At 41.3% G+C, this 143,823-nt stretch overlaps 4 protein-coding genes across 8 annotated transcripts in view; 3 read left to right on the top strand and 1 right to left on the bottom strand.

Annotated features, from left to right (window-relative positions):
• The window catches only part of A2ML1 (alpha-2-macroglobulin like 1), a 40,470-nt gene extending 11,895 nt beyond the window's left edge, over positions 1-28,575 (top strand). The window contains 24 exon segments of the mRNA XM_076007856.1: positions 867-927; positions 1,149-1,294; positions 2,120-2,269; positions 2,692-2,886; positions 4,070-4,187; positions 4,576-4,687; positions 5,203-5,431; positions 5,597-5,723; positions 8,780-8,901; positions 9,470-9,521; positions 9,864-9,947; positions 11,466-11,642; positions 11,797-11,878; positions 12,232-12,388; positions 14,770-14,844; positions 15,023-15,185; positions 16,799-17,013; positions 20,662-20,877; positions 21,049-21,176; positions 21,325-21,415; positions 21,741-21,809; positions 26,717-26,819; positions 27,611-27,686; positions 28,527-28,575. Coding sequence (XP_075863971.1) covers positions 867-927; positions 1,149-1,294; positions 2,120-2,269; positions 2,692-2,886; positions 4,070-4,187; positions 4,576-4,687; positions 5,203-5,431; positions 5,597-5,723; positions 8,780-8,901; positions 9,470-9,521; positions 9,864-9,947; positions 11,466-11,642; positions 11,797-11,878; positions 12,232-12,388; positions 14,770-14,844; positions 15,023-15,185; positions 16,799-17,013; positions 20,662-20,877; positions 21,049-21,176; positions 21,325-21,415; positions 21,741-21,809; positions 26,717-26,819; positions 27,611-27,686; positions 28,527-28,575 — 2,997 coding nt within the window.
• A 43,135-nt stretch (positions 28,576-71,710) lies between these two features.
• On the top strand, positions 71,711-99,562 carry PHC1 (polyhomeotic homolog 1). Of its 3 annotated transcripts, none has more exons than XM_012777612.3 (15): positions 71,711-72,080; positions 74,863-75,020; positions 76,759-76,869; positions 78,007-78,087; positions 78,649-78,798; positions 79,377-79,532; positions 88,314-88,806; positions 90,365-91,182; positions 91,702-91,849; positions 92,104-92,315; positions 92,922-93,036; positions 93,948-94,056; positions 94,644-94,794; positions 95,555-95,786; positions 97,253-99,562. In XM_012777612.3, the coding sequence occupies exons 2-15, from the start codon at positions 74,907-74,909 to the stop codon at positions 97,405-97,407; spliced, it is 3,045 nt and encodes a 1,014-aa protein (XP_012633066.2). In that variant the 5' UTR covers positions 71,711-72,080; positions 74,863-74,906; the 3' UTR covers positions 97,408-99,562. The 3 variants fall into 3 exon arrangements, with proteins under 3 accessions (XP_012633066.2, XP_012633065.2, XP_012633063.2); XM_012777611.3 differs by lacking the exon at positions 71,711-72,080 and adding an exon at positions 72,114-73,335 and having other exon boundaries at positions 79,401-79,532; XM_012777609.3 differs by lacking the exon at positions 71,711-72,080 and adding an exon at positions 72,114-73,335.
• On the bottom strand, positions 98,333-108,047 carry M6PR (mannose-6-phosphate receptor, cation dependent). Of its 2 annotated transcripts, none has more exons than XM_012777614.2 (7): positions 107,724-108,047; positions 103,762-103,941; positions 102,659-102,825; positions 101,366-101,475; positions 100,973-101,103; positions 100,250-100,376; positions 98,333-99,920 (listed from the first exon to the last, which is right to left on the bottom strand). In XM_012777614.2, exons 2-7 carry the CDS (start codon positions 103,938-103,940, stop codon positions 99,798-99,800), a joined length of 837 nt encoding a protein of 278 aa, XP_012633068.1. In that variant the 5' UTR covers position 103,941; positions 107,724-108,047; the 3' UTR covers positions 98,333-99,797. The 2 variants fall into 2 exon arrangements, with proteins under 2 accessions (XP_012633068.1, XP_075863797.1); XM_076007682.1 differs by having other exon boundaries at positions 103,762-103,923; positions 107,724-108,039.
• Positions 108,048-125,992: 17,945 nt separating this feature from the next.
• On the top strand, positions 125,993-143,608 carry KLRG1 (killer cell lectin like receptor G1). Of its 2 annotated transcripts, none has more exons than XM_076007683.1 (5): positions 125,993-126,942; positions 131,465-131,569; positions 133,393-133,586; positions 142,083-142,183; positions 142,559-143,608. In XM_076007683.1, the coding sequence occupies exons 1-5, from the start codon at positions 126,861-126,863 to the stop codon at positions 142,668-142,670; spliced, it is 594 nt and encodes a 197-aa protein (XP_075863798.1). In that variant the 5' UTR covers positions 125,993-126,860; the 3' UTR covers positions 142,671-143,608. The 2 variants fall into 2 exon arrangements, with proteins under 2 accessions (XP_075863798.1, XP_020143234.2); XM_020287645.2 differs by having other exon boundaries at positions 126,001-126,942; positions 133,393-133,562.
• Positions 143,609-143,823: the final 215 nt, after the last annotated feature.

The raw sequence follows: 143,823 nt of genomic DNA, 5'->3' as shown, positions 1-143,823 counted from the left end.
GAAACCACAGCTGGGCAGCCCTAAAGCAATGTGTAAAGACCAGCAGGAAGCAGAGTCATGGGAACCTTAGGCTTGAATATTCCAGGGTCTCTTTACTCACTTACCCTCCTCTCAGTCTCTGGGAGACTCTCTTGCCTCTGGATAATTCCAGTAGCTTCTGTGAGTTCAGTGTTTTCGTCCCGCTAAAAACAGTCGTCCTGACACAGGGGAATGAGGAGAGGCAGGTGGCCCGTGACAAGTCAGAGTGACAGCCCCGTCTTCAGCACAGGCGTGGGGAGGCGTGGGAAAGGCGTGAGTGGAGGCTGCGCCATTCGGAACAGCTTTGGCCACGGAGCCCCTGACAGGAGCGTGGGCAACACTTTCCTGGGATTCTGTTTCACATGAGAGGGGACAGGAAAGGAGAATTTAAACAAAGGAGGTTTCTCCTCCAGAGGGTCAAATGCCAGAAGGGCTCGGGAGGGTTTAAGGTGAGCTCATTGCCACTGAATTTTGAACTGAGCCACAATACAAGGTTATGAGGATGGACTTCAGCTCACTTTATGTTACAAGGATTATAAGAGAATAAAACCTGGAATCTTCAAGAAATGGCGGGCAGCCATCTATAGTGAGGAATGACATCCTGCTCCCAGACACCTCCCCTCGACCCCCGTGGTTCTCAGCAGTCCTCCCCCTGGAGGGAGAGTCCTCAGGACCTGCTGGCAGCACCTGCCCTTGTCAAGCCAAGGGATGCCGGGGGAGTGTTGAGCAGGCTCGCAGCTGTGGTAGGAGCCTCCCCTCCCGGAGGGATGCAGAGACATTCCAGAAGTAGGGCCAAGGGGAAATTACCGCAACTTCTGCGCTGTTGGTTATTTTCTTCTCTTCTTTAGTTAATAGGGAGAGGGAGTTTGCAGATGGAGGGGCAGAAACATCTGAACTGTAAGAAGGAAGGTGAGTGTACATCATGCATCTTCTGGAAAACAAAAGGATATTTTAAACTTCCAGAAAACAGTTATACATAGAAGCAGTGAGAACGGAACACTGACATCATAGAAGAATGAGAAGTAACTCGCACTGTGCCACTGCGTTGGAAAGCGCACACGTGTGGCTAGATGTCACGGGCAGGTGAATGTGCATTCCCACTCCCCTGGACGTCCCCTCCTCTCTTTCAGGACTGAAAGGCTCCTTCTCTCTCTCCCTGACCTTCACCTCCAGACTAGCTCCTGATCCTTCCCTGCTGATCTATGCCATTTTTTCCAGTGGAGGTGTTATAGCTGACAGAATTCAGTTCTCAGTGGAGATGTGCTTTGACAATCAGGTAAAAGGGCAGTTGAGGAGGGTAAAGAAAGCAGTTGGGCATAAAGAAAGATCTGTGTGCGCTGGGGCTGGAGACAGACAGGTTCAGGGAAACACGAAGATGCTATTGGCATTGGATGTCATGTTGTATTTATATCTTTAGTGTTTTAGGTTTATGTTGAAATCTATTTCTCTCTTCTTTCTGCTTTTTAAAAAGTCATGCTGGCCGGGCATGGTGGCTCACGCCTGTAATCCTAGCACTCTGGGAGGCCGAGGTGGGCGGATTGCTAGAGGTCAAAAGTTCGAAACCAGCTTGAGCAAGAGCAAGACCCCGTCTCTACTATAAATAGAAAGAAATTAATTGGCCAACTAATTTATATATATAAAAAATTAGCCGGGCATGGTGGCACATGCCTGTAATCCCAGCTACTTGGGAGGCTGAGGCAGAAGGATTGCTTGAGCCCAGCAGTTTGAGGTTGCTGTGAGCTAGGCTGATGCCACGGCACTCACTCTAGCCTGGGCAACAAAGTGAGACTCTGTCTCAAAAAAAAAAAAAAAAAAAAGTCATGCTGGATAGTCACATGTTCTATATAGTTATTCCACATACTCTATGTCTTTCTACTTTTTCTCTTCTAAACTTTCTATATCATTCTGTACTGCACATTTTTTCCCAACTCTATCATAACATACCACTCCTAAAGAGCTAGACTTTACAAAGAAAAGTATGGAAGTGCAGGAATGGGTTGGATACCATAGCTAGGGCGTGTTGGCTGATGGTGCAAATCACATTGTTTCTCCTCCTGCCTAGGCTGACCTGATCCCCACGTTCTGCCTTTCCCTTCTCCAGGTTTCCCTTGGCTTCTCACCTTCCCGGCAGCTTCCAGGGGCAGATGTGGAGCTGCAGCTGCAGGCAGCTCCTGGGTCCCTGTGTGCTATCCGGGCCGTGGATGAGAGTGTCCTTCTCCTGAGGCCAGAGACAGAGCTGAGCAACAGCTCTGTGAGTAGTCTGCGGATGGGGTGGGAAGAGGGAGTCCATAGAGAAGAATTTGCATCAGAATAAGCGGTAGATTTCAGGGAACAAAATCTTAGATATCAGAGACAAAATCTTAGGGAAATAATGAGCCACCAAAGGGTGGTAAAAAAGCTGGTATAGAAATGCAGGTACGAGAAGGGCACTATTAATATGAACATAGAGATAAGGAAAGAAAATGAAATAGGAGATAGGATTATGAAGAGGGGTGAGACAGGTTAAAATTTAAAAAGAATGGTGATTACGACAGAATAAATATACAAATAATTCTGGAGTAATGAAGGGCCATGATGCAGGAGAATGTGGCAGAATCTGGCACAGAATCAGAGAAGTTTCTCAACTGATTTCACTGTGTCAATACGTTATTTTCTTTGCCCCTCTTTCCTCAGGTCTATGGGATGTTTCCGTTCTGGTATGGCTACTACCCCTATCAAGTGGCTGAGTATGACGAGTGTCCGGTGTCTGGTCCGTGGGACTTTCCGCAGCCCCTCATCGACCCGGTGCCCGAGGGGCGCTGGAGCAGGCGTTCTGTCATCTGGAGGCCCTGGCACTCCGAGGGCACAGACCTTTACAGTTTTTTCCAGGTAGTTGTTCTTACCCAATTTGTTCTTATAGAAACAACAGTGGGGGGGGGCATCAAAAGAATGTCCATATTTAAGAAATCAGAGCGACTCACATGGGGATTGATTGACAGGAAAAGCATCTTGAAAGAAGCTTCTGACACGTAAGGCAGCCTCTCCTGGCTTTATAGTTGAAGAAGTTGCCTGATCGTGTTGGAAGAGAACCACTGCGAGAGGCTGTAAACTTAGTCCTCTTGTTTCTGTGGTCCCCAAACCTTGATTTTTCATGGTGTTGGACAAGAAGAATCAGGGAGGGCCACCCAGAGGTCTCTTATCATTATTATAAAAAATATTGTGCACCTATTTTATGAGCAGGGGTTTGAGATGCTGTGTGGCTCAAGTCTGACCTGGAGGTCTCTGAGGTCAGGAACCAGGTCTCGTTCACCTTTGTGTTCTCTCTAATGCCTGGCTATGCATGATGCCCATTGTATTTTTGTTGAATTGTTCAAACTGGTATGGCCGCTGCCTTTAGGAAGTTCAGAGTGTCAAATAATGACACAGCAGTGACTAATATTTGGAAGAAGCATTAAGTGTATTTACTGATGAAATAAGTTTAATTGAAAGCCTTTCATGGTTGGGCACAGTGGCTCACGCCTGTAATCCTAGCTCTCTGGGAGGCCGAGGCAGGCAGATTGCTCAAGGTCAGGAGTTCAAAACCAGCCTGAGCAAGAGCGAGACCCTGTCTCTACTAAAAATAGAAAGAAATTAATTGGCTAACTAAACTATATATATATGTTATATATATATAAATTAGCCAGGCACGGTGGCGCATGTCTGTAGTCCCAGCTACTCAGGAGGCTGAGGCAGGAGGATTACTTGAGCCCAGGAGTTTGAGGTTGCTGTGAGCTAAGCTGACACCATGGCACTCTAGCCTGGGCAACAGAAGCGAGACTCTGTCTCATTTAAAAAAAAAAAAAAAAAGAAGAAAAGAAAAGAAAAAAGAAAGCCTTTCATACTAGCTGGAACAAAAGTGAACCCATTTGGTGGCTGAGTACAGACTGGGTAATAACCACCAGTCTCACTATTAATGGAGAAAGAATGTTTTTGTTTCAATCCTTAGAGGGTGGAATTCCTGGGCAGTAGCCCTTGGAGTAGGGGAAGGGACCACCTTACCAGTTTATTCTCTGGTCTCTTTGGTGCCTCTCAGCACACAGGCCTGAAAATACTGTCCAATGCCAAAATCAAGAAGCCTGTAGATTGCAGCCACCCATCTCCAAAACATGACAGGTTGATGGCTGGAGGTAAGCCACCTCCATGATCTGTGGGTTCCCTTGAGATGATTAAAGTCGTGAAACTCAGAAAGCTCCCTCTTTGCCTCCTGTTCTTGCACAGAACCTCTAGCTTTAAAATGCTAACGGGTTGTGCATAACAGATGTAGGAAGTTTCCTGAGGGTTCTCTCTCTGGAAAGGGCTTTTGAAGCCTGAAGCCCCTATCTCTGCATTCCCAGGCCAAACTCCCTAGCCTGTCACTTCCCTGATGGCCTTTGTGTCCAGTCAGCTCCCCAGTGGTCCCTCCTCCTTGTCCCTCACTGGATGTTCTCTGCTTCCACCTACATTTTTTTTTTTAGTAGTCCCTCCACCTCAACAGAAGTCGTCTGTTTCCCAAAATTCTCATATTCTTGGTCTCACCGTGGGGTGGTGTTGTTCCTCCAGAGGCCTTTGCGTCATCATCCAGTGGGCCCAGCGGAGGGGCACTTCCGTCAGAGGGTTCTCGGGTCCGCCAGTACTTCCCGGAGACCTGGCTCTGGGATCTGTTTCCTGTTGGGTAAGAGCTGACTCCAGGTACAGGAAGATTATGCAGAAAACGCCACATCATTCCTAATGGATCGAAGTCTCGAGCCGTGAAAGTCTGACGGAGCGTGGGCACTTGTGTCTCTCCCCGGGTTCTCACAGAATCGCACACAGCTTCTCAGTGAGGCGGCGCGTGCTGAGCGCGCTGGCGCCAGCGCCGCGCACGGTGAGGCACGCGCTGCCGCTAGCTCCTGCCCACTGCTCACGTGCTCGCGTGGACAAGTTAAGAACGCCAGCCCGCTTTCAGGTGTGCGTGCACACAAGCGCCCCACGTGCCCCCGCACGCCCTGCCACCCCTTCTCCCATCCTCGCACGTCCTCCCTCGCCTGAGGCGCCACCCTGAGAGTCACATGTTCCCCCAGGTCACTCGCCTCTTTACTTTTCCCCACACAACAAAAACACTCCCCGTCTGCAGACGGATCTGTACCTGAATGCACGAACGCTCTCCCCGGCCACCTCTGCCTCACGCGGGCTCTCGTGTTCTCGCAGAGACTCGGGGAAGGAAGCGGTCCACGTCACAGTTCCCGACGCCATCACCGAGTGGAAGGCCATGACCTTTTGCACCTCCCAGTCCAGAGGCTTCGGTCTTTCGCCCCCTGTCGGACTAACCGCCTTCCAGCCGTTCTTCGTCGAGCTGACTCTCCCTTACTCGGTCTTCCGTGGGGAGTCCTTCCGTCTCACGGCCACCGTCTTCAATTATCTAAAGGACTGCATCAGGGTGAGAGCCCTGGGCCCCCGCCCCTGCCAGCGGTTTGTCCCTGACGGGGAGCACAGCCATTTTCCCCGGGGAAGCAGTGAGACGCCGGTGCCTCCGCCCGTGTCCCTCGGCTCTGTGCGCCGGCTGCTTTGCTCATGCCCTTCGGCTCTCCAACGCCCCCTGCAGGTTCAGACCAACCTGGCCGCCTCCGACGGGTACCAGGTGAATTCGTGGGCCGACCCTCGGGCCTCCCGTTGTCTCTGTGCGGATGAAGCAGAAACCTATCACTGGAACGTCACAGCCGTCACCTTGGGTAAGAGCGGGAGGCGGCAGACGGGCACAGGAAGCCCGGCGCAGACGCTCAGGGATGGAGAACTTGGTTCTCTGGTTTGCGTCTGCTTTGTTTCCTCCTCCCTCTGCCTTTTATTCGCCTCTGCTTTCCTCTCCCCTAAGGCTATGCTGTGAGTAAATAAACAAATACTCTCCGATAGGTGACCAAACAAATTTATCCAAACTGGAACATTCTGAGTGTGAAAGGGAGAGCTTTTAATATTCATACCAGGACAAGGGACATGTGGTCACGTAAGGAATCAAGCGCTTGGCCGGGCACGGTGGCTCACGCCTGTAATCCTAGCTCTCTGGGAGGCCGATGGGGGAGGACCATTTGAGCTCAGGAGTTCGAAACCAACCTGAGCAGGAGCGAGACCCTGTTTCTAATATAAATAGAAAGAAATTAATTGGCCAACTAATATATATAGAAAAAACTAGCCGGGCATGGTGGCGCATGCCTGTAGTCCCAGCTACTCTGGAGCATGAGGCAACAGTATTGCTTGAGCCCAGGAGTTTGAGGTTGCTGTGAGCTAGGCTGACACCGCGGCACCCACTCTAGCCTGGGCAACAGAGTGAGACTCTGTCTCAAAAAAAAAAAAAAAAAAAAAAAAAGGAATCAAGTGCTTGCAATGGGCCAGGCACCCTTCTGACTGCTTGACATATATTTGACTTATCTAATCCTCACACTAACCCTAGGGGATGCCAGTTGCTCATAGTTTAAAACCATGCAACTCAAAGGACAGTCTTCAGGTATATTCGTTACCTATGGTTGCTTGACAAATTACCATAAAACTTAGTGGTTTTAAAAACAAACACTTCTTATCACACGATTTCTGTGGGCAGTAATCTGGATGCAGCTTAGCTGGGGTCCTCTGGCTCAAGGTCTCTCATGAAGGTGCTTCAAGCCGACAGCCAGGGCTGGGTCTCGCCTGAAGACTGGACTAGCAGAGGGTCCATTTTCAAGCTTGGCCAAAGCCTCCCATCCCCATGGGCTGTTAGACTGAGGGCCACGTTCTTAAACTCAAGTGTTGGCCAGGGGCCTTGCTCAGTGTCTCCTCATGTGAACCTTCCCCCTGGGCTGCCTCTCAGACTACAGCTGTTGTTCCCCAGAGCGAATAGTCTGAGAGGAAGAGTGCGCCAAGACAGAAGTTGGCGTCTTTTTTTTTTTTTAAAACCCTAATCTCAGAAGGGACGTCTCATTACTTTTGCCCTATCCTATTTTTTTTTTTTTTTGAGACAGAGTCTCACTTTGTTGCCCAGGCTAGAGTGAGTGCCATGGGGTCAGCCTAGCTCACAGCAACCTCAAACTCCTGGGCTCAAGCAATCCTCCTGCCTCAGCCTCCCAAGTAGCTGAGACTACAGGCATGTACCACCATGCCTGGCTAATTTTTTCTATATATGTATTAGTTGGCCAATTAGTTTCTTTCTATTTATAGTAGAGACGGGGTCTCGCTCTTGCTCAGGCTGGTTTCGAACTCCTGACCTCGAGCAATTCGGCCGCCTCAGCCTCCCAGAGTGCTAGGATTACAGGCGTGAGCCAGCTCGCCCGGCCTTGCCCTATCCTCTTGATTAGAAGCAAACCACCCAATCCAGCCCACACTTGACAGGAAGGATGTAAATGTCAGGATGCAGGGGTCATTGCCGGTCCTTAGAGGCTACCTGTCACACTGGGCCAGCGTCACTGGCATCACTTAAAACTTGTTAGAAATGCAGATCAGCCCCGCTCCCCCATCAGAGTTTGTGTTGTAACAAGAGTCCCCAGGTGATCTGTAGCCATTAATGCTTAAGAAATACTGGTCTAAGAAGAATGGCCAACAAACATATGAAGAAATGCTCAACATCTCTAATCATCAGGGAAATGCAAATCAAAACCACAATGAGATATCACTTAACCCCAGTGAGAATGGCCTTTATCAAAAAATCTCCAAACAATAAATGCTGGCGTGGATGTGGAGAGAGAGGAACACTCCTACACTGCTGGTGGGACTGCAAACTAGTTCAACCTCTGTGGAAAGCAATATGGAGATATCTTAAAGCGATACAAGTGATTCTACCATTTGATCCAGCAATCCCATTGCTGGGCATTTACCCAAAAGATCCAATGACACTCTACAAAAAAGACACCTGCACTCGAATGTTTATAGCAGCACAATTCATAATTGCAAGGCTGTGGAAACAGCCCAAGTGCCCATCAATCCAAGAATGGATTAATAAAATGTGGTATATGTATACCATGGAGTACTATTCAGCTCTAAGAAACAATGGTGATATAGCACATCTTATATTTTCCTGGTTAGAGCTGGAACCCATACTATTAAGTGAAGTATCCCAAGAATGGAAAAACAAGCACCACATATACTCACCAGCAAATTGGTATTAACTGAGTAGCACCTAAGTGGTCATATAGGTACTACAGTAATAGAGTATTGGGCAGGTGGGAGGGGGGAGGGGGGCGGGTATATACATACATAATGAGTGAGATGTGCACCATCTGGGGGATGGTCATGATGGAGACTCAGACTTGTGGGGGGAGGGGGGAAAATGGGCATTTATTGAAACCTTAAAATCTGTACCCCCAGAATATGCCGAAATAAAATAAACAAAAATTAAAAAAAAGAAATACTGGTCGGGGGGGCGAGGGGGGCTCACACCTGTAATCCTAGCACTCTGGGAGGCCAAGGCGGGCAGATCGCTCGAGGTCAGGAGTTCGAAACCAGCCTGAGCAAGAGTTAGACCCTGTCTCTACTAAAACAGAAAGAAATTAATTGGCCAACTAATAATATATAGAAAAAATTAGCTGGGCATAGTGGTGCATGCCTGTAGTCCCAGCTACTCGGGAGGCTGAGGCAGAAGGATTGCTTGAGCCCAGGAGTTTGAGGTTGCTGTGAGCTAGGCTGACGCCATGGCACTCTAGCCCTGGAAACAGAGCGAGACTCTGTCTCAAAAAACAAAAAGAAATGCTGGTCTAGAGGGGAAAAGACCTCACTGGTGCCTCTGGCAATAGGGCTAAGGGCTTCCCTTCACCTTCTTTCTCCTCAGGTCGTGTTAACTTTACCATTAGCACTAAGATTCTGGACAGCGATGAACTCTGTGGGGGCCGCAAGGGGTTTGTTCCCAAAAAGGGCCAGAGTGACACGCTCATCAAGTCGGTTCTCGTCAAGGTGAGTTCTGTGCAGGCCGGCTGCAGAGGTAGAGTCCGCAGCCCGCGATGCTCGATGCTCGTGTCTCACCATGCCAGTTCCCTCTCACAACAACCTCACGCCAACCCAACCAGGCAGCTTCAACTTTCTCCTTCCCCGGCAATTTAACCATCTGCCTACCCCATACCTGCGGCCTAGGAAATGCCCGGCACGGTGCGTGGCACATCACAGACACTCAGTAAATGTTAGTTTCCTGTACTAAAATCCCTAACTTCGTCATTAGCTGCTTTTTTTTAATCCCGTCATGAACCCCATCGTCAATCCTGCCTCTTATAAGTTGCCTAAATCTGTCCTTAGCTCTAGCCCCTGCTCAGAAAGGATTTCACAGAGAGGGTCTATCCCTGGATTGAAATGCAGTCCTTCTGAGCTTCAAAGAAGCTCCCGTCCCTCCAGCTCTGACTGAGGCTCTGGGCACAGGGAGGGGCCTCTTCACCCTGTAGATTCCCTTCCAGTTCCAATTCCTTCAGTGGCCCCTGCCCTGACATTCATCTTCATTGCTTTTACCTGTTCGTGTCCTTCTTCATGCCAGCCTGAGGGCGTCCTCGTGGAGAAGACACACAGCTCACTGTTGTGCCCAAAAGGTGGGTAGACTCAGAGGGGTGGGTGGGTGGAGAGGATTTCCATAGGGAGAAGGAGGAAGGTGCAGGACAGGAAGGGAGGGGAGACCTCGGGTTCCCTCCCTCACAGAGCCGATTAACTGAGAGGCAGGATAAGGAAGACAAAGTGTGCTACAAAATTGTGACTCTTGGGAATTTTCTGTCAGCAAAGATCACCATGATTGGTTAAAAAAAATCTGCCTTCATCTCACAAAAAGCACTGGGTACAGAAAACCCTGGAATATAAAAAGTCCTTCTATGGTTTGGGCTTGAGAACCCTCCCAATTCCCACCTTCCATGGTGTCACCTTTTCTCTGCCTCTCACAGGAAAGGTGGCTTCAGAATCCGTCTCCCTGGAGCTCCCTGTGGATGTTGTTCCTGACTCGACCAAAGCTTATGTTACTGTTCTGGGTAAGCAGCTAGAGAATCTTGTGTCAGAAAGGACAAGTCGGGCTGGAGGCAGCAAAGGTGTGGAGTGGGGCAGGGCGTGTGGCCCTACCGGAAGGAAAGTGTGGCAGAGAAGTGACAAAGAGGCTTTATTTTATATAGTGGGGAATATGGTGCGTAGGTAACAGTGCAGATGGGGTTGGATGTATACTCTAGTTAAAACCAGGAGTCTGGCAGGAGGAAGTTAAGGTCACTGAAGCTTGATATGTGTTTAAGTTTAGGTCGTTGCTGTGTATGGCGGCTCATGCCTATAGTCCCCGGCGACTTGGGAGGCTGAGGCAGGGGGATCACTTGAGACCAGGAGTTTGAGACTAGCCTGGGCAGCATAGCGAGACCCTGTTTCAAAAAAAAATTAGGTAGTCTATAAAATGGGTGAAGGGGAGATAAAATGTTTGCAGCAACCATTTAAAAAATGGTGAATTTGAGTATTGTTTGGGGAAGATACAACCATATTTCATGAGCAGCAGACTTTACTCCTTTGGGCAAGGAAAGGAAGCAAGTAGAAAAACATGAGCTTGAAAATCAAACCTGCCATTTAATGGCCATGTCACCTTGGACAAGTTAACGAACAGTTCTGATTGTTCTTTCCCCTTCTGTAAGACAGTGATGATAACCTACTTCTCAGCATCGGTGTAAAGATGAAATGTAATCAAATGTTCCTGGTACACTGTTTAGCACATAAGAGCTCTATGAATGTTAGGTTCTTTCTTCGCCCCTATCAAGATCCCTTGCAGGTCAACATTTCTGCTTTGACTGCATTTTATTCATACTCTGATGTAGGACTCATCTAATTGTGTCATAGCTACTGTTTACATCTGTCTTCACACTGTGGTGGGGGCTCCTTGTGAGCAAAGGCCATCTCTGTTTTTTCTGTTCCCAGTACAGTTCCTGCAACCTAGTTGACACTCAGGACGTATTTGAAGATTTGAATTGAGCTCTGTGGCTAGAATGCAGATGTTAATGACTCATTATGTCAGGGTTACTGGCTTAGGAAGTATATATAGGAATCAGTAGACATAACTTGGAAGAGTCTCAGGATTGTGTGTTTGGGAGACTTGGTGATGTGGAGGGTGATGAATTTATATGCAGTGGAGGAATTTAGAGAGTGAGGCTCAGTATTGTAGGATGTTATGTCACTGATCAGTTCAGTGACATGTCTTCTTAAAAGCCCTGAACTCCCTTAGATGGCCTATGCACCTCTCTGTGCGCCAGCACCTTGTACAGACCCAAGGTGATATGTAGTACTATATTAGAATCGTCCATAATGAATTAAATTGAAATATACTGTATAATTGTTTGCATCTCTGACTATGAGCTCTTTGAAGGTAGTGACTGTTTGACTGACTGTTGTCTCCCCAGAGCATGTTGTGGGTACACACTAAATGACAGCTAACATATGTATGTTAAATAAATGACGATAACTCTTTCGGGTTCCGTCTTCTTTCTCCCACCACCTGCTCTCTCTCTCCTTTTGGATCCCAGGAGACATTATGGGCACAGCCCTGCAGAACCTGGACAGTCTGGTGCAGATGCCCAGTGGCTGTGGGGAGCAGAACATGGTCCTCTTTGCCCCCATCATCTACGTCTTGCAGTACCTGGAGAAGGCCGGGCTGCTGACCGGGGACATCAGGTCTCGGGCAGTGGGTTTCCTGGAGATAGGTGAGTAGGTCTGGACACTCTTCTCCTCCAGGGAGTATGATGGGCTGATAAGACACAGGGAAATTCCAGCCCCTGAAGGATCCCACATCCTTGAAAGGCATGGGGGTGTTTTTGAAGTTGTCACTGTGATTTACAACCACGTCTGGCTTCCCAGGGTACCAGAAGGAGCTGACGTACAAACACAGCAATGGCTCCTACAGTGCCTTTGGGGAGAGAGATGGAAATGGAAACACATGGTAATATGGCCCGATTCCCAGTGCACTCTGTAATCCAGGGTGTAATTCCTGAGCCCTCTGGAACTATTCCTCTACCTCTCCCCTCGCCCCATTCTTTCTTGCAGTCTTCTACCTTTAATCCTGTTTTTCAGCCTCATATATATGGTCAAGCCCCTCCCTCTTCTCCCCCACCTTGTGCCTCCCCAGTTCTTGTCCTCATGAATGCCCATTAGTGCCTCCCTTTTCTAGGCCTCCCACGGCATTATGTTTCATCAACTCTTCTTCTGGAACGACACCCCAGAATAAGCCACAGAACTACTGCAGCCTCACCTGACATCCCCCTTCATGCCACATTTCCCTCTTCACTCATGTAGGCTGACGGCCTTTGTCACAAAATGCTTTGGCCAAGCTCAGAAATTCATCTTCATTGATGACAAGAACATCCAGGATGCGCTCGAGTGGATGGCGGGAAACCAGCTCCCCAGCGGCTGCTATGCCAATGTGGGACAGCTCCTTCACACAGCCATGAAGGTGCGGTCTGTCCCGGGCCTGCGGCCCACCGCTGTGTTTGGGAGGGGCTCACACCTCTGAGCAGAAGCAAAAGTGCACTGGCCTGGGAGGCAGTGTTCTTCAGGTCTCAGCCCTGGCTCTGGGTGACCATCCTGGGCCTCAGTGTTCATGTCTGTGGAATGGGAATATGGACTGGAACGTAGTTGTCAAAGCGTGGTCCCCAGATCAGGAGTATCAGCATCACCTGTGAACTCATTTGAAAGGCAGATTCTGGCTCCCAGCCCAGACCTCCTGATTGGGAGACTGGAGTGTGGGCCAGTAATTTGTGTTTTAACAAGCCCTCCAAATGGTTCTGTTACACACTGAAATTTGAGACTACTGAACTAGAAGATCTCTGGGCAAATTACTCTCTCCCCAAACCCACATGAAAAGCCATTTCCTGGGGTGGGGACCAGTAGGCAACCCAGTGTCTTTTTTAAGGGTTTATTCAGTCCCAGGCACTGTTCTAGGCACTTTGCTTATTTGATATCATTTAATGTTTACAACAAACCAGTGAGGTAGGTATTGGTATGCCATTATTAACCCCACCTTACAGGTGAGGAAACTAAAGCACGAGACTAAGTAAATTTCCAAAGGTGCATGCTAACAAGTGGCAGGACTGAGATTTGAACCACGGCAGTTGGACTGCAGAGGTGCTGCTCTCACCCATTTGCTACATTGCCTGTGACTGCCCCAAACACGGGGGAGGCATAGATGCTGCAGAATAGCTCGTTCAATCCAGAACACACCCAATGAAAGAAATATTTGTACAAACTTTCCTAGAGAGATCATTTACATTGCTGTTGCAGGGCCTGGATTAAAAATCTTGAGCATAAAAAAATTCTCACCGTAGGATTCATTGGTATTGCTCGTTAAAGATCTCATCAGTCTCCCCTAAGTCTTCCTCTTCTCTTAGACACTGTGTGAAATAAACCTGAGAAGTACAAGACAGGACTTGACTAGAGCAAGATTCCAGAGGTTTTCCTTCTCCTCCCTTACCAGATCTGGCCAGGCCGTCAGGAAACCCATCCCTGGTGTAGTCAAGTTCTGTGGTTTGGCCTGTGAGCTCCAGCTCCAGAGTTCAACTCCTTGAGGTCAAATCCCAGTCCTGCTGTGAATTAGCTGTGCAACCTTGATCAGGCGATTTAATCTTTTTAAGTGTTTGTTTTCTTATCTGCAGAATGAAGATAATTTAGATATTTTTTAAATTTTGCTAAGATGTTGTGGGGGAAGGCATTAAACAGGAGAGGTCTTTCTCACCCATGGAGAAGGGGCTGAGCATTGTGCTACTTGGGGGAAATTGCACGTGAGGAGGTTCAGATTCTCTGCTCATTTCTACCCCCCCCCCCTTTTTTTTGACCTCTTATCCTTCTAACTCCTTCTCTTGGGTTTCTTAAACTGAAGACCTAATGCTACTTCCTGTAGGCCACTGTTTAAGGTTGTGCAGTTACTAAAGTCCAGCCTGTTCTGCCTTCATTGTGTGTCCTGGAGGCTTGGGGCTACAGAAAGCCTACAGAAGGGAGCACTTTAAAAATAATAACTCGGGGCCGGGCGCGGTGGCTCACGCCTGTAATCCTAGCACTCTGGGAGGCCAAGGCGGGCGGATTGCTCGAGGTCAGGAGTTCGAAACCAGCCTGAGCAAGAGCGAGACCCCATCTCTACTATAAATAGAAAGAAACTAATTGGCCAACTAATATATATAGAAAAAATTAGCCGGGCATGGTGGCGCATGCCTATAGTCTCAGCTACTCAGGAGGCTGAGGCAGAAGGATTGCTTGAGCCCAGGAGTTTGAGGTTGCTGTGAGCTAGGCTGATGCCATGGCACTCACTCTAGCCTGGGCAACAAAGCGAGACTCTGTCTCAAAAAAAAAAAAATAACAATAATAATAACTCGGCCGGGCACGGTGGCTCATGCCTGTAAACCTAGCACTTTGGGAGGCCGAGGCGGGTGGATCGCTCAAGGTCAGGAGTTCGAAACCAGCCTGGGCAAGAGCGAGACCCCGTCTCTACTATAAATAGAAAGAAATATATTGGCCAACTAATATATATAGAAAAAATTAGCCAGGTGTGGTGGCGCATGCCTGTAGTCCCAGCTACTCGGGAGGCTGAGGCAGGAGGGTTGCTTGAGCCCAGGAGTTTGAGGTTGCTGTGAGCTAGGGTGACGCCACAGCACTCACTCTAGCCTGGGCAACAGAGCGAGACTCTGTCTCAAGAAAATAATAATAATAATAAATAAATAAATAAATAAAATAAAAATAATAACTCATCTATTCAGAGGGGATGCCTTTTTGCAGTTTGCACATAATTCCTGCACGTGCTGGGCTGACCGCTGCCCTGACTTAGCGTCTCCCTTTTCCCTCTAGGGAGGTGTTGATGATGAGACCTCCTTGACCGCGTACATCACGGCGGCGCTGCTGGAGATGGGGAAGACCACAGACGTGAGTGTTCCCGGCTCCTTCTCTATATGCCCTGCTTGTCTTGCCTATTCCTGGAGACATTAGTGTGTCTCTGTCCCTCTTCACCCTTTTAAGGACAAGGAGGATACGATGATTTCCTTATTACTTCCCATTTTATAGGGAATCCTTATAAATTATGCTCTTCATCTTCACTTTTTAGGACCCAATGGTGAGTCGGGGACTGCAGTGCCTCAAGAATTCCGTCACCTCCACCACCAACCTCTACACACAGGCTCTTTTGGCTTATACTTTCTCCTTGGCTGGGGAAATGGACACCAGAAACAGTCTGCTGAAAACATTAGATCAACAGGCTGTCGTCTCAGGTATGCTGGTCCTGTTAGGACTTCTTGGGAACTGTGAAAATCTGCTGTGTGCTGTCTATAATTTACTCGAGTCTCCTCTCTCACTTATTCAGCTCTAGGATTCATTTTAGTAAAAGTTGTTAAGTCATAAAATCATCTTGGGAGTTTTGTGAGAAGAATGTGTAAGTCCTCAAAGGGCATTGTTATACTTTTAACGTGAAGAGAAACTACATGGTAGAAGCTAGTCAGAAAATATATTGGCATCGTGGAGATCACCCTTTTGGAGATCTTTGAAAGTTATTTGGTCACTTTGGATGTATTTAGAATGATATTCGAAGTTATGATAGATCTTGTATATAAATTAATTATTAATACATTTCATTTACCTAGCTGCATATTACAATTATATTTTCAGACAGAAATTCAGTCTCAGCTTTCATTTATATAAATGTCATTGCTGGGTTGTCCTGTCATATGGGCTCAGGCTAGTTTTTGTCTGGCATGTAAGCAGTACCAGTCAAGGAGTCTCAGACAGTGGGGGAATATACCTGTCCCATGTATATTGATTTATTGGGATTATCTCTTTTCCAGTATCTTGTATTTCAAGCTCATATGATCCCTATTATGTTCTTCCAATTAGATTGCCTCTTGTGGATTGTTATCTCTAAATTTCTATTTAATTAGACTTCTAACTTCCACTCTTCTCAGTCTATTTTTTAAATTCTTTTTCTTCAAGTTATCTGTTATCTGTCATTTTGGCTGTCATAGAGGTTTGTTTCGGTCTCATATTCCATTGGATTACCCTTTAAGCCCTTTTTTTTTTTTTTTTTTTTTTTTTTTGAGACAGGCCACTCTGTTGCCTGGGCTAGAGTGCCATGGTGTCAGCCTAGCTCACGGCAACATCAAACTCTTGGGCTCAGGCAATCCTCCTGCTTCAGCCTCTGGAGTAGCTGAGAGTACAGGCACTTGCCACCATGCCTGGCTAATTTTTTCTATTTTTAGTAGAGATGGGGTCTCACTCTTGCTCAGGTTGGTCTCAAACTCCTGAGCTCAAGCAGATCTCCCTCCTTGGCCTTCCAGAGTGCTAGGATTACAGGCATGAGCCATTGCAACTGGCCTAAGCACATTTTTTAAATTGTTCGTATTACTGTTTCTTCTATGGTTTCTTAGAGTTCTTACATATGTTTTGCCATTTTTTGTTCTACTTAATATGACAAACTTTTGATTAAGTAAAATACATGCTGAGAAATTCATAAAATTTTATAAGCCAAGAAAATGACTCCAAACACAGACTTATAAAAAGTTTCTACTTTCCTATCTCCATTATCATCAGAATTTATAAATTAACAAGGGTGGTTTTTATGTAATTGCTGGAGGCAGGAGCATTTTATTGATACTCCCAGCTTTCCCTTAGAGAATTGTGTGTAGCTGTATACGCGCATACATTCACACACACACATTCCTGCATTTACATCAGGGTCAATTAAACAGCTAATTCTGAGAAATACATTATTTCAACCCATGATTAATTCTTGCTTGGTACTCTCTCTGCTTTAAGATGCAGCATTTACAAAGTGAGTATGGGAAAAGCAGTTCCTTCCAAGACCTTCCTAGTTATGTTTCTTTCTCCACAGGGGAATCCACTCACTGGAGCCAGAAACCTATTCGGTCACCGGATGCCAGTCCTTGGTCTGAGCCCGAGGCCCTAGATGTGGAACTCACAGCATATGCATTGTTGGCACACCTTATCAAGCCCAGCCTCACTCAAAAGGACATAGCCAAAGCCACTAGTATAGTGGCTTGGTTGGCCAAACAACGCAATGCATATGGGGGCTTCTCTTCCACTCAGGTAAACAGCCTGCCGTCCCACGGCCACTTATCAGATAGAGTCAGATCCCGTGTGGAGACAGAGGAAAAGCTATTGCCCTTGCCTTCTAGTCCAGGGTCCTAGAGAGAAAAAGCATGTGAAAAATATATAGAAGGGGCCAGGTGCAGTGGCTCGTGTGTATATTCCTAGCACTCTGGGAGGCTGAGGCAGGAGGATTGCTTGAGCCCAGGAGTTTGAGGTTGCTGTGAGCTAGGCTTACGCCACGGCACTCTAGCCCGGGTGACAGAGAAAGACTCTGTCTCAAAAAAAAAAATGCAAATAAAAGCTGATTTAATGAATTTCTTTTTTAAAAAAATATATATGTTTATATAGAGATATAGATAGATAGAAGGATTCATAAAATTGGGTCATGTGAGTACACAAGTAGTGTATTTAATTTTCTTCCCTTGTAGAGTATGAAACATCATGAGATTCATGTTTTACATGTAAATAGGACATATAATTATAGCTAAATTTATATATTAGTAAATTAGAAAGCCCATTAAGATCTGTAAATATAAGAGCAGGGTTCGTGGGCATATCTCCTTTTCCTGCTATTTCAGGTATTAGAAAGCTAATAAGATATGGTCTCTACACTAAAAAGTTTACAGTCTAGAAGAAAAGCAAGGACAATCTATATATTACAAAGCAAGACCTGGTTACATAACTTAAGAAAGGTACAGAGGTGAGCGGATTGCTTGATGTCAGGAGTTCAAAACCAGCCTGAGCAAGAGCACCCTGTCTCTACCAAAAATAGAAAGAAATTAATTGGCCAACTAACATATATATAGAAAAAATGAGCCAGGCATGGTGGCGCATGCCTGTAGTCCCAGCTACTCAGGAGGCTGAGGCAGTAGGATTGCTTGAGCCCAGGAGTTCGAGGTTGCAGTAAGCTAGGCTGATGCCACAGCACTCTAGCCCAGGCTACAGAGTGAGACTCTGACTCAAAAAATAAATAAATAAATAAAAATAAAAAAGAAAGGTACAGAGGGTACACAATATTGAGCTTCAAAAGGGAGAAAGAGCTCACATCAGCTTGAGAGATAAGAAAAGTCTTCATAAGGGAATGGCATTAGACATAGATCTAAAAGGATATGTAAAATTTTGGTAGGCAACTCTGGAAATGAAGAGAGGATGGTATGAATAATAGAAACATTAACTTGCAAAAGTTCGATGGTTGTTGGGAAAACTGGTTTAGCTGAAGCATAATGGGATTTAAGCTGGAATCGTAGGATAGGTTCATGTCCCAAAGGGCCTTGCATGGCAGACTGGAGTTTGTATCTAATTCTACAGACCTATTAATTTTTTCAACTTTGTTTCAGAAAGATTAATCTGTCTCTTGGTATATGGAATAATTTAGAGGAGAGGGACACTGGGCTTGAAGAGATCAGGAGCCTGTTTCATTTGCCTAGGTTAGGGATAAGGAAAAATCGAATTAGTGGGGTGGCAGTAGGGAAAAAAAGGGTAGAACTGTATGATAAACTCGAATCATAAACAATTATTTCAGATTATAACAGAGTAGTTACTAATTCATTTGTTCTGAAAATATTATTAAATAGCTACCACATCTAAATCACTTCAATGAGGATATAGAAGTAAATAAGAAAATATTTCTTTTTTTTTGAGACAGAGTCTTGCTCTGTCACCAAGGCTAGAGGGCAGTGGCACCATCATAGCTCACTGCAGCCTCCAACTTCTGGGCTCAAGTGATCCTCTTGCCTCAGCCTCCCAAGTAGCTGGGATTATAGGAGTGTGCCACCAAGCCTGACTAATATTTTGTAGAGATGAGGTCTTGCTGTGTTGCCCTGCCTAGTCTTGAACTCCTGGCCTCAAGTGATCCTCCTGCCTCAGCCTCCAAAAGTGCTGGGATTATAGGTGTAAACTACCACACCTGGTCGAGAAAATGTATTTCTGGTCCTCATAGAGATTATAATCTGATTTGTTGAAATTAAGGTCAATTTCACTGAAGATACAACATGTAAGTTAGACCTGAAAGAATGAATAGATTTTGATGTTTGGTAAAGATTTTAAGAGTGCTGAGTTTAAATACAGTAATGACCTAATTGGAATTTTTAAAAATTATATGGCATTATGACTTCCTATTTCAGGGAAATTCTCAGCCAAAGATCAGGAAAGATTCCTTTCTTTTTGCTCATCCCTAAATAATTGTATAATAGTATTTTTGGAAAGCAGTGGATGAAGTGTTTAGAATTCTCAGTGATAGGTATATGTCAGAATAGTTTTTCAATAAAATCCTTGGCTATTACAAAAAGTCACATACCACATGTCTCCCATGTTGGTTTTTCAGCTGATGGTGAGGTCCCTTTCCTTGAGCTGTTCCCGTATGCTCAAGCGGTAGTGGCCTCTCTGGCTCCTATTCACAGAGCAGACACAAAATTGTTGGTGAATGGTCAAGCTGCACAGATATAACTTGTTCACTGCTTTCCCAGGGTGGGCAACCTCTCTTCCTATTTTGTAGGACAGTGATGATGTCTAAATAAGATTTTTTTTTCATTTGTGATATAAAGAAGTGGGGTTCCGTTTTTCTGTGATAGATATTTTATAGTGTCAAGCATGCAGAAATTTTTATAATGTAAAGCAGGATAGGACAATTTTGCTGAACACCTCATTCTTTTTTTCTTTCCCCTTGTTGTAATTTATATACATCATGTTTTCAGAATGAAAGGGTTCAAACTTCACTATACCGTGCTCTCTTATGACAGTCTATCTGTCTTATTCCCCGGGTGAAAATGTTATCCCATGAATAATGGTTAAGAAGCCTTAACCATTATTAAGGCTTATTAAAGCCTTAACCACGGAAAGTCTTTCCTAGGATCCCTGATACTCTTTCTAACTGACATAGAAGACACATTACACAGTTAATTGACTTCATAGATTGTGCAGTTTCTAGGACTACTAAGTTATTGCTGTTTCCTCCCCAAATATGGAAACTGTAAAATATATACTAAACAGTTACTCATTTGCTTCTAGCAATGACCCATTTTGAAGCTAGGTTTGATTTCTGCATATGAATTTATTAGGTTAGCCAAGTAACCTATGGACATTCAGTAATAACTTGTTGGTGGTGATTTTCTATACAAGCAAGATACCTATGATTTCTACGTTAGCTTCCCCAGAGGTAGTGGATGCAGTTCTCTAAATACATAAAGAGGTACCATCCGGCCGGGCGTGGTGGCTCACACCTGTAATCCTAGCACTCTGGGAGGCCGAGGCGGGCGGGTTGCTTGAGGTCAGGAGTTCAAAACCAGCCTGAGCAAGAGCGAGACCCCATCTCCAGTATAAATAGAAAAGAAATTAATCGGCCAACTAACATATATAGAAAAAACGAGCTGGGCATGATGGCGCATGCCTGTAGTCCCAGCTACTCAGGAGGCTGAGGCTGGAGGATCGCTTGAGCCCAGGAGATTGAGGTTGCTGTGAGCTAGGCTGAGCCAGGGCACTCTAGCCTGGGCAACAAAGTGAGACTCTGTCTCAGAAAAAAAAAAAAAAAAAAAAAGAGGTACCATCCAAACCAGCTAACAACAATCAGATATGTGGGTTAGAGGGCTGTTTAAGGCTAACTCCAATGGCTCACAAAATCGTAAGCATAAGCTTGGTGATCTTCCTCAGGATACTGTAGTTGCTCTCCAAGCTCTTGCCAAATATGCCACTACTGCCTATGTGCCATCTGAGGAAGTCAAGCTGGCCGTAAAATCCACTGAGAATTTCCAGCGCACTTTCAAGGTACAATCCGCCAACCGACTGGTATTGCAGCAGGAGGCTCTGCCCAACATCCCTGGAACGTACACCTTGGAGGCCTCCGGCCAGGGCTGCATCTATGCGCAGGTAAGCAGAGATCCGGGAGAAGATGTGTACACTGGGAAGGAGAGCCTGAGAGCATCTTCACCTCAAGTAGAGCCTTTTCTCTTTATCTTATTTGTAAGAAAAGTAGTTTGAACTGTACAATCTTTAAAGCTTTTTCCACTTCTGATTTGGTTACCTATTTCTTCCTACTAGACGGTGTTGAGGTATAATATCCTCCCTCCTAAAATGATGGAGGCCTTTAGTCTTAGCGTGGAAACAGGAAGAGCTAGATGTGAGCAACCTACTCTGCCTCGATCTTTGCCTCTCACTATCCACACCAGGTGAGGCATGCCTGAGTGGCGGAGGTGGGGGGGGGGTGTACCTGGGCCACAGGGGTTGGGTTGGGATGTGTGTGCATGTCTGTGTGTGTTGGGGGTGCAGAGTGCACTGGAATAATAGGCTCACATGTTTGCTTCCTTTTGCCCTCAGTTATGTGGGGAGTCGCAACTCTTCCAACATGGCTATCGTGGAGGTGAAGATGCTATCTGGGTTCAGTCCCGTGGAAGGCACCAGTCAGTTAGTAAGTTGCTTCTGTTTTCTTCATTTATCTAGCTGAAAAAGGACCTACCATTATCATCAAAAAGCTGGTGAAATGGGCATCACGGCATTCACACACACACACACACGTGGGCATGCACATACCTCATGATTAGGTTATCTAAATGGGTACAAAGATGCATAGATATGTGAAATGGAACCTGTGATAGTCTTGGTTCCTTTTTCCTACCTTGTTCACAGTATGTACATTGTTGCTTTGATCATGCCAGAGCTTTGGAAGATTACTCCTGGGGATAGGGAGGCTCTGGCTCTTAGTCTCCTTTCATTTTTTCCTTTTTCTTATTCAGCTTCTCCAGCAACCACGGGTGAAGAAGGTTGAATCTGGAATTGACACACTTAACATTTACTTGGATGAGGTAGGTGTTCGGGAACTAGACCAAAGAGCATGATTGCTAGTGTATCTTAGTGACTTCCTTTCAATCTATATATACTAGTCTCACATACACAGGGATGAGGGACCTGAGAGTGAGTCCACAAGCATGAAACGAGTTCTACCTCGATGCTGGTATGTCACATAACACCCTGTTGCACTTCTAGAGGGGCACTGTCCAACAGTTCTATAATGTGCCATTTAAAAATTTCTAGTAACTATATTTTTAAAAGTAGAGAAACAGCCGGACGCGGTGGCGCGCGCCTGTAGTCCCAGCTACTCGGGAGGCTGAGACGGGAGGATCGCTTGAGCCCAGGAGTTCTGGGCTGTAGTGCGCTATGCCGATCGGGTGTCCGCACTAAGTTCGGCATCAATATGGTGACCTCCCGGGAGCGGGGGACCACCAGGTTGTCTAAGGAGGGGTGAACCGGCCCAGGTCGGAAACGGAGCAGGTCAAAACTCCCGTGCTGATCAGTAGTGGGATCGCGCCTGTGAATAGCCACTGCACTCCAGCCTGGGCAACATAGCGAGACCCCGTCTCTATAAAAAAAAATAAATAAATAAATAAAAGTAGAGAAACAGAGGAAATTAATTTTGGTAATATATTTTATACAACTATATATACCCACAATATTTCTATTTTATCATATAATTAATATACAAAAATATTAATGAGCTATCTACATTATTTTTTGTTCTGTACTACATCTTTGAAATCCAATATATTTTACGTAGTCAGTGCAACTCACTTCTGACTGGCCATATTTTGGGTGCTCAGTAGTTGCAAGCAACATCGTGGCTGTAGAATATAATACAGTGGTTAATAGCAGAAGCTTTTGAAACCAGACTGCCAGGGCTAATATCTTGGTTCTAGCCTGGGCTGGGTAACTGGACAAGTGTTGAAGTGTCAGCTATAAAATGACTGTGGGAGTGGTAAAAATAGTTATCTATCTCATAGAGCCACGGAAAGCACAAAATGATTTAAGACACTTAAAAATATTTAGAACTGTGCCTGTATAAAGTAAGCCTCAATAAATATTAGCTGTTGATATTATTTTAATGTAATGTTAATGTTCATTGATATTAATTAGACATTGTATATAACCTTTCATTTCAGCAAAACAAGTTCTAGAGGACTAGTAATTTTCTGAAAATTGTTACAATGCTTCTTTTCATGATATTCTGTAACACACAAGGAACAAAATTATCCTTACTGTATAATCAACAGACAAGAGCATCCCGAATCAAAATTGACTGTTGTTAGTCACATCCATTTCCAACTCCCTGCCGATTCACCAACCCATTCATCTAACTCTGGTTGTTTATATTCCAGAGAGCCAGAGTTTTACTATTTTGAGTGAGCCCTGTGTAGTTTCTTTTGAGACAACTCTGATTAATCTATGGGGAACAACCCTTTAATCATGATGTTGCAGTTTAGAACTTTGCAAAATTTATGGTGCCTTTTTCCACACCTTATTTGAGCCCCATGGCAACCATCCTTATACATAAGGAGACTGAGGCATGGCGTGATAAAGTTACCTGTCCAAGTCATACTGTTAGTCAGTGGCCAAAGTGCGTATAGAACATGAGATCTAATTTCCACAATGCCATTCCTGAGACTTTAATGACCTGTTCCTCAATGCACCCTACCATATTTGTCAATCGGCTTCTAATTTGAAGCATCAAGTCTAATAACCTAAAAGCCAATGTTCATGATTGTATTTGTGGCTATTTTCCCTTTTCTGTATATCTTCTCCCTTTTTTTCTTGATCAATTTCACCAGAGGACAATCTTATTCACATTTATAGTCTTCCTTATTTTTTAATGAATTTAAACTAAAAATTTCCCTCTAAGTACATTCCATCTCTATCACAAATTTAGACAAGCAGTGTTTAATCATTTAGTTCTATTTCCTAAATTTTATGGAAAACGCATGGAATTTTTCAAAGCCATTCTTTTATTATTAATTTCTAATTTTGTTGCATTATGGTCTGAGAATATAGGCTTTGTGATTGTGGTGCTCGGGAATGTACTGAAATTTCTTTTATGACCTCATCTGTGACCTGTTTTTGTAAATGTTCGGTGTATGTGCCGAAAGAATGTCTACTCCTTTTCTCTTGGGAATGGATTTTGTCTAGATGAAAAGTCTGAGATCATTATTTCTATTGTTTATGTGTTTGATTTTTTCTGCTTATTTTTCTGCTTGATTTAAGTTTCTGAAAAGGGTGGTTAAAATATCTAATAATATTAGGTTTATCCATTTATTTACATATTTCAGTCAGTTGTTTATATGTTTTGAGACCACAGAATCAAATGCACATGTTTTTATGACTATATCTTCTTATTCAATTTTCCTTTTATTAGTGTATACTGTCCTTTCCCCATGATATGTGTATATACACATTGTATGTTTTTGTCTTAGATTCTAGCACACACACACACTTTTTGGGGCCTTAGATTTCATTTGGTCAGATATTAATTAAGACTGCTATCTGAGCTTTCTTTTGATTCATATTAGTATCTTACTTTAAATCCTCATGGTGACCAAATGATGGATAAGAATAGCGGTTCCTGGCCGGGCGCGGTGGCTCACGCTTGTAATCCTAGCACTCTGGGAGGCCGAGGCGGGCGGATTGCTCAAGGTCAGGAGTTCAAAACCAGCCTGAGCGAGACCCCGTCTCTACTATAAAAATAGAAAGAAATCAATTGGCCAACTAATATATATATATAAAAAATTAGCCGGGCATGGTGGCTCGTGCCTGTAGTCCCAGCAACTCGGGAGGCTGAGGCAGTAGGATTGCTTGAGCCCAGGAGTTTGAGGTTGCTGTGAGCTAGGCTGACGCCATGGCACTCACACTAGCCTAGGCAAGAAAGCGAGACTCTGTCTCAAAAAAAAAAAAAAAAAGAATAGCGGTTCTAAAATTTTTTGGTTTCAGGATTCCTTTACATTCTTAATTTACTGAGGACTTCAAAGAGTTTTTGGTGATGCTGGTTATAGCTGTTGATATTTATCACATTAGAAATTAAAACTGATATAATCTTAAAATATACATTAATTTAACAACAACAATAATGAGCTCACTACATCTTAACTAATATATTTTTATAAAAATAACTATTTTCCCAAAAAAAAAAAATAATGAGAATAGTGGCATTGTTTTAGATGTTTTGCTTTACTATCTAGCTTAATCAAAGAGAATGAAGTTTTCCTACCCACGTATGTATTCAATCTGTTGCGATATCACATGTCAAGTATTCTGACAACTCCCCTGTGTACTTGCAAAAGAATGAGAGTTAAAAAAGGAAATAACATCTTAGTAGTATTTTGAAAATAATTCTGATCTCTCAGACCCCCAGAAACAATCTCAGGGATCCCTGAGGCTTCCCGGGACCATCCTTTGAGAATCACTATACCTTAAGAACTTTGGAACTCCCTTCCAATTAGGTGCTTATATACCTCCATATCTAAATTTATAACATTAATATTATTTTCTTGTTAAATTAATTTATATAATTATCTTTGATTCTCCATTAATTCATTCAGAAATGTTTATTGATCAACCAATATATGCCAGACACTATAGTGAGTGGTAGAGATACAGCAATGAAAACAATAGACATAGCCAGGTGTAGTAGCTCACGCCTGTAATCTTAGTACTTTGGGAGGCTGAGGCAGGAGGATCTCTTGATGCCAGGAGTTCCAGACTAACTGGACAAAGAGTAAGATGCCATCTCTCCAAAAAATAGAAAAATTGGCTGGGCATGCTGGCACACACCTGTAATCGCAGCTACTTGGGAGCCTAGAGCAAGAGGATGGTTTGAGCCCAGGAGTTTGAGGTTGCAGTGAGCTATGAAGGCACCACAGCACTGTAGTCCGGGCAACAAAGCAAGACCCTGTATCAAAAAACCGAAACAAACAAACAAACAAACAAACAAAAAAACTCCACAAACAACAACAACAAAAAACAATAGACATGATCCCTGCCATCACAGAGCTGATATTCTAGTGGAGAGACAAACCATGTTCAAGTTTTTAAAAGTTGCATGTGCAGGTGTACACATCCACACATTTTTTTCAGTTGTAATTTCAGTAGTAATAAATACTATACAAGATGAGGGCATAAACAGTGCGTGTGTGGTAGGCCAGGTATGTGACTATTTCATTTATTTACTTAGTTTTTAGAGACAGGGTCTTGCTTTATTGCCCAGGCATATATGGTATCTGCCTCATACCTTCATGGAGTCAAGGTGTCCAATCCCAGCTCACTCTAAGCTTGAACTCCTGGCCTCGAGCAACCCTGAGGAGCTGGGACTACAGACCATGCCACCATACTCAGCTAATTTTTAAATTTTTTTTGTAGAGATTGGGTCTTGCTATGTTGCTCAGGCTAGTTTCAAACTCCTGGCCTCAAGCAACCTTCCTGCCTCAGCCTCCCAAAGCACTGGGGTTGCGGGTGTGAGCCATCACACCTGGCCAATGTGATTATTTTAAAATAAGGTGGTCAAAAGGTCTCTCTGATGAGGCATCATTTGATTAGAGACCTAACTGAAGAGGAAAAGCCAATAGGGAACATAGAGCTGTTGGAGTAAAATGGAAATCTCTGTTTCTTTGACCACTTTGGTTAATTTAGTGGAAGAAACATGGGTTGGGGTGGACCATGAACAGAAGGAACCCATTTACAAGAGGACCAGGGAGCTGCAAGATCCTGAGAAGAAAGAGACAGGAAGTCGGCAGGAAGCAATATTTTAAAGATGATCATAGGGCAAAAGGGATAGGTAGAGGGTTTGAGGAAACCTGCATGAAGACAGCAAGGGTCTTCTAACCCCACATTACGTAAAGAGTGTTACTTTCATTTTAGTTTTAACATGCTGTTTCGTCTGTCTTCCCCACAGCTCGGTAAGGAGACTCAGACCTATACCTTCACCATCAGCCAAAGTGTGCTGGTCACCAACCTGAAACCAGCAACCATCAGAGTCTATGACTATTACCTGCTAGGTGAGGCTGAGATCTTGCCTGCATCTCCCAACTTACTTCTGCCTCATTCTTCATGGTGTCTCTCTTAATTTTACAAATGCTCCTTCCCAAGCCAAGCAGCACATAATTACATTACCTGATCTCCTAAAACACTTTAATTCAATTGTATGCCATTTTTTAAAATGTCTTTTACACTAGAGACATTTTATATAATGTTATTCTTAGACCAAGAGAACAATGTGGACTGTTGTTATCAAGGGGCTATTTCTAATATTTTTGCTATGATTAAAAATTTGTTGGCCGGGTGCGGTGGCTCACGCCTGTAATCCTAGCTCTCTGGGAGGCCGAAGCAGGCGGATTGCTCGAGGTGAGGAGTTCAAAACCAGCCTGAGCAAGAGCGAGACCTGACTCTACTATAAATAGAAAGAAATTAATTGGTCAACTAATATATATAGAAAAAATTACCCGGGCCTGGTGGCGCATGCCTGTAGTCCCAGCTACTCGGGAGGCTGAGGCAGCAGGATTGCTTGAGCCCAGGAGTTTGAGGTTGCTGTGAGCTAGGCTGACGCCATGGCACTCACTCTAGCCTAGGCAACAAAGCGAGACTCTGTCTCAAAAAAAAAAATTTGTCACAACATGTAAATAGCAGTGATTAAAACCTTCTTGTAATTCTGAATATGCTTATGACCTCTAGGAATCTTCTGAAAAGGGCTAAAGCCATAGATTTTAGGAAGCATTTTGTCTTTCTGAATGTATGAAGCCCTCAAAGTATAATAATAATAATAATAATAATGTGTCATTTTATTTTACAGATGAACAGGCCACAATTCAGTATTCTGATCCCTGTGAAGGAAGTAAGTCCAGCAGAGAAAAGGATGGAGTTTTAGGGTAGGGTGGTAGTATTCAGAAGTTAAGAGGACTCTCCTTTGAATTACTATTATTGTCTTTTGGAAGCTCACTTTTGATAGAAAGTGGGCTTTCCTTTTTTGTCCTAAACGCTTGAAGAGAACATGATAATCTCCATTAGTTCACATCAGAAAAGCCCAATGGTGGCATTCGTATGAGAGTTTCTATGTAATTTTTACAAACAATGTTTTTTCACTATCAGTTTGAAAATAGATTTTTTTAAAAAATTATTTTTACGGGCCGGGCGCGGTGGCTCACGCCTGTAATCCTAGCACTCTGGGAGGCCGAGGCGGGCGGATTGCTCAAGGTCAGGAGTTCAAAACCAGCCTGAGCGAGACCCCGTCTCTACCATAAAAATAGAAAGAAATTAATTGGCCAACTAATATATATAATATAAAAATCAGCCGGGCATGGTGGCTCGTGCCTGTAGTCCCAGCTACTCGGGAGGCTGAGGCAGCAGGATTGCTTGAGCCCAGGAGTTTGAGGTTGCTGTGAGCTAGGCTGACGCCACGGCACTCACTCTAGCCTAGGCAAGAAAGCGAGACTCTGTCTCAAAAAAAAAAAAAAATAAAAAAAAAAAAAAATTATTTTTACATAATATATCTTCATTATATTAAAATACTAAAATTAAAGGTTACCTGATTCCACACCAGTGAGATAACACTATTAATCATCTCATTGTGCATTTGTGAGATAGATTTTTTTCTATATAAAGATGTCAGGTACTCTGACATCTGTCATAGAGAATACTCCCATATAGATGTAAAGAACTTCTGAATATCATGATGTCGTCTATTTTTTGCTTGTTTATTTGCTTTTCAGGATAGAAGCTCGAAAGGGACTAATCTTCTATGGCATTGCTGGAGGGTAGAACATTCTTCTCTCTCTTGAAGCAGAACTCATTCAATCAAAAAATTTGATTTCTCTGACTAGTAGATGGGTAGCAGATTCGCAAGCCTGGACCTGAGCTGCTTTCTACTGTCACAAGGAGATGGGGCAGGAGCAGTCACACAAAGCAGGCATTCATTACGTGGGAACGGTCGGAGGGAAGCGATGTGGGTTAGCAGTTCTGTTCAGAGAAGGTGGTGGTAGGGGTGAGTCAGGGAAGATAAGAGTGTCTTCTTGGAGTTTAAATCTAAGGAAAGATGTGATTTAGGGCTTTGGGATTAGGCTTAAAAAATAAAGTTTTAAAAGAAAATCTGTGCAATTGGTTCTGTGCATATTTCTTTGGATACCAAAAGTTGTTTTTAAGATGATGATCATTCTTTAAGAAAAACTTAGCTGGGCACGGTGGCTCACGCCTGTAATCCTAGCACTCTGGGAGGCTGAGGAGGGCGGATTGCTCGAGGTCAGGAGTTCAAAACTAGCCTGAGCAAGAGTGAGACCTCTTCTCTACTATAAATAGAAAGAAATTAATTGGCCAACTAGTATATATAGAAAAAATTAGCTGGGCATGGTGGCGCATGCCTGTAGTCCCAGCTACTTGGGAGGCTGAGGCAGGATGATCACTTGAGCCCAGGAGATTGAGGTTGCTGTGAGCTAGGCTGACGCCATGGCACTCACTCTAGCCTGGGCAATAAAGTGAGATTCTGTCTCAAACAAAAAAAAGAGAGGAGAGGAGAGGAGAGGAGAAGAGAAAGAAAAAAGAAAAGAAAAGTCTATTAAGCTTTCTATTTTCTTTCATATATTTTAAAACTATAGTTACTAAGCTACTGATACTAAGATAAAACTCACTGTGATATCACTAATTCAAGGTTACTTAAAACAGCCAGTTCTAACAATGTACACATTAAAAACTCATTTGGGACTTTTAAAAAAATTCAAACTGCCATGAAAACTACTTTACCCAAAATTCTGGTCCATAATTTTCATTACATTACCTATTGGAACAACTAAAGTTTGGCCATGTAAACAAATTCCAACTTTGTCAAAACAGTTTAAATCCAATCATCTTTTACAAACTAGTAAATTTATTATTATCTCATTACTAGAATTTAAAAATAAAAATTAAGACCCTGTGTGCATATATGTTTAATATATCTATATATATGTATATGTTGTTTATACATAATACCAAATTGACTTATAAATACACACTCATAAATTCAATAAATAAGTCTAAATGTTTTTCAAATTCATGTAAATTTAATAAATTTTTAATAACTAAATTATTTTTAAGGTATTATTAATAAAATAAGAATAAAAAATTTTTCAAATTGTCAACATACATTTTACCTGGGTTACTAGTCATATATATATATTTTTTTTTCTTTTTTTTTTTTTGAGACAGAGTCTCACTTTGTTGCCCAGGCTAGAGTGAGTGCCATGGCGTCAGCCTAGCTCACAGCAACCTCAAACTCCTGGGCCAAGCAATCCTTCTGCCTCAGCCTCCCAAGTAGCTGGGACTACAGGCATGTGCCACCATGCTCGGCTGATTTTTTCGATATATATTAGTTGGCCAATTAATTTCTTTCTATTTATAGTAGAGACGGGTCTCACTCTTGCTCAGGCTGGTTTTGAACTCCTGACCTTGAGCAATCCACCTGCCTCAGCCTCCCAGAGTGCTAGGATTACAGGCGTGAGCCACTGTGCCTGGCTTCATTTTTATATTTTAAAGTGTCAAAGTTTAACACAAAGGTTATAAAACTATAAACCAACTAAAAACAAAACAATCTATATTTATCTAATTCTTGATAAGTAAAACTAATGTTATCAGTTTAATAAAACAGTTAAATCTTCTGAATTACCAAAAATACTCATGTATGTAACTTTAATGTTCTTACTAAGGTAAATACCTAATATTCACAGACTATAAAATAAATTTTAAAAATCTTAAAATGATACCTATGTAATGATTTCAAAATTCTTTTCAGTAACTTAAAACATTAAAGTAATGTTATGTTAAAGAGAATAATCATAAAATATCTGAGCCATTTATAAGATAAAATACTAAACCATTAATTGTTAAATATAAGTTTAACTTTATACACATTGACATCTGATTTGTATATAAAATAAAAACTAAATGTATTTTAAATACTAATAAAACTTAGAGACTGATAGCAATTCAAAATTACTTTAACTTCCTAAGTTTTCCTAAAAATCGACATTGTGATTAACATATAATTAAAACTATTAGATAAAAAATAATTCTATATAAAAATAAAAATTTGTAATAAAAATTATGATATAAAATGTATTTTTAATAAAAAATTAGACAAAAATAATATTATATTATATAAAAAAATCTTATGATAAACTTTTGTCCTAAAATAAACTAAACTAGTTATTTAAAAAAATTCAAGACAAAACAAAAAGTTAAATATGTTGTAGATGGTTTATATAAGTCAAAATAAAATTCATTACAAATTCATTAAAAAATTTATATATAATCCAGTTGATTATAATTTTTAAAAATTTTAGTTAAAATAAGGTCCTTTTAAAGTATTAATTTACTCTTAATAAAATTACAAAATTTTATTCAGATATAATTCTAATTCCATATCTACTTCTTTTTTTTTTTTGAGACAGAGTCTCACTTTGTTGCCTAGACTAGAGTGAGTGCCGTGGCGTCAGCCTAGCTCACAGCAACCTCAGACTCCTGGGCTCAAGCAATCCTTCTGCCTCAGCCTCCCAAGTAGCTGGGACTACAGGCATGCGCCACCATGCCTGGCTAATTTTTTTTTAATATATATATTAGTTGGCCAATTAATTTCTTTCTATTTATACTAGAGACGGGATCTCGCTCTTGCTCAAGCTGGTTTCGAACTCCTGACCTCGAGCAATCCGCCCGCCTCGGCCTCCCAGAGTGTTAGGATTACAGGCGTGAGCCACCACGCCCGGCCATATCTACTTCTTTTAAAACTTCTTAGATTTATATCCCCAAAGTGCAACTTCTGCTATGTTGTTAGGGACCGACTTTCCACAGCCCCACGGGACAGAAAAGCAGAGACATCGAGGATGCAATCACACAGGAGGAGGTTTATTTTCTGGCTAGCCAGGGTCCAAGCCCCAGAGCACCAACGCAGTGGCCACTCTCGCAGGCAAGGACCCCGACTGGAACTACGGCATGCCTTTTATCCCCATGGTGCACAAGCTGCACACAAGGTGATCACACGTGGATCATGCGTTGACCTTTAAATGATTGGTTGCCACTATTGCCTTTTGAAATAATTGTCGGGTTGGTTGTCCTCTATTGCCTGATGGGCCAGTCGCCTGTGCTTCAATGACCTCATCCCATAATTCCACATACAGCCGCGTAGCAAGCAAGCAATGACCAGAAGCAAAAGTTTGCGGTTAGCTCATTGCCCCACCCAAGTAAATTCCTGACAATTGGAAAAATGCCTCTGCCCTTCCTCTGCCCTACAATGTTTTGCTACTTTTAGCTTCCCCCCCCCTTAAAAGACTGGGATAATAACTCTCTCCTTCAACATTTTTTATCAACCCCTATAAGTTTCCTCACTCCATTCTGTTTTTATACCCTAATGTTAAAATATTTTATTTTAAAGGTTTAGAAAAACAATGTTTTCCTTCAGTATAACTTAATTCTATACTCGACTTTTCTTTTTTTTATTTTATTTTATTTATTTTTTGAGACAAGAGTCTCACACTGTTGCCTGGACTAGAGTGCTGTGGCGTCAGCCTAGCTCACAGCAACCTCAAACTCCTGGGTTCAAGCGATCCTACTGCCTCAGCCTCCTGAGTAGCTGGGACTACAGGCATGCACCACCAGGCCCAGCTAATTTTTTCTATATATATTAGTTGGCCAATTAATTTCTTTCTATTTATAGTAGAGACAGGGTCTCCCTCTTGCTCAGGCTGGTTTCGAACTCCTGATCTTGAGCAATCCGCCCTCCTCGGCCTCCCAGAGTGCTAGGATTACAGGCGTGAGCCACCACGCCCCGCCTCGAGTTTTCTTGTTATGTCTAAATTATTCAAGGTGGTGAAAAAATTGTCATACTATTACTAAGAGTCATTTACTTCTCTATTCAAAAGGCTACTTTTTCTTATCCGCATTTCTCTATATATACTCATGACCTTGGACACTCCTCCTGTTTCTAATTAATTCAAATACCCTTTTCATCAAAATTGACTTCCAGGTTAGGCATGGTGGCTCACGCCTATAAATCTAGTACTCTGGGAAGCTGGCGCATCGTTTGAGCTCAGGAGTCCAAGACCAGCCTGAGCAAGAGCGAGACTCTGTCTCTACTAAAAAATAGAAAGAAATTAGCTGGACATCTAAACATATATAGAAAATATTAGCCGGGCATGGTAGTGTGTGCCTGTAGTCCCAGCTACTCAGGAGGCTGAGGCAGTAGGCTCTCTTGAGCCCAGGAGTTTGAGGTTGCTGTGAGCTAGGCTGACGCCATGGCACTCTAGCCCAGGCAACAGAGGGAGACTTTGTCTCAAAAAAAAAAAAAAAAAAAAATTCACTTCCAAGTTGTCTAAATGAATTTCCCATAAAAAAGAAAACTACATTCTATCTACATTTTTTGACCTAAAAAAAAAAAAAAAAAAAAAAAAAAAAAGAAAAAGAAAACTACAAAAGGTTTTCCTTTACCTTTTCAGTAACAGGCCCCCCCAACTACAAATTTTATACTTTATCAAAATAATCCCTGTATTGTCTTTATCAAGTTTTTAATTAACTACAAAAACCTAAACTTTAAAAAGATTAAAATTTACTGTTTGTTTAAAACATTACTAATTCTTTCTGTTTTGTTTTCCAGAAATCAAAAAACCCTTTTTCCTTCTTTTTAACTATTTATAGCTTACAATAAAATATATATGTATAAACAAATTTAAAATATTTATTTTTCTCTCTATCTACTTAATTTCTCCAAAATTTAAAAGCTATTTGTATTATAAATACTCTTTTTTTTTTTTTGAGACAGAGTCTCCCTCTGTCACCCTGGGTAGAATGCAGGGGTGTCATTGTAGCTCATTGCAACCTCAAACTTGGGCTCAAGTAATCCTCTTGCCTTAGCCTCCTGATTAGCTGGGACTACAGGTGCACACCATGATGCCCAGTTAAGTTTTCTATTTTCAGTAGAGATGGGGTCTTGCTGTTGCTCAGGCTGGTCTCAAACATCTGAGCTCAAGTGATCCTCCTGCCTTGGCTTCCCGGAATACTAGGATTACAGGTGTGAGCTACTGTTCCTGGCCTTATAAATATTCTTAATTTATAACAATATTATTATTTATATAAGTTCAATAAAAATCTGTTTTATTTTATAATAAGACACAATAAAAGACACTGGTTATTTTATGAAGTCTTTGACTAAAATCATATATTTTCAGAGGTGCCTGAACTGCATACAATAAAAAACTAAAATTGACTTTATAACACTAATTTAAAAGAAGCCCTTAAAAAAACTGTCCAGATACCTCATCAATAACATTTCCTAATCTATAGTAAGGAAAAAATGTTACTTTCTAAAAAGCCCAAAACCTCAAATTACTTTGAGACTTCTAAACAAAACTTTACCCAATTCCTACAGCTATCTGACAACACAGATAAACCCTTGACTTGAGTGAAGAAACTTTCAAGTCTAAACAAAAATTTCTTATGAAAAAATTCCAACAAAGCCAAATAAAAACGTAAAAAAACCAATTCCCTTTACTAACAAGGTAATTCTAATCGATTTAATTAGTAAAATTCCTACCTCCATGTGTGGCCATGGTTCTCTTAGTTAACACCTCTCTTAAAACCCCTGACATGGTGGCACATGCCTGTAGTCCCAGCTACTCAGGAGGCTGAGGCTGGAGGATCACTTGAGCCCAGAAGTTTGAGGTTGCTGTGAGCTAGGCTGACGCCACGGCACTCACTCTAGCCTGGGCAACAAAGTGAGACTCTGTCTCAAAAAAAAAAAAAAAAAAAAAACCCTGACAGCTCTACTTTTAACGCTCATTTTCAGACCCTGCAGTTTCTACTATTTAATAACATTCATACAAAATCAGATTCAAGCCTCTACTGTTTCCCTCCAACAAAATCTGTATCCCATCTCTACTTGAACTTTTAAGATGGTCTGGTTTCATCTTCTCCCTCCTAACAACCCTAAATTGGAGTCTCAGACAGGGACAACTCTATAATCCTAAGTCAATAAAAAATAGTTACAAAAAAACTGACCATTGTCCAAACACCCCCAGTCTCTGAGTCCATTGATAAAAATATCAGTTCTAACCAAAGGAAGGCGGGATTGAAAGAAAAACATTGCTTGTAAACCATCTAATAGAAAAAAAAAAAGCACCACACACAATTGTCCTTTTGTTTGCTTAACCACTTGTGGCTTAAGTTGTTTTTTTGTGTTTTTTTTTTGAGACAGAGTCTCGATTTGTTGCCCAGGCTACAGTGAGTGCCGTGGCGTCAGACTAGCTCACAGCAACCTCAAACTCCTGGGCTCAAGTGATCCTCCTGCTTCAGCCTCCTGAGTAGCTGGGACTACAGGCATGTGCCACCATGCCCGGCTAATTTTTTACATATATATTTTAGTTGGCCAATTAATTTCTTTCCATTTATAGTAGAGACGGGGTCTTGCTATTGCTCAGGCTGGTTTTGAACTCCTGAACTTGAGCAATCCGCCCACCTCAGCCTCCCAGAGAGCTAGGACTACAGGTGTGAGTCACCGCGCCCGACCAAGTTGTTTTTTTTTAAGAGCTTGTTTTACAGAACTGGAACAGTACTGAACACACTCCTCCACAGCAGCCAGACTACATTCTGAGAAGTTGCATAAAGCCAGTCTAGCAGAGAAGAAAAAACACCTTCTGTTGTCATTCTGCAACAATAAAAACTCAAGCCACCCATCCTTGGTGTTAGTATTTCTTTGTTTTGTGCCATGCCCTCTTTTTTCTTGGAAGATAGAATAAACTTCTTACTTCAAACCTATCCCAATCTTTGAGTTGAGAATTCTTTTTCGTACCCGTGTGAGTTCCCATCCTAACACCTCCAACCTCCCCACCAGATTGTAAGATCCTCCAGAGCTTGTACCCTATGCTGAGCACTTCTAAGGTGCTCCCCGCACCTCACCCCCAACCATTTTCTTCTTTTCTTTTTCTTTTTTTTTTTGAGACAGAGTCTCACTCTGTTGCCCAGGCTAGAGTGCCGTGACATCAGCCTAGCTCACAGCAACCTCGAACTCCTGGGCTCAAGCGATCCTCCTGCCTCAGCCTCCCAAGTAGCTGGGACTACAGGCATGTGCCACCATGCCCAGCTAATTTTTTGTATATATATTTTTAGTTGGTCGATTAATTTCTTTCTATTTTTTTGGTAGAGACAAGGTCTCGCTCAGGCTGGTTTCGAACTCCTGACCTCGAGTGATCCGCCCGCCTCGGCCTCCCAGAGTGCTAGGATTACAGGCGTGAGCCACGCCTGGCCCACTATCTTCTTCTTCACTAACAAAAAGCATAATTTTATTTGGAGCAGCAATGTGTCTAACTAAAAGTTGTCACCTTCTCAGAATCACTTGCAACTAAGGGTGGCCATGTGGCAGAAGTCTAGCTTACGGAAAGTAACTGGAAGTCTCTGGAAAGTATTTCCCTTCCTGAATAAAATAAAGTGATAAAGCTTCACAAAGGAAAAGCTTTTGGTCCTTCCCCCTTCTTCCTGACTGGAACAAGGACACAACAGCCCTTGTGACCTCATAGGAAAAGTAGTCATTTTGCAACTCTGCAGAGAAAAGCCGTACATGAGGGGGCAGAGACATAAACAGAGCCTGCTGCTCCATGACCTTATGCATCCAGCCGGCATGGGGACCCCTGGATATCTTGGATAGCCAATGAGAAAAATAAATGATTTAACTTTTTTTCAAAATTTTTATTGAAGTATAATAAACATACAGAAAATATATAACTGTATAGTTCAATGAATTTTCACAAATTGAAAACACCCGTGTAACCAGCACAGACCATTAGCAGCATTCTTGAAGCCCACCCCCCAATGCTGGGCATAAATCCCCAGGAGGAACGACTATGCTGAATTCTAAGAGCATAGATTAGATTTGCTTGTACCTTTTGTCTGTGAAAACAAGAATATATAAGAATATGTACTGTTGTTTCTGGCTTATTTCCCTCAACAACATGTTTGTTGTTATTCATGGATGTAGTGGTGTGTAGTTGTAGATTATTGATTCTCATCGCTACATAGTATTTCACTGTATGAATATAATTCAACTTATTTATCCATTCTATAATTGATGAGAAGTTGAGTAGTTTTCAAGGTTTTCCTACTATGAATAACACGGCTATGAATATTCTAATACATGCCTTTTGGTGAACATATTTTGTGCATTTATATTGAATACATTCCTTGTTCTGTAATTGCTGGGTCACAGTGATACGGAAAATGGCCGGCGTGGCCTCTTGCCGCCTTCCCATTGCTCCGCATCTCCGAGGGCCAGCGCTGCACGTGGCCAGGTGTTGGGCACGCTGCTGGTGCCAGGCCCAGAGCAGAGAGCCGCCCAGGCCCCGAGTGCCTGAATGCTCCTAGGCCTGCAAGCCGCTGCCTGTTTCCGGCCATGCTGCTTGCGTGATCCTGATTGGGTAATTTTCGAATCCCTACTGTTTTTGATTGGACGTTAAAACTTGTTGTTGATTGGATGTTAAAGCTTGATGTTGATTGGATGTTAAAACTTGTAGTTGATTGGACGCTTTTTGAACCCTACCAAGGGTATAAAAGCAGGAGGAGCACAAGGAAGGGAGCAGGAAGGTAAGAAGACCAGAAGACGGGAAGAGAGCTGTAACACTAGGTGTGCTGATCCCGCTGTGGAAGAATGAAAGGCTGTTCTCCGATTCTTCGTGTGCCGCTCAGTTCATTCCCTGGTCAAACGAACAAGAGGTGTAACGCTAGCTGTACACATTGCTGCAGCATTTTGGTTCCCTGACTGGGAAAGCCAACCGAGCTGGCCCCTTGAAGCCACTGGGACAGTGTACAACAGATGGCGGATGGTAGACGGCGGGCTGAGACTAGCGGGCGCCGAGCAGCATTTCTCCTCCAGCACCAAGACGAGAGAAGTGGAGCTGTTGCCAAGGCCTTGCTGGGGGGAAGCAGGGGCACTGATGCAGGCTACGCTCCGACAGGCCTCCCGGCAGGTGCTGACTTCCACAGTGCACGGGCAGGAGCAGGAGGCTGATTGGGTGAGTGTCAGGCTGAGAGAGCTGGAGAGGCAGACCAAGGCCAGGACATCGGACAAGGTAGGGTCCCCAGGACCTGCCTGAGATAGGCCTGTCAGTGGGACAGAAGAGGAGCCCCATCAGCTCCTAGGTATGGACCCTGTCAGCAGGATCTGAGTGGAACAGTGATTGCTTGCGGTCATTGTATCGGTAGCCCCACAGCTTCGGCTACGGGGTTTGAGTGGGTCCTAATCTGGGGTTCTGTGGCAACAGCGTAACGGTGACTGCCAAGATGCACCTAAGTTCCCTCAAGGGACGCAACTAGGCGGACACCTGAGAGCAGGAAAGGAGTGTTGTCGGGTGGTGTAGGGAATAGGAGCGCTGGTTAGGAGCTGGAGCTAGTGACCAGAGTCTGGGCAGGAACAAGGTTCAGAAAAGAAGTGTTATTGGGCGGTGTAGGGAACAGGAGCGCTGGTTAAACGTGGGAGGGTCCAAATCCAAGCTAATAGTTCTAAGGTGCACGCTGATAAGTTTCATGCGCTCAGTATGGATAGTGGTGACTGGGACTGCATCTCCACCACTCGTCCTCCAGTTGTGATCTGCCCCGGCCTTCCAGATGCCTCTGTGTGAAATGCGAGGTCCACCGCAGATTTAGGATGATGGAACCATCCAGCCGGTGCCACCTGCCCTGTACTATCAGCCTTTCTCCACCATGAATCTATTGAATTGGAAACTCCATAAGCCATCCTACTCAGACAAACCGCAGGCCTTCATCGACCACCTGGAGTCTGTCTTCCAGACTCACCGTCCCACGTGGGAAGATTGCCAGCAACTCTTGCTGACTCTCTTCAATACCGAAGATTATGATTGGAACTCGAAAGTGGCTGCAGGAATGGGCACCCTGGATGTGGAACGATGGATATCATGACCGGTGCCTGAGACCAACCCAGAATGGGATTTCAATACACCAGAAGGACAAGCGGCACTCGAGCAGTACCAAGCGGCACTCGAGAAGAACCGAGAGGTTCTTCTTCGAGTAGTGTGGGAAGGGGCCAAAAAATCCGACCAACATGAACAAGGTTGCCCTAATTACCCAGAAGCCAGAGGAGTCGCCCTATGACATCTACGGGCGCCTCTGTGAGGCATACTGAATATACACACCTATTGACCCAGAGGCAGCCAAAAACCAGAGAATGGCGAATGCAGCGTTCCTCGGGCAATCGGCCTCCGACATTCGGAGGAAGCTGCAGAAACTCTTAAGGATTTGTAGGCATGAGTATCACGCAGTTAATGGAGGTGGCCTAGAAGGTGTATGTCAACCAGGACCGGACTGCTCAGAGGGAGAAAGATCAGAGGACGAAGAAAAAGGCTGCCCTCTTGGCTGCTGCCCTTGGTAGACCCGACCTGTCCAAGTGGCCCAGACCCCCACAAAAGGGCGCCCCTGGCGGGAGACCAGTGTGCCAATTGCAAGGGGTTTGGCCACTGGAAGAATGAATGCCCCCACAAGGGAAGTCAGCTAGTGCAGCCTGGATCCCCATGGAAGGGGGGAACCAGAGGATGGGAACCCCTGGTGGGAGACCAGTGCGCCAATTGCAAGGGGTTTGGCCACTGGAAGAATGAATGTCCCCACAAGAGAAGTCACCTATTGCAAGGTAGGGCCCCATTCAGGACAACCAAACAGAAACCCAAGAGCTAGTGGGGCTTGCTGGCATTGACTCCAAGTTGGGCCGACTGGGTTCCTTCAGTCTTGGTCCACGGGAACCCACGGTCAAGATGAAAGTAGGAGACCAACAAATGACATTTGTGGATGTTGGAGCAGAACATTCAGTTGTGATAAGGCCCAAGGTCCTCCATACATATGCCACAGTGTCCGGTGCCTCTTTTGGCACAGGACTTGCTGAGTAAATATGAGGCAGACGTCATCCAGAGGACGAGGAGCTGGAGGAGGCCAAGAAGAAGCTGGCAGAGAAAGATAAGGAGTGTGCTGACCTGAGGTGCAACCACCAGCGGGCAGTGGAATCCCTGCAGGCCTCCCTGGATGCTGAGACCCAGGCCTGTGAGGAAGCACTGAGGCTCAAGGAGAAAATGGAGAGTGACCTCAGTGACCTGGAGCTGCAGCTGGGCCACGCTACCCAGCAGGCCACACAGCTGCTGCAGGCCCAACTGAAGGAGGAACAGGAAGGGAGGGATAAGGAGCAGTGGCTGGCAGCTGAGCTCTGAAAGCAGGTGCAGGCCCTGGAGCACTGGGCTGCGCTGTTGGCTTCTGACCTGGAGGAGTTGCGGGCTGGGTTGAAGCAGGGTGAGCGCAGCCAATGGCTGGCGGAGCTGGAACTGTTTGAGGCCACCAAGCACCTCAACCTCCTGCATTCAAAGAACACAGGCCTCCTGAACCAGAAGAAATAGCTCGAGGTGGATTTGGCCCACCTGAGTGGGGAGGCAAGAGAAGGCCAAAAAGGCTATCGCCAATAAAGAGCAGGACACAAGTGCACACCTAGAACGGATGAAGAAGACACTGGAACAGATGGTGTGGGAGCTCCAGGCCTGGTTTGAGGCTGAACAGGCTGCCCCCAGAGGTGAGAGGCAGGTACCTATGGGGGCACTGGCGCAGACTGTGGGCCCCTGGCAGAGGCCAGTGGCCTTTCTGTCCAAGCGGCTGGACTTGGTAGCGTTGGGATGGCTGCCTTGTCTGTGGGCACTGGCAGGCCACCTTCCTGCCTACCGGGCCAGGGCCCCCGACCATGACTGTGCTGAGGCCGTGGAGGATGTGTGTGCAAGCCAGCCAGACTTGAGGGATGGTCCATTGCCGGTGCCTGACCTGGAGCTCTACGCGGACAGCAGCAGTTACGTCCAGAATGGCAAATGGTTGGCTGGCTACGCAGTCACCACGGGGAGTGAAGTCATCATGTCAGTCCCTCTGCCTCAGGGATGGTCAGCCCAGAGGGCAGAGTTATGGGCGCTCATCCAAGCTCTCAGGTATGCCCAAGACCAATGTATATGGATTGTCTCTAAATCTGGCTGGAAGCCAAGGACTGAATGGGACCACTGGTCTGGACTCTCACGGGAATTGGACTTGGGGCCTTTGCCCCAAGAGACTGGACTAACTTCTTGGTAATCCTTTTCTGGGTTTACATGGGGTGCCTCTGTATTTTTGGTTGGGGCTCTCTGGGGAAGAATATGTAAACCAATCAGGAATTGTAACTACCAAAGTTAAAGGGCTATGGTAACCATGGGACCCAGCTTGCCCAATGCAGTTATTAGATTCATAGAGAGGTTGATGCCTCTCTGTAAACTGATAAGGGCATCAAAAGGGGGGGACGATACGGAAAATGGCAGGAGCCAGGACGCGGCCACTTGCCACCTCCCTGTTGCTCCGCATCTCTGCGGGCCAGTTGGAGGGCACGCTGCTTGCGTGATCCTGATAGGGTAATTTTTGAATCCCACTGTTTTTGATTGGATGTTAAAGTTTGTTGTTGATGGGATGTTAAAGCTTGTTGATTGGATGCTTTTTGAGCCCTACCAAGGGTATAAAAGCAGAAGGAGAACAAGGAAGGGGAGAAGGAAGGGAGGAAGACCAGAAGACGGGAAGAGAGCTGTAACACTAGGTGTGCTGATCCTGCTGTGGAAGAATAAAAGGCCGGTCTCCGACGTTTGCCGCTCGGTTCTTTCCCTGGTCAAACGAGCAAGAGCTGTAACACATTGCGGCAACAATAGAACACATATGTTTGTTCCACTTTAGTAGATACTACAAAACCATTTTTCAAAGTGTTTGAACTGAGTTATATTCTCTATTGCTGAAGTTTTCTGCTGTGTTTTGAAAATCCCTAAATGACTCTTTAATTTCTTTGAGTTCTATTATATCCTTTATGTCGTCTACCTCTTTTGAAACATTTTCATTTTTTTCATTGATTTCCTGAAATATTTTTTTGGCTGCTTTTTGTTAATTTTCAACTTTCTCTTCAACTCCATTCACCTTATTTGCCACCTTTATTCTGAATTCCATTTGTCATTTTGACAATTTCCTTTTCGTTGGAGTCCACTACTATTGCTCCATTGTGATTGGTTGAGAGTGTCAAACTGTTTTGTTTTTCCATGTTGCCAGGGTTCTTTCATTGGTTTCTTCTCATCTGAATCCTCTTCTCTTGGCTCAGGGCTAATAGATATGCAGGACATCTATTTTCCTCTGCTGGGAACGCTCCTGTTTAATTAGAAGAAGGGGAGGTCCCTAGATGGCACTTTTGTGTCCTACTCTGGAATGTTGGCCTAGCAGGGGAAGGGCGTGCCACACTGAGAGCCTGTAGTGAAGCCCTTCTGTTTTGTCCCATTCCCCTGTGATTGTCACAGTTGAAGCAGGTGCTGGATGATCTTCATGTGAGGTGTTGGGTCGTTCCCTGGATAATTGAATTGGAGGCTGGGTGGGGCCCTCTCCACAAAGGCTGGTGTGGTGGGGCATCGCTCTGCCCAGAGTCTCCCTGCCAAGGTGACAGTGGCAGCTGGGTGAGGCTAACCAGGCAGTGATGGTAGGGACCTGGGCTGTGGGTGTTTGCCCAAACCAGGTTTGGATGTAATGGCAACTTGAGGCTGGGGAGTTTTTGGTGGAGTGTTGGACCTCGGGGCAGCTTGGCAGGCCCAATGACAGTGGTAGTGTTACAGCTGGAGGACCCAAGGACAAAAACCGAGCAGCACACGGAGAGTCAGAGAATCAAAGTGTATTCACCAGCGGGCTCAGAGGGGTCTCGCCACCAAATTGTGAGCCCCATCTTACCCAATTTTTCCCACTTTTATTAAGTTGGGGTGGTCCGAGAGGTGGAGTATCAGGTGTAGGTTAGTTCATGAGCCAGGTAATAGGTTTAGTGTTAAATGCTGATGCCAGGTAATAGATTAGTTGCTGGGCCAGGTAATAGGTTAGTATTATGCTGATGCGGGTCTTCCGTGAGGGGCGGGGGTCTCCAGTGGCTGATGTCAAGTAATAGGTGGGGGTTTCTCTTATCAGTAGAGACGTGGGGGTGAGGGGTCTTGAGGTCCAGGTGCAAGAATGGAATCTTGGGGCAAAGCTGCAGGCCCAGCAGGAGCTCTGGAGGCCTGGGCACAGTGGGAGCCTCAGAGCTAGAACTGGGGATCTGGGGACCACAAGGGCAGAGCTGTATGGGTGGGTGGGGGTGTGAGGGGCACTAGGTTCCCAGTCACAGGGCATGGCATAGCATAGTCACAGGGCATGGCATGGCAGAGTGTCCACTCTGCTGTCTCCCTCCCCAGCCCAGCGGGGTAATGTGAAGGCTGCTCCATCAAAGCTGAGCCCTGTGCAGACTTGGCACTGTCCACCTGAGAGCTCAGGATGGAAGCAGCTGCAGAAACCCAGGATCGGCAGCCAACAGATCCCGCCGTGTCTGCTCCCTGGTGCAGTGTCTCTGCACAGACTCTACACAGCTTTCCACGTTAGTCCAGAGGTCTGCAGTGATGGAGGGAGCTGCCTTCTCAGCTCAGGCCACAGTGCCTGTGGGGTGAGCATGGAGCCCCAGGGCTCTGTCCTCCTGTCCATCCCCACAGGTAGGTGCCTCCCCACACATCCCTTTGATCTTGCTGAATGAATTGCCCCATCACCTTCTCCTTCACTCTGAATATGAATATCCACCCCCCACGCCCCCACCTGCCACTTCTCTGGAGTTTTCCAATGCTTTTTGCAGGAAGAGCCACCGTAGGCAGGAGGTCAGGAGTTTGAAACCACCGTAGGTAGGCACGCGCCTGCAACTTCCGATTCTCTCCTTGAGAGCAGGTCCGGGCTGCTTCTAGTCTTCCATCTTCTCTACCTCCTGAGGCACTACTCTGGCCGGAATGTATGAGGAAATCCCAGTTATTCCACATCTTTGCCAACACTTTGGTGTTTCCTGACTTGCTTAGGTTAGCCATTATGTTAATTGTGCACTGGTTAACATAACACTGGTCTTAATTTGCATTCTCCTGGTTAATGAAGTTGAGCACTTAAACAAAAATTTGTTGGTTATTTGGATATCTTCTTTTTTAAAAAACAGCTCTGTTGAGATACAATTTACAAACCATACAATTCACCCATTTAAAGCATACAATTCAATGGTTTTTAGCATATTCACAGAAGTATGCAAGCATCACCATGGTCAATTTTAGAACATTTTCATCCACTCAGAAGGAAACCCTCTACCCCTTAGCCATCATTCTTCATCCTCCCACTACTCTTGCCCAGCCCTAAACAACCACTAACCTACTGTCTGTCTCTAAAAACTTTTTCATTCTGAATTTTCACATGAATGTAGTCATATAATATGTGGACTTTTTCACTTATGTTTTCAAGGTTCATTGGAGTTGTAATATCAGTATTTAATGCTTTTTTATGGTCAGATAATCAATTCTATGGATATGCCACAATTTTTTATCCATTGGTCTGTCATGGACATTTGGGTTGTTTCTACCTTTTTACTGTCATAATACTACTGCTATAAACATTCATGTACAAGTTTTTGAGTGGACATATGTTTTCATATCTCTTAGGTATATATCTAGAGCAGAATTGCTGGGTCATATGGTAACTGTTTTTAATCATCTGAGGAATCAATAGACTGTTTTCCGGAGTGGCTATACCATTTTACATTTTCACCCACAGTGTATGAGGGTTCAGATTTCTCCATATCCTTGCCAACACTTGTTATTATCTGACTTCTTTATTCTAGCCAAAGTGGTATCTCATTGTGGTAGGATATCTTCTTATAAAAAAGATTCTGAAAAGAAAAAAAGATTCTGTTCAAATATTTTGTCTATTTTTCTCTTAGGTTGACTTTCTTTTGAAATTATGTAATCTAGGTAAGAGGCTTTTGTCAGATTTCAGACTTTTGGTAAGTTCAGAATAAAGTTCAGTATTGCAAACATCTTCTTTCAGTCTATGGGCTGTCTTCTCACTCTTTTAATAGTATCTTTTGGCAAATAAAAGTTCTTAATTTTAATATTATTCAAGTGAATGCTTTTTTATGTTCTGTTTAAGAGGTCTTTATCTACTCCAGGGTCACATGTTTTCTTTGTTTTCACCTAAAAGCTTTTTAAAATTTTCATATATATATATATATATATATATATATATATAACACATCTTGAAATTGCTTTTTGCATATGGTGTGAGGTAGGGGTCAAGATAGGTTGTTATCCTATGGGGTTATCCAACTGACTCAGCACCATCTACTGAAAGACCATCCTTTCCCTGCTACATTCCAGTATGTTGCTTTTGTCATAAGTAAGTTAACCATACATGTGAGAGGTGGTTATGGATTCTTTGTTTCATTGGTTGCCTATCCTTACAACAATACCACACAAAAAAACTGTAGTTTTATTATAGTTATTGACACTAAATAGTGCAGTCCCCTAGTTTTGTGATTATTCTTCAAGATAGCCTTGGCTATTCCTCACATTTTGAATTTCCATATGAATTTAAATCAGTTTGTTAATTTCCTCAAAAAACCTGTTGGGAATATGAGAGGATTGCTTTGAAGCTTACAGAGTTGAAGAAGACTGACATCTTTATAATATTCAGTCTTCTAACTTATGAATATGCTCTATCCCTTAAGTATTAAGGTAATCCTCAGTTTCTCTCAGCAATGTTTTGTAGTTTTCAATGTAGTGGTGTTGCACATCTTATATTAAATTTATTCCTAGGTAGTTGATTCTTTTGATGTTATTGTAAATCATATCAGTAATTACACTTAATTTTCTATCAGTATTGTATTTGGGCCTTGAATCCAGCAACCTTGCTAAATTTGCTTATTGTCCTGATTTTTTCTTAGATTATTTAAAATTGTCTAGGTACATAATCTTGTAGTCTGTGAAGAATGACGGCGTAGTGGACTCCATGGCACACAACCCAGCACCACTCCCTTTCAAGTCAGAAGCACTCATTCCTTCAGTTGCTGGGAGTGTTAACAGCTGACAACTGGTAGTTGTGCCTCCTCTGGACCTTTGTCCTCAACTATTGTTCCCCACTTGCCAGGGACAGCCCGTAATAAACAATTGGATATATGGGGATAAAGGCTTCACCCTGTGCCTCAGTTCAGGACTACTCTGCATGACGATCTCAGATATGAAGTTTCTTACAAGATTTGTTGTGACTAAATTGCAGCCTAACTCCTCCCTCTGACCAAACCTACTTCCTTCATGTCCCCACAGGTATGTTGGTCTGGAGAGCATTCTCTAATAAATTTGCTGCACTCCATATCTACATCTCTAAGGCTTCTTCCTGAGCAACCTGATCTGCAACAGTGGTGCCAGAATTGGTCTAAGAAAGCAAATTCTAACCTGTGCTTTTGAAGCTGAAATATCAACTGACCAGTTGCTAAAGAGGACCCCATCACTGCAGGCAGGTGGAGCACGGACAGCCCTTGGCATTGTCGGGGCGCAATTATTGAAATTTCCACCAGTATTGAGCTGAAATATTAATAGCATACCCATGGAAGCAAATGCAGGGGGCTGGGGGTTTTATCAGGCATTTGTAATGTAGAGGGGAAATAAAATTTATAAGGATGACGGAATTGGTTGGCTTTTTTTTTTTTTTTTTTTTTTGAGACAGAGTCTCACTTTGTTGCCCAGGCTAGAGTGAGTGCTGTGGTGTCAGCCTAGCTCACAGCAACCTCAAACTCCTGGGCTCAAGCAATCCTCCTGCCTCAGCCTCCCAAGTAGCTGGGACTACAGGCATGTGCCACCATGCCTGATAATTTTTTGTGTATATTAGTTGGCCAATTAATTTCTATTTATAGTAGAGACGGGGTCTCACTCAGGCTGGTTTCGAACTCCTGACCTCGAGCAATCTGCCCGCCTGGGCCTCCTAGAGTGCTAGGATTACAGGTGTGAGCCAGTGTGCCCGGCCAAATTGGTTGGCTTTTGATGAAGGGCAATAGATGCTTTGGAGAATGATTATTGCCTATTGAAGGTGATTAATAAGAAATTAAATGCTAAGTATGAAAGTCAGATGCCTCCTGGCAGGATATAAAAATTTTCAACCTCTGCAGCCAGAGGGCAGGAAAAGCTGAATACTCCATCCAAGGTTTCATCATAAGAGGAACGGCTCCAGAGAAGGTTGAATTTTCAGTCTTGCAGGTCTGGTACGCCAAGGTCAAGGCACTGTTAGGGAAGGATTGGGGCTCTGAGACACGGGATGAAAACATCACGACTGATGGACTCAACATTTTTGAATTTCCAGATTCCCCCTAAATCCTTAGCACTTTAAAAAAAAAGTGGCCCATTCTTCCCTGTTAAATGCTAGCATTTCTACCTTGCTTGAAGATGAGTTAAAGGCTTCTACTTTGCAAGACATCACATGGTCCCCTCAGAATATGGCCTCTATTTCCCAACTGGCCACTACACCAATAACTAGAGCTGAGTCCCATAACAATCTGGGAAAGTGTTGGGCCTGCTAAGAGAGGAGAAAGACCATGCCCAGGAGAAGGTGCAGGACACATCCAACATATACCAGCAGGGGCCAAGAGAGTGTGCATGAGATAAGTTCTGAGGTGCTGAACCAAGGGATCTAGAACATATAAAGTTAGATAAAGGGGAGTTTTATCAATATGGGATCACTTTCCTAAGATACAGGATTTTATACCGAGGCAAGGATCCCAGGAATGGCACTATTACTCAAATGCTACCAGGATGTGTCTTAGGAAGCTTGAAGAAAGGGATGCTCACACAAAGAAGCAGAAATGATAGAACTGCTACGGTAACAGTTGAAGAAGAAATGAAATGGCTCTAGGAAGTGGTCATACTACAGTGTTCAATGGGAGGACCCAGAGGATGCTTTGAGGGAAGCACCGGCATCACTGAGCAGCTCAGCAGCGGCTGTACTCGGCAAGAATGGCCCCTTCCTTGGTAATGTTGAAAGATTCCTCAACTCCATGAACTCCCTCTCCTGAGCAGTACGGAAGGGCTCCTTCTCAGTTCCACTGAGCTGCGACTGTGTAAACCAACAATTTTCTAACCTGATTCAAAACGGAGTTTTGAGGCAGAAAATTCAAGATAATCATAAAAGGAATTTGTGTTTTGCGAATAGGAAAATGTACCATGAGATTATATGCAAATGTGTGTAACTCTTTGCATATTTTTAAATAAAAAAATTTAAATTTTTATTAAATGTGAATTTAAGTTTTAAAATTTAAATATAAATTTTAAAGTAAAAAGTTAAAAAACATTACATATTTTAATAAATATTAGATATAAAATAAAATAAAATTGGATATACATCTAGTGAGATGACTGTGGTTGAGGTTTTTTCAATTAGTGCATATATCCATAGATGATGATTATTTCTAGAATGAGATAGGAATCAAAATTTATTGTAGTACCATTTTTAATTTCCATTGATGCATCCCTTCAGAAGTCTCACTCATGTAAATAAGTAGGAATGGAGGCGTTTAGCTTTAGCAATGCCACTGAATTTTCTGAACTCTTTCAAGTTATATGCCAAAACCATATAATAATCTTTCATCAAAAATTGATCTATCAGCGCTCAACTTGATCATGTTCTCCTTCAATTTGGTTGAAAGAACTGTGCATCTAGACTTGAAAAAGAATAATCCTAGCACTCTGGGAGGCCGAGGGGTGAGGATCACTCAACGTTAGGAGTTCGAAACCAGCCTGAGCAAGAGCGAGACAAGACCCCCCCCCCACTAAAAATAGAAATAAATTAATTGGCCTACTAAAAATATATAGAAAAAACTAGCCGGGCATGGTGGTACATGCCTGTAGTCCCAGCTACTTGGGGGGCTGAGGCAGAAGGATTGCTGGAGCTCAGGAGTTTAAGTTTGCTGTGAGCTAGGCTGAGACTATGGCACTCTAGCCAGGGCAACAAAGTGAGACTGTCTCAAAAAAAAAAAAAGAAATTTTGCTTCAACATACTTTACCCACACAAAAATGACAATATTTCAAATTATCTTTGTTGGTCAGGAGGTTTTTCGTGTGTGTGTATATATGTGTGCATGTGTGTGCACGCACACCCAGCACAACATACCATGGAATGAGTGAGAGTGACAATATACCTTTTGTAAAGTGACATGGGAGAGAGAAAAGAGGAATAAGCACAAAGCTTGGACTCATGCAGCCCATTCTCAACGAAGAGTCGAAATGGAGACTGCACGTGGAAATTGAAGATCTGGACATTTAAGCTCTTGTACATTTTGGAAAGTCTGTGTACATCCCCAGGGATACACGTACTGCAGTTTGAAAATTGCTAATTTACTGTATATCTGGTGTCAATCTGCCTGTGTTCAAAGAATAGCTCTACAACACACTTCTGAATGATTGTGGGCAAGTTATTTAGCCTATCTAGACCTCAGTTTCCTCCTTGGTCAAATGCGAATGACAGTACTTTCCTCAGAGAGTGGTGGGGAGATAAAATAAGATTACCCAAGTGCAGCCGTCCCTCGGTATACGTGGGGGTTGGTTCCAGGACCCCGGCGTGTGCCCAGGTCTGCACATAACTTAAGTCCCACAGTCAGCCCTGCAGAACCCGCGTGTTGGAACAGTCCTCCCTCCGCGTGCGGGATTCCGGTTTCCCGTCCCGGGTCTGGCTGGAGAGGAGAGCCGCGGTATCTATCAGTGGACCAAACGCAGATCAGACTCGTGCTGTCAAGGGCCAGCTGCACATAAAAACTCACAGGAAAGAAAAGAGGAATTACAAATCAGCAGGAGCAAGCTTTCGAGCATGATGAATATGTTCGTTATCTCTATTGCGATGACAGTTTTGTGGCTGCATACACATCTCAAAATTCATCAAATTGTACGCTTTCAATATGTGCGGTTAATTGTTCACCGATATCACCTTAAAAAGCTGTTTTAAAAGTCTTATTTGGCATGCACTATGTATTCAATAAATATTAGCTGTTATTGTGAGGTGACGTCCTGGACCCTTCCTGAATTTCCGTCTCATTTCGCGCCGCCCCGCTGTGTCCCAAGGCCCTTCTTTGATCTCTGCAGCTCCTCTTTCGCCACCCGAGTGACGGTGCAGGCTGCTTGTACCTAGGTGAGAAGGCGACACCTTCTGGCCACAAGAGGCGATTACACGATGGTGTCTTCTGCATTTAAAATTGTTTTTAGCCAGGCTATGTGGCACACGAGGGTAGTCCCACCTACTCAGGAGATTAAGGATCACTTGAGCCCAGGAGTTTAAGTGCAGCCTGGGCAACATAGCTACACCCCATCTTTAAAAAAATAACAAAAAGAATAAGTAACTAAAAATATGAGGTTTTAACGGTAGTGTTTTTTTGTTTTGTTTTAGTATTTATTTTGGAATAGATAAGACACACCCATGTAAAAAGTCAAGGGCCCAAAAAGACACCTTCCACATCTCTCAGTTCCTTCCTCAGATGTAACCAAAACTATTAGTTTTGTAAAATGTGTAGCTCCTTGAAAATACCACCCCCTATCCCTTTGATAAGGCAAAGCTGAATTTATTCATACCGTAGCAAGGAAGCACACTACCTTACCAGCATCTAGGAGCGAGGGCAAAGTGAGGATATTTATGAGGTTTTAGGGTGTGGTTTAAGGTGGATCTCAGTATAGGGCTTTGATTAAGTTTGGGTAAGGATCATGACTTAGGATTGTAAATGCAACAAGGTGGGGTTTCAACAAGTCTTAGACAATAAATAATCATTTGATGACTGTATTGAAAGCTAAGTAGTATAAAACAGGCTGTCTCAATGTTCCAAAAATCAACAATAAAATTATTTGCAACTTTTATTTCTGGGGCAAGAGTTTCCTGGGATACTAAAGTCATGTTGATGAAAACAGTAGAATAATAAAGTCAAGTTAATGTAGACAGAAAACTGTGTGTATGGATGGTTTGCAGCTTCTAGTTATTCAGTTATATATGAATACATTTAAGAAATGTGATCTTAGGCCGGGTGTGGTTTACACCTGTAATCCTAGCACTCTGGGAGGCTGAGGTGGGCGGATTGCTCAAGGTCAGGAGTTCGAACCACCCTGAGCAAGAGCAAGACCCCGTCTTTACTATAAATAGAAACAAATTAATTGGCCAACTAATATATATAGGAAAATTTAGCCGGGCATGGTGGCGCATGCCTGTAGTCCCAGCTACTTGGGAGGCTGAGACAGGAGGATTGCTTGAGCTCAAGAGTTTGAGGTTGCTGTGAGCTAGGCTGACGCCATGGCACTCACTCTAGCCTGGGCAACAAAGTTTCGAACTCCTGACCTTGAGCGATCCGCCCACCTCGGCCTCCCAGAGTGCTAGGATTACAGGCATGAGCCACCGTGCCAGTTCTCAGCTAATTTTTTCTATATATTTTTAGAAAATACATAGAGCCATCCTGCTAGGATTACAGGCGTGAACCACCACACCCAGCGTACTTTATTAGAATTTGAAATGTTTTTAGAAGTCATGTAGTCTGGTTTCTTCAACTGAAAAATGAGGTAACTGAGAACCAAAGTACAGAATTCTTTGTAATAATCCAAAACAAGTAGCACAGGAGAACTGAGGTGTACAGAAACTGAACAGTTTATAATCTTCCAGAAAATCTGATGAGTTTTTGGGGATTTCTTACATGGCTCTTTCTCCTGGGCGGCTCCTTTCTTCCACAGGAGCTTTCTTGCAAAATCCGCTTCTGCCCACCAGTAATTCCTTTAAATCCCTTCCCAATGAGTGAAGCAGAGCTTTGACATTGCATCACTGCTTGTTCACAGTGAAACAAATCGTGCCCTCATACAACCCATGTTACGTTAACAATATCACAGTTTCTCACTAGGCGGGATTTTAGTATTACAATTAGTTAAGGGCAGGCATGACAGGACAGCTAAAGCAGTTCTAAAGCAGTCAGGGCAGGTCTGTGCCCGCTGCTTCAAAGCAAAAAAAGTGCTGAGTTACCCAAAAAAGTGCTGGGCACGTTTCCTGGGCTCAGTAGTTGTTAGCTTGGTACTTGCTTAATCTACTTTGTAACAATTCTGCTGAGCACTCCAGGCTAGCACAGTATCTCTTACTTCTCCCGGGAACCTCAGCAGGAGATAGAGATGATTTGCAGCCTAGGCTCTTTTTTTTAAAACCAGAAAAATGGTTACTCTACAGACAGAACAGTGGGTTCCACATTGTCTATATGAACAGATACGTCCACCCTTGGAAGTACAAAAAGACTTCCCCAAACATAAGTGGGTGTATTGGTTTCCTATTGCTGCTGTCACACATTGACACAAACTTCAAACAACACAAATTTATTATCTTACAGTTCTGGAGGTCAGAGGCCTGAGATGGGTTTCACGGAGCCACGACCAAGGAGCGGGCAGGGCCACGCGCCCTCTGGAGGCTTTGGGGGAGGAATCCTGCTCCTGCCTTTTCTGGTTTGGGGAGCTGCATTTCTGATAACCCCTCCACGAATTTTTCTCTCCGTCTCCATCATCACGTCACATTCTGTCCCTCTGATCTCCTGCTTCCCTCTTGTAAGGGCTCCGTGATGACACTGAGCCCATTTGGATAATCCCAGATAATCTCTCCATTTTAAGACCCTTAATTTAATCGCCTCTGCAAAGTTTCTTCTGCCACGTAAACATTAACAAGTTCTGGAGATTAGGATGTAGACAGTTTTTGTGGCTGGGTGTAGTGGCTCACGCCTATAATCCCAGCATTCTGGGAAGCAGAGGTGGGAGGATTGCTGGGGCTCAGGAGTTCGAGACCAGCCTGAGCTAGGGCGAGCCACTGTTTCTACTAAAAAAAATAGAAAAATTAGCCAGATGTCGTGGTGCATGCCTGTAGTCCCAGCTATTTGGGAGGCGGAGGCAGGAGGATCACATGAGCCCAGGATTTTGAAGTTATTGTGAGCTGTGATGAAGCCACTGCACTCTTGCCAGGGTGACAGAGATCCTGTCGCAAAAAAACAAAAAACAAGGCCTGCTAGGATGTAGACAGTTAGGGGACCATTATTCAGCCTACCATAATAACATGAATAATCTTAAAATAATTCATAAGCTCAACTTCCAAATATATGTTTCCAAAACTGCCTGTGAGTGAAGAGAGTGAAGTAGTAAGGTTGTTCCTTCTTTCTCACCTCCTCTTTCACAATTGCCTCTTCCAGCCTTTCAAAAGTAAGGCTTATCTCTTGTACACCTCCCAATCTTATTATGAGTACATTACCCCAGGGTGTAGACACCTCTCCCATTAAAAAAAAGCCCCCAAATAAAAACACTGGTGTCAATATGAGAAAACAAATGCCTTTAATGACTGGATAATAAACCTTTAGTAAATCAGGTGGTTTCAATTCTTTGCTTTCATTGAAATTTGACCTCATTGAGTTAGATAATAGATTATTACAAATAATTTTTAATGGTAAATCATTACATAACTTTTGGCCTATAACATGAAAGGAGTTAAAAAAAATTCAGTGACATTACTATAACAAGACATTTTCTATTTCTGTCTACTTATTTATGTGAGCCACTTAAATCTATCAAACAAATAAAGAGAATATAATTGATATGAACATCCATTCTAGCAAGAAATACTAGCTACTCAACCTTGCATATATGAACTAATTATAAAAAAGAAAAGAAAATGACAGCCCCATCCATTTAATTAAGAGATGTATTTTCTTTTTTATTTAAAAGTGATTTATCAAAATTTGCATTATTGTTGTTTTCATCCATTATGTACCATAATAATTGTAATAATAACTCAATCTGGAATGTACTGCCAAGACACTTAGACATTTATGATGGCAAGTGATTTTTTTTAAAAAAAGATTTTACATATAGATTTTTAGTTTATAGTTCTGTAGGTCAGAAGTCTGAAATGGGTTCCATTGGACTGAAACCAAACTGTTGGCAGAGCCAGCTTCCTCCAGAGGCTCTAGGGGAGTGCAACAGAAGGAATGGCCTGAAAAAATGGCAAAAATATTTTCTGTCCTTTAAAACATCCTGCAAGCCTTTTTGAGAACTAAAACCTGCATCCCTACTTCCAAACAGGAAGGGGCAGGTCTTTTTTTTATTTTTTATTTATTTATTTTACTGCCATGTGTCTGTTGTTCTTTGTGCTATAGGAGATGGCTCAGCCTGGACCTGGTGGAGTGGGTCCTGAGTGGAGGTCACAGGATTGTCTTCAGAGGAGATGGGACAGAGATGGGATGGTCAGGATCATCAACTGTAGTTGAACAACAATTGCCTGAAGCTGAGAACCTACCCTTTAAGAGCTCTGTATTTCTGCTTATTGTTAAGATGATGGCATTTTTCAGACAGAAGTCTCTATCTTCCTCCTTTGCTGGCAAAGTAACAAACTTCTCTCTTCTTCTCCTCAAACCACTTGTCCTCATTCTTCTGATGCACCCTCAAGGACAAATGCCGAGCTTTCAGCAACAGGAAAAGTTGATCAATACAAGCATAAAATACATTCTGATCAAATTTGTGAGGGAGATATGTAACACAAATACTGATATATAATGTAAATACTGGATCAAGGAGGGAAAATGACAAAATTCTAATGTTAAAAACATTTTTATGGCCGGGCACAGTGGCTCACACCCATAATCCTAGCACTCTGGGAGGCCGAGGCAGGAGTATATCTCCAGATCAGGAGTTCGAGACCAGCCTCACCAAGAGCCAGACCCCATCTCTACTAAAAATAGAAAGAAATTAGCCGGACAACTAAAAATATACAAACAAAAAATTAGCCGGGCATAGTGGCGCATGCCTATAGTCCCAGCTACTCGGGAGGCTGAGGCAGAAGTATTGCTTCAGCCCAGGAGTTTGAGGTTGCTGTGAGCTAGGCTGACGCCACAGCACTCTAGCCCAGGTATCAAAGCAAGACACTGGCTCAAAAAAATTTTTTTTATTAAAATAAAGATCTTTTCATATATTTTTTTATTAGGACTATGTCTTTTAAATGTATTCTATGAGATATATTTCAAAGAATGATGTTTAATTTAAAATGTCAATTTTTACAATCTGCCAGGAATTATATGCTTTGCAACTATTTAAATTTGTGATGGCAAACTTAGATATCAATTTAAAAATACATAAGGGGTGCATATATAATTTTTAATTTTGATACATAATTTAAGATTAAAAAATTAATTTTGGCTGGGTGTGGTGGCTCATGTCTGTAATCTAGCACTGTGGGAAGCCGAGGCAGAAGGGATCACCTGTGATCGGGAGTTCAGCCTGAGCAAGAGCAAGACCCTGCCTCTACTAAAAATAGAAGAAATTAGCTGAGCATGGTGATGTGTGCCTATAGTTCCAGCTGGGAGGCTGAGGCAGGAGGATCACTTGAGCCCAGGAGTTGGAGATTGCAGTGAGCTATGATGATGCCACAGCACTGTAGCCCAGGCAACAGAATGAGACTCTGTCTCAAAAAAAAAAAAACAAGGGTTAATTTTGCATATGGTTATTCTCCAAATTCTCAAGTTAACTCTTTAAAATTTTACTTCTTTTAGGGGAAATAATATTGCAAACAACAAAACTTCATCTTAAAACATAGAGATGCTACAGAAATGGATGACATTTACTTAGCTCCCTCTTTCCCGTTCCCATTGTGACCACAAAAATGTCAACAGACAAGAAACCTATACCACAAATGCCTATGATAAGCGGCAGACTTAACGCTCACAACCATAGTTTCTCACTCTGGCTTTTCTTGCTGGGAAGCTTTTTGTTTTTATATTTTAAAATTACTTAAAAAAAAAACCTTTTATTAAAAGAAGAGTAGCTAAACATTAATTTAGGTTACTATAAAGAGAACATTTGCATAACCACTGCATAGCTCTAAAAATAGGTTGCCAACAACCTAGAACCCTTCTCAGTCAAAATCCCTTCCCAGCCCCCAGGTAATCAAGATCTTGACATTGCCAGTAATCATTTCCTTTCTTTACTTTCTAGTTGTAATACCCATATATGCATTTCCAAACATTGAAATGTTTTGAACATTTGTCTGGTTTTGAACATTCTGTCTGGTCTTGAACTTGAGTAATTCAGACAAATTGTATTCTTTTGTTTGTTTTTCTTTTTCTTGTTTTTTTTTTAATTTTTTAAAATTGTATTTACTTTTTTTACTATTATGAACGTGTGGATGTATTCTTTAGTTTGGACTTCTTTTACTTTTCTAAGATTCATCCATATTGTTGCATGTAGCTATACTTCATTAATTGCCATTGTTGTATTTATTCAATTGAATGAACAGATCACACTTTATTTATCCATTTTATTGTTGATGAACTCTTGCTGCTGTGAACATCCTTGTACATGACTCTAGCCGGACATGTGCACATTTGCATAAGAGTGAGATGAGGGGGTCACAAATGCTTGAAACTTTAATTTTACTATATAATGCCAAACTCTTTTTTCAAAATGTTTGACACTTTATACCATCTTATCAGAGTAAGAGAGTAATGCTTCTCTCCATGAGAAGACTTGACACTATCAGATTTTAAAATTTCAGCTAATTTGGAAGATGTATAATGGTATCTCATTAAATCTTAACTTGTATTTATGATTTGATTACTAAGAGCCTGAGGAACTTTTTCTATATTTTTGGCTATTGGGATATCTTGTTTTGTTATATGCATGTTTGAATCCTTTGCCCATTTTCCTTTTGAGGTCTCTGATTTTTTTTTTTTTTAATTTCTAGGAGTTCATATATTCTGGGTATGAGTACCTTTGGTTTATATGTACTTATATAAATACATTTTCCCACTTTGTGGCTTGGCTTTCAAAAAATTTTGTGCAATTTTTTTTTGGTGTACAATTAGTGGATTTTAGTATATTCACAAACTTCTGCAATCATCACTACTATCTGATTCCAGAACATTTCTTCCCTACCTGCCCCAAAGAAATCCTATACAGTCAGTAGTCATTCCTCAAGCTTTCCTTCCCCTGGCAATCACTACTCTACTTTCTGCCTCTGTGGATTTGCCTATTCTGGACATTTCGTATCAATGGAATCAAAATATGTAGCTTTTTGTGTCTGACTTCTTTTACTTAGCATGTTTCAAGTGTAATCCATGTAGTAGCATATATCAGTACTTCATTCCATTTCATGGCTGAACAACATTCTCTTGTATGGATAATGCCACATTTTGTTTTTCTATTCATCAGTTGATGGACATTTGGGTTATTTCTACTTTTTGGCTATTATGAATGATGCTGCTATGAACATTCATGTACAAATTTTTGGGTGGGTATATGTTTTCATTTCTCTCGGGAATATACTTGGAAGTGGAATTGCTGATTCATATGGTAACTCTATTTTCACAGTGGCTGTACCATTTTACACACCTACCAGCAGTCTATGAGAGTTCTGATTTCTCCACATCTTTTCCAACACTTGATATTGCCTGTCCTTTTGATTCTAGCCATCTTAGTAGGTGTGAAGTGATATTTTGTTGTGGTTTTGATTTAAATTTTGTGGCTTGCCTTTGAACAGTGCCTTACTAAACAATGTTCTTAATTTTAACGTCCAACATGCCAAGCTTTTCCTTTATTGTTAGTATATTTGATAACCTGTTTATGAACTCCTTCCTTACTCCAAAGGCATGAAGATAGTTTCTCATGTTATCTTTCAGAAGTTTTATTCATATGTCTTACACATTTAGATCTACAATCCACTGTGAATTGTTTTGTTTACATATAAATATCCAATTGCCCCAGCACACTTTATAAATACCACACTTTCTTCATTGTTTTACACTGCTATATTTGTTATAAGCCAAGTACTTGTGTTTATATGTCTGTTTTTGAGCTCTTTTTCTGTTTCTGTAGTATTTTTATCTGTCCTTGTACAAATACCACATTCATCATTCCTATAACATTCTATTAAGTCTTGATATCTGTTAGAGGAAGGCCTTCCCTTTTGTTCACCTTCTTCAAATGTATCTTGGTTTATTTATTTATTTATTTTTTTATTTCAGCATATTATGGGGGTACAAATGTTAAGGTTAGGTATATTGCCCATGTCCCAAGATGAAAAGGTTTGTTTCTGACTCATGTTGCTTTCCTACTGGGTGCTGGCCAGAGTCTCTGCTTCACGTGGTCCTGAATCTGTGACTCAGGCTGATGGAACAGCCACTCTCTGGAACACTGCTGGCCAGCCATGACAGAGGAAAAGAAAGTGTGGTGAATCACATACCACCTCTCAAAACCTCTGCTGAGAAATAATACTCTCTGTGGGTCAAAATGAGTAAAACGTCTATACTTAACTTCAAATGGTGGAGAAGTACAATTTATCAGAAAAAAATGGCAGAAAGTTTGTGAACAACCCTAATAAGAACCCAAATCGACCCTTTTTATCCCTTTTATCTGATGAAATGAACACCTACTTATTTTATTGCTTTTATCTATTTATTATTATAAATATTAGTTTCTTTCTCCTTTCTATATGCAAAATACACTCCCCCCCAAATCCTATCCAGTTACAGAATTACGCTCAAAGTTCAGAATCTCTAGGTGAGGTGTGGTAGCCGCTATATCAGGGAAAATGTGCAATGGTGTTTACAGCAGGTCCAGATGTGGCTGCCTTGGGTCCGGAGATGTATGAACTAAAAAGGCAAGTTATCTGCTCCCCTTCCCACAAACATACAATGGTGGAATGAGAACAGGAAAACACTCCCATTAGGAAAAGGAAATATACAGTACTCTGTAGAAATTCTGTACAAATGATCAGACGGTCTCTTACCCTGGGGATGAGGAAATTCTTAGTTAATTAGGCCCCAAATTCTTCTCCAGGAAGGGCTCACCAGTTGGTGTTCTCCAGGACTATCATTGCACCCTCTGGGAGATCTTCCTTGGCCACATCTGAAGAGGGCTGTAAGGGAGGAATTTTGTCCTCTACTCTCCTAGGTTGTTCAGCTAAGGCCCTGCAAATCCGATTGACAGAAGACAGATTAACAGAAGAAAACACCCCAATTTTATTTAATGTCACATGTGTTATGTGGCATAGCATGGGAGGCGGTCCATAGAGAAGAGAAAAACCCCCAAGCAGCAGCTAGGCTTGGAGGCTTTTATACCATTTATTTTTTTTTTTTTATTTTTTTTTTTGAGACAGAGTCTCGCTTTGTTGTCCAGGCTAGAGTGAGTGCCGTGGCGTCAGCCTAGCTCACAGCAACCTCAAACTCCTGGGCTTGAGTGATCCTTCTGCCTCAGCCTCCCGAGTAGCTGGGACTACAGGCATGCGCCAACATGCCCTGCTAATTTTTTAAATATATATCAGTTGGCCAATTAATTTCTTTCTATTTATAGTAGAGACGGGGTCTCGCTCTTGCTCAGGCTGGTTTTGAACTCCTGACCTTGAGCAATCCGCCCGCCTCGGCCTCCCAAGAGCTAGGATTACAGGCGTGAGCCACAGCGCCCGGCCGCTTTTATACCATTTAGATAAAGGACAATAAATTATTAGAGAAGTGATAAGACAAAGGAAAGAGGTTTCTCAGCCTTCTAGGAGGTGGTAAGTTGTGGGCAGGTAAACATATGGGGTATATTAATGGTAGATTAGGGCTAGTTAGTAGGTTTATTTACATAGATTCTTCTCATGCTGTCTCCCTACCTCCATCTCTAGGGATAAGGGTTGTTCTTCTCTTCCTGGTATGGGATAGGTCGGGGGACTCCTTTACAAGGAAAATTTATGCGGTGTTTTCAGGCAGATGGGGGAGGGAAGAGAGCTTATCCTGTGTTTTGTTTTTTCTTAATTGCCTTCAGCTCAAAATAATCCTTATGCCACAGTGGCATATTTTGGGGGTGGCATACTGATTTCCTGCACTGACTACTGGACTACACTGGCACTGGACTACTGAGCAGGTTTTATAACTTGCTCATTGTCTGTAGAAGATTAAGAACCCAGGAGTCATTGTTTGGTCTCAAATAGTCACAGATTTCTTAGTCCAGGTCACGGCTTTGAAATTTAGTCAGCTTCTCATCCATTGTATTTATGTCAGCTCCATGTGTTCATAGCTATCCCTATAATTCTTTCATTCAAGACTTACATCTTTCTCAATTTCAATTGGGGGTACTTTAGGCCTATTAAACTTTGGTGGAAGAGCTATACCCTAAGCCATTTTATGAACAGATTTGCTGAGCGTTTAAAGAGAGCAGCACCTTATTTCTAATACTGAGTCAGGATTCATCAGTAAAATTATAAAATGAGGAACCTCAAAGCTTAGTGCTTAAAGTAAACATTTTATTTCTCATTCTACATTTCCATTGAGGACTAGATAAGAGCTATGATCCATGTTGTCTTCATTCCAGGACCAAAGGTGTACCAAATAGCTGCTATATGGAATACTGCTACATGCTGTAGCAGAAGAAAAGAGAAAACAAAGTGAAGTCCACAGAGAAGAGAAAAATCCCCAAGCAGCAGCTAGGCTTGGAGGCCTTTACACCATTTAGACAAAGGACAATAAATTAGTAGACAAGTGATGCCGGAAGTGATCGCTTGAGGCATCTGCCAGAAGTGATGCATGTCACGTCTACCCATATTTCACTGGCCAGAACAAGTCACATGGCCATACCTAAATTCCAGGGAGTGGGCAAATAAAATGCCCAGAAGGAGAAAGATCTGGAACATTTTTTGACAAGTCTTAAAGACTGACTCAATATAGTAAAAACAGTAAGAGATTTAGAATTTGATTATGAAAGTTTTAGTCTTTATTCTAATATTTATGTTGCCACGGACAATTCATTTAACATATCTGTTTCAGTTACCTCATCTACAAAAATGGAGAAAACAATCCCTCATTCAATGAATGCCTGAGAGAAGTAAATAAGACATCACATGCGAAACTACTTAGTGCAATGTTAGTGTCCTTCTTTTCTTCCATTTGCTACCCAGAGATAATATAGCATATGGTTTTAGTATTTTCAGTAAAGAAAATTTGTACATGCTGTTTGGCTGCTGCAATTTTCTTCTGCCCTATCGTATTACAAGTTTTTTTGAGAACAGGGACATTATAGTTATTCTGTATCTGTTACATTTGTCTAGCACAGTATTGAAAACACGGTGTGTGCTAAAAAAAATATTCATTATTTTCTCCTGAAAAGTTTCTTACTTCTAAGAGACTGGGTTAACCCTCAACTGAAGCTTTCAGTAAATTTCAATTTCTTCTCCTAAAACTTACAATTTTTTTTACAGTCTTTCCAATTGATTATTTTATTTAATACGCACGATATCATGTTGACACAAGAAAATATTACACTCATTTTACAGTTAAAGAACAGAAGTTAGGGGAGATGTCATGAATTCAACCAATAGTTCACATGGAAGGTGCTGGTCAAGTTTTTGCACAAGCACTCTTAGCAGCTTACAACCCAAGAGACCACTGACATGATTTAGGCCATGGAGAAGGTGGACCAATAAATTGGGAATGTGCTACTTAACTCACAGTGGTTCCTCTCTGTATCTGGCTCTACTCTAAGGCCTTTTAGGAAGGCAGATCAGACGGTAGGCTTAAGTACAGGCTCATTAACAACCCCCAAATCTAAAGCAGACACTGTAATCATGACCTCTCAGGATCAATATAAAGATTAAATGAATAACAAGTAAAAATCCTCTAGCATAGTTAATTAATGCAAATGATGGTTGAGGTTGTCATTTGGTTCGTTTAATATTAAGAGATAAGATTCTTGGCCGGGCGCGGTGGCTCACGCCTGTAATCCTAGCACGCTGGGAGGCCGAGGTGGGTGGATTGCTCGAGGTCAGGAGTTCGAAACCAGCCTGAGCAAGAGCAAGACCCCGACTCTACTATAAATAGAAAGAAATTAATTGGCCAACTAATATATATAGAAAAAATTAGCCGAGCATGGTGGCGCATGCCTGTAGTCCCAGCTACTCGGGAGACTAAGGCAGGAGGATCAATTGAGCCCCTGAGTTCGAGGTTGCTGTGAGCTAGGCTGATGCCATGGCACTCACTCTAGCCTGGGCAACGAAGCGAGACTCTGCCTCAAAAAAAAAAAAAAAGAGAGATAAGATTCTTAAAGATGTTCCTTCTGATCCTTTACTGTGTTCCCCAAACCTTACTCCAAATATTATTTTTCTCTTTTTCATAGAGAGGGAGACTCCTTGGGAGGCCAGAGGGGAACACAGGAACACATGAATAGGTATAACTTTCTTATAAAATCCTTATGACACTCTGCCTTACACGCTAGTTGTTTATTAATAATAATAACAATCAATAGTTATTGAAAGCTTACCAGGAAAAATCAATGGGCTAAGTGAATTCTATACATTATTCCCTTAATTTTCACAATAACACTGAAAGATTGGTATTATTGCCCTCATTCTACAGATAAGGAAAATGATGCTCACAGAGGTTATGTTACATGCCCAAGATTGTGTAAGCAGCTGAAGTACTTCAGGAAATTTTACCCCAAAATGTGACTCTTCGGTGTAAAGAGTATTTTGAATGAAAGGCATTTAGAGATCAACAGGCCCTCAGAAGGGGCTTTCCCTCTATCTGCATGACCAGACTGGATGCATCAAAAGAACAATTGACTTCCCTCCTCATCCCTGTTATCTAAATATATTGCAGAAAAGAAGATCAAGAACAAAACCAGACCTAGCCCAAATCATTTCAAACATAATCCCTGTCTCTCAGGTTAATTTACAAGTCAATGTTTCTCTCATTCATTCATCATCCCTAGTAACCATTTATTGCCCCTAAACAGAACGACCTATATTCCTCATATTCCCCTCCCCTCTAAAAGGAGGATAGAAAACTTTCTGGACCTCACTGGGATATTGGGTAGTCACTCTGCCATTCTCCCCATGCAAATGGTAAATAAACCTCTTTCTCTTATTAATCTGCCTTAATTGTGAGTTGATCTTTCAGTGAACTTTGGCGAGGGAGAGTTTCTCCCTCATCATCACAAGAGAGAGCTAGTAAGTAGTAGACTCAGGATCCAAACCCAGATCTCAGAGTTCATGCTCTTTAACCACAACACCAGTCTCAAACAATACCTATACCTGACTTTGTTTTCCTAATTATATGAAATTCTTTGAGATGAATGAATATTTTTGTTCATCTTAGTATGTCCATAATGCCTAGTACAATACCTTGAACAAAATAAATAATTAAGTCATGGGAAATATTTATTAACTCTACAGGGTATTATGTTTGTACAAATAATTCTATATTTAGGTATATGAATATTCAGGTTTTATGAGTGATGCATTCAAAGTTAAAAAAATCAGACTACCTTTGAGACACTTTGACAGTATAGCAATCACCCTGAACAGGACTACCAAGCCATTAATTAGTCTACAGAAGCCATACCTTGCATAAGGTGGAGATGAGTCATAAAAAGAAAACAGCAACTCTGGATATCCTCATATAGAACAATCTCCAAGGTCTACTCTTAGGCCAAAAACTTTGGAGGCACCTTTGTTTTCTCTCTTTTTCTTACACTTCCCATCCATTATGTTAGTAAATCTTGCTGATGCTAGCTTCAGAATATATCCAATATCTGACTACTTCTCTCCACTTCTATTGTTACTGTTCTGGTCTATTGCAATAGCCTCCTAACTGATCTATTTGCTGCAACCATTGTCTCTCATTCCTGTTCTTAACATGGCAGCCAGCACGATCCTGTTAAGATGTCAGTCAAATTACATTACCCCTCTACTCAAATCCTTCCAATAGTCCTCAGAGAAAAGGCTGTAGGGGCAGAAAGGTATGATACCTTTCCTCACCCACCACAAAGTCACAGCTGACACTCATAAAACAAAAGACAAAAAGGCTAACAAGAGAAAAGCATAACAAATTTACTTATACTTTTACATGACACAGGAAGCTTCAAAATGAAGACCAAAAGATTCAACACAAAATGGTCTGTTTTTATGCTTGAGTTCGGTGAAGAATGGACAGCTGTGTAGAAGTGTGATTGGACAGTGTGATCTAATGGTAACAGACCCAGGGGAATCCCTCAAGGCCTGTCTGTTCAGATCCTTCTTGACCTCTCTGTGTAGCAATACTTCCTCCTGGGTATGGGGCAGGGTCCCTCTGGAATGACTGTCTTCAAGAAAGAATAGAGAGAGTGTCCTTTCTAAGTTTCATGGCTTGCTTTCAGGAACAGGAGTTCTAGTTTCTATGACCCGCCCTTGGAGAATAGGAATTCTGGTTTCCATGACTCACTTCGGGGTAGAAAGACAGGCGAGAGACAGGAGGGCAGGAGAAGGTCAGAGAGACTTTGTTTCTGAAGCCTTTACCTCCTTTAGTTCAAAGTACTCAGCATGGCAAAGCACCACACTTTGGAGTATCATCTTCTGAGCCCCAACCAAACTAAAGTCAGTTTTTATAATTGTTATTTGCTCTCTGCTTCCTCCGTCCTCCCTTTCCCTGGCATTCCCACACTTTGTTACAACTCTGACCTCATCTCCAACTCCTCTCCTCCTGCCTCACTCTGGTCCAGCTACACTGTGCCTGCCGTCCTCCTAACACACCAGGCACGTGACCCTCTGCCTGGAGCAGATCTATACATGGCTCCCTCTTTTGTTCTCTCTGGTCTATTTGTAAATGCCACTTGCTCTGTGAAGTCTGCCCTGACCACCCTATTTAAATTTTAAGCCCCGTATCTCCCAACGCCTTTCCATTAAGAATTTTTTTTCTATTGCACTTGTCATCATCCAACATCCTTTAGATCTTACTTGTTTATTGTTTTCTTTCCTACCACAATGCAAACTGTGTGAGGGTAAGAATTTTTGTCTGTTTTATCTGATGGGCATCCATGACAGAAAAAAGTGATGGTCTTTTTATTATTTATATTATTATTTTGTAGAGACAGCGTCTTGTTATGTTGCCCAGGCTGGCCTCAAACAATCCTGTTCCGGGGCCGGGCGCTGTGGCTCACGCCTGTAATCCTAGCTCTTGGGAGGCCGAGGCGGGCGGATTGCTCAAGGTCAGGAGTTCAAAACCAGCCTAAGCGAGACCCCGTCTCTATAAAAAAAAAACAAAAAAAAAAAAAAAAAAAAACAATCCTGTTCCAGCAGGTGTGAACAGCTCTTGGCCAAAGAAAAACCCGAGCGGCGGCCGGGCGCTGTGGCTCACGCCTGTAATCCTAGCTCTTGGGAGGCCGAGGCGGGCAGATTGCTCAAGGTCAGGAGTTCAAAACCAGCCTGAGCAAGAGCGAGACCCTGTCTCTACTATAAACAGAAAGAAATTAATTGGCCAACTGATATATATATATAAAAAATTAGCCGGGCATAGTGGCACATGCCTGTAGTCCCAGCTACTCGGGAGGCTGAGGCAGAAGGATCACTCGAGCCCAGGAGTTTGAGGTTGCTGTGAGCTAGGCTGACGCCACGGCACTCACTCTAGCCTGGACAACAAAGTGAGACTCTGTCTCAAAAAAAAAAAAAAAAAAAAAAAAAAAAACCCGAGCGGCACGCGGAGAGTTGGAGAGTCAGCTTTATTTCGCCGGCCGGCTCAGAGAGGCACATCTGCCACCAAACTCCTAGCGCTCCTTTTTCGTTTGCTTTTAGTTTTATGCCTTTTTGGGGGTTACAGTTAGCCAATGGCAAGTTTTCACAAAAGTCACCTCATTTACATAGTAGTCAGCCAATCAGAAGTATATCCCAAAAGTTACTTCATTTACATAGTAGTCAGCCAATCAGAAGTATATCCCAAAAGTTACTTCATTTACATGGTAGCCAACCAATCAGAAGTATGACCCCAAATCACCTCATCAGCTGTGAGTATTAGTAGCTGCTCGATTTAGGAGCGGGATAAGCGAAACAGGCAGGTTTTGGTGGAACGCCCTGACAATCCTCTCACCTCAGCCTCCCAAAGTTCTGGGGTTACAGGTGTAAGCCACTCTCCGCACCCAGCTTAGAGGGGACTGCCTTATAGTACGCCCTCAACGTGTTTTTGTTGAATATGGAATGAATTAGATGTAGGGTGTGATCTAGAGAGAACAGTCAAGGATGTCTCCAAAACTTTTTGCCGAGGCAACTAGGATTGCCATTTTCTAAGACAGGGAAGTTGAGAGAGGAGCAGGTTTGCTGAAGGTGCTGCTGCTCTGCTATCTGCAGAGCGTAGTCAAGAAAGAGAACTTAGGCAGAGGACTCTGATGGGGAGATCTATCTCTCTGACTGCCAACTCTAACAGTTTCTTTAGTTAGATTTATGGTTGTAAAAAAAATTATCTGAAAGTTGGAAATAGGTTACTAGGTTTTCTTTCAGTTCAGCATTGCCTTTGACTGATTTCCTATTGCTTCACAACTCAGAAAAAGCAGAGATTAATTCGCAGATGCAAACAATTCCTGTCTGGTGGTGGAAAAGATAATCCTGACGGTTGTGGTTTATGTCTTGCAGGACATTAACCAGTTTTATATCCAATACAGCATTCTTACTCTAATATTCCTTTGTAAAATTGCCTGTAAACACTCAAGCTTCTCAAATGCACTTTGAACTGATTTTGATATCTGATTCTTTTGTTAATTAGTAAGTTGTATAAAATCTCTGACATGTATTTACTTTATATTTGCATGAGAGTTATGATTCTACCTTTTTGAAATTATACTTTAATATTGTTTTTACAGAACTAAAAAGCCGCCACTCAAAATGAGTCCTGAGCAGTTACTCATTGATTAGTCCAAGCTTAGGATACAATGAATCCCCCTGGTGCTGGCAAACAGGAGTAATGCAGTTGGCAATTGGTAAATGAAGGGGTTCCAAATGTGCCTCCCTCAAATATGCTGCTTCGGAATATTATTTTGAGCTGAAGCTACTTGAGAAACAGCAGACACAGGAAGGGCTTTCTAACTCATCCTTTCTACCTAAAAGCAAGTCATAAAATTTCCCATGAGAACTGTGCCTTCCCTGTACCAGTAAGAGAAGAGCATTCTTATTACCAGAGAGTGGCAACTGACACTGGTATAGACCTATACAAAACAAACTTACTACAATAATCATTAACTTCCATTAGGCCCCCCCCCCCCATTTCCTAGTCACTGCCTCACAGTTTACTGCCCATAGACCAAGCCCCTTTGTCTTGTCACATCCCCACAATTTAACAATCTGTGTGTAAAAAAACACACAGTAGTCCATTGGTATCTGCAGGGTATTGGTTTTAGCTTCCTGTTTCCCCCACAGACACCCAAATCTGAGGATGCTGAAGTCCTTTGTATGAAATGGTGTAGTATTTGCATATAATTTATATAATCTTAATTCCAACGACAACTTTAATTTCCCTTTGCCATGTAGCACAACATATTCACCAGTTTCATAGATGAGGAATCTTTGGGCACCATTATTATGCTTACCACAATTTACAAGTAGACAGAAAATAGAGAATTTAAGGAAATAATGTATACATCTCTCTTTATTTTTTGCTGGGACATCTCCCCAGTATCTTTGTGGACTGATAATTAGAGTTATTTCTCTAGTTAACAAAGGCAGAGTGGGCTTTCCATTGCAGGTATTAACAATGGCAAATGCCAAGCTTCTTTGTGCAAACATTTATGTGTGTGCGAAGCATTTTAAATAGATCTTTTGCACCACTCTATTTTCACACTGTGAAGGATGTGATGTAGTTATGAGCTTTGAAGTTAAGACAGATCTGAATTTAAATTCTGACTCCATTACTTATTACCCCTGTGAACTTTGAGCAATTTACCTAACCTTTCTGAGCTTTAATTTTCTCATCTGTAAATTAAGGATTAAAAATAGCTAGCAGAAAAGGTTATTGAGAGAGTTGAATGCAATAATGTATGTGAAGCCATGTGCAGAGGCTCTAAGTATATTTTGAATTGGTTTTCCCTTTAGACTTCCTCCCAGGTGCTTGGATCTCTCTTGGCCTAGGCACATAACCCCAGAGGGTATAAATCTAGTGCTTGGTCTCAACATGAATTGCTCCTTAAATTCTGAAATAGTAAACCAGAAGACACACTTGAAGGCTGAAAGAGGTAAATATAGTACACAAGAAAGGGAATACTCTTTTCATATAAGATAAGAGTAAATTCATTAACTATACTAATTAATGCACAAACTCATTAACTAAATTGTGAGTAAATACACTTGCAATATAAGCTGAATAAAGTCACAGAGAGTGGTTTGAATACATTGGTGCTGACAAAAATATATTTGGTTACTAAAGAACAAATAATAGCTTGTGCTATGTGTCAGGTACTGTATGAAGTACTTTATTTTATTTATTTATTTTTTTATTTATTTCGGCATATTATGGGGGTACAGATTTTAAGGTTTCAATAAATGCCCATTTCCCCCCTCCCCCAAAAGTCTGAGTCTCCATCATGACCATCCCCCAGATGGTCTCACTCATCTCACTCATTATGTATGTATATACCCGCCCCCCTCCCCCCTCCCACCTGCCCAATACCCTATTACTGTAGTACCTATGTGTCCACTTAGGTGCTACTCAGTTAATACCAGTTTGCTGGAGATGAAGTACTTTATAAACATCTCATTTACTTCAAACAACTACCAGGTGTTTTTCCCATCTTACTTTCTATCTTTACTGATAGAAAACCAAAGCCATGGGAAGGTACATGTCTTGCCCTCATTACAACAGTAACTGTCTAAACTGATGAAGCCTATGTTATTGTCAGTCTTATGCTACTTAAGGAGGTAGGAGTGTATCAGTATCTTCTGAGGACAATGACGGATGGAACATTGGGCTGAACCAATCAATATGTTAATTTTAAACTTCGGCTTTGAAGAAAGAAACTATGTCGGGTATTAGTAGCGAGGGATAAGAGGTATCCTTATATCTTTTAATTCCATATTCTTTTCATTTGAGAGAAGGGCAAGAAACTAGGAAATTAATTCTGTTTAACTAATATTTATTGGACACCTTCAATTTGTCAGGGAGTATGAAATGTCCTTTCTCTACATTATCTTCCAAGCTTCAATTTTCTCCAATGAAAATTGAGGGGCTTAGATAGTTATAAAGTTCTTTTTTTGCTTTAAATATCTAAGAGTCTATAAATTCTCTTAATCTTCATTTCATTTTCACCCAACTAGACCTTAATGGGGCATTTAGAATTGTAGCGAGATGGGGGTGGATGAGTATGCTGGTACATAGTCACAGTTGGTGGTAGTTAGAATAAAGGTTATGATTTCCTCTTTTCCCTACTTCTTCCTATCTATATTTGCATAAAAATGTGGTCACACATTCTTACTTGATTACTTGTAGATGGACACGTTCCAGTGATACTAACGCTTCTAGGATAAGGGCCATCTCTTCCTTCATAATTTATTGCACAATGCTGGATTTAGAGAATCTTGAAGTATGCTTATTCAGAGTTGATGTGAAAAATATTAGCTTATCTTCTATTCTATTTGCTTTAGTTGCTGCCAAATAGCTGGTTTTCGTTCAAAGCCTGATCTTTCCTTATTCAGGTAAGTTTGCAGGAGGGCTTTGATTTTTACACACCAGGTTAAATGCATTTCCTTCTTACCTGTTTAGGCTAATGGTCTTCAGTGTTATGCAGAGTAAAGATATTATCTAGCCTTCATTCAGAAGAACTATTTGGTTTGAAAAAGAAAAGACTCATTCCTGCAGAATCATTAAATGAAAAAGAGAAAGTTTAGCAAAAATTCAAAAAAAAAAAAAAAGCTGAGTTTTCTCAAGGGAATGCAAATTGTTTTGCTGTTTAGACTGAGAACTAATACTCTTCAGGTCCTGTTTTCCAGCTGATTTAGTCTATGAAAATGATTTTCTTACATATGGAGGTTTTCCTATAACTTCACGTTGCTGTTGATACATTTCTTTTTTACATTAAATTTTTTGGGTGCAAATTTCTTAGACCTATGACCCTGGAATACTAGTTTGTCATGGAGAGAAATGCACTTGAAAGGAGTACTGTGAAAAAGCAGTACATACTTCACATGTGAAAATTAAACTACTGGACCATAATCAACATAGCATGCTCTGTGATAGATTATTCCCAGGTTAAATTTATATCAGGCACTCAGCAAAATTATTCATCACTATCTTATCCCTTAACATAATATAGATGTAGGAGTCAGTGACCCAGTAAGTACAAAAAAAATCTTTAGAGATGGAATGTAACTATATGCAGTAACAGTGATTTTGTTCTACTTCTAACAGGTCTGAAATGTGAAATGGTTGTGTACCCCCTGTGTACACTAGTTCCACAGGTTGTCGGAAAAAATGAGGTTATACCCTCTGGTATTTGTATTCCTTATTCTTGGAATAGATTATAGGCTTTCTTTAGATACCCAGCAATAATTCTATACATACTTTTTCATTGGTGCTAGGAAATTCAACTCAATATCCATTTCAGCTCAATATCCACTTCTAAGCCTCTGCAAGAAAGCTTTAAACTATAGGCTTTCTTTAGACACTTAGTGATAATTCTCCCATGGAACCCACGGAAGCACATGCATAGTATTTCTTGGCCTGAATGTTTGTATAATCTGAAAATTATCTATACATGCTTGTCATTGGTGCTAGGAAATTCAGTTTAATATCCAAGTGAGCTCAATATCCATTTCTAAGCCTCCACAAGAAAGCGTTCAACTTCCTGACTGCCAAAAATCTAGGTTTGAATTAAGCAACTAATGCTTTACCTGGTTTTTACCACTAGTTCTCCCTGCCAGAATCTTTACAATTCATCCTCAGCCAATGCCTGTCATTCATGGCCTGGCAACATACTCTTTCACCTCCCTACACCTCATGTCTTTGCTTTTCCAGCCCTTTGGTTGCCCTCTGGTTTCTTCCTCCACATACTTGTCTGACTGGTTTCTAGAAACCTGGCAGAGATTTTTCTCTAAACCCGGCTACCACAAATGAAGAGCCTGGGATCCAGACACTCCTCTCTCAATGTAAGTCTAAATGGATCTAATTTAACAAATGGATCTAATAAACAAAACACATCTATTATGCGTGGGGCTTTTAAAGAAGAGAATGAGGAGCTGATTAACAGACAAAATAACTGGCTAGAACAAAGGTTAGGAAAAGACTATAATAGTAACATAAAAAACCATCAATCCTAGTTAATCCACAAGGTATCCCCCAGCCCCTTCCGTAAAGGTTAAAGAGGGCAGTTATCTTTGTTTTGTGCATTGATGTAATCCAAGTTTCCGAAACAGTGGCTGGCACATAGTAGGTGCTCTATAAATATTTGTTGAATGTTGAAAGACTGAGAGAATAATTAAAACCAGATAAATGGATATCCTAAATACAATGACAAAGGCTCCCCCATCAAATGTTCAGTGGTCCCCGATACAGCCCCATTGTTCTGCATCTCTTTATATGCCTGCCTTTTCCCGTGATTTTGTCATTCTAACACTTTTACACGCATATTTAAATCTAAAAACTCGCAAGCACACAAAAACCCCTGGAATCACACACTTAAATGTTATTCAAAGTAAGTTATATTAGGTTGCTACTTTAAAAATGAATGTCAACTCCTAATGGGTTCACTGTTACTGCAGCATTCTTTCCCTCCTTCTTGGAGTTGAGGGATTAAACACTCAACATTCTGTCTCCTTTCTCTCAATCTTAAAGTTTTTCCTTCTTTTCCTCTGCTTTATTTCCTTTTCCAGTCTGTCGTTTCACCAGGACGGTTGCTTTGCTCTTTCTCCCTCTCTGCCTGTTGGTCCCCGTGATCCTTTCTTTCTACCCCTCATTCCCAGAAGCTTCAGAAAATACCTTCTTTTCCCCCTTTTCACGTCACTTCCCTCCCTTCTCTCATCTCCCTCTCCTCTCCGAGAGGTGAGTTCCCCACTAGAGGCCAGCACTTTCTTAGTTTCGCCCCTCCAACCCGCTAGCAGAACTCCGAGAGCAAGAAGGTGAAAAAAAGAGGAGAAAGAGAGAGCGAGAGAGGAAAAAACCCCGGGGCCTGGAGCGCAGAGGCCCGGGAGCAGCGTCGCCATGGCAACGGGCGCCGGCAGGAAACGAGGGCCGCGCGGGCGGGGGAGCAGGGCGCCGAGGGGAGGGGGAGGAACGGGGGAGGGGTCCGGCTGCCCCGGAAGCACCTCCCCGCCAGCCCCCTCCTCCAGCCCGGCCCGCAGCCCCCGGCCCGCAGCCCCCACCCTCTCGGCCGGGCAGGAAGTGACAGGCCCAGAGCTAGCCCCGGAGGCCAGGCAGAGCCGCGGCCGGGCCCGCACCCGGAGCGGCGGGAGGGGCGGGGAGCCGCGGCCGCGCCGGGCGCCTCCCACCCCGCTCTCGGCGCCCCCGCCCCTCCAGGAAGGGGAGGAGGCGCGGGGAGCCCGCCGCGGAGGCCGAGCGAGCCCCCTGCCCGGCTTGGCTACCGGGGACCCCGGCACATGAGGTGGACGCCCCCGGGGAGGACTTGGGTGCGGAGCCAGGCGCGAAGGTAACCGGGCGACCGAGGGCTGGGGAGGGGCAGGACCTCTGGGGGCTTGGCTGCGCGGGGATGTTTCTTCAGCCACCTCAGTCTGTGTAACGCCCCAGGTACCTCCCCTAGCCGCTCTCCCTGCCTACCTCCGGCGCTGAGCTCTGCGGTCCTTCGGCTCTGACTGTCCAAGTCTTCTTGCTATTCATTTCGCTGTGCTTAGTGCTGTCTGTCCGTCACCCTAATTTGCCTCTGACTGCTCATTTTCTCATTCATTTTTCCTTCTCTGACTTTGGTCCTTCCCTCCGAGCATGCTGTGTAGTTATCGCCCTGCTTTTCATGGTCCGCTGGGTTCCTCAGCCTCCAATTCCTTGACTTCTGCCTGTCTCCTTGCTATCGGTATGCACATTTCCCTGCTCACTTGGGTTGGTTCACCACTGTATCCACCCCCCTTTCCCCAGTATATTTGATTTCTCTTTGGAACATCATTTTCTTCAAGGTTCTACATAGAACAAGAACCCCTGGGCGTCTACTGTCCTTATTTTCCAGATTATTTCCATTTCTTTGGAACAGTCTTCCCTGAACCGCCCCCTTCTCCCTCCCCCTTTTCCATGCCCTATCCTGTCTACAGGACAGTTTTATGGTTAGGGATATGACTTCCTCCAACTCTTGACCCACTAGTTCCAGTACCAGGTCCACCTCAGTATTCCTTCCTAGCTCCCTTCCGTAGGTAGGTCTGTGCGCCAACCCAACCCATTCCAGCCCATACACACCCAGATGCTGCCTTTCAGGATGACCATGGCTTAGCTGTTCTGGGGACCTCTGTGGATCTGATTCTCTTTTCCAGTTTAATTCTGAAAATTTCAATTCATTGTGCCTCCCAAACTGTTTGTCTTCATTTTCTGTATTTAATCTTGCAGTCACAACATTGATCGTAAATGAATAGATTTATGTACCTGGGATCTAGGAATCCTGGTTTTAGTGACAATTTCCCATGATTTTATTGAAACGTTTTAAGTTAGTCCCTTTGCATCTCTATTTCACAGTCTGAAAAAAAATATTAATAAGACTTCCATTTTTGGGAAGACAAGGGGTTATATAGTTTGTAAGCATTTCACATTTGAAAGTAGGAATTATTGTCCCCTCTATAGCTAGTAAAGGAGTGTCATGTCTCTGAGTCCAGTGAACTAAGTCCAGTATTCTATACAACTATGCCGTGCTGCCTCTAATCCTTACCCACTTTTTTTCTTCACATGCTGATAATGAGGATTCATGGGTCTGTATCTGTTTAGTGCTTTGATATTTTGGCAAAAGATATGGGGAGAAGGTAGACTAGAGTTGAAGCTGATATGATTTTTCCTGTGTACTTTTTGGTTTATATCCATGTTTACAGTGGCATTTGCTATCCTAAATGAAATCAAAGAGTTTGGGGGGAGGGTAATAATGCAATCAGATGATACTGGGCATGAAATATTGAGAAAGCTCCTCAACTTTATTGCCAAGGCCAAGCAGTTTGATTTTATTTACTGTGCTTTTTTTGTTTTTGATGCAATCCCTAAGATGAATACACTCACCCTAATAAAACTATTGACAGCCCTTAGCAGAAGTGCTGGTTTGATGTTTACATTTCTAAATCAAATAATGTTTTGGTCACCTGATATTTCTAGTGGCCCAGAGCCTTAAAACTAGACAATACAGTGTGTAGGTTTAACAAAAGAAAAAAAGATAAGAATGACTAAAAAACCTTATTTGGTGCTGCTTTGAAAAAATATTTCTTCTTGCTTGTCATCTCCTGTCTCCTTGCTTGGTTCTTAGCAGTGTTTGGATATGCATCTTTTTGCAAATTTTAGTGTAGTCTCCAGAGGGTAAATTCTAACACTTAAGGAGAGTAAAAAGTTGAATCTTACTTTCTTGAAGATTTTCATTGTTGTATATTTAATGTATGTTAATACCTGGGAGTCATTGTTAAAGTGATACATTCCATTTGCCATGGGGAAACTGAGCCCAAAGGAGGGAAAGGGACATGCCTGAGGTGTTATTACTAGTAGCCTGAGTTGGAAGCAGGCAGCTATTTGGGCTCTGTTGCTGTAAGGCTAGCTCTTCTGCCTTCTAGTTTTATGATCTTCCATAACCCACTTAACATATATGTGTCTTAGGTGGTCTTACATAAAATGATGATAGTGAATATTGGTACTGAGTGACACTGAATACTGAGTGCCTTAATCATAGACTTTTTTTGGTTTGAAAAGAAAGCATGTGGTAGTGTAAAGACTTAATACTTATCAGGGCAACTTCTTTAACCTCAGAAAACCTCATTTCCACAGTTGTAAAATGGGATAATGTAATAGTATTTACCGTATAGCACTGTAAGAGATAGTACAGTAAATGATGACGATTGCTAAGATGACAGTGATGCAGATGGAGACAAAAGTGAGATAACCACAAAGTTAAAGTGGGAAGATTTTAAATCGTCATGAAATGCTGTGAGAATGTAAGATGGTTTTAGTATTGTAAGGTGCCGTTTTACATTCTGGCCATTTTATTTCATGACAGTCATGAGGAAATATGTAAAGGTTGTTTATTGTGAGACAATGCATACCTTCAAAAGATAGTAGTGTGGGGAGGATACAGTTATAAGAGTGTATTGCAGATTTGGGAGTTCTAAGATCAGAGAAATCATGGCTATAGAACAAGAAAAAGGTTCTTAAGATAACTTATGGATTTAGTGTGGTCGTGAATAATAACATGAAGTAACAGTTTGGGATCAAGGTATAAATGTTAATTCTTTACTGCTTCCATCTAGGTCTTGAGTCAGAGCACCAGCCTTGGGGAGCCTGGACCACTATCATGGAGACTGAGAGTGAGCAGAACTCCAACTCCACTAATGGGAGTTCCAGCTCAGGGGGCAGCTCTCGGCCCCAGATAGCTCAAATGTCATTGTATGAACGACAAGCAGTGCAGGTGAGGCTCAACTCTGAGGGGCCATGATCTGTGAATATTGGCTTGGGGTAGGTAAAAATGCTGGAAGATAATTGTCTTTAGTTCCTTTCTAGAAAATTGGGGAAAGTTGAATTAGTTGATGACTAAGGTCCCTTCCAGTTCTGAGACTCTTAAAAAGGTTTGGGCAAGCAAACAGAGAATGAAAAGTCTTTCACCTAAGGGTTTTTAAAAATAATATTCAGTCCATCTAGCCAGATTCCGACTAACCATTTTTCTTCACGGACTGACAGGTTTTTAATCTTTGGTGTTTCTTGTAAATCACCTTGAGTAATGGAAGTATCATGGACCTCTTTAGACATTTATTTTTAAACAAATAGCAAATCCCATGTCTTTTTAATTTTGTTTGAGAAATAAGTCTGTTACTTAAAATATTTTTGTTACTAGAGTATCTATGCCTATCTTAACAGTTCTAATTATTAACGAATAATATAGTAAAGTCCCATTAACACTAAAACTGAACTACCAGTGTCATTTTTATAAACATCTATTAACATTATGCTGTAGATATTTGAAAATGCCAATTAGTTGAATGCCAATTTCACCTGATAGAATCTTTTAGAAGCCACTGTTTTTTTTTTTTTTTGAGACAGAGTCTCACTTTGTTGCCCAGGCTAGAGTGAGTGCCGTGGCATCAGCCTGGCTCACAGCAACCTCAATCTCCTAGGCTCAGCGATCCTACTGCCTCAGCCTCCCGAGAAGCCACTGTTTATTTTTCCATCATTTTCAACCCCTTAGGGCTCTATTACCCTTACTATCTACTTAGAACATAGTCTTTCATTTTCTTTACATTTATCAATATCTCATTTATTTTCAACTTGTCTTATCTTTGCTTTGTCATGTATTCCAGGTCCCATTTTAAGAAATAAGGGTTCATGTGAATTGGACTGTTTTACTTTTCTTTGTATGCATAAATAGGCCATTGACTTACAGTCATGCATTGCTTAATGATGGGGATATGGGCTTGGCATGGTGGCTCACACCTGTAATCCTAGCACTGTGGGAGGCTGAGGCGGGAGGATGCTTTGAGCTCAGGAGTTTGACACCAGTGTCAGCAAGAGTGAGCCCTGTCTCTACTAAGAATAGAAAGAAATTAGCCAGGCAACTAAAAATATAAAAGAAAAATTAGCTGGGCACAGGGGTGCATGCCTGTAGTCCCAGCTACTCGGGAGGCTGAGGCAGAAGGATCTCTTGAGCCCAGGAGTTTGAGGTTGCTGTGAGCTAAGCTGATGCCATGGCACTCTACCTGGGCAACAGAGCAAGACTCTGTCTCAAAATAAAAAAAAAATGATGGAGATATGTGGATATGTTCTGAGAAATCTGTCATTAGGTGATTTCATTATTATGCAAATATCATAGAGTGTGTTTACATAAACCTAGATGGTGTAGCCTACTACACACCTGGGCTGTGTAGTGTAGCCTGTTGCTCCAACCACTGTGGAATATGCAGTCCGTTGTTGACTAAAATGTCATTGTGTGGCCCATGACTATAATTGCTTCTTCCAATCTTTAGAGGATTATATAGACTTACTGGTTCTAATATAAAAATGGACAAATCTGATGTTGATAATTTAGCCCAATCTCCTATCTCTCTTGGTTTCTCTCTTTCTTATGGCTCCCTTACACACAAATACAGTGATTTGCATAGGATAGGAGTTAAGAGTGATCCATTCTAAATGTTTTATTCTCTCTCCTTTCCTAGGCTCTGCAGGCACTGCAGCGGCAGCCTAATGCGGCTCAGTATTTCCACCAGTTCATGCTCCAGCAGCAGCTCAGTAATGCCCAGTTGCATAGCCTGGCTGCTGTCCAGCAGGTGAGAGGTCAGCAGGCAGCTGGCCTGAGAGGGAGGGGACAGGTACTATAGGTGGGTAGGGAGACTTGGAGCATACTGCATTCTGCACTAAACCAAAGTAGGGACAGAATCTTCTATGCCTCCTGTCCTGTAGAAGAATGGTTGGATCTTAGTTCCTGGGGTTGTAGTAAGAACTGGGAAAATCACCTTTCAGAGGTAGAATGGCCATATTCTAGATTTATTCTGTCTGATACGATAGCCACTAGCTATCTGTAGCTATTCAGTGCTTGAAATGTGGCTAGTCCAATTTGAGATGTGTTATAAGATTTTAGAGTTTGAAGACTTAGTACAAAAGAAAGAATATACAATATCTCACTGATTTTTTTAAAAAATATAAAGTATATGTTGAAATGATACTACTTTAGATATATTGAGTTAAATAAAATAAATTGTGGAAGTTAACATTTCTTATTTCTTTTTATTTTTTAAAAATGTACATAGTAAGGCCGGGCGAGGTTGCTCACGCCTGTAATCCTAGCTCTCTGGGAGGCCGAGGCGGGTGGATTGCTCGAGGTCAGGAGTTCGAAACCAGCCTGAGCAAGAGCGAGACCCCGTCTCTACTATAAATAGAAAGAAATTAATTGTCCAACTGATATATATATATATAAAAAATTAGCCAGGCATGGTGGCACATGCCTGTAGTCCCAGCTACTCGGGAGGCTGAGGCAGGAAGATCGCTTGAGCCCTGGAGTTTGAGGTTGCTGTGAGCTAGGCTGACGCCACGGTACTCACTCTAGCCTGGACAACAAAGCGAGACTCTGTCTCAAAAAAAAAAAAATGTACATAGTAGAAAATTATATATGTGGCTCACATTATATTTGTAGTGGATAGCTCTGGTCTAGACTTACCTTTGACTTGTGCTGTCACCTGACCAAAGGTTCTTACCTCACCTAAAAGAAAGTGGGAACAGGAGGACAGGTTGCCTATCTAACTGGAGGGTTATGTGGGATAGTGAATATACTTTTCCTTATTCCAGAGTAGAATTTGTTCTTAACCTGAAATCTCTATATGTTTTTTGCCTGTGATATATTCCTGGAAGATGGAGAGCTTTTTTCTTCATTGTCTCTGCTATTTCTTGTTTCCCTTCCCCTTTAACAGGCCACAATTGCTGCCAGTCGGCAGGCCAGCTCCCCAAATACCAGCAGCAGCCAGCAGCAGACTACCACCACCCAGGCCTCAGTGAGTACCGCCTCTCCTTCAGAGAGGCTCCTCTGCCTGGGTTTTTGTCCTTATGGTCAATTACTTTGTGCCAGTGATCTGAGAGTGTTCATTGAGCCATCAGTGGATATTTGCTGCTCTTGTGTGGAGAACAGTAAAAAGGAAAGTAACCAACATGGATCTATATAGGAATCTACATAGGATCTATATAGAAATCTTTAAGGAGTAAGCCTAAGAAAGGAGAAAAGAAATTCTGGGGAAAAAGAGGAGATAACAAAGAAAATGGACTAATCTCCGGACCCTTCAATGAGAAGTAAAAAAAATCTGTTCCATTTCATTCTGCTTTCTCAACTGTTAACATTGGTGGTTAAGGACTTTTTTTTTTTTTTACTTTGGTAATACCTAAAAGTAGCCAGGATGACAGTTTTGGATAGGAAGTTATTATTCATTTCCCCTTGACTCCATGAAAGTGAGATATTCCGTTCTCAACTGTATCACTCTCAATTTGTCAGTCATATACATTTCCTTTTATCTCTGCTTAGTCCTGGTTCCTTAGTTCTGGTTCCTTTCTGTACCACACAGATCAATCTGGCCACCACGTCAGCTGCCCAGCTCATCAGCCGATCCCAGAGTGTGAGCTCTCCCAGTGCTACCACCTTGACCCAATCTGTGTTACTGGGGAACACCACCTCCCCACCCCTCAACCAGTCCCAGGCCCAGATGTATCTACGGGTAAGCCACAGACACAGTCACCATTGTCCCGGGGTCATAATTGTCCGTCCCTGGCAAGGACTTGCGTGAAAGCTGTTTTATTTAACCATGGTTACCTATGTGTTTTGAGACAAGCTGATCTATTGTCCATGCCTTACTTACCCTAGAAGTGATGCTCAGCCTGGAGATTACATTGATATTCTAAGCTAGAAAGTGTTTGCCCTAACATTTGACTAAATTAGTGTTATAGTCTAACCTTTAAATCTGTGGCTCCAGTACACAAATTCTAAGTGTTATCTCTCAGCCTGCCAACTTACTATATATAAGTACTTGTTCTAAAATCCTCATTTTTTCAACTTCTTTGATGTTTTTCATTCTTCGTTGTCAGTCTATAGTTTTCCACACATTCTAGGTTTTCTTCTGGATGATTCATCGCATATGGAGAATGAGAGGCTCCTGGGTTGGTGTGGAAAGGGGCAGGGCTTGGCTGTTTAATATCTTCTGTTTATTTTGTCTTGTGGTCCTTCCCTTCCATTTCTCTTGTCTCTTTTTTTCCCTCTTGTCCTTTTTGCTCTTCCTCTTCCTCCTCTCCTTGCCAGCCACAGCTGGGAAACATATTGCAGGTAAACCGAACCCTGGGCCGGAATGTGCCTCTAGCCTCCCAACTCATCCTGATGCCCAATGGGGCAGTGGCTGCAGTCCAGCAGGAGGTACCATCTGCACAGTCTCCTGGAGTTCATGCAGATGCAGATCAGGTCAGTGGCAACCACTTTACCTGTGGATGGACACTGGGGAGGATGAAGGGAATGACCATGGACCAGGGCCCACCCTTCTGCCCAATTACCACTTTTCAGAATTCTTATTTTTTGTGTTTTTTATTTTTTCCTTCCATATTCATATAGAATTTGAATCTCTTATAACTTTTGAGTTAATCTGGTTGAGAAAGTCTAGTAGATTTGCCTGAAAATAGCCCTGTGGATCTGGGCTTATTCTCAACGCAGGGGAAATTTCCTGACATCCTTCTAGTCCTCTGAGGCTCAGTTTTATTTAGGGAGTCTTAATTCTCTCTCATAGTACTGTCTTCTGAAGATAAGCATGGTTGAAGGGATTCTTCTGTTAGATATGAAGCTGACCTGGCTGAGTTGCTGGAGGAATGTTTAGTTCCTTCTGCTTGTGAGTTACTGTAGTTCTCGACTTTCAGTCTCCTGTTCCTATTCACTGTTTTTCTCAGAAAAGGTCTTCCTCACCTTTACTTCCAATGACATATTTCCAAAATACTTATATTTTTGAGCCTGAATATTTAGCTTCTTATGGATAGGCTGTAACCTAGGATCTTATGATAATTATTTCATCCTCTTAGTTTATCAGTTATCTAGTAAATATTGAGCTCAGATATATATAGTTGGCCCTCATATCCTGTGGTTGCTGCCTCTTTGGGTTCAACCAACCATGGATCAAAAATATCTGAAAATCCCACTGCTCCACTTGACCAGCCTAAAAAAAAAAATGTATCTGAAAAAAGAAACTAATAGACGGCCAGGCGTGGTGGCTCACGCCTGTAATCCTAGCACTCTGGGAGGCCGAGGCGGGTGGATCGCTCAAGGTCAGGAGTTCGAAACCAGCCTGAGCAAGAGCAAGACCCCGTCTCTACTATAAAAATAGAAAGAAATTAATTGGCCAACTAATATATATATGGAAAAAATTAGCCAGGCATGGTGGCGCATGCCTGTAGTCCCAGCTACTTGGGAGGCTGAGGCAGAAGGATCGTTTGAGCCCAGGAGTTTGAGGTTGCTGTGAGCTAGGCTGACGCCACAGCATTCACTCTAGCCTGGGCAACAAAGCGAGACTCTGTCTCAAAAAAAAAAAAAAGAAAAAAAAAAAAGAAACCAATAGAAAATAACACTATAACAATATAGGCCGGGCACGGTGGCTCACGCCTGTAATCCTAGCACTCTGAGAGGCCGAGGCGACAGGATCGCTCAACATCAGGAGTTTGAAACCAACCTGAGCAAGAGTGAGACCCTGTCTCTCCTAAAAAAATAGAAAGAAATTAATTGGCCTACGAAAAATTTATAGAAAAAATTAGCCGGGCATGGTGGTGGCGCATGCCTGTAGTCCCAGCTACTTGGGATGCTGAGGCAGAAGGATCTCTTCAGCCCAGGAGTTTGAGGTTGCTGTGAGCTAGACTGACACCACGGCACTCTAGCCTGGGCAATAGAGTGAAAGTCTGTCTCAAAATAAATAAATAAATAAATAACACTACAACAATAAAGAATAATGCAAGCCTAGCATGATTGTGCATGCCTGTAGTTGCAGCTACTCAGGAAGCTGAGGCAGGAGGAATGATTGAGGCCAGGCGTTTGAGATCAGCCCGGGCAATGCAGCCAGACCATGTCTCTACAAAAAGTAGAAAAATTAGCCAGGCATGGAGGCTGAGGCAAAGAGAATAGTTTGAATGCAGGAGTTTGAGGTTGCAGTGAGCTATGATGACACCACTGCACTCTAGCCAGGGCAAAAGAGCAAGACCTTGTCTTAAAACAAAAAACAAAAAAGCCGTATAACAACTATCTACTTAGCATATTACATTGTATTAGGTATTATAAATACTTTAAAGATGATTTAAAGTATACTGGAGAATGTGCTATATGTGTAGGTTATATGCAAATACTATGCCATTTTATATAAAGGACTTGAACACCTGCAGATTTTGGTATCTGTGGGAGCCCTGGAACCAGTTCCCTGTGGATGTTGAGGAATTTTGAAGTATTAAAAAAGAAATGTGAATCTAGTCTTCAAAGAGCTTAGAGAACAAAAGTGCCAACTAAATGATACTAACTTTGAGTGACACATGAGTTCAGATACAAGTTGGTTGCATTACTTTACAATGAGAAGAAAACTGGGGAGAGAACAGCAATGTAAGGGCATAGTTCATATGTTTAAAAATGAGCATGTGTGGTGGGGGTTGGGGATCAGGGGGTGAATAAAGTGGAGACAACAGTCCTGATGGTAGAAGAGGTCATTGCTGGGGAGCCTAAAAGCCAAGTATAGGAGGTAGTAGTAAAGTTCATAGGTAGCAGGGAGCATTGCTGGCTATTGAACAGCAGATTAACAGGATAAGAAAAGTACTTAGAAAGCATCATGTGCCTGGAGAAGAGAAGTTAGGGAGCCTGGTAAGAGACTTTTGGGGCCATCTCGTAGTAAGGTAGGACCTTTGTCTTAGACTGTGGTAAAAGCAGTGGGAGCCAAGGATAAGGTTGGTCCTGTTTCCATATTAAGTTCTTTGAATTATCCATCTTCATTCATCATATATTTGAATATCAGTATGTAGAGGGACAAAGGGTAGTAGTTAAAAATATGCATCTGATGCTTGGGTCAGATTCCAGCTCCACTACTTACTATGTGACCTTGGGCAAATGACTTAACATCTTTCTGCTATAGTCTTTTCATCTATAACATAGATATTAATAATGTACTTACGTCAAGGTGTGTCGTGAGGACTAAATGAGTTGATATGGGTAACTGATTGAACAGTGCTTGGACATATGAGTGTTGAAGAGTGTTAACTGTTTTTTTTTGAGACAGAGTCTCGCTTTGTTGCCCAGGCTAGAGTGAGTGCCGTGGCATCAGCCTAGCTCACAGCAACCTCAAACTCCTGGGCTCGAGCAATCCTCCTGCCTCAGCCTCCCGAGTAGCTGGGACTACAGGCATGCGCCACCATGCCTGGCTAATTTTTTCTATATATATTTTTAGTTGGCCAATGAATTTCTTTCTATTTATAGTAGAGACGGGGTCTCGCTCTTGCTCAGCCTGGTTTTGAACTCCTGACTTCGAGCAATCCGCCTGCCTAGGTCTCCCAGAGTGCTAGGATTACAGGCGTGAGCCACTGCGCCCGGCCTGTTAACTGTTAATGTATCAAACATTCCTTTGCCTTGTATGCCCAAGAAAGTCATAATCACTGTATTTATGGAGATCATAGACCATTGAAACATCAGACATTAAACAGTCACCTGAATGGTGAAATGATTGCCTCATTAGAAAGTATAGAGTGCTCTGAGAATATAGAAAGGGACCTAATTTTAGCTTTGGGATGCGGGGTAGAAGTCAAGGAGGTGACATTTAAATTGGGGCCTGTAGCAGTTAGCCAGGCGAGGATGTGAGAGGAGAGTGTTGAAGGCAGAACATGTCTAGAGACTCTGAGGAGAGGAGTGTGATTTGTTTGAGGAATTAAAAGGTGTTTATTCCTGGAGTTTGGCAGAGTGGCTAAAAGGAAGAACCTCATCTGGCAGGGCCTTGGTGGCTGTGTTTAGAATTTTGGGCTTTATATGAAGAGCAATGGGAAGCTATAGAAGGATTTTAAACATGGAAGTGGTGTGGAGAGATTTGAGTGTTTTTAATTTTTTTAAAAGACCATGTTGATTCTTCTAGGAGACTAAATGAGAATGGTGTGAGTGTGCCTATGGGGGAGAATAACAATGTTATAACAATTTATTATAGGCCGGGTGTGGTGGCTCATGCCTGTAATCCTAGCACTCTGGGAGGCTGAGGCGAGGCGATTGCTCAAGGTCAGGAGTTTGAAACCAGCCTGAGCAAGACCCCGTCTCTACTAAAAATAGAAAGAAATTAATTGACCAACTAAAAATATATATACAAAAAATTAGCCAGGCATGGTGGCACATGCCTGTAGTCCCAGCTACTCGGGAGGCTGAGGCAGTAGGATCGCTTGAGCCCAGGAGTTTGAGGTTGCTGTGAGCTAGGCTGATGCCACGGCACTCACTCTAGTCTGGGCAACAAAGTGAGACTCTGTCTCAAAAACAACAACAACAACAACAACAAAACAGTTTATTATAGCTTTGGGGAAAGATGGTGTTTGGATTGGTGGGGGTAACTATGGAGATGGACAGAAATGCATAGCTTTGAGAATAACTTAGAAGAATCATTGAAGAAGGTGAACTGATTCAGTGGATGGGGCAATTGAGGGAGAGGCCAGATATGAGATCTGATATAGCAGTGGAGTGGCCGCTGGTGCTGTTTATGAGATGAAGAACATGGGAGAAGTGGATTTAGAGTGAAGTTCAGTTTTGGACATGCAGACTTAGAAGTGCTTGTGAGCCATTCATGAGATACTGAGACAGCAGTTCTATACATAATGGTCCTTAAGCTCTGAGGAAAGGTCTGGGTTGGAGATAAACATTTGAGAGTAATAGCATGTAGATGATAATTAAAGCCAAGGGAAGGTTTAAAACTGCTTAGGGAGAAGGTATGGATTGAAGAGAGGAATGTTTGATACGGGGTTCTGAGGATTAGGATGAGCCCTTGGCAAGGCAGCTCATGGTTGATTAGAGGGCGATGGGCTGAAAAAGGGGAGTGGGAAAGAGCAACAGAGATGGGAAAATCTGAACTGTGTAGTGTCATGAAGACAAATGAACAGAATATTAAAAGGTGTGTGGGGGGGGGATGTGTGGAAGGAGGAGGACTCATATCCGTCGAATGTAGTAGAGAGGGAAAGGAGGATGGATTTATTAATATGGAGGGAGAGTTGTTTCAGTGGAGTTGGGGGTAGTGAATCTAAAATAGCATGAGTGTGAAGAATGAGTGTATAGTGGGAATGAACACAGTGACTAAATAATTATTAAGACTTTAGCAGTAGCTGGGTGAGGTGGCTCACACCTGTAATCCTAGCACTCTGGGAGGCCAAGGCTGGAGGATCGCGTAAGGTCAGGAGTTTGAAACCAGTCTGAGCAAGAGTGAGACCCCATCTCTACTAAAAATAGAAAGAAATTAATTGGCCAACTAAAAATATATACAAAAAAATTAGCTGGGCATGGTGGCGTGTGCCTGTAGTTCCAGGTACTCGGGAGGCTGAAGCAGGATTGCTTGAGCCCAGGAATTTGAGGTTGCTGTGAGCTAGGCTGATGCCATGGCACTTTAGCGTGGGCAACAAAGTGAGACTCTGTCTCAAAAAAAAAAAAAGACTTTAGCAGTGACAGGAAAGGAAGGTAGAGTTGGGGGAGAAGAATATGTGGTTCTAACTGAGAGAAAGACAGGTTGAAAGACAGGAGACAATTGATACTGTAAGCTTCTTGAGAAGGCAGGAAGAGATAGGATCCAGAACTTAGAGAAGGATGGGTTACCCTTTGATAGGAAGGAGGTTAAGAGGGAGAGAAGGGGAAAGTGATAGGTACATATGCAAGTAAATATAGATTTCGTGGTGGAACTGATGAAGTAAGGCTCATATAATGGTTTTTATTTTCTCTGCAGATGTGAAGAGCGAAAGGAGAAAGAGAAGGTAGTTCTAAGGTACAGGGAGAGTGGGAAAGTTTGAAATAGCCATTATGGAAAGGAAGCTGATTAGAAAAACTATATAATTACCAGATAATAATATGTGCCCCAGCACCCAGTCCTGATGATTCTTGTAAATATCTTTTATTTTTATTTATTTATTGTTTTTGAGACATAGAGTCTCACTCTGTTGCCCAGGCTAGAGTGCTGTGGTGTCAGCCTAGCTCAAACAACCTCAAACTCCTGGGCTCAAGCAATCCTTCTGCCTCAGCCTCCCAAGTAGCTGGACAACAGGCATGCACCATCATACCCATCTAATTTTTTCTATATATTATTGTCGGCCAATTAATTTCTTTCTATTTTTAGTAGAGATGGGGTCTTGCTCTTGCTCAGGCTTGGTCTCGAACCCCAGAGCTCAAACAATGGCCTGCCTCTGCCTCTCAGAGTGCTAGGATTACAGGTGTAAGCCACTGCGCCTGGTCTCTCTTAGTAATAATTATTACTTTCTCTTCTTTACTCCTACTGCCTGAATTCAGATGTTTAAAATTTTCACCTGGATTACTGTACTGGTTTTCTAAGCGGTCTTTTTTTTTTTTTTTTTTTTGAGACAGAGTCTCACTTTGTTGCCCAGGCTAGAGTGAGTGCCGTGGCATCAGCCTAGCTCACAGCAACCTCAAACTCCTGGACTCAAGCAATCCTCCTGCCTCAGCCTCCCAAGTAGCTGGGACTACAGGCATGCGCCACCATGCCCGGCTAATTTTTTCTATATGTATTAGTTGGCCAATTAATTTCTTTCTATTTATAGTAGAGACGGGGTCTCGCTCTTGCTCAGGCTGGTTTTGAACTCCTGACCTCGAGCAATCCACCCGCCTCGGCCTCCCAGAGAGCTAGGATTACAGGCGTGAGCCACCGCGCCCGGCCTCTAAGCGGTCTTTTTTATAAAAATAATGAAATAAATGTTGTTACTAAAACCCTAAGGTTTTTTTTTTTTTTTTTTGAGACAGAGTCTCACTTGTTGCCCAGGCTAGAGTGAGTGCCGTGGCATCAGCCTAGCTCACAGCAACCTCAAACTCCTGGGCTCGAGCGATCCTCCTGCCTCAGCCTCCCGAGTAGCTGGGACTACAGGCATGCGCCACCATGCCCAGCTAATTTTTTCTATATATATTAGTTGGCCAATTAATTTCTTTCTATTTATAGTAGAGAGGAGGTCTCGCTCTTGCTCAGGCTGGTTTCGAACTCCTGATCTTGAGCAATCCGCCCGTCTCGGCCTCCCAGAGAGCTAGGATTACAGGCGTGAGCCACTGCGCCCGGCCAAACCCTAGGTTTTTTAAAAAATAAGGGACTATGTTTTGTTACTGCATATATATGCGGTGTCTCTGTGTGTGTGTGTGTTTATTTATTTAGTTTCTTTTTAAGAGACAGGATCTTGCTCTGTCACATAGGCCGGAGGCAGTCATGTAATCTTAGCTCACTGCAACCTCAGCTTCCTGGGTTCAGGCCTCCCAAGTAGATGGGACTACAGATGCATGCCACCATACCCGGCTAATTATTTTACTTTTTATAGAGACAGGGTCTTGCTGTATTGCCCAGGCTGGTCTTGAACTCCTGGCCTTAAGTAATCCCCCTGCCTCAGCTACCCAAAGTGCTGGGACCACAGGCATGAGCCACTTTGCCTGGCCACCACTAACATTTTTAATTGTATCTCTAGTACATAGAATTTGATAAATTATAATCCTTGGCCCATGACACTCTTTCATCATTGGTCTATATGGCCTACTTTTATTTATTCATTCAATAATTTCTAATAATGTAATAAGGAAATCACTAGTTCATCTATTGATGGGTAAGGTAATGATCATTACCTTACCATCATTCTGATTTCTAGGTTCCTGTTTTCCTTGAGTCCCTTTTTATATAGTCTATATTGCATCTCTGTATTTTTAAAAAGTACTTTTTATTATGGAAAATTTAAACATATATAAAAACAGAAAAAATTAATTCCCAGGTACCCACCATGCAGCTTCACCAATTATCAATACATGGCCAGCGTATTCATGCCTTTCCCCCTCTGCCCATGGATTATTTTGAAGCAAATTAGAGATACCACATATATTTTTTATTTGTATTTGAATTCATAAGGTACTTCTGCTATATGTTTCTGTACATGCCTCCTGTTGTACATGGCAGGAGTTTCTCTTGTGAAATTCCTGGGTTAGAGGGTATGTGAATGTTAGCTTTAGGGCATTATGGCAAACGTTTTTCGAAAGTAGTTGTATTGATTTACACTTCCATCAGAAATGTATGTAAGAAGGGTTTAAACTGTAGATTTGACCATGGTTATTCTGATTAATATTCTTCAGGGGCTTCCTATAATCAGTTAAGCAGTCATCATTCCTTCCTTTTATTCATATTTTGGAGCACTTGACTATGTGCTGGACATTGCTAGGTGCTGGGAATATAACAGTAAGATAGACAAACCTGCTGTTCCCAAATGAAAGTTCATACTCTCCTTATTTTAACACACCAGCCCCTTTTATCTCCCTAGCCTCAATGTCTACTTTCTTCCTAGCTTCACTTCTTTCCACTTCCTGTAACTTACCCCAAACATAATGAAATATTTATAATTTTTAAAAATGCTGTACTCTTTCTTGGTTCTGTGGCCATGCAAAGGCTGTTACCAATGTCTTCAACCGCTACCTTCGCTATTACCTACTGAGTGTCAGATCATGTGTCACTTGTTTTAGGGAGTCTTCCTTGATTTCCTTAGTCTGAGTTGATCTTCCTTATTTGTATTCCCATAGCACTTTGTGCATACTATTATATTGTAGTTGGTGATTTTCTTGTCTTTAATAGAAAATACTTGTTAAGAGCAGAGACTGTTTCTTTCATCTCTGCATTCCCAGTATCCAGTGTAGTACCTGACTGGTACTACATGGTAGGTGTTTGGGAGATGTTGAATGATTGAATGGAAAGTAAAGGGGAAATTGAAGAGACATTTTCAAGGAATGAATGACCAAACTTGATGATAGACTTGATTATGAGTGAAGGTGACTGAAAAATCAGATATGATTTCAGCGTTCCTCCCTGGGAGCCTGGATGGAAGGCCTTTTTTATTGTAAATGTGGGAGTACTCGCTGAGAGGTAGGCTGTGGAAGGAGAGACTGTAGCTCTCTCGGCTGCTTTCGAATCAGACACAGAAATCTTCACCCTTAGTGCCTCCTGTCCTCCTTTTCTCAATCTGTTTTCTTATCTTTCAGGTGCAGAACTTGGCAGTGAGGAACCAACAAGCCTCAGCCCAAGGATCCCAAATGCAAGGCTCCACTCAGAAGGCCATACCTCCTGGAGCCTCTCCTGTGTCTAGCCTCTCTCAGGCCTCTAGCCAGGCCCTAGCTGTGGCACAGGCCTCCTCTGGGGCCTCAGGCCAGTCCCTCAACCTTAGTCAAGCTGGTGGAAGTAGTGGGAATAGCATCGCAGGGTCCATGGGTCCAGGTGGAGGCGGCCAGGCACCTGGGGGTTTGGGTCAGTTGCCTTCCTCAGGAATGAGTGGTGGGAGCTGTCCCAGGAAGGGCACAGGAGTAGTGCAGCCCCTGCCTGCAGCCCAGACAGTGACTGTGAGCCAGGGCAGCCAGACAGAGGCAGAAAGTGCAGCAGCCAAGAAGGCAGAAGCAGATGGGGGTGGTCAGCAGAATGTGGGCATGAACCTGACACGGACAGCCACACCTGCGCCCAGCCAGACACTTATTAGCTCAGGTAAGTTGTCACCTCTTGTGATGGTGTTATTTTCTCAGGACTCATTTGAAATTTTCAGAGTACATTTCTTTGCCTTTTTTTTCCTGCTTCTCATGGTCCTTGAGTAGTGGAAGGAAAGACAGTCACATCAACTTTGAACATACTAGTTCAGGGACAGGAGGACAGGTAACAGATAGAGATTTTATCTGTTTCCACCAGGCAGCCATCGGTGTACAAGCTGTCTTATGTACTTTCTTAGGCCCCAAGTTCTTTAGTTTATCACTCTACTCCTTTATTCATTCATCCAGTCTTGTTGAATTGCCTACTGTATTCTAGGAGGTGCTGGGGCTACTCTTCGAAAAACAGATTCCCTGTCCTTGTATAATTTCAACATAGAATAAGGGATGAATTGTCCCCTCACTGTTTAATGGTGGTTAGTTGGTCCAGTGTAGAGCAGATACAGTACAAATGCCTTAGAGCACTTTAGACTAGCAAACAGAGTCATGGTTTAATGTAGCCAATTTGTGTCATCTGTATCAGTAACAAGGATAAAAATAAGTTAATAATAATAACCCTAAATAATTTATACTTTTGGACCGTGGGTAAGATATAGTTATATATGTGTACCTTACTTGGGAATGTTGATTTTTGCCTTATTTCTAGCACCTTACTTATTGATATATTTGGATAATTTACTCACAAAAAATTAAGAGTTAATTAGTACTTAATTATAATTAGTTATAACTAGTACTAGTTAGTTACCAGCACCTTAGTTGTTGATATAGTTGGATAATTTTACTCACAAAAAATTAAGAGTTAATTAGTTACTACTAGTACTAAGCACTAACACTTAGTAATTAGTTTTACCCGTACTTGCTAGTTATTAGAGCACTGTTATATCCAAAGTGCTTCCATATCACATAGATTGTGTGTACTCTGGACCATCTGGTAAATAACGGAGGGATGGAGATGGTCGAACTCAGTTTACAGTAGAGAAAACCGAGTAAGGTCATAGCCTACAGCTGCTGACTCTTAAGACTTCTTACATGGTGACATAAACTGATGAATTTTAAAAACTGAGGCATTTATGAGAAGTTGTTGGTATCTTTAACTGTAGGTATTTATTCTTTCAGTGACTAGTAAGTGCTTCTCCAGCGTCAGGCACTGTCTAGGTTCTAGGGATGTGAACATGAATAAAACATGGACTCAGCCTTTGAGAAACTCAAAAGTCTAATTGTATGGAGTGGGGGCCAGCCATTCTCCTTTGCTGAGTACAGAGTAAAAGGATATGATGTTTAAGTATGGCAAAGATAATAAACACAAGAAATTACTGAGGACTGTTTTGAGCAAGGGAGTTCTTTTTTTGAGATCTCTAAGACTAGAGGTAGTCAGTAGTATCTGACTTAGTGGAAAGAATATGGATGAGGTGATGTCTAAGTACCATACAGGATAGATTTTCATTCACCATATGATTCCAAAACTAGGTACACCTTGGAAAGATGACTTTCCTTTTAATGTGGAGTGATTATTATTTTCTGCTCTTTTTTGCCTTTGTTCCATTTTGGGATTATTCCTCTAGCCACCTACACACAGATCCAGCCCCATTCCCTGATTCAGCAACAGCAACAGATCCACCTCCAGCAGAAACAGGTGGTGATCCAGCAGCAGATTGCCATCCACCACCAGCAGCAGTTCCAGCACCGCCAGTCCCAGCTCCTTCACACAGCTACACACCTCCAGTTGGCCCAACAGCAGCAGCAGCAGCAGCAGCAGCAGCAGCAGCAGCAGCAGCAGCAGCAGCAGCAGCAGCAGCAGCAGCAGCAGCAAGCCACAACCCTCACTGCCCCTCAGCCACCACAGGTCCCACCTACTCAGCAGGTCCCACCCTCCCAGTCACAGCAGCAAGCCCAAACCCTGGTTGTTCAACCCATGCTTCAGTCTTCACCCCTGTCCCTTCCACCTGACCCAACCCCCAAGCCACCAATTCCTATCCAATCCAAACCACCTGTGGCACCTATTAAGCCTCCTCAGTTAGGGGCTGCTAAGATGTCAGCTACCCAGCAACCACCACCTCATATCCCTGTGCAAGTTGTAGGCACCCGACAGCCAGGTACAGCCCAGGCACAGGCTTTGGGGTTGGCACAGCTGGCAGCTGCTGTACCTACTTCCCGAGGGATGCCGGGTACAGTGCAGCCTAGTCAGGCCCACTTTGCCCCCTCGCCACCTTCATCCCAGGCTCCTGGTGCACTGCAGGAGTGCCCTCCTTCTTTGGCCCCTGGGATGACCCTTGCTCCTGTACAGGGGACAGCACATGTTGTAAAGGGTGGGGCTACCACCTCCTCACCTGTTGTAGCCCAGGTGCCTGCTTCCTTCTACATGCAGTCTGTACACTTGCCGGTGAGTGATGTCTGATGGTTTCGAGGGCACTGTCATTAATGAGAGTGGACCTGGCTGGGCTGAGTGGAAATAGAGTTGAATTTATAGGGGGATAAAGAGAAGGTTAATACTGGTATTTATCTACTCCCTTTGTAAGCAAGAGATACTTACATTAATGTTTATAATATCTGAACTTCTTACTCCTAAATTTGTTACTGAAATAATTCTTGAGTTTTTGGATACATAGTTAAGTTGGATCAGGATAGCCTTAACCAAATCAATCTTTGGGAAAACGATAGTTCTTGGTCCACAATGAATACAGGCTCTCATGATCTAGGTCACTAAATAATATATTTTCTTTTGTGCTGATAGAGAAATTATACTTCTTGGGAATAACTAGAAATCTTAGTGTACCATGGGCAATGTACCAATTGGGGAATGTGAAACTAAAAAAATTTTCTCTAAAATGTTGGAGTAATTATAGTTCCTTATCATCCTTCCCTCCCAAATCTTGTTTTTTTTTTTTCCTATTCTTTATAGGGTAAACCCCAGACTCTGGCTGTCAAACGCAAAGCTGAGTCTGAGGAGGACAGAGATGACGTCTCCACATTGAGTTCAATGCTTTCTGCTAAGGCATCTCCAGTGGCAGAGAGCCCAAAGGTCATTGAGGAGAAGAGCAGTCTTGGAGGTAACTGACTTCTGAAATGCTGTTGGAGCGCACAGGGAATAAAGAGATGTTCTGAGTGAGTGAAAAGATGAATCTGGTTAAGTAGAAAATGGGCCTGAACTTGGTGAACAAATGGGTAGATCCCAAAACAGAGACTCCAGGGTGAGTGATCACTGGTGAACTTGGATTACTGTGGAAGATCATTCTGGCTTAGCTAATAGGTGGATCAGTTATGTCATCCCATATCTGTTCCTTAATCTGTGCTTGATTTCCAGAGAAAGCTGAACCAGTGGCCAACGTGAATGCTAATACCCCAAGCAGTGAACTAGTAGCCTTGACCCCTGCCCCATCAGCACCACCTCCTACACTAGCCATGGTTTCCAGACAAATGGGTGACTCAAAACCCCCACAGGCCATTGTGAAGCCCCAGATTCTCACCCACATCATTGAAGGCTTTGTTATCCAGGAAGGAGCAGAACCTTTCCCGGTGAGGACAGGGCCATAAGGTGGGACTTTCAAGTGGGGACTTGTTCTGATTGTTGTCTTTTCAAAGTTCATTAAAAACAAAAGGCATAGAAGTATTTAATTAGAGAATGGCCCAGTTGTGCTATTTATTTAGTTAGTTGTAAAGAAGGAAAGGAAGAGTAAAGGAAAGAGTGTATGGACCAGAAAATGAAAATGTTGAGAAGAGGAGAAGAAAAGGAAAGTAACCTTTAAAAGTGTAATGTTTCATTAAATAAATTAGGTTGTTTTATAATGAAGAAAATTATGATAGAGAAGTTAAGGGACTTTCCTAGATACCACGAATTGCAGAACCAGGACTGGAACCCAGATATCTTGTATTCTCTGCACTGTAGGAAGGAAAAGGACAAAATAGGGAGCAGGGTGGCAATCTGTTCTCCAGTGGTTTATCAGAAAAAAAGCCTTCTAGAGACTCTTGCTTGCCATATTGAAAGTGATCCTTTCTGAACCAGACAGTTAAAGTTATCAGAGATCGAGGCAAAGACATGATGGGGTGGGGATTTTGGGGGGAAACTATAGAGAGGCAGAAAGGAATTAGGCTAAACTTAACCATAAACTTTTTCTGGGACAGGTGGGTTGTTCTCAGTTACTGAAGGAGTCTGAGAAGCCACTACAGGCTGGCCTTCCAACAGGGCTGAATGAGAATCAGTCAGGTGGCCCCTTGGGAGGGGACAGCCCATCTGTTGGTGAGTATTTATTTAGAGACCCATCTAGGGGGGAAGGAGGGTCATGGGGATGTGTTTGAGGACTCAGTATAAAATAGTAATTTCCTATTTACTTAAAGTGGGAATAATATGGAGTCCATCTACACACAGAAACCATACTATATATATATCAAGAGTATGTAGAATCACACAAAAGAAGTTATATAGGATTAGGGGAAGTTTTCTTTTTTGAAAAATTTATTTTTAGAGATAGGGTCTTGTTTGTGTCACCCATGCTGGAATGCAGTGGCATCATCAAAGCTCACTGCAGCCTCCAACTCCTGGTCTCGGGATCTTCCCATGTGTGCCTCCCCAGTAGCTAGGACTACAGGCGCACACCACCGTGCCCAGCAGAATTAGGAGAATTTTATCAAGCTAAAGTAATCTGTTGAATTATTCTTTACTATAAGGATATATTTTTCAAAAGATGATCTAAAATAGGACATTTATATTCTTAATTTTCAGTTCTCTTTATTCTAGATTTTATAGTCTATATTAAGGACTCTTATATACATTTCCCCCTTGCTTTTGAAAGTCTTTGTGGGAGAGGGATCTTATGTCTTTCTAGGCAATAGTAATTAGTTCCTCTCTCTTATTCAGAAATGGAATCATATCTGAAGTCTGAGAGTATGAATTAGGATAAAATTAGTAAGACATCTTAAATGTAAATAGTTTGGCTTAAGGTTAGGAAGACTTTAAAGACTTCAGAATGTTCTTGAGGGACAAGTTTCATGGTTTTGGATTTTTGAAATTTTTTAGGGATTCTCAGTTAGGCTGTGTAGATCTTTGGGAGCAAATCCTGAGAATAATCAGAACCAGCTCTGGGCCCTAATGATGGCCTGAGGAGGTAGCAGAAACCGGTGGTGACCACCCAGTGATGCCTTGTTTTTCAGAGTTAGATAAGAAGGCGAATCTCCTGAAGTGCGAGTACTGTGGGAAGTACGCCCCTGCAGAGCAGTTTCGTGGCTCTAAGAGGTTCTGCTCCATGACTTGCGCTAAGAGGTACTCTAGGCACCTTCCTCCTTGCCCTTAGCACTGATTTCTCCATCTAATGATACCTCCCTCCCCCAGGATCATCTCACAGCTGATATTTTATGTTTCCCACTTTGCTTTTATTCCCTTCCCCAAATCAGCTCATAAAATACCAAATTCACATTTAGGGCAAGGTAGCAAGGTAGTCTTCTATAGCAGCGGTCCCCAACATTTTTGGTACCAGGGACCAGTTTCATGGAAGATAGTTTTTCCACAGACAGAGCAGTGTTGGGGGAGATGGTTTCAGGATGATTCAAGCGCATTACATTTATTTTGCACTTTATTTCTATTATTATTACATTGTAATATATAATGAAATAATTATACAACTCACCATAATGCAGAATCTAATGCTGCCGCTGATGTGACAGGATGCGAGCTATGGGGACCAGCTGTAAATACAGATAAAGCTTCGCTCGCCCTCTGCTTACCTCCTGCTGTGTGGCCTGGTTCCTAACAGGCCACGGACCGCTACAGGGGTCCACTACTGGGTTCTGGGGGTTGGGGACTGCAGTTCTATAGTACCTTTGACATCCTGCATATATCTTGTCCTGCAGGTACAATGTGAGCTGTAGCCATCAGTTCCGGCTGAAGAGGAAAAAAATGAAAGAGTTTCAAGAAGCCAACTATACTCGTGTTCGCAGGCGGGGACCCCGCCGCAGCTCCTCTGACATTGCCCGTGCTAAGATTCAGGGCAAACGCCACCGGGTGAGCTGCTGTTGCAGACCCCACTACCTTTAAAATGGGGCTTTTTTTCTTCCTCTACAGGGCAATTCCTTTGCCTAGGTAAAAGGCTCGTGGAAATGTGTTTTATCTCTCCAGAGGCCCAGAACTTTGGTTTTGTGCTGATTACATTACTCAGAATTGCAAGAGATCCTGACCTCCTTTGTCTCCTCTCACCTGACTACTGGTTCATATATCCATTAATCCTCACACTGTACTTGACCAGTGAAAATCTAGCTCCATTGTTAGGACAAGGGGACAATCAAGGAATTGATATAGTTTATTTATTTATTTTATTTTTTATTGGGACAGAGTCTCACTCTGTTGCCCAGGCTAGCTCACAGCAACCTCAAACTGCTAGGCTCAAGCTATCCTCCTGCCTCAGCCTCCCAAGTAGCTGGGACTACAGGTGTTGCCATGATACCCAGCTAATTTTTCTATTTTTAGTAGAGAAAGGGTCTTGCTCTTGCTCAGGCTGGTCTCAAACACTTGAGCTCAAGTGATCCTCCTGCCTGGGCCTCCCAGAATGCTAGGATTACAGGCCTTAGCCACCACACCTGGCCACATCAATAGTTTATACTGGAAAGGCACTTGAGAGTAGACTTTGGGCATTTGCAAATGAAGCACAGATGGTTCACATGTGATGAGTTTTTCTTCTATGCCCAACCCAGAGTGCTTGGGAAGGGTAGATGGGAGCTTATCGCACTGTTATTCTGATCTCACTGGTTTGCTGTTTTCTCTGTAGGGTCAAGAGGACTCTAGCCGGGGTTCAGATAATTCCAGTTATGACGAAGCACTCTCCCCAACATCTCCCGGGCCTTTATCAGTAAGAGCTGGGCATGGAGAACGTGATCTGGGGAACCCCAGTATAGCTCCACCCACACCAGAATTGCATGGCATCAATCCCGTGTTCCTGTCCAGTAATCCCAGCCGTTGGAGTGTAGAGGAGGTGTACGAGTTTATCGCTTCTCTCCAAGGTACTGAGGATCTCCAGCAGAACTGAAGTTGTTTTCCTTAGGTCATCCAAAAAGGGCTTTTGTAGGAGGGTACATAACTGACTTAATTGACTTTTTTTTTTTTTTTTTTTTTTTTTTTTTGAGACAGAGTCTCACTTTGTTGCCCAGGCTAGAGTGAGTGCCATGGCGGCAGCCTAGCTCACAGCAACCTCACACTCCTGGGCTCAAGCGATCCTACTGCCTCAGCCTCCTGAGTAGCTGGGACTACAGGCATGCGCCACCATGCCCGGCTAATTTTTTCTGTATGTATTAGTTGGCCAATTAATTTTCTTTCTATTTATAGTAGAGACGGGGTCTCGCTCTTGCTCAGGCTGGTTTTGAACTCCTGACCTCGAGCAATCCGCCCGCCTCGGCCTCCCAGAGTGCTAGGATTACAGGCGTGAGCCACCGCGCCCGGCCTTAATTGACTTTTAAGTAGTAGGTGCTTGAGTGTTGGCAGTACAGAGGCTCCGTTCTTGATATTTATTCAAGTTGCTTGCCCACAGCCTGACTTCTTAATTTCTTTCAGGGCTGACATTGTCTTCTACCATGTTAGCAAGTTTTCAGTGTGTGATTTGCATTTCTTATTATGATTCAGCTATATTTCCCACCAATAAGTTTTAGATAAAATATATTTTTATATGCGATTAACTGTGATACACCCACCATGGATAAAAGATTTTTTTCAATGGAGAAGGGGATCAAAAGCTAAAAGGCCATTGTTGCCCCACTCCCTTAAAGGCAGGACTGTTTATAAGCTATTATTTTTTTTGAGACAGTGTCTCATTCTATCACCCAGACTAGAGTGCAGTTACCTCATTGTACCTCATAGCAACCTCAAACTCCTGGGCTCAGGCAATCCTATGTCAGCCTCCTGAGTAGCTGGTACTATTATCACACCTACCTAAATTTTTCTATTTGTCAGGATGGTCTCAAACTCCTGACCTCAAGCAATCCTCCCGCCTGGGCTTTCCAGAGTGCTAGGGTTATAGGTGTGAGCCACTGCGCCCTGCCTTATAAGCTATTCTTGACAGAGATTTCTCTAGGAAAAAAAAAATCACCCTAACCTTCTTGCTGCTTATCTGAATTCTGGGCCCTTAAACAGAAATTTCACAAAGAATGCTAACTTTGATCTTTGTGCTAGTGTAAAAATATGTTTTCATTTTTGTTCTCTCCCCTGCACCAAGCTATTTAAATTAAGTTATTTCTATGGTTGAACTAGTTTGTTGTTCTTCCTTTCTCGGTCTTAGCTTTTTTTTTTTTTTTTTTTAATAGCTAGTCATTGTAATTTCATTTTGCTTTCCATCTCAGACCTTTATATTACTGAGTTTAGGACAAGTACTTTGGGATTAACCATTGCTAGACCTCAGTTTCTTCACCTTTGGTTCCCCCCTTATCTTTTGGTGCTACCATGCAGTTTCTCATACGTTCTCACCATTTCTTTCTAGGCTGCCAAGAGATTGCAGAGGAGTTTCGCTCCCAGGAGATTGATGGACAGGCCCTTTTATTACTTAAAGAAGAACATCTTATGAGTGCCATGAACATCAAGCTGGGCCCTGCCCTCAAGATCTGCGCCAAGATAAACATCCTCAAGGAGACCTAAGGTGGCCCTCTTGCATAAACCAGCCTAAGGCAGACACTCTCCACTGCCCAGGTTATAACCTGGTACCAGCAGACTTTGCAGGAAGAAAGAGCTTTTCCAGTCATGTAAACTTCGGTAGGGAGATTACTGAGACAGGGAAGAGAGATGCAAGAATTGGTTGCTGGTGCTACATGGTGGCAGCTTTGACATTTTCTCTGGGTTCTACTTTATTTTTAAAAATCTTTACAATTCTCACCATTCCCACCTACCTTAATCCAGTCTTTATAAAAAAAAAGCAGTCTAGAGAACTAGGACTGCTCAGCCTTATCCTGGAGTGGAACTTAGCCAGGGTCTCAGTTCTCCAAGAGGAGGAATATATAGTATGGTAAGGCAAGGAAATGGGTGGAATTTAGGTTTGCCTCCCCAATGGGAGAGGTAGGGTTTTTCTAGCTTGTGTGACACAAGTAGCAAAATCTGGTACTCCCTCTTCCCTCTGGATTGTCCCACTGTAGCTGTGGCTCAGAGTTTTCTATTTGTTGTCACTTATTCCCTTAGTATTAAATATTTTCTCCTGCATCCATGGCAGGATTCCCAGCCAGTATAGAGACTTGGTTGGTATCTTTCTGATTTGCTGCAGGGACTAAAAGTGTTTGACTGGCACACGTGTGGCTGTTATTCTTTATGCATCCTTTGTTTCTGATTTATCTGTTGTCTTCTACCCTACTTTTCAGTTCCAACTTTGCTCTGTCCTATAGCTTTATAAAACAGGAGTGTGTGGGTCTGAGGTCAGGAGTATAAGTACCTACCTTAGGTGCTATTCCTGATACAACAAAAATATTAAATATTTTTTTCTTCCTCAGTAAAAGGATGAAAATTGGTCTCAGTCGTCTCTTTCTCAGTTCCAGTATCTTTGCCCTCTTTTGTCACACAAATGATTAGGCCAACATGTTTTGTATCTTTTTTAATCATTAAGTGTTTTTGTACAAAAAGTGGTGTTTTTTTGTTTTCACTTTAAAACACCGGGGTGTGGGGGAGGGATGCAAGAGATAACAAAAAAGATGCTTTTATAACATTATTTTCCCTGTTTAGAAAGAAAAAAATCATTCCAATAGTATTGAAAAGTCCAAAAATGAAATAATTTCATTTTCTTTTCTAAAGGCTATAAAAGGCCTCCTGTCTATTGATTCCATCCCTCTTTTGTGTCCAGTGGAGCCATGTTACTCTTCAGTGGCCCAGAGGTTCACTATTACAGAAAGATCGCTCAGGTTTCTGGGCACATGGCCTAAACAGAAAGATGGAAGCATCAGAGGATTAAAAACCTTTCTCCACAGAAATGTGGGCACGAAGAGACTTCCCTGAGCCAGCAGAAGGGACAGGTGCAGCAGCATTCCATACCCAGAGCAGAGCCCTAGATGTCCCACTTCTGCTTCCATTCCCTTTCCAGAAGATTTGAGGAAAAAAAAGACAAAAAAAAAAAAAAAAAAAAAAGCCCAAACCATGCCTGTGAAGAAAGTGCAACATATGTTTAGAAATACCGGTAGAGGGAAATGGGAGTAAGAAAAGCTTTGCCAGCTTTTATTACAAATGGGAGAAAACCATCAAAAAGATCACCACAAGGTAAACAGACTTCCCTTTTCTGGAGCTTCTGTAGGAAGAGAGATCAGTTTTAGTGTCCCTTTCTGACGGACTAGATTCCGCATTTTGGCTTTATGTGGACTGATAACCACAAGCCCATAATCCAGGACCCAATTCCAGCTATAAAGCCACTGCAGTGCCAACAAGTGATGCGATGGTACTTTATAACCCTGTAGTTGGGATATTTCACATTTTTCCTTTCCTAATTTCAGAGGTGAGAGAAGTCTAGAACTTCTCCAGGCTTAGAGCAAATGGGAATACTTGGATTATAACCAAGTAATCACTACAAAGTAGTTCCAAGCAGCAAGATATTAGCAGATTCTCATGAGACTACTGTAGGGTACAGAGTAACAACATGAAAGCAATCAAACCTGTACAAATAATGCTTTCTTGCTTTTTTTAATTAAAGAAATCCAGTGTCTGAAAAACTTGTGAAAATGTGTTTAAAGAACAAAGGGCTAGGGAGCCTGCCACACCCTTTTGCCCATTGTATCTATTTTACTTGTACCTTCTGATACCAAGAGTACAATATCCTCTGTTTTCATAGGCCCTATTATATTATCTCTGTCTTCTGACTGTACCTTTATGGAGAAAAAACAGTAAATAGGGAATAAAAAAGGTAGGCAGTTCTAGTGAGAAAAGGATGCAAATCAAAAGCAAACTGGAAAGCAAGAGCATGGTGAGATGAGAGGCCAGAATGCAGGCTGCTTGAGAAATCTGGCTGAGTATGCTTTGGTTTGGGGGACTGAAGAAGAGGCTGGACATTTAAAGTGCAATCACATTGGCAATAAATGGTCATCCCTTTCTTCTGACTCCTCCCCCAGCTGGTCATCCCCCACACCACGATAGGCCGCAGGGACATTTCGGGGTTTAGAACGGCACACAAAGTCACAACCATCCTGTAGGGAAAAAAAGCAAAAGAAAGGAATGATAATCTGGAATATCCAACTTTAGGGTAAGACAAAGTATATTTACCGTCTACAGGCATGTGGCAAGAACTGGTTTTCTCCAGGGATAAAGAAGAGAAAACCTCAAATATCCAAGGATTAGACTAAATTCGATCTTGGGGAAATAGAGCAACCAACTATCTTGGTTTGCTGGGACTTTTGTGGTTTTAGTACCCAATGTCACGTTTCCGAGGAAACCTCTCAGTCTGAGCAAACCAGGATGGTTTGTCACCCTACCTTGCACACAGGCTACAGACTCAGCCAGTTGTCCGGTTACTTACTGCTACCAGGTTGCCAAGATCCTGCCAGAAGGCTAAGTGGGGAAACTGCTCCATTCCCTTGGCTCCCACCACCAGTCGCTGGTATAGGAACCCCCCAATGATATAGACAGCAACCAGTGATGCAAACCTGTGGAGGAAGAAGGACAGCTATACTTAAGAACTGAGAAACAGTAAAACTTAGATACTAAGGCTAACTTCTAGATTCATTGTTAGCTGTTTCCTAAGCTATGTTCTGTGAAAAAGAAAAAAAATGTGTAGTGATGTTAAATGAAAAAGGGGGGGCTGGTAGCATCCTTAGAAAACCAGTTAGAGTGCTGTCAGTGTGAGAAGAGCAAAGGCTCAGGAAAAAAATGTGACACTGTAATTCTGTCTTACAGCCAAGAATAATTACCATTGGATATATGATTCCATTTCTCTAAAAGTTCTAATAATCTAATGGCATAGTATTAAAATTGTCCAGTCCTCCAGTGGTGGGGGGAAAGCACCTCCAAATGCAAACATTTATTGTGAACTAAAGATTAAATCTCATTTTTTTTTAAACTTGCAAAGTCATATATTTTATAGTCAGGATTTTCACACAAAGTCATCCTCCCCAATTACAGTATACACATGCATAAGCGCACATACAATTTGTGCCCATGTACCACCAAATAGTTATTGACTTTCAAAATAAAAAAAGAAGGCCTGTACTGATAAGGGGTGAAAAAAGAAAAGAGTACTCACGTGACAAGTAAGATAGAACCCACACTGAGGTGGGAGATCTCTGGGGAACAGGCCAGGCTGCTATCCATCTCAAAGAGGTAGAAACAATCTTGCACTTTGCCTCGCTCCTCAGACACAGGGTTAAAATTGTCCTGATGATGAAAGAACAGAATATAACATTTGTGTGGTCAAGTTTTCTTTTGATTCTTACTCAAGAAAAAACTCAAAAAACATTTGCTTTCTCCTGGTTCAGTAGCCTCTTTTCCATGTAAGATGGAAGATGCATATCTGACACAGGAAAAAACTAAACTCTTGGAGTTCTCATGTCCATCCCAATGTATCCTGTCCCCTCTGGGTAGTCTCTCCCACCGCAGCTCAGTCCTGTCTAGGCTCACACAGCCCAAGGTGCCTCACCGCTAGGGTGTGTCGATTGCAGGAGATCATCACCACTGCACGACGCTGCTCCTTGCCGCAGTGGTTGTCATATTCATCACCCCCTTTATAGATCAGCATGATCCAATTACCTGAAGAGGGACAAGGAAAATGGAGCTGGGGGAAAAGCAGAGGCAGACCAGGGTATTATGGCAGAGGGGAACCGAGGAATTCAGTGAAATTGGTTGTAATTAAAATAACTCATCAGTATGAGCTCTATATACCAGAAATGTCAAGCTAAAACTTGCTTCTTTACAAAGCTTTATGTTCCCTTGTTGAAGACCACTGAGAATCAGATATCCATGTAAAAATAATCTTAATTTTCCACATTAAAGGTAGGCAACTGATGGTGCAAAAACAATTATGATCCATACCTTAACACCAATTCACATTTTCTGAACACCTGCTAAAAGCAAAAGAAGAGGTTCCATACAATTGCTGGGCAGCAGAGGGAAGCCTGTCTAAGATTTAAAATCAGCCAAAAACAAACTCAAAGTATATTATTTTAAAGATTGAAATGCATTTCTCTTCTTTGGTATTTACTGTGTTCAAAGCTCTTTTGCAAAATATCATTCGATTCAATAATCATGTGAGGTTAATAAGGTAAGGATTCTGCTTCCAACGTTGCATATGAGAAAACAAGTTCAAAAAGGTGAAATGATTTTTCAAAGTCTTATGATTAGGAAATAGGATGAGCTGGGTCCAGGACCTAGTCATATGACCCCTAGCCACAAACTCCTTTTATGTTATTTTAAAAAATTATTAATAGGAGTAAACAGCTGATAACTAAAATAATTTAGTTATTTATCTGCTATGGGAAGATGCTCACATAGTCCTTTCGAGCAATATGATATGACTTTTGGGAAATATCACCACCATAGCACAAGTTGGTGGGGAAGCGTTTGTAGAACATTGTGAAAAAGCTTGATCTCTTAAAATTTAACTGGCAAAAGCTTATTAACTTGATGAGAAATGGTGGTGGTTGGTATTTTTAAGCCTAGCATGGAACTCATTGAGTATTTGGGTGAATAAAAGGATTCTAGGCTATAGAATTCTAGCTAGATTCTTCTTTTTGAATAAGTTTTTCACTACCTTTAAATGCATAAATGTCCCAAGCTGTGGCTCCAGAGGAGCTGTGGCACCAGACACCCTGTGGTTTAGTCTCTAGTGTGTAGAACCACACATGACATAGTGAAGAAACTGGGAAAGGCCAAGACATACAGGACTGTCAGAGGAACTGACTTGGGATCAATTTATCAGCAGAGGGAGTCTTACTTCCATTGAAGATGTGAGTCTCGTTGAGTCTTCCGACTACTGTCTCCTTCCCATTGCTTTTGTTGATTTGCACCAGGCCTGCCCCAGAGGTGTGGTTGCCAGCTTCCCGGCACACCCTGAATATGTAAATGTATGTTTCTGAGCCCTGGCCCACAGTGCTCTCAAAGCTGTGAAGAGAAGTGGGGAAAAAAGAGGAAAGAGAGTCATCTCCTAGCTATCAGCCTCAGGAAGAACAGCCCCACCCCCCTCCCTTAAGCAAAAAAAAAAAAATAAAAAAAAAATAAATACTCAATTTACTTCTCTGATGTCATAATTAAATATCTAATAATAGTGAATGATATTTGTTGATTTATGAGCTATTCATGATCCAAACAGACATCCTTATTGTTGACAATGATTGATTAAAATACACTACCCAAGACAGCTAGATATTTTTAGAATGCCGATTCTGGGCTATGCTAAAGTGTTAGCTACTATGTCCCCATGAATAAGGGTCCATGTTCATGGGATACTCCCTAATTTCTTAAGAATCACCTTCAGATTTATGTATCTGAAGATTCTTTTTTTTTTGAGACAGAGTCTCATTTGTTGCCCAGGCTAGAGTGAGTGCCGTGGCGTCAGCCTAGCTCACAGCAACCTCAAACTCCTGGGCTCAAGTGATCCTCCTGCCTCAGCCTCCCGAGTAGCTGGGACTACAGGCATGCGCCATGAAGATTCTTGACATATACAATGGGACATGGATAGGCTTAAATATGTTTAACTGATAATTCTAATATCCTATTATATGCAGATGTCAAATAATGCTTGAATTTCTACAAATAGGTCTCTTGGATTCAGTCTTGGAAACAGCTACTCTTCTGTGAAAGACAAGAAAACTACACTGCGACTAATAAAAACTGGGCTGAGAATTTGCTCTGTATTATAAGAGAGTAAAGTATCATGGCCAAATAAGATCAATATTGCTAAAGTTCAGTTTAGAATTCTCTCTCAGAGGGCCTTATTATATATATTCCTCCACAGTAATACTGAAATCAAATCACTAAGAGGAAAAGATTCTTTAATACAAATATTTTCTCAAACCCTATAAGGTTCTTCTCATTTACCTTTTGTTAAACAGCGGTTTTAGCCTCTTCACTAGAGCCAACTCTTTCTCTGATTCTTTACCCTTTTCTCCTACCAGGTCGCAAGTTTTTTCTTCTGTCTGCAAAGATTCTCTCACTGCCACGGCCAGAAGTAGCAGCAGTAGGAGTCCAATCTTCCAGCAGCTGTAGAAGGGGAACATCCTTTTGGGTGTTGGGGAGGGCAGGTAGGATCAGGAGAGAAGGGAAAGAGATAAAGCATATGAATGTGTAATAAATGCATGTTATTTTGATTAGGCAGAAAGTACAAGATTCTTTGGCATATGCAACAAATGGTACATTGTAATATCGCTGTGACATGAGCAGGAAATTCATTTATATATTGTTTTTAGTCTAATTTATAAGTGAGTCCTTCAGAATGAACTATAGGAGTGAAAAGAGGGAAAGAACAACAACAAAAAAGGAATTAATTATGATAGCCTAGGGGGAGCCATCCTTGCCTCTTTACTGTTTGGTGAAAAGTTAGATTGAGATATCTCAATATTCAAAGTTTAATACTAGTTCACAAATACAGCTTAAACCAGTGGCCTGTCCTAAGAAAACATTCAATTACAATTTAAAAAGACAGCTGATAAGGCATAGTTAGAAGTTTTTAAGAAAGAAACTAAAAATAGAGAAAAACTTGAATACTTTGAGGCATAACTTTTTGTATCAATATTCAGGAACACCTTTGTTCATATCCACCACAAGAATGCTGAACTCTTTTAGAGGGAAACAGCTACTGCACCTAAACGCTGACATTTATCCACTTCAATGTTTCATCTTGTCTGAAAAATCATTCAATTATTTACGTTATAGGAAGAAGACATTTCACTAGGCCAAAATAAGTGGTTTGAATTAAGTCTCCCCAAACCCACCTCAGCTTCTACAGCTCACAAATATCAAGGGTTTCTAGATATTCAGTAAGTACAGTTGTCTTTCCACACGCCAAATTGATGACAACCCTTGGGAATCACCTAGCCACTTTAGAATTTAGTATATCCAAGTCACCTGCTGCTTGTACTGCTATAGAAATGCAAACACACTGCTTTGTTTCTCAAACTTTTCTTTTTTTTAATCCATCTTCATACCCAAGACACAATTATTTACCCTTTTGAAAGACTTCATTCTGGTATCCCTTAATAATCCCTTAGGCTATTGCTACTTGTTTATTCTGTAACAGTATCACTAACTTTCCTGATAAAAAGATTTAACTCTTCTAAACTTTTCTCATTTACATATAAAATACAAGTCTGGACTTTGTTTTGAATATTCTCTAAAGTCCTCTATTTCTTTTTCATGCTGGTCCACTGACTCCACTGCATTTTTAGAACATAAAACTTGAAATGAGCAAAATTTAATGGGTACTGATGAATACAAAGATGGGAAAATGGAAGCTTTAACCCTACCCCTGAAAGTACTTTCCTTACTCCTCTAAACAAACTTATATTCAACATTCTATTTCCCACACTCCACTAAGCCAACAAATGCTTGGGAAGTTGTCAGCTTGACTTTGTGTACCTCAAACATCAATTCACTACAGTAATATTAAGAAGTTTCCACAGAATAATCATAGCTAGCCAAGAGGTCTAAGGCTCCCATAATATATTTAAAGCACCAAAACCACAACAGTAGGAAATTCTTAACATAGTGCTTGCCTTTGGCCAAGCACTGTTTGAAGCCCTTAACATGTATTAACTAATTAACCCCACAACCCTACAGATAAGAAAACTGAGACACAGCTAGTGGAGTGAGCGGGAAAGTCTGGCTCCAGAGCTCATGGCCTACACTTAACCACTACATATATATCTCCTTTCATTATAATTTTTTGGGGATGAGAGTAGGCGCCAAAGCTGTGCTTTTTTTTTTTTTTTTTGACAAAGAGGAAGTGACTTCTCACACAGTTCACCGAATAGGAGGTGAAATAAAGAACTCAGACATCAAATTCCCACTTTCCCTAAATTACCCCCTTGCCCAACACACAAGTTGACCAGTTTATTAGTGAATTAGGAAATTTAGCATGCCATTTTCCTTATGTTCTCTCAGGATCTAACTTAAAATGTCAACATTCTGGGCTCTTAAGATCTTTTTTCAGGACTAGTTTTCTGGAGGGATGCTCACAAAGAAGGCTGTGCTTTTTGGTCTCAGCATTAGTTCCTTATCTGTTAAAAGTTGATGATTTTTGTTTTCCTAAACTAGAACAAAGAATCTCACAAAATTGGGAAGGGATGAAGAGTTAAACACCTTGCAGCCTGTTAGCCAAGTCAATCTATCTTTCATTTGCTTATTCAAAAAATTTTCTTCTGTCTTTTCTGCTTAAGGTTTGGCTATAAATTTAAGGTGCTTCTCTTTGATTTAGTGGCATATGCTCTGGATACTTTACCTAGACTATGTCTGTTAATCTTCACAACTCAGAAAAGTTAGGTATAATTTTTCCCATTTTAAAGATGAGGAAGCTGATGCTTATAGAGTTACTTGTTAAGTTACCTGCTCTAGATTATACAAATATTAAACATGTGTGAAGTTAGTGGGGCAACTTGGACGATTCATGGCATAAAGATATTTGCTGTGGGCCAGGCGTGGTGGCTCACGCCTGTAATCCTAGCTCTCTGGGAGGCCGAGGCGGGCGGATTGCTCGAGGTCAGGAGTTCGAAACCAGCCTGAACAAGAGCGAGACCCGTCTCTACTATAAAATAGAAAGAAATTAATTGGCCAACTAATATATATATATATAAAAAATTAGCTGGGCATGGTGGTGCATGCCTGTAGTCCCAGCTACTCGGGAGGCTGAGGCAGAAGGATTACTTGAGCCAGGAGATTAAGGTTGCTGTGAGCTAGGCTGATGCCATGGCACTCACTCTAGCCTAGGCAACAAAGCGAGACTCTGTCTCAAAAAAAAAAAAAAAAAAAAAAAAAAAAAAAAAAAAAGATATTTGCTGTAAAACTTCTGATAAAACAAAGGGGTGCAACAATCAGGAAGAGTATGAAATGCAAGGGCTGGGCAGTCTGTTTTAATATACTATAATTAGATTCTCAAGGTACAAGAGTTTGTCTAGATGCTTTGGAAAGGAGGATTTTATGATATTGAAAAATCCCCTTCAATTTTCTCATTCTATAACAACAGTTCTATTTGCCAATGCTAAAAAATTCTTATTTATTGGGATGGCCACCGACAAAGCTAGGAATTAGGAAGCAACTTGAACCACTGGGCCTCTGTAGCACTCACTTCCCCATCAAGACTCAAGACTAGTCATGGTCTTTTTCCATTTTTCAATGGAAACTCCACTTTCTTCCCACTGGCTCATTTCTGATGTAGGTGCCCTTTTTCTTTTCTCCAGCAGCCTACACTTTTAAAAGATCAGCCGTAATTGGCTAAAAGGCCCAACGCTGAAAAAACTCAAGAGAGAAGTAGCCTCAGAGAAGTAGCTCTATGTCCCAAGAGCGGAAGCTCCCTACAACGAGGAGCACAAGATAATTCTTCTATAAGCCACTCTTCGTCACACAACACTCGCATCCCCCTCAAACCTCTTCCAGGGTTCTAGGAAACCTCGCTCTGTGTAGTGTCCTGACTTTTCCAACTTCTTATACCCATACCTTCTCCAAATGATGCCACTTTACCTCCTTCCATAATGCAGGCAAAAATTCTTTTTACAAGTAAATCCAGTAACACCTCAAACGGACTGCATACCCGGGGATCTTCTTTTCCCTGCCTTCCAAATATCGTAAACTCCCTTTCTGGTCTTGGAAGTCCTTTCTCTCTCACTCCTTTCAGGACTCCGTAACTCCTCGCCCTCACGCCTCTGCCTCCATCCTGCCCTGGGGCTCCTTAGCCCGATCTTTGGCTAGAAGCAGGGCTGAGCGAGATTGAGTAATTTCGGCTCCTGTCACAGATGCCGCGGTGTGAGAGCAGCCCAGCCCGCCTCCTCCTCCACGCCCCTCACACTCACGTGGCGCAGGCAAACGGAGTAGCCAAAGCTCAGGATCCCCCGGGGGATGCCTGTGTGGGGCTGGGAGACGGGGCCAGCGAGGGCCAGCCGCAGACCCCGGTCCCAGAGCTCGTGTCAGCGGCCAGCGTTCCCCCTTGCGCCTCGCTGTGCTCCACTCGGGGAACCGGAAACAGGAAGCGCCAGCAGGCCGCTGGGCAACTGCTCCTCCCACTAGACCCCTCGGCATGTGACCACAGAACCATCTCGCCCCTTTCCCTTCCCGGGTTCCCTGACGATCCTAAACGCTGATTGGCCAGTATCTTAGGGAGTTTAGCGCTGCCCTTGGTACAGCAAATCCAATCACTATCGAGCCTGTTAAGTTTAGTGTCGCCTTTTCTGGTCGCCTTTCTACCAAAGCGTGTCCCAAAGTCCCGCCTCCCGGGCCTCGCGGCTCGCGCACCCCGGCAACGCGGGGTCACGCGCCAGGCCCGCTCCCTGGTAGGTCCGCTTAAAAGGGGTACAGGAGGGCGGGCGGCGGAAGCGGAAGTTGCGGAAAGCGGCTCCCTTCCGCCGCTTGCCCAGGTGGTTCTCCGCCTGCGAGTGGCGCTGTTCAGCCGCGTCCCGGCTCCGACTCCTGTCAGGATGTCGGCGTCTAGAGGGTAGAGTGGAACGATGGGGTCGTGTGCGTTCCGGCTTTCATAACTACACTTTCGTTCATTGTTTCTTGAGGTGAATTATCGTTGCTGTTATCTTTATCATTCCTTCCCATCTGGTGGCATTTTGTTTGATAAGCATGCTCTGCAGCCATCTCTGTTCGCCAGAGGTTTCTTCTGCATCCCCCGTTCCTTCCCACCCTGTCAGCATTTCTGCGGTCCTGGGGAACGAGCAACACTTTTAGTCTTTGTGTCTTTGCTAAGATCGTTTCTGGTTTCCTTATGTCTTATTAGCACCTGTTGAAGTCCTGCTCGTTCTTAGAACTCTGTTCGAATACTATTGCTCCTATAACTCCCTGGATTCACCCTGTTCAGAATTAATGACTCGTTCCTCTGAACGCCCGCTTGTTGCTTGTACCTGGTTTTAGATTGTTTTCATTCTGCTTTGACTCCTACGTTGCTTTTATGTGTGCCTTTCTCGCTCTGCGCGGATGGGGACCGAATTTAGATTTATTTCTCTCTCCTCGTTAGAGCTAGTACAGTGTTTTGAATCTAATAATAATAAAACTTAACAACTGGGTATCTCTGTGGTGCCCAACACTTTTTTAAGTGCTTTGAACGAGTATAAATTCACTTTATGCCAACCTTATGAGGAAGTATCCTATCCCAATTTTACAGATGAGTAAATTAAAGTAGAGGTTAAATTACTTTGGGTCCCACAGCTATTAAGTTATGGAGCCAGTATTCAAACTTAGGTATATAGTCTCCAAAATCCATGCTTTCGAGGCATTACACTATAACTAACTATTGTGTGTCATTCTGTGTTTATTATTGGTACATTGAATTGGGGTTAGGTAGTAATCATATCTGAATGTAGTGTTCCATGTTTCCTCCAGAAAAAAATTAATTAAAAGATAATTTTCTTCCTAATAATAAAAGTAATCTGTGATAACACAGAACAGCAAAAGTCATGTATAAACTCACCAGGAGGTTGTATATTTCCTGCATGAATATATAGTTTCCTTTCTTAAAAAAAAAATACATAAAATATTTCTGCATATCATTACCTTTACAAATAAACTATTTAATAGTTGCATAATATTTACCTTTATGGTTTGCTACTTGGCCAGTGCTACTAATGTTGGGCATTGAAGTTATTTTTACTGACTCGTTTTTTTCAATTAATTCAACAAATATTTACTGAGCAATTACCATGTGCTAGAGTTGTAGGTCTTGGGGATACAACAGAGAACAAAGACAAAAATTCCTGTTACAATGAGCTTCCATTCTAGTATGGAATTCACCAATAAATGAATTCAGATTTAGGTGAATTCAAGTTTTAATTTCAAAAATCTTGCCTCTTGGTCATTGCCTAGAGTAGTATTGGACTTGAGGGAAGGAAGTATGCATATTGGAAGTGAGAAATGGCCAAGACTCACAATTAAGTAGCTTGAATAACTTGTTTTCTGTGAAGGTGGGAGCAGGGATTAGTTCCCTTTACAACCAGATACAGACATCCTAGGTCACTTCCATGCTTCTCAGGCCTCAGTGCCCACTGAATGCTCCCTGTGGTAGAACTCCCAGAGTACTGAGCTCAAGGTTCTTGCCAGGGGCAAAAGTTGAAATTGGCAGTTCTTTTTTCGGGACTGGCCTGCCTCTTTCTAGCCTCATCATTAACAAGCATATTTCCCACAATAACCTCTCTGTACCTTTCTTGTGTATGAGCTTTGTGGTAACAGATTTTGATCTGGTTTCACTATCAAACACATCCTACCTGTTGACAGTTTCTGATCTGCTTAGGGATCTTTTGAAATTTATTCGGTAGTTTCTCAGTCCTGTTATGCATGTATTCAATTTGTTACCTCGAACCAGATTTCCATTTTGAATTTTTATTGACACCTTTCAAAATGATCATGTTTAATATATTTCAAGTACCAAATACATTTTTGTTTTTAATAACTTGCAATTCTAATAATGTAACATTTATAGAAAAGATGCAAGAATACTACAAAGAACTCTTTGTACACACTCTACCTAGATTCATCCTCACCCCCAACATTAGTTTATTTTGAATAGTTTGAGAGTAAGTTCTCCATTACCACTGAATACATCAATGTGTATTTCTTAGGAACAAGGACAGTCTCTTACATTAACACAGTATAATTATTACAATTAGGAACTGTAGCACTGAAACAATGTTATTATCTAATCCATAGTCCACATTCAGAATTTCATCACTTGTCCTAATAAATGCTCTTTATAATTACTTTCCATTTCCCAACCAAAGGAGCCAAACCAGAGAAATGTATTGCAATTAATTGTCATTTATCTTCTTTGACCTTAGACATTTTTTTTTTTGACTGACCTTAGAAATTTTGATGAATACAAACCACTTATTTTGTAGAATGTCTTTTATTTTGGGTTTGTCTGACATTTTCTCATGATTATATTTAGGTATGCATTTTTTTTGGTAGGAATACAAGAGAAGTGATATGTTCTGGTATCAGTCAGGGTCTAGTCAGAAGACCATACAAGTGATTTTTACAAGAAAATTTTAAAGAATTATTTTCTAGTAAGATATGATCAAATATTAAAAGGGGTAAAAGAGGATTCTCTTATATAGAAGGAACAACTACAAAAAGCAGCTGTTACCTCTAGGGCTGAAGAAGAGTTAATAAGGAAATGCTTAACTTAAAGGAAATGTTCCCCTTCCCCAACCACAAGGTTAGAGATTCAGACTGAGGAGAGGGTGCGGTTCCGGCCACAGGAACACACAGCCCACCCCAACAATGAGGCAGAGAAATTGCTGGAGAATGTGGGCCTCTGTTGAACAGCCAGTTCGAGCCTTTTAAATGGTAGCTCCTTTATCCTTTTGACATGTCCTCATCCTTTTTTAAGGAATTCTTTATTTTTAGACACATACGATGTTCCGTGTTTATCTTGTACTTTTCAACATGGATGAAGCTAGAAACATTATGCCAAGTGAAATAAACCAGAGGGAAAGAAAAATACTGCATGATCTCAGTTGAATGTGGAGTCTTAAAAAAAATCAGATACATAGAAACAGGAGAGTATTGGGGTGGGGGAAATGGGAAGATGTAGGTTAAAGGGCACAAAGTTGCAGTTATGTAGGATGAATAAGTCTAGCATGAACAACATGAGGATTATAGTTAATAATACCGTATTATATACTGGTAATTTGCCAAGAGAGTGGATTTTAGGTACTCTCGCCACCAAAAAAAGAAAGAAAGAAAGAAAGATAACTATGTAAGGTGATGGATGTATTATTAACAATTTGCTTGACTGTGGTAATCACTTCACTATGTGTATATATATATACACATATATATATGTATACGTGTGTGTATCAAAACATGATGTTGTATACCTCAAATATACAAAATAAAAATTATGAAAAACAGAAATTTAAAAGAATCTTATACTTACCCTAGAATCAGTCATTTCTCAGGGGCCCTAGTTCTTTTAGTGGAGAATAATACTGAGAAACCAAGATCTGATTACAAGTTGTGTTTATTGCTACTATGTGTCATTGCTTTAGTCCCTCTCAGCAGAGATACATGTTTTCAAGAGTGAGCCAAGTTCCTGATATACTCAATATATTTATACATGTGTTTATACATAAGAAAACACAGGAAGTACTTTTATAACTGATAAACCACATGATTATATAAAGTTAACCCACTAATTAGAGTTCAACATTTGTTTAAAGTTCTATTTTTTCTTGTTGAGGTAAACTTTATAAATCATGAAATGTGCAATTCTTCCAAGATCAGACGAGATCAGGCGCGTTCAGAGTGGTATGGCCATAGACAATGTGCAATTCTTAAGTATACAATTCAATGAATATTGACAAATGCATCATAACTGTTACCACCCTGTAGTCAAGATTTAGAAGATTTTCATTACCCAAGAAAATTTCCTCATGTTCCTTTACAGTCATTTCTTCTAGCCTTATAGGCAATTATTTCTCTGAATTATTTTTTAGCACAGATTAGTCTTGCTTATCTTAGAACTTCATATAAATTGGATCATATAATATGCAACTTTTGTATATATTTTTTTCACTTAACATGCTCAATGTAAAATCTGTGAAATTGTGTTCTTGCATGTATCAGTAGGTTTTTATTTTTTATTTATTTAATTTTTTGAGACAGAGTCTCCCTTGTTGCCCAGAGTGGAGTGCAATGGCTGGATCATAGCTCACTATAATCTTGACCTCCTTTGCTCAAGAAATCCTTTCTGGCCTCAGCCTCCCAAGAAGCTGGGACTATAGGCATGGACCACCATGCCGGGCTAATTTCTCTACTTTTTGTACAGATGAGCGCTTGCTGCGTTGCCCTGGCTGATCTCAAACTCCTGGCCTCAAGTAATCCTCCCAGCTCGGTCTCCCAAAATGCTGGGATTACAGGTGTGAGCCACTTCACCTGGACAGGTTTATTGTTTTTTTTGTTGGGTAGTATTACCTTGTATGAATACCGTACGTAGTTCCCCCTCATGCTTAGAGATACCTTCTAAGACCCCGGTGGATGCCTGAAACTGTGGATAGTACTGAACCCAACTGCTGTCAATTGGAACACCTTTCTGTTCATGTCGTCCATCCACAAATTTAATGCCTTTTCCATCTTAACTGAGCACTTACCACATGCTGTGGCCATACTTTTTGGAGTTTGAGATGTGACAGCAAAAGTAGCATGAGTTTCATTTTTTCTTCTTCACAATTTCATGGACAGAAGATTCATTCTTACCATAGATCTTAGCAATCTCAGCATACAATTTTTTTTCTTATTAAGTGGAGAACTTTTACCTTTTCACTTAAAGGCAACACTTTATGACTTCTCTCTGGCATATCCAAATTGCCAGCATAACTACTCTTGTGCTTTGTGGCTGTTCTTAGGTAAAATAAGGTTTCCTTAAACATAGGCACTGTGAGAACTTCACAGTCGATCTGATAACTCAGATGGCTACTAGGTGACTCATGGGCAGGGAGCATAGACATGTGGACCCGCTGGACAAAGGGAGGATTCATGTCCCAGGAGGGATGAAGTGGGATGGCATGAGATTTTGTCAGCTCCCCTGAATGGTGTGCAATTTAAAACTTATAAATTGTTTGTTTCTGGAATTTTCAATTTAGTATTTTCAGGCCTTGCTTCACCTTGGGTAACTGAAACTGTGGAAAGAGAAACTACAAGAAGTGGGGACTACTGTATTTCTCAACTTGGTTATCATTCTTTTTTAGATGGGTATTTGGGTTTTATCTGTGTTTTCTTCTAAGAAGCTTTATAGTTTTACGTTTATGTCTGTAACATATTTTGAATTTTAGTTTATGATTGAGGTAGGGTCAAAGTTCACTTTTTTCCCATATGGATATATAACTTTTCCGGTAACATTAGTTCACTTTTTTTTCCCCTCTTAGTTACTTTGGAGCTTTGTTGAAAATCAATTGGTGTATAAATGTGGTTCTGTTCCTGGACTTAATCTTGTTCAATTGATATCTTTGTTAATTATAATATTGTGTTAATGACACACTGTCTTGATTCTTCTAGTTTTATAATAAGTCTTGAAGAAAGGTATTATAAGTCTTTCTTTTCAAGGTTGTTTTGGCTATTTTAGGTTCTTTGCATTTCCATAATACACTTTAGAAGCAACCTATCAATTTCTATTAAAAACTTCCTGCTGGGATTACAATTGGGATTGATGTGAATGAATCTATAGAAAATTTAGGGAAATTTAACATCTTAACAATGTTGAATCTTATAATCCACATATAGAGTACAACTCCCTATTTATTTGGGTCTTATTTAATTTCTTTCAGCAGTGTTTTATAGTTTTTAATGTAGGGATCTTACATGTCTTTTGTTATATTTCTTTCCAAGTACGATATTTTTTGATGCTTTTGTAAGTGAAATTATTGTGAAAAATTATTTTACAAATGTTTGTATACAAATATGGAAACATAATTATTTTTGTATTTTTTCCTTTTGCTCTGTAACCTTGCTAAATTTACTTATTTGGGAAGTTGCTTTGTAGATTCATTAGCATTTTATATATAGACACTAATGTTTTCTGCTGATTTAACTTCTTTCTTTCAGACTTCTGCTTCTGGTCATGATGGTGTAACTGGGACTGGATTTATTCTTTTATTCTCTCATCTTTTTTTTTTTTTTTTTTTTTTTTTTTTGAGACAGAGTATTGCTCTGTCGCCTGGGCTACAGTGCCATGGCATTAGCCTAGCTCACAGCAACCTTAAACTTCTGGGCTAAAGCCATCCTACTGCCTCAGTCTCTGGAGTAGCTGGGACTACAGGGATGTGCCACCACACCTGGCTAATTTTTTTCTATTTTTGGTAGAGACGGGGTCTCGCTCTTGTTCAGGCTGCTCTTGAGCTCCTGAGCTCAAGCGACCCTCCTGCCTTGGCCTCCCAGAGTGCTAGGATTACAGGCATGTGCCACCGAGCCTGGCTTTATTCTCTCATCTTTTTTCGTTTTCTTTTCTTTTCTTTTCTTTTCTTTTCTTTTCTTTTCTTTTCTTTTCTTTTCTTTTCTTTTCTTTTCTTTCTTTTCCTTCTCTTCTCTTCTCTTCTCTTCTCTTCTCTTCTCTTCTCTTCTCTTCTCTTCTCTTCTCTTCTCTTCTCTTTCTTTTCTTTTTATAGAGACGGAGTCTGACTGTGCTCAGGCTGTGTTCAGGCTGGTGTCGAACCCCTGAAGCAGCAGCTATCCACCCATCTCAGCCTCCCAGAAAGTTAGGACGACAGGCGTGAGCCACCGTGCCCGGCCTATTCTCTCATCTTAAACAACTAAAAACCCAGGGAAAATATATGAAACAATGATTTGCTGATATTGGACAATAGGCAGCGCAGGGCAATGATTCCTGAGAGAAGGGAAGTAAATAAGGCAAGCTGTACAACTCCTTGTGCCTACTGCATAGAGAGAATATCCAAGGTGCAGTGCAGGAATGGGGACCCAAACAGATCCTGGAAGTTTCATGGCGCTTAGGAGAGACAGATTGGAGCTTGAGAAGACAAAGGCAGCTAAAATTTGTGGGTCAGAGTACTGGAGAAAAGAGAGATGCATGATAGCAAGTAAGCTCTAGGTAACTAAGAGGAACCCTCTCAAATCTTTGGTTGAATCCTGAACTGAACCACTGCAAAGGAGTAGGTCGAACAATCCATAAACTCACGCAAAGCTGGTAACAGTGTTTCCACCTGCCAAAGCAGAAAGATCTCTCAATGTAAGGGATTTTAAGTAAGGTTCTGAGAAGATTTTTGCTTCAGTAGTGGGTGCAAATTAGCCGTAGACTTATATAATGCCCAAATAAAGCTTAAAAATGGTGGAGAACATTTCTCCATGGATCTCTTACACTTCTGCATGTGTTGCAACCAGAGGCACTAACTGACCTTTTGTTCCAGACTATCTTTTCAAGGATATTTGTGTAGTAAACGGCCTTGGAATAGAATTTTCCCTTTTGGGACCAGGGGCAAATTTGTTTATTGTCCAGTATGATAAAGATAATGTCTTCCTCTGGGACAAAGAATAGTACAGTATTGTAGAAAAAAGACCCGTCTCCCAAAGATCAGAGCTTCAGTGATCTGTGGTGATCTAACATATGTATAATTTGGGTTCAGAAAGAGGACAAATTTGGTCAAAATTTTTCCAATTTTGATGAAAAGTATAAACTCACACATCAAAGATGCTCAGTGCACATCAAGTAGAAGAAAAACGAACAAAAGTACACAAAGCAACATTATTATCTAGCTGCTAAAAAAAAGCAGGAATAAAGAGAACATTTTAAAAGTATAGCCAGAGAAAAAATAACACAGGCATACTGCACATCAGAAGATAGACAAACCAGAAGAAATTAGACATTTTTAAAGCACTAGGGTGGGTATGGGGAACCCTGTCAGCCTAGAATTCTATGCATACAAAAATACCTTTAAGGCCGGGCGCTGTGGCTCACGCCTGTAATCCTAGCTCTTGGGAGGCCGAGGCGGGCGGATTGCTCAAGGTCAGGAGTTCAAAACCAGCCTGAGCAAGAGCAAGACCCCGTCTCTACTATAAATAGAAAGAAATTAATTGGCCAACTGATATATATATAAAAAATTAGCCGGGCATGGTGGCGCATGCCTGTAGTCCCAGCTACCCGGGAGGCTGAGGCAGAAGGATCACTCGAGCCCAGGAGTTTGAGGTTGCTGTGAGCTAGGCTGACGCCACGGCATTCACTCTAGCCTGGGCAACAAAGCGAGACTCTGTCTCAAAAAAAAAAAAAAAAAAAAAATACCTTTAAAAAATGAAGACAAACTAATATTTTTTTCCACATGAACAAAAGCTGGAAGAATTTATTGCAAACAGACCGCTAAAAGACTTATTAAAGGAAGTTCTTCTGCCAGAAGGAAAATGATACTAAGTGGAAATTTAGATTTTTACAAGGGAATGAAAAACATAAAAATTATAAATATATGTATAAGTATAAAAGAAATTTGTTCTAATTTTAAAATATGTCTCTAAAAGATTAATGACTGAGTAAAGGAGAAATAATAACAATCTTTTGTGGAATTTATAACATGTAAAAGTAAAATGTATGACAATGGCCAGGGAAAGGGAAAGGAAACATACTATTATAAAGTTCATTCAATATACATGAAATGGTATAGCATTATTTGAAGGCAGAATATGACTAAAGATGTATAATATAGAAGGAAGAGAGGGAAAGAGGGAGATGGAAGGAAGGAAAGAAGGGAGGGAAGGAGGGTAATATTACGAAAAATTTTATGCCAAATAAATTTGGTAGGTTAGATCAGTGGTCTGTAAAGTATAGTCTATGGGCCAAATCTGGCTTGCCACCTGTTTTGTGAATAAAGTTTTATTGGAACAGAGATTAACTTATTTGTGTACATTTTTATCTATGGCTGCTTTTATTTATTTTATTTTATTTTTGAGACAGAGTCTCACTTTGTTGCCCAGGCTACAGTGAGTGCCGTGTTGTCAGCTTAGCTCACAGCAACCTCAAACTCCTGGGCTCAAGCAATCCTTCTGCCTCAGCCTCCCAAGTAGTTGGGACTACAGGCATGCGCCACCATGCTCGGCTAATTTTTTCTGTATATATTAGTTGGCCAATTAATTTCTTTCTATTTATAGTAGAGATGGGGTCTCGCTCTTGCTGGTTTTGTTTTTTTTTTTTTTTTTTTTTTTTTTTGAGACAGAGTCTCGCTTTGTTGCCCAGGCTAGAGTGAGTGCCGTGGCTTCAGCCTGGCTCACAGCAACCTCAAACTCCTGGGCTCGAGTGATCCTTCTGCCTCAGCCTCCCGGGTAGCTGGGACTACAGGCATGCGCCACCATGCCCGGCTAATTTTTTTATATATATATCAGTTGGCCAATTAATTTCTTTCTATTTATAGTAGAGACGGGGTCTCGCTCTTGCTCAGGCTGGTTTCGAACTCCTGACCTTGAGCAATCCGCCCGCCTCGGCCTCCCAAGAGCTAGGATTACAGGCGTGAGCCACAGCGCCCGGCCTCTTGCTGGTTTTGAACTCTTCACCTTGAGCAATCCTCCCACCTCTGTCTTCCAAAGTGCTAGGATTACAGGTGTGAGCCACCGCACCCAGCCATCTATGGCTGCTTTTATACTGCAATGGCAGAGTTAAGTTGTCATGAGAGACCAGCCTGAAATATTTACTATGTTGCCTTTTACAGAAGAAGTTTACTGACCTCTGATTAAAATGAAAAGAACAAATTATTTGAAAGACACAAATGATCAAAGTTCACTCAAGAAAAAGTAGACAACTTGAATATCCCACTATCCACTAAAGTAATTGAATTTGTAGTAATTGAATTTGAATTGAAAACCTTCCCATGAAGAAAACTTTGGGCCCAGATAGCATCGCTGATAAATTCTACTTCTTTATTTTTATCTTTTATTTTTTCTTCTCTAAAATTTCAGTACAATGTTGAATAGAGTTGGTGAAATCAGACATCTTTGCCTTGTTCCTAATGTTATTTGAATTACAGTCAATATTTCACCTTAAGTATGTTATTAGTTGTAGGTTTTATGTAGAAGCCATTATGAGTTTGACAAAATTTCTTTGTATTCTTTTGTAGATCTTATTTATCTTGAATGGGTGTTGAATTATTTGCAGTGCATTTTTTTTTTTTGCTTCAGGTGGCATGATTTATATATATATTTTTCTTTATTCTGTTAAAATGGTAAATTACATTGCTTTTAGAAAGTTAAACCAACATTATACATTTCTGAGATAAACCACACTTTGTCATAATGACTTACCTCTTTTATATTTTTATGGATTTTATTTGGTAATATTTTGTTAAAGATTTTTTTTTTTTTTTTTTTTTTTGAGACAGAGTCTCGCTTTGTTGCCCAGGCTAGAGTGAGTGCCGTGGCGTCAGCCTAGCTCACAGCAACCTCAAACTCCTAGGCTCGAGCGATCCTTCTGCCTCAGCCTCCCGAGTAGCTGGGACTACAGGCATGAGCCACCATGCCCGGCTAATTTTATATATATATATCAGTTGGCCAATTAATTTCTTTCTATTTATAGTAGAGACGGGGTCTCGCTCTTGCTCAGGCTGGTTTTGAACTCCTGACCTTGAGCAATCCGCCCGCCTCGGCCTCCCAAGAGCTAGGATTACAGGCGTGAGCCACAGCGCCCGGCCTATCCCTTCATATTTAACCTATGTATATCCCTAAATCTAAACTGAGTTTCTTTTAGATAGCATATTTTGATTTTTTATCTTGATCTTGACTTTTAAAATCTATTCAGCCACTGTGTGCCTTTTGACTAGGGAGTTTAATCAATTTATATTTAAAGGAACTCTTGATAAGTGAGGACTTATTATTCCAATTTTGTAAAATTTTTTTCTGTTTTGTAGATCTTTTGTTACTCTTTTCCTCTCTTGCTGTCTTTTTTCCCCTTTTTCTTTTTCTTTTTCTTTTTCTTTTTCTTTTTCTTTTCTTTCTCCCTTCCCTTCCCTTCCCTTCCCTTCCCTTCCCTTCCCTTCCCTTCCCTTCCCTTCCCTTCCCTTCCCTTCCCTTCCCTCCCCTCCCCTCCCCTCCCCTCCCCTCCCCTCCCCTCCCCTCCCCTCCCCTCCCCTCCCCTCCCCTCCCCTCCCCTCCCCTCCCCTCCCCTCCCCTCCCCTCCCCTCCCCTCCCCTCCCCTCCCCTCCCCTCCCCTCCCCTCCCCTCCCCTCTCCTCCCACTCTATTGCCCAGGCTAGAGGGCAGTGGCATAATTATAGCTCACAGCAACCTCAAAACTCCTGGGCTCAAGTGATCCTCCTGCCTCAGCCTCCTGAGTAGCTGGGACTATAGGTGCATGCCACCACACCTGGCTACATTTTTTAGTTTTTGTGGAGCCAGGGTCTTGCTCTTGCTCAGGCTGGTCTCAAATCCCTGGCCTCCAACAATCCTCCTGACTTGGCCTCCCAAAGTGCTAGGGTTATAGGCATGAGCCATCGTGCCAAGTCTCTTGCTGTCTTCTTCTGTTAAATTTGATGATTTTTGTAGTGATTTGCTTTTACTGTTTTCTCTTTATATTTTGTATATATGTAATTGGTTTTTCTTTGTGGTTACTTTGAGACTTAAATAAAAAAACTTATAGTTAAAATAATCTATTTCAGGTTGATAATTTAATTGCATACAAATCTCTACTGTTACTCCTTTCCCCTCATACTTTATATTCTTTTAGTCAGAGTTTACTTCTTTTTATATTGTGTATTATTAACACATTTTTTATCTTTTAAATTTCATAGTAGGATGAAAAATAATTTAAATACTGCCATTACAGTGTCATATGATTCTATACGTATTCTATATGTATTTGTCTATACACTTTTACCAGTGAGATTTGTGCTTTCTATGTGTTTATGTTGCTGTTTAACATGTTTCAACTTGAAGAGCTCCTTTCAGCGTCTCTTCTAAGGCAGATCTATAACTCCCTCAATTTTGTTTGTATGGAAAAAAACTTAATCTATTCTTCATTTTTAAAAGACAGTTTTTCTGGGTATATAGTATTCTTGGTTGGCTATTTTCTAGTTCAGTACTTTGAATATACTATTCCATTCTCCTGGCTTGTAAGGTTTCTGTTGATAAATCCACTGATAATCTTATATGTGATGACTTCCTTTTTTCTTGCCGCTTTCAAAATTCTCTTTGTCTTTGACTTTTAACAATTTAATTATAATGTGTCTCAGTGTAGACCGTCTTTCCTCATTGTGTTATATAATATGTTCTTGGCATCTTTGTTGAAGATTAGATAGTTGCACATGAGTTATTGAGAAGCGTGTGTTTTGATATACAAATATTTAGGAATTGTCTAGATTTTCTTCTTGTTATTGATTCCATTGTGGATGTAGAATATATCCATAAGATTTTATATATTTTGAAATTTATTGAAAGTTGCATTATGGCCCAGTATGTAATTAATTTCTGTGTACTGTTTTTATACTTGAAAACTATGTATTCTCTAATTGTTGGATGACATTTTGTTGGATAAGTTTTTTTTTTTTTTTTTTTTTAAACAGGATCTTGCTCTGCCACTTAGGCTGGAATGCAGTGGCTATGATCATAGCTCACTGTAGCCTTGACCTCCTGGGCTCAAGCAATACTCCTGCCTCAGCCTCTCAAGTAGCTGGGACTCTAGGCACATGCCACCACACCTGCCTAATTTTTAAAATTTTTGTAGAGATGGGGGTCTCACTATGTTGCCCAGTCTTATCTCAAACTCCTGGCCTCAAATGACCCTCTGCCTCAACCTCCCAAAATTGTTGGATTACAGGTATGAACCACCATGCCTGGCCTGTTGGATAAATTTTAATTAGGTAAAGTGGTTGATGGAGGTGTCGAGATCTTTTATATTATTACTGGATTTTTTTTTTTTTTCACAGAAGACAAACACATGTATATTACTGAATTTTATTTAATAGCTTTATCAGCTACTGAGAAAGGGTTGCTAAATCTCTAAGTATGATGTGGGTTTAATTCAGTCAGTTTTTGCTTCATAAGTTTTGAAATTCTAAATTAGACACATGCTCATTTACAATAATTATGTATGCTTGATGCAGTGGCTCATATAATTATGAAATGTACCTCTTAATTCTTGTATACTTTGCCTTATATTAATATGACCACTTGTGGTAGGCTAAATAATGTTTTTTCCTGCATGCCAAAGATGTTCATGTCCTAATCTTTAGAACCTATAAATATGTCACCTTATATGACAAAAGAAATTTTGTAGATATGATTAAGTTAAGCATTTCGAGATGGAGAGACTGTGCTGGGTTTTCCAGGTGGGTCCAGCGTAATCATAAGTGTCTTTATGAGAGGGAGGCAGTAGAGTCAAAGTCAAAAAAGGAGATGTGACAAGCAGAGGTTGGAATGATACACTTTAAAGGTGGAGGAAGAAGCCACAAACCAGGGAATGTAGGAGCCTTCTGGAAGCTGGAAGAGTCAAGGAAATGGATTGTCCTTTGAAGCCTTCAGAAGGAAGATAGTCCCACCAACAGCTTGATTTTAGCCTTCTGACCTCCATAACTTTAAGAAAATAAATACATGTCATTTTCAGTCACTAAATTTGTGGTAGATAATTTGTTACAGCAATGACAGGAAACTGATACATCACTCTAGGTTATTTTGTTTTTGTCTTTTTGTTTACTGTTTACATAGTATTTCTTTTGTGCTTTTCTTTCAACCTATCTGTGTCATATTTAAAGTGCATGTCTTATAGACTGAACAAAATTGGTTCTTGCTTTTTTCCTAATCTTAGTCCATTTATTATTAATTCAATTATTGTTATGTTTCATTAAAAATCAATCATTGTTCTATTTGTTTACAATTTGTCTTATCTGTTTTATTCTCCTTTGTTTCTTTTTCTTTTAAAGAAATTAAGAGAAAAGAAAATAAATATAATCTTTTCTATGTACTTATATATTTATCATTTCTGTTGCTCTTCAATGTTTCCTATAGATCTAAGTTTTCATCTAGTGACATTTCTTTTCTAAGAACTTCCTTTAGCATTTCTTGTAGTACTGGAGTGCTTATAGCAAATTCTCTTCTTTGCTCTATAAATGTTTTTATTTCCTCTTATTTCTACTGGATATTTTTGCTGGATATGGAATTCTGCATTGGCATTCTTACCATTTTACCATTTTAAGGATGGCACACATTATCTTTCTACTTTATGGCTTCTGATGAGAATTCAGCTGTGATTCATGTTATTGTTCCCCATTATTAACATGTTATCTTTCTCTGGATGCTTTAAATATTTTCTCTTTAACTTTCCCACAGTTTTAGATAATGTTCTTATGTGTGATTTTCCTTATGTTTATCTTAATTGGGGTTCATTGAGTTTCTTATACCTGTAAGTTCTACACCACATTTGGGAAATATTTGTCCATTAATTCTTCAAATACTTTTCCTAATCCATTCTATTTCCCCTTCATTTCTGGGACCTCAATTTCACTTATATTATACTATTTGATATTGTCCTATAGGTCAATGAGGTTCTGTTCATTCCCCGCCCCCAATGTTTTTCTCCATTCTTCTTATTGGGTCATTTCTAGCAATTTGTCTTCTTGTTCATCGACCTTTTCTTCTGCCCTCTCCCATTTCATTTTATTTTTTCCAGAGACAGGGCCTTGCTCTGTCACCTAGGCTAGTATGAAGTGGCATAATCATAGCCTACTGGAACCTCAAACTCTTGGGTTCAAGTGATCCTCTCAAGTAGCTAGGACTCTAGGCACCACCCCACCTGACTAATTTTTTAATTATTATTTTTTTTTAGAGATGGGGATCTCACTGTGTTGCCCGGCTGGGTCTTGAACTCCTGGCCTCAAATGATCCTTCCACTTTTGCCTCCCAAAGTACTGAGATTATAGGTGTAAGCTATCATTCCCAGCCTCTAATTTCTTTTTAATTCTATTCAGTTATTTTTAAAAATTATGAATGATGTTCTTTTCTAGAATAGTCACTTGATTCCTTTTTGTAGTTTCTATTTCTCTGCTGATATTTTTCAACTTATTATTCATTATGACTATATTTTCTTCTAAGTCTTTGAACATATTTATATAGCTATTAAAGTCCTTCTTTCCTAATTCCAATATCTATGTCATATAAGTTTCTTTTCTACTTACTGATTTTTGTTTGCTCCATGGCCCACATGTTATTTCTTTGCATTCTATTAATAATAATTTCTCATTGTATGCTAGACATTAAATATGATACAATATAGCTAGTCTGTGTGAAGTCATCTTCCTTTTTGAAAAAAAAATTATTTGGGAATAGTTTCAGATTTACAGAAACATTTCAAGGATAGGACAGAGCACTCCCTTTTACCCTCCCCCAGTTTCCCCTAATGTTAGCATCTTATATGATCATAACACATTTGTCAAAACTAAGAAATTAATATGGCTATACTACTATTAACTAACTTCAGACTTTATTTGAATTTGATGAGTTTTTCAGTAATGTCCTGTTTCTGTTTCAGCATCCAGCCACATTCCATTTAGTTGTCATATTTACTTAGTTTCCTCTGATCTATGACAGTTTCTCAATTTTTTTTTATTTTTTGTGATTTTGATATATTTAAAGAGTATTGGTCAGATATTTAGTAGAATATCCTACAGTTTAGAGTAGTCTGGTTTTTTCCCTCATGTTTAGACTGGGGTTATGGATTTTGGTGGTTTGTTGTCCTGCTCACTACGTTGTATCAAGGGGTACATGATATCAACAAGACTCGTCACTGGTGTTTTGTGTCGTTAACCCTGTCTATGTGGTTGAAGTGGTATTTGCAAGATTACTTTAACTGTAAAGTTACTATTTCCTATTATCCATACTTTATTATTTGGAAATAAGACTGTAAGCCTTGACCACACTCAAAGGGAAGAGAATTAAATTTTGTATTCCAAAAAGGGAATATTACATATATTATTTAGCATCTTCTGTAAGAAAGATTTATCTCTTCTCTCCCATTTGTTTACTTATCATTTATTTATTAGAATCAGTATGGATTGACAGACTTTTCGCCCTTGAGTTGTAATGCAATACTGTTATTTATTTATTTTGTTATTTATTTTGTTGCTCAAATTGTTATATTGGTGCTTTTTCAGGTTGGTTTCTATGTCCTATTATGCCTCCATCTTTTTTCTTTTATTATTAAACTTCCTTATTTTCTAACACTGAAAAACTGAATGATGCTCCAAGTTCATCTTGTATTTTCTATGCCCTGGGCCCTAGAATTAGCCATTTCTTCAAGGAGCCCTTGGTTCTTGTGTTGTCTTCCTTTATTTTTTTTAAAAAAACAATCTTAACCATTTTTAAGCATACATATCAGTAGTATTCAATATGTTAAATTATGGATTGAATGTTTATGCCTCCCTAAATTCGTATATTAACCCCCAGTGTGACTATATTTGGAGATGAGGTCTCTGAGGAAATTATTAAGGTTAAATGAGGTCACAAAAGGGCGTCCTGATCTGATAGGATTAGTGCCTTTTTAAGAAGGGACACCAGAGAGCTCACTGTCTCTCTCTCCTCTTGCACACACACTGAGGAAAGGCCGTGTGAGGACACAGTGAGGCATCTGTAACTCAAGAGGGCAGCCCTCACTGCACACCAGTCCTGCTGGCACCTTGATCTTGGACTTCCTGTCTCCAGGACTGTGAGAAAATAAAGAAATTTCTGTTGTTTAAGTCACCCAGTCCATGATTATTTAGTTATGCCAGCTCAAGCAAACTAATAATACAATTATATTCACATTCTTGTGCAACAGATCACCAGAACTTTTTCATTTTGCAAAACTGAAATGTTGTAAACATCTTTCTGCTTTCTATTTCTGTAAATATGATGATTTTAGGTACCTAATATAAGTGGAATCATGCAGCATTTATCTTTTTGTGACTGGCTCATTTCATATAGCATTATGTCCCCAAGGTTCATCCATGTTGTAACATATGACAGAATTTCCTTCCCAAGGTTCATCCTTCATCCATGTTGTAACATATGACAAGATTTCCTTCCTTTTTAAGGCTGAATATTACTCCATTGAATGTGTAGACCACATCGTTCATGTTGCCATCCTTTTCAGGGCAACAAAATTTGTTCTCGTAGGCATCTAAATTACCAGTGGATCTTTTTGGTGATGTCAAGCTTTGTTTTGTTGTTTGTGAATGCTGCTAAGCAGTGAGTCACCTCTGTTCACACTGTTCTTCTCTTGGCCCAGCCAGAGGCTATGTCAGCCAGGACTTGGAGAGTTTTTTCATGTCTGTGCAGCCCAGCTCTTAGTCACAGACATGCAGTGACTCCCCACTCAGTCTCCCGGACACCTCTCTCTGTGTAGTTGTCTCTTGTCACTTGCCCTGCCCTGAAAATTCCAGCCACTCAAGCAGCTCAAAATCCCGATCTCTGCCTCCGCAACTTAGCCTGTGTTCCATTTAGGATTCATTTTTCTGCTCTGTGCCAGAGGGTGGCCCTAGGTAGGAAGCCAGGGTGATCACAGAACTCACCTTTATGTGTTTGTTCTCTCAAGGATCACAGTGCTACCTGTGTGTGCCTGGAAATATTATAGTTTCCTCATGTATTTTCTCATGCATAATTTCTGGCTAAGGGACAAGTCCAATACCACTCTGTCATAGCTGGAAGCAGCAATATATTAGTTTTTAATTAATATGCACTCTTGGTTTCTCTTCTCTTTCCTCACTTCTATTTTTATATACTCTATCTTGCAGACCTAATCTATTCTTAGGAGGTTCAATTCTCTTTCTGCTTTCCTTACTTTTGCTTTTCATTAACTTTCCATCTGCTAGAAATAAATCACTAAGACTTCAGTATGTATTTGTTTAATTCGTTCCCCATTTTAGTTGTCATTGCATATGAAAATAAGACAGTGAGGAGAGAAAATTTAATAGAATTTCTGACACCATGAAGATAAAGATTAGAGCACAACTGGGACCATGTTTTGGGGAAGACCTAAGTATGTCATACAAAAAGTATCTGGGCAAGAGTCCCTTCCTCCTGGGATTCCAGGCACGTGTAGCCAGCAGTCTGTTTCTTTATTGCCTGTCACTACCCAGCAGGTCCAAGAAAGGATGAACTCAGTCCCATTTGGCACACCTGCATTTTTTTCAGAAGAAAACAAAGCAGAGAAAAAAATCTGAGATGAATTCATAGCTAGGAACCACTCTCAGTTTTACTCTAGGTTCCATAATCAATTTTTCCTTGCTCAACAGAATTAGGTGAGATGGAGATTCAATTTAATATATATTTAATGAATATCCAGAGAATGTAGTGGGGCAAAAAATTAACAATCTGAATATTAATTTCTATAGGCAGCCCTAGAATTTGAATCATTTCCTGGAAAATTGCTTCTGCTTTTGTCAAGTTTCCTGCTAGCAGTTTAGAGATTGGGCTGTTTACTCACTGGTACATGTCTCTTCACACTTCTGTAATTTAACTCTCTCAACTGAATGTGACAGATATTAGATAGAGATGACTGACAGTGTTATTTATTCCATGTTAGAGTTACCTACTGCAAGCCAATCCCAGAATGACTACAGACCACAGCAAGAAGGTGAGTTAACCAACTTAATATGGAAGACTATGCACATGGTGACCATAGGCTAAGGATAAATTGGGAGAAGAATGAGTTTGGAGTAGCGGGTGCAGAAAAATCAAGGATAATTGGATTATCCTTGGTTCAGTTTGAAGTCTGGAGTTGGAACATGAAAATTTGGTATATGGTATGGGAACTGATCTTAGGTCTCAGATAAATTCTTTTTTTTTTTTTTTTTTTTTTTTTTTTACTGGCAGGATCAACCAGGTAAGATAAATTCTTTTTTAACCATTCACTTCTATGATCCCATCTAAGAAAACTGAGCTAGGTCAATGCTGTTATTTTTGATTGCTCTGAACTAAAGCAAGAATATTGCTGGGAGAATTTTGTTTCTTTAGTTATATTTGGAATAACTTTGGACCAGCTGTTTAAATCTAGGTATCTCTGTTTTTCTGACTATGAAATGAGGAGGATACTAATCATTTTGCTAATGGGTAAATAGTAAGAGTTTGTCAGGAAAGAAACTGACTCACATAACTAGGGTTTTTACCTCACAATGTTGCACCGGCTGGAAGAAAAGGTATGGAGCACACTTCAGATAAGTAGTCCCTGTGAAACTTTGGGGATTTGAGGGCAAACAAACCATTTTTACGTAGGGCCTTGAGAGAATTGTATCTCAGACAGATCATAGTATAAGTGCCAAAATTAATATCTGATTTTGTATCTTAGGTAGTAAACTCCTGGAAAGTATATTCTTTTTTTTTTTTTTTTTTTGAGCCAGGAACACCAAGAGAATGGAAAGTATATTCTTTATGGTAGCTCCACAAGCTTTCTCTCTTTTTGCTACATAGTCTTATTATTATAGTTTTTAATGTTGTCCTTTGAAAGCATGGCCATAATATGCTAAAACATGCCAGTATACTTGGGCATTTAGATTTATTTTTATTACCATAAATTATAGAGAATGACACATCTTTATTTGTATATTTTTTCCTTCTTTTGGGTTAAATCTGTGCTAATTTCTAAAGAATAGAATATTAAATTAAAAGGAATGAATATCTTAAAGTATAATTTCAGGGTCACACAACTGATGATAATTTGGAATGTAATAGTTGGGACTATTAAGAGGCTCCTAATATGTATATATTTAAAGTAAATTTGAAAAATTTATTTTACTCACTTTCTTGAATTGGATGATGGTTTCACAAATGTAATTATGTTTTAATATACATTTTTTTCATTTAGCATAACATTTAAAATGAAAACTTGTCTATTTCATTTAATGTTCTTCTGTAGTGAAAATGTGTTTTTTTTCTGGTGACTAGAAATCTAGTGTTTTTAGATTCATCAGTCCAAATATTTATCACACAGTTTTCTTTCTTTATAAAGGCATCTCTCACTATAGTGTTCTTTCTTTTACAAAGTTCAGAATACTTTATAGATATAAACATATCTATAAGAATAAGTTATGTTTATCTTATTCTTAAATAAGATATCTAAATTTTTTTTTTTTTGAGACAGAGTCTCACTTTGTTGCCCAGGCTAGAGTGAGTGCCATGGCGTCAGCCTCGCTCACAGCATCCTCAATCTCCTGGGCTCAAACGATCCTCCTGCCTCAGCCTCCCGAGTAGCTGGGACTACAGGCATGCGCCACCATGCCCGGCTAATTTTTTGTATATATATTTTTAGTTGGTCAATTAATTTCTTTCTATTTTTGGTAGAGACGGGGTCTCGCTCAGGCTGGTTTCAAACTCCTGACCTTGAGCAATCCGCCTGCCTCGGCCTCCCAAAGTGCTAGGATTACAGGTGTGAGCCACCGTGCCCGGCCAGATATCTAAATTTTAAGTAGGAAAATGAGGCCCAAATAGGTAAAATTAATTTTTTAATTAAAAAATTATTAAAAATTGCCAAATGAGTCAGAATTAGAGCTTAAATATATTGCTTTACAGATTTTTGTTTATTATGTATAATTTCTACACTATCATACTATGAGATACCTGTGATTTTAACACACTGACTGCCACGTGAGTTGTATTTAACTCAGGCTAGTTTGAGTCTGGGGCCACGTGAAGCAAAACCCTGCAATTGGTTTGTGAAAATCTTACTTGTTGTTGTTCTTATTGTTACAATTAATATTGACACTTTAATTCTGAAAACATGGGTTGCATTGTATATAAGTCACACATAGAAATCAATAAAAAACAAATTTGAAAGATTCATTTTGTTTTAATAAAACATTGTGGCCCCAGGGAAAATTTTATTTTTTCTGGTGTGGCAGTCGATGTGTTAAAATAAGAGTTTGAGGAAAATACTTCCATTTTTCAAATTTAAAAAATAGAATTCTTAGATATAGATTGTATGAACATAGTTAATATGAAGTGTCCCATTCTTAAACATGACATCAACCTAGACACATTGCTCTTCCAATAACAACAGTTCACAAAAACACTTCTGAGATGTAGGTTATTCTATTTTCATTTAAATTTTATGTATTTAAATTTTAAATAGATAATACATTCCCATGGTTCAAAATTCAAAAGGTAGGAAAGAAAATGTGGTGAAAAGGCTTCGTCTTATCTTGTCCCCATAACCTCTTTCCCCTCCTCTCTTCTGCAGAATGTTTCTTTCCCTTAACTATATATTTTGAAAATTATTTCCCATCAGTAAAAGAAATAGTATGTCTTTATCCCTTTGTTAGAAGCTGCATATTCACTTTATAAATATATCAAAATGTATTTTTTTCTTTTTTTTTTCTTTTATCAAATTATGGGGGCACAAATATTGTTAGGGTTGCATATATTGCCCCTGCCATCCCCCCCTTACCAAAACATCAAGTGTGTCCTACCCCCCAGGCACATCACACCTATTTTGTAAGTATAAATGCTTCCCCTCCTCCCTCCTCCCATCTGCCCACCACCAGATAAAAGTTGTTTTTTTTTTTTTTTTTTGACCTTTGGGTTACATTATATATCTTTGCCTTTCCCTAGGAAGTGTTAGAGGTATTACCTCCCCCCCCACACACACAATGCTGGCCACAACCCTAAGATGTGTATCTTCCCCTCCCCCAAACCCTGGTGAGCACTACCACCATTTGAGCACCATAGTTTTAATCAGTCAGTACCACTTTGATGGCGAGTAGTTGTGGAGCCCGTTTTCTTGATCTTGTGTCACCTCACTTTGGATAACGGGCTTAGGCTTAATGCAGGATAGCATAAACAGTGCTAGCTCACTGTCATTTCTTAGAATTGAGTAGTATTCCATTGTGAGCATATACCAAATTTTAATTATCCATTCATGAATTGACAGACACTTGGGTTGTTTCCATGATCTTGCAATAGTGAATTGTGCTGCCATAAACATTCGGGTGCAGATGTCTTTATAGTAGAATGCCTTATGCTCTTTTGGGTAGATGCCCAACAATGCTATTGCTGGGTCGAATGGTGTATCTATATCTAATTTCTCCAAAGAAGACAGAATAGTGGCCTGCAAACATATAAAAAAATGCTCAACATTTCTGTTCATCAGAGAAATGCAAACCAAAACCACAATGAGATACCATCTAACATCAGTGAGAATGGCTTGTATCAAGAAATCCCAAAACAACAAATGCTGGCGAGACTGTGGAGAGACAGGAACACTCCTACACTGTTGGTGGGACTGCAAATTAGTGCAACCTCTGTGAAAAAGAATTTGGAGATACATCAAAATGTATTTGACTGTTCTTTTTTTATCTTTATTTTTTTGAGACAGGGTCTTGCTCTGTCACCTAGGCTAGAGTGCAGTGGTGTTATCATAGTTCACAGCAACTTCAAACTCCTAGGCTCAAGTGATCCTTCTGCCTCAGCCTCCCCAGTAGCTGGGTCTACAGGCTCAGTGTGCAACCATGCCTGGCTTTTTTTTTTTGTTTCTATTTTTTGTGGAGCCAGGGTCTTACTCTTGCTCAGGCTGGTCTTGAATTCCTGGCCTCAAGCTATACTCCTGCCTCGACTTGGCCTCCCAAACTGCTGGGATTATAGGCATAAGCCACTGCGCCTGCCCTGACTGTTCTTCTATTGATAGACATTTTGGTTGTATTCAGTCTTTTCTTCTTACAAATACTGCTGCCATGACTAGCCTTATAAATATGACATTTTGCACATGTGTAGCTATCTGCAGGAAAAAATTCTCAAAGAGAAATTTCTGAATCAAAGTGGAAATGCTTTTGCAATTTGGCAGATATTGCAAAATTGTCCTCCAAAGAAGTTGTACCAATTTGTATTCTTACCACCGAAGTATGAGACTATGTAAGCCAAATTTCAAAGAGAAAAAAGTATTCTTGAACTTGATCAATATAGTATGTATAGTATATTCCTTGATGGAGGCATCGGTGGTTGCCTTAGACTTTAGAGCAAGTGCCGGACAGAACTAGGACTTTATGGCCTGGGTCTCAGTTCCCAGCAGGCCAAATTGCTTTAAAATCCCAGATATGCTTCCCTGACCTTCTCTTTTCTTTTAACCTTTCTTCTGACTCAAGATTTTGCTTTGGATTCTTTTGTTTCAGCTTCTTCTTCCAGGCTCTCTCTTTCCTGCCGTGTGGCGATAGCTTTGGGGCTACTGACTGCAATTCTTACAAGTTTGCTGCTATACCAATGGATTCGGGGCCAGGGTAAGTGCTCACTTAAACCAAAATTAGTCTTTCATTTTATTCATTTTATATTATAAAAGCAATATAACATGAATAGGACATTTGAAATATCAAAAATAATCCAAACAAAATAAATCACCACCTGTTTACAGCTATTTCCTAGGTATAGCCTCCTAATCTTTGACTGCTTGCAGTTGTGCAAGTATTTATTTCCTAACAGAGCTGCAAAGTCCTCAAACCGCTCCAACCTTTTTTTTTCAAAGCAAGACTGTGAATGCTTATAAATTTGTATATTGCTTTTTCATTTTATATTGTCATAAACATCGCTACTTACTACCATATTTATTGTGATAATTAAATTATACTATTAATGTTGTTTAGCATTTCACATAATAGATATATCATAATTTAATTAAACCTATTCTAATTTTTTTTGCAATTTGGGTACTTTCATATTTCCTAAAACTACCTTTTCTAGGTTTAATTCTTCTAGGTCCTTAAATCTGAGGACCCAGAGAGCTGTCAGTTTATTGTTTCACAATCTAGAGTCCTAAGTTAGGTTTATGATATTGGGGGATGATAGTGACAGATTATATGGAGTTGATTCCTTAGGATTCTAAAAGTTCACCTCAGCATCTCTACCTCAGACCCGAGTCTGACCTTTGACAGAAAGGGACTCCTAGGGAAGTTGGGAATTTCTAAGGAGCCAACTTACCAGCTAGATCTCCAGAATCCTACACCGCTCCCTGGCCAGGCCTTCCAACGGGAAAGTTATCTAACCTTTATATGAAATGGACTGCTTTTTTTTTTTTTTTTTTTTGAGACAGTCTCACTCTGCTGTTTGGGCTAGAGTACAGTGGCTTCATCATAGCTCACAGCAACCTCCAACTCCTGGGCTCAAACAATCCTTCTGCCTCAGCCTCCCAAGTAGCTGGAACTGTAGGCACATGCCACTACAGCCAGCTAATTTTTTCTATTTTTAGTGGAGATGGGATCTCACTCTTGCTTAGGCTGGTCTCGAACTCCTGAGCTCAAGGGACCCCCCCTGACTCAGCCTCCCAGAGTGTTAGGATTATAGGCATGAGTCACTGTATCCAGCCCAGTTCTGATGTTAATTTTTTATAGAACTATAAGCCAGTCATTTTAAAGGAATGAGGATCTCCTGTATTTGAAAGAGCTCAGGAGAATTCTATCGCTTTTTACTTTAGCATTTGAAATGCTTTTCTGTTGGAAAATCTTTTTTAAAAAAAAAAGTCGGGGTAAATTATTCTTGCTAAAGTGTATTTTATCCAGTTTCCAATGGTGCTAGACAATCACATCTGTGATATAAAATGACAAAACCTTTCATTCTGGTTAAGTTTGCTTTTTCTAGTTTTTTTCCTTTTCTTATGCACCATTATGGGGTATCAGGTTGAGGTTGGGCATTCTGAATAATTCTTCCTGATTTAAGCACCTTACTGAGCATGTACAGGCAGTACACAGATACATATCACACAAATGCACAGTTACTTTCTCTGGTATGTGTATGTCATGTGCATAGAGATGTCTAGCATGAGTACTGTGCTCTCTCCACAGTGCTCAGGCAGACTGTACCACATTTTCATCCCTGCTCATTTAGTCTTAGTCACGTCCTTGCTTAGTGGACGCACACTAGCAGCTACGGAGTTGGACATTGGGAGGCATTTAGTTTGAGACCGTGCATTGTTGCGCATTTCTGCAACACTTAATCTGACAGGTGGTGGGGCAGGGAAGACCTGGGGCTGCCACGTTCCATTTTATCTCCCGTTTCATTTCTAAGACTGAGTGGTCCATAAAGATGTGAAGCAGATCCTCTTCCTTTCTAGGCTCCCCCGACTCCACTTGTGCCAGCTGCCCTAGCTGCCCAGACCTTTGGATGAGATATGGGAGCCACTGTTATTATTTCTCAGTGGAGAGAAAGGACTGGAATTCTAGTCGGGAATTCTGCTTAGCCAAAGATGCACATCTTCTTATGTTTACAGACACCCAGGAAATGGTAAAGACAAACATATTAAAAAATGTAGGTTTTTTTTTTTTTTTTTTGGTGAATGTTGTTCACATGTATTATGTATCCTATTTTGAGGCACAAAAGGAATCTGTGATTTGGGGGGAAACTGTATTCTTCCCTTTCCCTCTGCTTCTCTCTCTGCCTTCTTCCCTCTCCTCCCCCTCACCTTGCCCTTGTGCTGCCTGACCTAACACACCTCAGTCTCAGCAAATCAGACGCTTGCATAGGCAGGTATGTGTGTGTTGGAGGTAGGAGGATGATGAGTATTAGAGAGAGAAATGAGATCTGAAATACAGGTTTAATTAAAAGAAGTATTGGGTCCACAAACACACAGATCCAGCAACAAGGAGGCCGCAGATTCCGATACAGTAGAACTTGAGAAGGAGGGGGAGACAGAACTCTCAGGGACAAAGCGATCATGGCAAGGACTTTAATGCCTGCTTTTAAAATCTTTTCCCTTAATTCATTGGACTCCAGTAAGTTCTGGAGTGGGAAACAATTTCCAGAAAGTTGAGATATAAGGAAGGAAAACTGTGTACATGTGTGCGCATACGTGCGTGTGTGCGCATGCGTGCGTGTGTCTTATCTTAAACACCTTGCAGGGTTCAACTGATGGGGCTCCACTTCCTGCAGTCCTCTCACATTCTTCCTGTCCACCGAGAAGTCTCTTTTAGGAGAACTCTGTTAGTCCTAGAGCATCTCAAGGCAATAGAAGGAATTGACATCCTGAGTTAACCCAGTGCAAACATTAATCAAATTCTAATTTGTCACCATAAATAAGATGTATAAAGAAAATAAGAAATCCGTTTTTGGTTCATAATACTAATTTAATGCCAGTTTTTATGTTTTGATATTGTTTTTTTTTTTGAGACAGAGTCTCGCTTTGTTGTCCAGGCTAGAGTGAGTGCCGTAGCGTCAGCCTAGCTCACAGCAACCTCACACTCCTGGGCTCGAGCGATCCTTCTGCCTCAGCCTCCCGAGTAGCTGGGACTACAGGCATGCGCCACCATGCCCGGCTAATTTTTTATATACATATCAGTTGGCCAATTAATTTCTTTCTATTTATAGTAGAGATGGGGTCTCGCTCTTGCTCAGGCTGGTTTCGAACTCCTGACCTTGAGCAATCCGCCCGCCTCAGCCTCCCAGAGAGCTAGGATTACAGGCGTGAGCCACCGCGCCCGGCCTTGATATTGTTTTATTTTATTTTTTTGAGACAGAGTCTCACTTTGTTGCCCAGGCTAGAGTGAATGCCGTGGTGTCAGCCTAGCTCACAGCAACCTCAATCTCCTGGGCTCAAGCGATCCTCCTGCCTCAGCCTCCCAAGTAGCTGGGACTACAGGCATGTGCCACCATGCCTGGCTAATATTTTGTATATATATTTTTAGTTGGTCAATTAATTTCTTTCTATTTTTAGTAGAGACGGGGTCTTGCTCAGGCTGGTTTCGAACTCCCGACCTTGAGCAATCTCCCTGCCTCGGCCTCCCAGAGTGCTAGGATTACAGGAATGAGCCACCATACCTGGCCTTGATATTGTTTTCTATTTTCTTTGTTGAGTAGAATCAAGTTACAGAGAACAATTTATTAAGAATTCAAGGCTGGATGCTGTGGCTCACGCCTATAATTCTAGCACTTTGGCAGGCTGAGGAGTGAGGATTACTTGAGGCCAGGGGTTCTAGACCAAGTGGGGCAATATAACAATATCCCATCTCTACAAAAAATAAAATTAGCTGGGCATACTGGTGCACACCTGTAGTCCCAGCTACTCAGGAGGCTAAGGTGGGAGGATCACTTGAGCCCTGGTGGTAGAGGTTACAGTGAACTTTGATCAAGCCACTGCACTCCAGCATGGGCAACAGAGGGAAAAAAAAGTTCAAATATATTAACATCCCTTTGAGAAATCCAAAGAGATGCGTACTCCAAAGCAGTTAGGTAGAATGTATAGTTCCTAAATTTTATAACTCTATACAGAAAAGATTAAAGTATATAGATTCTTGTTTCCTGTTAAAGGAATACTTATTACTTTGAAACTCTGGATAGCATCTAAACCCTAAATCATTCCACATCTGCGACTGACTTTTCTTTTATGCCTTCCTTAAACTGGGTGGTAGAATGCATTAAGGTCTACTCTTTAGACATGAGATCTTAGTTTCACAGCTCCTGATAATAATAGCCTTGCTTTCTGGACTTGGTTGTTGCAACTCCTGTTCTCATTCTGACACAGCTGCTCAGAGGATTTGGGCTGACTAAAGTCAATAGCAGAAGTGAGCAACGAGCTCGAAACATTGCTGGGCAAAACTGACAGGAGCAGCGAGTCATAACGCAAGGCCACGGAAGACTGTGGTGTAGCAGCTACCATACGTTACATGGTGTGACGGTCAGAGATGAGGACGGAAAGGACTAGGCATAGAAGGTCTGGGATTTGGGGATATTTCTGTTTCTTGAGGCACCCAGAGGAAGGGAGGGGTATCAGGGAGATTTCATCCTTCCTTTCTTTTCTTACATTCCCTGGATCCTGCATCAAGTGTTGAGTAAACTGAACAGAGTTACATTGGCTGCATTTCCAAAATAAGTTTATTTTCTCCTAAAGCCCCTTGGTTCAAGCCAGTACTGGAGAAGGAAAAATATCCTTGCTAGATTTAATAGCAACCACAGGTAAGTTCTACTTCTGACATTCTTATCGGATCTTGCTTGGTTCTTTGGCTTAATTCTTTTTCTTGCTTCAGCTTTTGTCAGATTCTGCAGTACAAAATTGAATTATATATGATCCGCGGAGTCTCTTGTACTATTATTATTTTTCTTCTTTTTAAAGCAAGATTTACATACTATTTTGATGCATGTGTGATGTTACTAATATTTATACTGGGCTCTGAGCAGCTACCAAAGAACACAGGAAAAAAAGAGCTCTATGGATCTGTTAAAACTGAAGTTTTTCAAACTGGCATTCCATTAGTAGAGAATACTGCTAAAAAATTAGGTTGCTCTATATAAAGTCTACAAGCCTGTAAAAATATCCCTCTCATGCTGTTAAATAGTCATCTTTCCATAGGATACATAAATATAGTCCACCTTCTATCTCAGATCAGTTATAGTGAAGTGTACAGTAAGTTACCATGTATTGAGCACCTGCTATGTGTCAGGTTTTTATTTCTATTACTCTTAATCTTCACAGCAATCCTAAAAAGTGAATTCAATGCTTCCATTTTATTGATGGATAAATAAAATTCAGAGGAATTGATGAACAAATTCGAGGCTACAAATCTAGCAGAGAAATATTATATTTGACAGCTTCTAGAATCCCTCTTGTGCATATTGAGAAACAAGATAACTCTTTCTATTAATTGTCTTCTGGTGCCTTTTCTTTTTTGTACATGTTTAAAAAATTCTTTGAATTTGAAATATGGAATGTACATTATATGGCTCCTGAGATTTAAATATATTTAAAATAGCAAGATGCTTACTTATGATCACTTTTCTATCTTGGACCTCAAGATTATTTTTGATAGAGAAAATAAAAACAATTAAAATTGAATCACTCTGTTCTTTTCTCAGTTTTGTATTAATGTATGGCATCTGCTCTTTGTTCTTCTTGCTCTTTGAATATATCTTTATATATATTGAAATTCTTGATTTTTCTTGCCCAATTCCCCACGCTTTCTTTCTGATCCCTGCAAGCTTGAACCCAACCTGGGGCTTTGAATATTCCCAGGCACTGATAAAGGTATCTGGGTCCTTGCCCAAAACATTGAAAAAAACTGGCTGCAGCTCTGAGCCAAATTCCTTAAACCTTCCTATAAACTCCATACCCTGAGCCCCTCACTGGGAACACTCGTAGGTAGAACACCCCTTTTCTCTCACTGTACATCACAAGGATTGCTGCAACTCTCTGTAAGTTCCCCGAATAAATGCTTTGGCCTGATCACCCTGGTGCCTCTGTCATTGAAATTCCAACTGGCCCCATCACAGGATGGTTCAGGGCACTCCTTGGCTTTCCTGGTGATTCCAGCCTCCAGTTTGGCAGGACTAATACTGTTTACAAATGCATTTATCCTATGTTTCCAGGCTTTCTGGAAACCCTGTATTTTATGTTCTGCTTTTATTATATAGCACTATTTCATTCCTGTTTTTTCTAAGTGTTAAATTATTCCAGGTAATTTTTTTAAAATTGTAAAAATGTGTATTTTATTATTTTAAAAATTTATTTATTTTAAAAATTCTGTATTTTCATAATATGATGAAATAAAAAAAATTCTGTATTATTCAATTGTTTAGATCTTTTCATATTCTTAGATAAAATTCTACTATTTCCAATTGTCATGAGCTATGAGCATATGTATATGAGTCATTTTTCATGGGGTCATATTTTTAGGTTATATTCTCTAAAATTAAGTTAGCTAATACAAAGTTATGATTTAGTAGTTTTGATATATTATTTGTCTTTATAAGGCTTGAAATAACTTAGGGACATTCTATAAACCATATTAATTTTGGAAGTTTAAGGAGTGTGTTTTGTGCCTTAATAACATTTAAATTTCAATTTTAAAATATTACCTACAAAACTGTGTGTGTCTAAGGTATAACTATTGACCTAAAAAAATAAAAAAGGAAAAGGAAATTAAAAATAAACCTGATTTCATTTGTTTGGGGTGTCTTCACTTTGCTTTTAGGTTTTTATTTTTTCTCACTAAAATACAAGCAAACGTTACAAACTCTAAAGTGACCTAATACCTAAAGGCTCTAGTTCACACCCTCTCTGGGTGACAAGAGTTCTGAGTTAATGCCCTTATTTATACATTCATTTGGCTTCTACAGTCATTCTCTCTCACACACACACACATTATCCATGAGTACACAGAATGTTAATTGCACTCTGGTTCTGAAGTCCTCTTCCAAGTGGGAAGGTTTTCTTATTTATTTATTTATAACTGCTAGACCACCAGGGATAAATGGGAAGGTTTTCAAGTGAAGGTGCTACAGTAAACATTTTCAATATCCAGCCTCACCAGTGAGAAGCAGTAGCAAAAAGGACTGACTGATCAAGTGACAGAATTATATGGGTCTTGAGAGCAGTCAGTGAGCACAGGATTGGGGCTTGTAAGTGGGCAGCACCTAATCCCAGCTCTTCCTTTTTAAAATTTATTTATTTATTTTGAGACAGAGTCTCACTCTGTTGCTGGGGCTAGAGTGCCGTGGCATCAGCCTAGCTCACAGCAACCTCAAATCCCTGGGCTTAATTGTTCCTCCTGCTTCAGCCTCCCAAGTGAGTAGCTGGGACTACAGGCATGCACTACCATGCCTGGCTAATTTTTATATGTGTGTGTGTGTGTGTGTGTGTGTGTATATATCTATATCTATATATTTTTTTTTTAGTTGGCCAGCTAATTTCTTTCTGTTTCTTTAGTAGAGATGGGGTCTCGCTCTTGCTCAGGCTGGTCTAGAACTCCTGAGCTCAAATGATCCTTCTGCCTCAGCCTCCCAGAGTGCTAGGATTACAGGCGGGAGCCACCGTGCCTGGCCGCATTTTATTTTTGAATCTTTTAGATCATGACTATCATGAGCACACAAATTTGTGAAAAAAATTTTTAAACACTCACTTTTTTCTAATTTAAATAATTCTTTAAGTTGGTTAAGAAATGCATGAAAGGTTTCAAGCTATCATGAAAATCACAATGGCATTTCATCTGTCTTACCCTTCCTTTACTCTTCTGTCTACCTCCCTATACCCCCTGCACGCACAGTTAAGTGCTCCCGAGGGAGAAAGTGAAAAAGGCAGACGGTTTGTGTTTAGAAGATTTTAGCCTCTTGCAGTATAATACCTGACTCTACATTCTTTATTTCCATAAATAGTTATTGAATGTTATATATATATATATATATATTTAAATTTCAAAATATTGTACCCTGTAGGGGTACAAATGTCGAGGTTACATATATTGCCTTTGCACTGCCCAAGTCAAAGCTATAAGCATGCCCATCCCCAGATAGTGTGCACTGCCGCTATTAGGTGTGAATTTACCCATCCCCTCCTCCCCCTCTCTCCTAACCAACATATATAGATTTTAATTTATTTCAAAATATTAAGGAGGTACAAATATTTTTGTTACATGGATCACTTTTGTATTCCTTGAGTCATGGCTGTAAGTGTTCCCATCACCTGAATAGTGTTCATTGTACCTGTTAAGTAGGTTTTTGCCCTTCCCCTCCTCCCCACTCCCCCTGCTTGTTTTCCAGTGAGTTTTACTTCCCCCATGCAAATGTGTTCTCATCCAACTTAATAGTGAGTACATGTGGTGTTTGTTTTTCCATTCTTGAGTTACTTCACTTAGGATAATGGTCTCTAGTTCCACCCAAAGTGTTGCAAAAGGCACTAATTCATCCTTTTTTATGGCTGAGTAGTATTCTATGGTATACATATACCACATTTTGTTAATCCATTCATGAATTGGTGGGCACTTGGGTTGATTCTACATCGTTGCAATTGTAAATTGTGTTGCAATCAACACTCGAGTGCAGGTGTTTTTTGATAAAATGACTTCTTTTCCTTTAGGTAGATACCCAGTAGAACATACTTTTATATATTTTTCTAGGTGCTAGGGTACAGTAGTAAGCAAGAGTTCTTGCTAATATGGTGTTTACATTAAATTATTTTTATAACTAAATGAAATAATACAATTAGATTCATTAATTTATTTAAGAAGAATTTTTTTTTTTTTTTTTTTTTGAGACAGAGTCTTGCTTTGTTGCCCAGGCTAGAGTGAGTGCCGTGGCGTCAGCCTCGCTCACAGCAACCTCAAACTCCTGGGCTCAAGCAATCCTCCTGCCTCAGCCTCCCGAGTAGCTGGGACTACAGGCATGCACCACCATGCCCGGCTAATTTTTTCTATATATATATATTAGTTGGCCAATTAATTTCTTTCTAATTTTATAGTAGAGACGGGGTCTCACTCTTGCTCAGGCTAGTTTCAAACTCCTGACCTCGAGCAATCCGCCCGCCTTGGCCTCCCAGAGTGCTAGGATTATAGGTGTGAGCCACCGTGCCTGGCAAGAAGAATATTTTTGATTTAATTTTATTAATATTTAAAAATTGACATAATAATTATACACATAAGGCATATATCTAAAGGAAAGAAATCAGTAGTATGTCAAAGAGATGTCTGCACTGCCATGTTTATTGCAGCACTATTCACAATAGCCAAGATATGGAGTCAACCGAAGTGTCCATCAGTGGATGAATGGATAAAGAAAATGTGGCACATATATGCAATGGAATGCTATTCAGCCATATTAAAGAATGCAGTCTTGTCATTTGAGGCAACATGGATGAGCCTGGAGGACATTGTGTTAAGTGAAATAAGGCAGGCACAGACAGAAAGGTAAATACTGCATGCTCTCAATTATATGTGGAAGCTAAGAAAGTTGATCTCATAGAAGTAGAGAGTAGAGTAGTGGTTACCAGAGGTGAGGAAGGGGTGGTGGAAGGGGGATAGAGAGAGGTTGGTTAAGGGATAGAAAATTACAGCTAGATAGGAGGAATAAGTTCTAGTGTTCTATAGCACTGTAGGGTGACTAGAGTTAATGATGATTTACTGTATATTTTCAAATAGCTAGAAGAGGATTTTGAATGTTTTCAACACAAAGAAATAATGTTTGAGGTGATGGACATGTCGATTATTCTGATTTGATTATTGGATATTGTATAAGTGTTACACGTGCTTGCATTTTAGTCAGAAGAGATGGACAACAAGAAAGTAAATTATTAATAACATGGTGATATGTGCTTTGAAGAAAATGAAACAGTATAATATAATAGTGAATGAGGGTGCTACTTCAAATTGCACCCTTGCAATTTGGAAGGCCTCTCTGGGGAGGCAGCACTAGAATTGAGCCTCGATCTGAATGATGGCAGGTAATTTGTTATAGCAATGACAGGAGACTGATACACCACTCTAGTTTTTTTTTTTTTTTTTTTTGCTTACTGTTTGCATAGTATATGTTTTTTTGAATTTAGTTGTAGACAGAAAGGTTAATTCTAGGAAACTGCTCCTCTCTGCAATCCACAACTCTCTAGAATTAGAAATTAAAAGAGGTATTAGTTATTTAGAGTGGGTGATTGTCTTAGTCAGTTTGGGTCACATTTGTTGCTCACGATTCTGGAGGCAGGAAAGTCCCAGATTAAGGTTCCAGCAGATTTGGTTCCTGGTGAGGGCCCCCTCTGGCTTCCAGATGGTTGCCTTCTTGTGTCCTCACCTGTGGAGTGGGTGGCAGGGGGGAGAGAGAGAGAATATGCTCTGGTCTTTTCTCCTTCTTATAAGGACACTAATCCCATCATGGGGGCTTAGCTCTCATGACCTCATCTTAGCCTAATTACCTCTTAAATGCTCCTCCTCCAGAGCATTGGGAGTTAGGGCTTCAACATATGAATTTTTGGGGGGAACACAAATATCTTTGACATTGAGTCTCTCGGTTTTCTGCATTTTTATGACCTGTCATCATTTTCAATCTCTCCCTTAGAGCCTGCTCAAAGATTTTGTCGATAAGGACTTTCACTGGATTGGCCTGAGGGATACTTCTGGCTGGAGGTGGGAAGATGGATCAGCTCTGAACTACTCAAGGTAAGGGGCTTCAAAGGAGTGCCCAGGGTGGAGGGGAGAGGGGGAAAGGGAGAGAGAGAAGGAAAGAAAAATTATATCACTGTGGTATAAATCAAGAGTAGCAGATGGAGAGGAGAGTAAAGAGTGAAAAAGAGGAAATAGGGGAAAAGGAAGGAAATTAAAATTGTGCAAGGGCAAAAAAAAAAAAAAGGATGACACTTTAAAGAGAGGTTGGTAAGCAATTTGTATTCTTTTGCTGTTTTGGGAGACTATTCCTCAGAGCCTGAACAGAGAGAGAGAATTTGCTCAGTTTGTAGCCCTTCATGTATTTCAACATTTCAACTCCTTTACTACGCATGCCACCTTATAGTGACTGACTTTTCTGATTTCTTACAGGATTCTTTCTAATAGCTTGGTACAGAAGTGTGGTACCATGAACAAAAATGGTCTCCAAGCCTCTAGCTGTGAAGTTCCTTTACCGTGGATCTGTAAGAAAGTCAGACTTTGATGGACACTCCGTTCTGACCCCAGACCTGTCATATGTTCTTAAAAAGAGGGACCTGGCCACTGGATGTTGAGATAGCCATGAGTGTATATTTGGCAAATGCTGAACTTTCTCAGATATAGCATTAGAATTAAGGTTCACCCAGCCTCCTAGGGGTTTATGCTTTAAATAGATTGTTTTTGAGAATATTTGGATATTATGTTAACAATTTAAAGACCAGATCTAGGCATATTTGTGAAATGAAGTTTGTTTTTAGTATTTATGTCTAGTAACTATGCTGTCTTTCTCATTTCTACCCCCACCATTCCTGTCAAAAATATGCCTTTTTCATGTTATATTCTGAGTTAAACTGATGGAATCTGTGCAAATATATACTATCGTTGATGTACTTAGATGGGTTTCATGTGCACTAATGGTTAACATGTTACTTCTCTTGATGATATATTTTTGTCCTAGCAGTGACCCTTTGCAGATCAATATTTATTTTAAAGAAATTTTGTTAGGCCAGGCATGGTGGCTCATGCCTGTAATCCTAGCACTCTAGGAGGCCAAGGGAGGATTGCTTAAGCTCAGGAGTTTGAGATCAGCCTGTGTAAGAGTGAGACCCAGTCTCTACTAAGATAGAAAAATTAGCCAGGTGGTGTTCTCACTCTTGTAGTCTTAGCTACTCAGGAGGCTGAAGCAAGAGGATTGCTTGAGCCCAGGAGTTTGAGGTTGCAGAGAGCTATGATGACACCACTGCACTCTACCCAGGGCGACAGAGCAAGACTCTGTCTCAGAAAAAACAAAGTGCTAATAGTGAGAATATGAATTATGAGAACTGGGTGAGGGAAGGGTAATACTTCCTGCTTCTGAGCCCTTCACACTTATATGAACACCTGGACTTGATTGTGTTTGTTTTTTTCTGAATATGCGTTGGTACGAATAAACCAATGTGTGACTAGATATTTTCCCTGCTGTGAATGTGTGGTTTGCCTAGTACTTTCATAATACTGGGCAATCTGATAAAGCATTTTCATAGAGGAATGTTTACAGAGGCAGTGTATGTGGTTGAGTATTATAGGCACTAATGCCTCAAAAAATAAGAAAAACATTGTTATTTCTCCTTGGTAGAGTTTGGACATAGATAAGGAGAGAAGTACAAAGACATAAGAGA

The sequence above is a fragment of the Microcebus murinus genome, chromosome 10, assembly GCF_040939455.1.
Source record: "Microcebus murinus isolate Inina chromosome 10, M.murinus_Inina_mat1.0, whole genome shotgun sequence".
Classification (NCBI taxonomy): domain Eukaryota; kingdom Metazoa; phylum Chordata; class Mammalia; order Primates; family Cheirogaleidae; genus Microcebus; species Microcebus murinus.
This window is presented reverse-complemented; position numbering and strand designations above follow the sequence as displayed.

What these genes read in the sequence shown, in the direction of transcription:
- PHC1 (XM_012777609.3), top strand. An exon ending in CCAGACACTTATTAGCTCAG is followed by an intron (nt 88,807 to 90,364) that starts GTAAGTTGTCAC and finishes TTATTCCTCTAG; the next exon opens with CCACCTACACACAGATCCAG. An exon ending in TGCAGTCTGTACACTTGCCG is followed by an intron (nt 91,183 to 91,701) that starts GTGAGTGATGTC and finishes TATTCTTTATAG; the next exon opens with GGTAAACCCCAGACTCTGGC.
- M6PR (XM_012777614.2), bottom strand. Translation starts at nt 103,940, where the DNA reads ATGTTCCCCTTCTACAGCTGCTGGAAGATTGGACTCCTACTGCTGCTA. An exon ending in AAACCGCTGTTTAACAAAAG is followed by an intron (nt 102,826 to 103,761) that starts GTAAATGAGAAG and finishes TTCTCTTCACAG; the next exon opens with CTTTGAGAGCACTGTGGGCC. An exon ending in GACTCACATCTTCAATGGAA is followed by an intron (nt 101,476 to 102,658) that starts GTAAGACTCCCT and finishes GTCCCTCTTCAG; the next exon opens with GTAATTGGATCATGCTGATC.
- KLRG1 (XM_076007683.1), top strand. Translation starts at nt 126,861, where the DNA reads ATGACTGACAGTGTTATTTATTCCATGTTAGAGTTACCTACTGCAAGC. An exon ending in CCAATGGATTCGGGGCCAGG is followed by an intron (nt 131,570 to 133,392) that starts GTAAGTGCTCAC and finishes CTTCCTTTCTAG; the next exon opens with GCTCCCCCGACTCCACTTGT. An exon ending in TCAGCTCTGAACTACTCAAG is followed by an intron (nt 142,184 to 142,558) that starts GTAAGGGGCTTC and finishes GATTTCTTACAG; the next exon opens with GATTCTTTCTAATAGCTTGG.